Below are 144,179 nucleotides of genomic sequence, written 5' to 3'. Positions count from 1 at the left end.
AGAGTCCCCGTTTTAGATCAACTATGCAGACCAGTGACTAGACAACACAAACTAAATTTGGGACAAGTTAATCACTGAGGCTAGTGTTTCAGACCAAACCTGAGTCATGTCAGCCTTGAAACTGTGTCGCAAGTGGCTTTCATTTAGAGTAAGCATCATAAGCATACACAGTAAATACATTGATAATAGAAGGAAAGTAGTGTCCCTCTTCCAACAGGCAGATGCTACCATTTACTTATTTGGTAAGTGCTTGTTTTTGTCTTTTTAGAAGAAAGCAGGAATTTTTGGAATTCGTTGGTCTCGATGTTGCTCTACTGTGTTCTCAAACACACACAGAACTACATGCACTCAAACAGGACAAAGGTCTCATTCAAGGATGGGACAAATTTGATACTCTTCCACCCTTAAGACAGACACACACACAGGTATTCATACTCACTGGCTTCAGCTTTCACTTTATCCATCTCACCCAACAGTGCCACCTCTCTGTCCATTAGACTAGAGAGAGAGAGAGAGAGAGAGAGAGAGAGAGAGAGAGAGAGAGAGAGAGAGAGAGAGAGAGAGAGAGAGAGAGAGAGAGAGAGAGAGAGAGAGAAAGAAAGAAAGAAAGAAAGAAAGAAAGTTACTCAACACGTATTAGGGAACAGAGACCACATCCTGACTGCCGGTGTGGTGTAAACATGATCCATTTCCCACATTTTGAGAGCCCTGCAGGAAGAAAGGTGGGAGAAGGGTAGCGCGAGTACCAGCTCTGAAGCTCCGCAAACGTCTGCTTCATGCGCTTGATGGAGGTGTCCATCTCATCCTTCACCAGTACGCGGTAGCGCGTCAGAGACGCCGTGCACCTCTGCAGGTCCTTCACCGAGCGGTCGATATTGGAAGCTGAGACAAACAAACAAAAAATGTGTGAAAAAGTGTACATTTCGGAGACTAGAGTAGATATACACACACAACGTGAAACACATCTCAGAGACTAGACAAGGTGAAACACATCTCAGAGACTGGAGAAGATATACGGACAAGGTGAAACACATCCCAAGAGACTGGAGAAGATATACGGACAAGGTGAAACACATCCCAAGAGACTGGAGAAGACATACGGACAAGGTGAAACACATCCCAAGAGACTGGAGAAGGCTACACACTTCTGCACAATGTATAAGGTTAGCAAAGCTTAGACCGAGTGCATCCCTTCAGTGACCTAACTCCATCTGCTCTTTATTTCTCTTCAGAAGCTCACGCTATACTGCAAGCCGTTAGGCCCTGACACACACACACACACACTTTCTCTTTAAGGAGGGTGGAAACATCACACACGTGGAGGACTTTATTAATGACATGTTGGCAGCGGATTGTAAAATGGCTGCGCTGGCCTTGCTCCCAGGGGACACTTTGCAGAGCGCACCCTTATCCTTCCTGTTGGCTGGGTGCTGGACGCCGTGCTGGGATCTGACACAGCACTTTTATTTATTCATCCCGTGACCCGGGCTTCCTCCTCACGTGGCTGCAGGCCTGTCGTGTCACTCCTGCCCTGCCTCAAGCACTGGGAAGAGGAAGTACTCATTCTCAGAAGAGGGTTGGTTGCGCGGTTGCTGGAAGTCATAGCAATTTAACAGGCTCATTTTGAGCAGTGTGAAATGTCAAAAGATATTTTCGTGCTTTGCCATCCTGGCCCATTGGTCGCCCACAAGTATGCGATGACCGACTCTGTTAGTTCTTCTCATCTAATGCTGTTATAATACTGAGGTGGGTGAGGGATTGTAGAAGCCTAGATTTAGGAAAATCTCACCAATTTTTTTGGCACCAGATGCACCTGTGTGGTCATTTGGGTGAGAGGAGCTGGAGCTGGAACCAGGTCTGGGACGCGACTTGTTGCTACGGGAACCATGTTGATGGAGTCCAGGGCTTAAAGAATGTTGCTCTGCTTCAGGTGCTAAATTCAGATAGAGACACACACATTACCTTCTGTACAAAGTAGAAATGTCTCACATGGAGAGAAGTTCACATGAGATATGTATACAACCAAATTGACGCCACATTTAGAAAATGGTTATAGAATGTGGCAAGTGAAACAGAGAGTGGTTAGTGGTGTAATCCAACACACACACACACACACACACACACACACACACACACACACTTGTTTTTGACACAGGAGGGAGGAGCAGTCAGGCAGAAGGGAGTGTAACTTTACATATCTCTACTTTCAATTCCATCTTTTGACTGCTTGTGGCAGAACACTGTATGTTTGAGCACTGGGGGAAATGCAATACGCTCTTACTGCTTAAGTATCCATTACTACACTGGTGGCTTTGGGCTGCGGTTGCAAGCAGAGCTTAACCAAACTACTAATTAGTGGACACTGACCTAACAGACACAACACATAAAGAATGAAAGTGGAGGGACATGATCAAATGAGCACATGCCTTGTGCTATACGCGAGAGGAAAAGATAATTGTCAGTTTTGTGTGTTAATAAAGTCACATGTATGGCTCCACAGATATCCTGTTAAGATCCCCCACTTCCTACTGATCAGGTAAGTATTGACTGTAATGCCAATCAGGTCTGGGTTGGAAGCCATCAATAAGAAGCAGCATGCTTGGTTGGCATGAGAGTGTGGTTGTATGAGAGAGTGGTTGTGACAGAAGCCTCTGAGCGCCGTTACCTGTGAGGTCGGGCAGGTCTGGCGTGGCGGGCTCGGAATCCAGCTCGGCGTCCAGTGACACAGAGTCTAGCTGCTCGCTCAGGGAGTCCAGAGACTCACCCTCAGCGGCCAGCGAACCGTTGGCATGGAAACCGTTGTGCGCGTCGGGCACCTCGGGAAGCAGGGTGGACTCAGATGGGGTGGGCTCAGGCTCGGGGTCTGCCTCCTTGACCTGGGGTTTAGGCTTCTTCTTTTTTTTGGGCTGGAGGGAGGAGAGGAGGAGAGGAAAGGAGAGGAGAGATGAGGTGAAGGACCAAGCAGAGGAGGACAAATGAACATCACCACCAGCACTGACGCTAAAGTCATTTCCAATGCTGAGACGGGATCTGAATGTGGCTACGATTGCCAAAAGGGCCATTAAAAATCATTTCTCCAATTTGGTACAATTTTGCCTTCAGATGAACCATTTCAGTCAGTCCAACTGTCTGCTCCAGAGAGCTTGGTGCCAGGGTGAGGAGTAAGAAGACAGCTGAACAAGTCTCAACTCAAAGTATGTCATGTATGGACCATTTCAAGAGAGTTCCATTATCAGCATCATAGTTGTCCCCACAAGGCTTCCGTTTTAACATTCCATATGTTATCTTAATGCAAAGTAGATTGGGAACCAAATAGAACATTCAAGCATTGTTTTTATTGTTGAAAGGGTCAAAGGGTGAAAGGGTTGGTGAAGGGGCCCACAGGGTCCCTGGCTGGGGAACATGTTGAGGCATGCCATAGCTCGAGGGCCTGGATCATTCCACAAAGAGACTTCAAGTCCTGAGGCAGATTTTTGTGATATTGAGGAAATTACAGCTTACTACTAGAACCCTGGAACACTATTTGTGTTTCAGGTTTCACATTTAGAATAATAATGCCAACCTGCACCACCCCATGATCTACTGATGACACTGCAGGATTTACAGTAGAATCAGCACAACTAAAAAAACACTCTGGTTTAAAACTCATACAACCATTACTATTGTAAGTGGAGTGGAGAGAAAGTGTGTGTGTGTGTGTGTGTGTGTGTGTGTGTATGTATTAGGGCTGCAACAATTAATCGATTCGTTGTCAACTATTAAATTGCCAACTATTTTGGTAATCGGTAAAAATTCTGATGGCAGCTTCTTAAACTTGAATATGTTCAGCTTTACTAACTTAGGAGTAACAATAGGACTAAGATTATTTGAGGCCATAATTTTAGGCTTTGGTAAACAATGATCAACATTTGTGTGTGCACAAAAATCTGTGGAATGCAGCACTTCAGACAACAATTTTGATCAGGAATGTGACACCCAGAGGAAGTGTCAATCATCTTGGAGCATACCTTTTTTTTCCCAGTGACATTCCATTCCTTCAGGATCTCCACAGCACTTCCTGCCAGAGTTCAAAAGCAGTCGGTCAGTCAGAGAGGGCAAACACAGGCCACTTGCTTGCATGCACGCACGTACACACACACACACAAACTCACTCACTAAGCATACAAGCCCCACTTCATTGGGCAACATCTGTGAAGAGGCCCATCCAGAGAGCTCTGCAGCTACATTGTGACGTCTGTCTGTACGTGTCGGGTACGTGTGCCACCTGGGGGTGTTTACAGCGGCTCAATCAACCATTCTAGTGTGTGTGTGTGTGTGTGTGTGTGTGTGTGTCACATTCAACTAGAGACTAGCTGAACAATCTCATGAGTGTAGTAATCTCCCAGTTGTGGTAAGCTGGCAAACATGCAACCATAACAACAGAAATGTACCAGAGCACAAAAGTGCACTTTAGCTTGGCACACACGCGCACACACACACACGTAGTTCCAAACATGCAGAGGCACATACACCCACACACACCCCTGTGCCTCCAAACTAACCATGCACTCCTCCCCTTGTTCACACATGTGTACGTGTGCTTAAATGAGTGCTTTTCTGGTCTGGCATCCACTTGTACTACCGTACCTTCCACAAACGCGTGCACAGCGCGGTCCACGCAGTTCTCAAAGTGCTGCAGCACCAGGGCAATCTCGTTGTTGCTCTTGTTGGGGACCACCGCACGCACAGCGTTTATCTGCACAGCCCAGACGAAGGAGGGGAGAGAGGAAACGGGGGCGAGAGAGAGAGAGAGAGAGAGAGAGAGAGAGAGAGAGAGAGAGAGAGAGAGAGAGAGAAAGAGAGAGAGAGAGGCAGTCAATCTGGAAAAGATCTTAACCAAAGTCAGCCAAAGCACCCCAACCCACTCTCCCCGCACCGCACCTTCCCTCTGGATGTTTACGATGGCAGTATGAAGCCCAGTTAAACATTCTAGTCAAGAAAAAAAATAAAAAATCTACCAGAATGGCAGACTGCACAGTGTAATAACAGCGTGACTTCATACTTCAGATAGGAAGACATTAAGTTGGCGTGCATGAGGATTAAGCATGGATAAATACGCTTAGAAATCTGAGAAGAAAAATTCAAAGTGGCCCACCTTCTCCTTCATCCGATCAAATGTTCCTCCCTGGGACATCACCATTTTGGAATGAGTGTCAAAAACGACACCAGACGTATCTGTAAGTGATAATGACAAAGCAGAAAAGAAAATCTTAAACCCACAAGCTTGGGAAAGAGAGCTTGCTGTCTGAGAGGCACTAAGGTAGAGCGCTGCTCTGAAGCACCAGGAGATTGGGCTGCTTTCTGTGGAGCTGGCAGGAGCCTCAGGAGGACCTCCCCCTAAAATGTAGGTCAAGAGGAACTCATCCAAACTGGGGGGTGGGGGTGTCCTACAGCAGAGGCCCATGCACTGCTCATTTTTTTCCCCCTGGTTTTCCTTCTCTTCTTGCTGTGGTATGCCACATACGTCAGCTGGGATGGTTGGCCGGTCTCTCTCTCTCGCTCTCTCTCTGTGACAAGGGATGCCAACTACTTTTGAAAAGAAAGGAGTTGAAGATGACCAGAAACATCGGTTGGTTGTTCTTTATTTAACAAAACTCCATAACGTTGTTTTATGTACACCCGTAAATAAATTAAATTTCTGGGGGAGGAAATCTGTAGCCTAACTTTGCCGAGTTTATTCAACAATGTCTTCAACTGCAGAAGTCAGCCTATCTGTGACACCAGCATGTTCGATATCCATCTTGTTAATAAGCTGTCATTATAAGATGTCACATGATGATCACATTGCTACCTACAAAACAATTCTCCTGAAATATATTCAAATTAATCTTTCCTTTACACGATTTAGACAAATCAACATGCCAAACTCAGAGAAGTTTACCATAGGCTACATCAGGGCATTAGAAGTTTACCATAGGCTAAATCGGGGCATTAGATGTCTTCTACTGGAAGCCAAATGCCCCATTTTTAGGCATCACGCTGGTGTTTGCAAATAAGAGTACTAGTAAACGGCCTATAGTACTACATACTAATAATCTCTTTAATTATTAATTTTATGGAGGGGTGAAATATATGCGTTATTTTTTTTTATCATATCTGAACTCCTCATCCGAGTTTTGCGAGTGTGACCTCTTTGCATTCGGCCCATCATCATTCATATTCCGATCACCTTTCATATAATGGAGATAGCGTTTTGAAACCAAACTCTTCAAATATTTGATCTTAATTTGATGTCAAAGTTCATTCGACTGATGCTTTTACTTAGTTAGCAGAGTTACAAACTTCCCTTTTCTCATTGACAAAGTATGACCACTACTTGACTTGAGCCTATATGACTTGTTCATCAGATTTTTATGAAACTCTCTCATATTGACAATTACACTCCATGCTAAAAGGCCCTTTGTTCTCAACAACCATTACAAAGTTTACTGCCCATCTCATTATTCCAGGTAGTCCCTCTGTCTATTTGAAATGCAAATACAGTCATCCTCGACACACATGCTTGTGTAAACATACTTATACATGTGCAAACACATGCACATGCCAAAATAGAAGGATGGGGCGGGGAGCAAACATGTTTGTCTACTTCTCCACGCACGCTGCTTTTCCATGGCCTAGTAACGTCCCAGGGCAGTGACTCAGGAGCCCTGGGACCTGCGGCTGTGCTGGCACAGATATAAACACTCACACCCTGGAGGACAACAGAGGCGCCACAAGAAGAAACAGCTCAACGTGGCCAGCACACAGCCGGGAGCTCACAAGCTGACGCCCTGGCTCTGGGCTTGGTAAGACGACAAAGATGGGTACATCTAGAACGCCCAAAATAATGTGAAGCGTCGGACTAACTCCACAACTAAGCCAGCTCAGATGGTCCCAAATTATTTGGTTTGCAAAACCTGGCCACACAGATTCCAGCTCAACAACACACATCTACTGGTTCCCTGAGAGGGATGAATTATTCAGACAGAGGTGATTGTTCACTGTTAGGCCACTAATAGGCCAAAAGCACAAGCTCATCTTTGAGCTGAAATAAAAATCGTTAAGGCCTTACAAATGTGTCACCTGTTTCACAAACCAAACAGTGGTTCAGATCAGCTGCTATTCCTTGGTCTATGTCAAAGATCTTCAGTCATTCCATATATTTAAAATGTCAAAACACGTAAACATGACACCATACAGTGTTACAAAGTTAACATTTGTTGTTCAAACATTAGTCATCACCTTTCTCAAATACTGCCCTGAAGCTACTTGGGTGATTTCTATCAAAGGAACTAAGCTAGAGCAGTTAATAGGAGAAGGAATCTTGCCAGTCAGCAATCCCCAACCGCAAAAAGAGTTACAGAAATAGCCCAACAGGTTACACAAGCATCTCAGAACTGACGTCACAACACGTCATACAAATAAAATTAGGTGATACGGCTAGGTGACACTGGCTCTGTGCAAATTGAGCCAGACACTCTTGAACTCTGGATCAAGTTCACCAAGACAGGCAAGAGTGATAAGGAAGTTGCGCAGCCTAGCAACTCACTGATTCCATAAAGCAATACAAACATTCTAGCACATACAGCTGTTCTGTACTGGGTCAAATGCCATCAAGAAAGAGAGTGTGTACACAGTAGGCCTACACAATTATTTGACCATTTTCAGGTTTACAATTAATACATAATAATTTTCAAAATACACTGTTAAGACACATATTCCTAAAAAGTTACCAAAATATCTGGGATTATCCATAACCAGTCTCTCACACTATTCAAAGCTCAAAACAAACATGATGCTTTGTTTGTCACCTGCTCGTCACCACACCTGTGCTCTGGGAAATTTTTAGAAACTGAATCCAATCTGTTCTTCTTCAACTATTTCATTAAATTGTAGGCTATTATTTGTTCGCTCCTTTCCCAATGTTCTCACATTTGATGATTACCAAAGAAAATGGGGTTCAACTCTTCCTTCAATTTAGCTTGGATCTTTGAGCTTAACAAATGTAACTGAATTAAGCACTTAACTGTCTGAGCAGTCTGAGATAAAGCTAACCTTGACCCTCATTTAGACTTTAGACCAAGGCTAAACGCTCATAGTGTGCAAGTGCCTTAGGCTTGTGTTACGAACACAACTTATGTGGCGGCATCAGACTAGACACAACAATGCAGACTTTCCTTAACAAAACAGCACAACAGTAGGCAAAGCGGCCACAGGGCCAGGTGTTTGAACCTTTAGCTCGCATCCACACCCTCCCAGCCCATATGATGGCATCTATGCAAACTGCACCAATCCCAACTCCCTTTTAGCACAAGCCTCATTAGTCGGGCAGGTTGCTATGTCTACAGCCAGAGCAAAATACCAACACACCCAAAATTACACGCTGTGCGATTAACAGTCAAAGACAATCAGGGAAACAAAGGGGCATCTATGGTTGACAAAGAGGAGATAGCTATGGGAACAAATAATCATGGGAAATTGTTGTTGACTTGTGGTTAGATAGGGGATAAATAAAATCATTTAGTCAAGGTAGCCTGAGATTACAGATGGCAAACAAACGAGATTGCATAGACTATAACACAATACTGATAGATGATAAAAAAGCACATCTTCTCCTTCATCAGCTTGTATGTTTCATGCCTAGTATGCTTCTCATAATGCCAGTTCAATTTTGAGGCAGATGCTGTGCACTGTACCTCACATAGATTTGTTTGAACAAAGCATACAGTAGCCTACAGCCGGCACTAAGATGTACTAGATGGACAATGGGATTCTTGGCTACTGCAACGTTAAAACATTAATACTTGCTTCACAAACATTACATACATGTCAATGTATTAGGTTAACACTTTTACCTCCTTAAAAAAATTCAAACGAGTTCACTACTTTCACATTAAGTCCTAAGTACTGTCTGGATAATTCTACTACCAACACACTACTTAGAATTCTTTACTAGTGCGGATGCAGTACTGTCGGTCATACTGCCCAGTCGGGGTTTAAGAGCAAATCATTTTATTAAAAAAGGCCCATTTGATCTTGGAGGAGCACGTTTGTGGCGGAGTGTGTCCATGGGTGTGTGTGACTGCAGACGTGGCCATGCAGGCTCAAGAGCGGAGTTTGGGATGGAGGAACGCCAGAGCGGCCTCTCTCCTCTCCCTGGGGCCACGTGTGTTAAGAAGGCAATAAATACAGGATTACGTCCATAAAGTTATGCAGCATGCGCAACTCAACCAGCTATCCATTTCCCTCTAAATATGTGTGTGTGTGTGTGTGCGTGTGTGTGCATAGCTCAGAATTTAACAACCTTGTGGTGATTCAGGCAAAGGTGGAACTTTAGGTACTAATGACACACCTCACTGGTATCCCATTCTTTCTCCCGCAAAGAACAAAAGGCTTTTAGACAGATTTTTTTTATTAGTCGAACGCCCCTAATTCAAACCTTACTAATACTTCACTAGATATAAAATGTGGTTGCTAAGGTACACTGACAGTCATTCCACCTGTATTATCACTCCAATGACTGAGGGAGACCACAACAATGCAAGTGGCGGCCAATGATATGGCTGGTGTGGCCTGACGTGAGGTTTGGCAGCACTGATCATTGACCAGACTGGATAACTTGTGGTGAGTGAGGTAAGATGGTTTACAGTGGGCATAACTCGGGGGATTTGCCTGACAGCAGTTAGGTACGTGTGCCGTGATGGATGGGATGTGTATGGAGAGAAGTGAGTGGGGCCAGGAGTGAACAAGAGAAGATGGTGTGTGTGTGTGTGTGTGTAGGGCTTACCTTTAGGGATGTTTTTCCGGGCCATGCTGTAGTCCACTTGTTGCTTGTCCTAGGTGAAGATTCAGCTCTTACCTTTGTTCAGAAACTAGAGTGGGTGACAGGTAGAGAAACAGGGAAAGAGAGGGTGAGAGAAAGAGAGGGTGAGAGAAAGAGAGGGTGAGAGAAAGAGAAAAAAAAGATCAGCAAAATCTCAGCATGCCAGGTCCCTCAGCCTAGTGGATAAACGCTGTTCTTAAGCAGTTTCTGCTGTCTCTATAAGCTGTCTGCTCCTGCTGGAGGAGGCCAGCAGCGGCTCAGATGACAGCCTGGGGAGGCGCAGGAGCCGGGTCAGCCGAGGACAAACCAAGTGGAGGAAAGCCCAGCATCCACATGTGCACATAAACGCTTTCCCCTCCTGTCACAACTCAGCCATTCTCTCCCCTCCTCTCACAACTCAGCCATTCTCCCCCCTGCCTCCCTCCCCACCCACTCGACACTTAAAAAGCTTTTCCGTCAATTAATTAGTCTTCTCCCCCTTTCCTACACCTAAACAAATATACTTCACATGAAAACTTCACGGCCCACCTTGTGACTTCCATCAAGCCAAGCCTTTCAAACGGCAGTATGAGAGTCCAAAGTGCCTAGCAATGCATTGGTCTTCACAATTACTACAACCCTCAAAAACAAATGGTTGGACAACATCCATGACCTCCATGTAATGGCCTCTCCAGATGTAGGCCTACACCGCACAGAAAAACTTAAGTCACATTGGTTGAGAGTATTCTAGTCCCATTCCCTCTTCAAACCTAACAGTTTGGTGGTGGGGGCAATATGTTCTGAAGAGTTTTCTGTTCAGTACTGCACATCCCTTATGCTTATGAAGCCCATTTCCTCTGCTCATAAACTCATCTGATGAAAAACACATTTGGATGAATAAAGATCTGTCTGGCATGCAGTTGCAGAATCTGCATTCAATATTGGGCTTGGCGGCGGCGACGGCCTGGCCAAGGCTGGACCGCGGATCACGGCTCACAGGAGCCATTCCTGCTGATGCAGCTCCACTCCTGTACTTCACTGCCCGTTTTTCTCCAGTTGGAAAAAGGCAACCTGATATACGGACAACCACTCTCAGCTCATGACGCACTAATCCCACCTTTGCAACTGCAGAAGTGGCTGAACAACAATGGCACAGTCACAGATGAGGACAGCCACACGTAAAATGAACATACCCTAATCAAATCTGCAGTTCTAGTGATCACCACACTGCCAATCTCAGACACTTCACTTCACATTCCAGTCAGTTCTCTCCTTAGCCTGCAGTTTGTTGTGGAAAGTACAACATACCCAAGTCCTTTCTGCTCTATTGTGCTGGCTGTCAGCAGGACAAACTACGTCAAACCCCACACAGTTTCTTAACAGCTGACGCACAGATCCTTCAGGGCTTAGAAATACGTTCCAGCTGTTTGCCAAAGAGGAGGGAGAACCTCCAACCCTGTGCTCTTGTCAAGCAGGTTGGGCGTTGTTCAAGTCAATCTCAACAATGCTTGAATATGCCCCGCGGGCTCCAGTTCATTCATATAGGTATGATATTGGTAGAAATCTCATCTTGAACCATTCTTAAAATAGGACACATCTAGGGCCTATCTTTGTCACAGCACATGTCAGAACCATTGTAGTGAAATCATAGAAAGGGAATTAAGCATGGGGCCAACATACGAATGTATGATTTTATGGGCTGATCCAGCTATGGCCAACAGTAGTGATCGGTGAGGCGGTAAATCTTTGAAAGTCCTGTTGAATTCATAAATTCCACAGAGGAAGGCAGAGCGAGGACTATTGCTCAGTAGATAGTGATCTGCCTGGCCAATATGTAGTTTTAAGCTGTTCACCGAATTCAAACTCGCACTGAGCTGCCAACCAATTTTACCTCAGAATATAGTTCTAATTCATTCATTCGAACTCACACAACAGGGGAATTCTACACAAACAGGTGGTGTTTCAAGATATCTTGCAAGCGGACTAAATGCCTGACGGACTGCATGAAGGAATGGATGGAAATAAGCAGGCAAACATTACTTGAACATTCGGGTTTTAACTGTACATACTGGGTTTTAACTGAACATTCGGGTTTTTATAGAGCGCCCGGTCATTATGGGAAAATAAGTCCGGTTTTAACTGTACATACTGGGTTTTAACTGAACATTCGGGTTTTAACTGTACATACTGGGTTTTAACTGAACATTCGGGTTTTAACTGTACATACTGGGTTTTAACTGAACATTCGGGTTTTAACTGTACATACTGGGTTTTAACTGAACATTCGGGTTTTAACTGTACATACTGGGTTTTAACTGAACATTCGGGTTTTAACTGTACATACTGGGTTTTAACTGAACATTCGGGTTTTAACTGTACATACTGGGTTTTAACTGAACATTCGGGTTTTAACTGTACATACTGGGTTTTAACTGAACATTCGGGTTTTAACTGTACATACTGGGTTTTAACTGAACATTGGGTTTAAACTGTACATACTGGGTTTTAACTGAACATTCGGGTTTTAACTGTACATACTGGGTTTTAACTGAACATTCGGGTTTTAACTGTACATACTGGGTTTTAACTGAACATTCGGGTTTGAACAGGGATAATACAAATAAAACAATGAAACCGGTCATAATGTCAATAAAACAATGAAAACCGGTCATTATGGGAAAATAAGTCGGACAGAGCTTAACAGACCGAACCCGAGCGGAGCGGGTCTTGTTCCGCCCTGAAGGGACTTATTTTCCCATAATGATTGGCGTTCTATACATTATCCCGCTTTATTATCTGACTACTTGCCAAAACTAAAAAATAAACTCCACGATATGTCTCTTTACACTTATTTGTTACCGTTTCGTTGTGGCTTTTGCTGAGAAACAAATAGTTCGCAACACACGCTGAACTTGAATCAAACATTCTTTAGAACACAGCTGATCAACCATCTGCTTTCACTTTTGAATGAAGTTCCAATGCAAGAAGTGACCGGAATACTTGCGGAGCGATATGATCAGCAGCACAAAACTCTGGGCTAACATCATGGTGTTTTTGGGTGTGTGTGTGTGAGGTATGATTTCCTGCTGTATGAAGGTACTCCATGGAGAGCAGAAAGTGTTTCCTGTTTTTATAGTATTTTATTTATTTATTTATTTATTTATTTTTTTGCCTGTATACACACTGCACTGCTTATCTGCATGTACTGTATGCTTTTCTTCAACCATTGGGTGTTCATGTTGTCATGTTGTACTTTTTGTCCTATGTTGTCTATGGATGTCTTGCTGCAAACCAAATCGCCCTTAGGGGACACTAAAAGCTTTAAGTAAGTAAGTAAACCCGTTGCCATTGACAGCAGTAATTATATGTTTGCAGCGGTAATCACATGAATTTATTTTACTGTAGAACGTTGGGAAATCCCATTCAAGTCAATGGAGCGTTCTACTAGCATTGTGAAGAGCCGTTTAATAATGTTACATAATGTTCTATACTAATTGTACATCAGTTAGCTACATTGAGCTGTTTAAGCAGTTTTGCTGGAGCTGAACGTTCATGGTCTATCAACATCAATTAAACCATGTTAACCTAGCAACCAACATGATTACCATAGCCACCACCACATGTTCCCCTACAACAGCCTAGCAACCATCTTAATTACCCTCACAACCACCACTATAATATCAACCTAGCAACCACCATAGTAACCAACATTATTACCCTAGCAAACAGCACAGCAACCGCTTTAGTCCGCATAGCAACCACCATATGTACCCTAGCAACAACCTAGCAACCACCACTACAATGTCAACCTAGCAACCACCATAGCAACTAACTACCCTAGCAATAGTCTAGCAATCATCTTAATTACCCTAGCAACAACCACTACAATGTTAACCTAGCAACCACCACAGCAACCAACATGATTACAACTACAACTACATGATTACAACTATGTCTACCTCTTTGTTTAAGAGGTGTCTAAAGACATTCCTGTTCAACATGCACTTAGTTGTTTAAGTGTTTCTTATGCGTTATGGTTTGTATAATATTGTTTTATTTTCATTAGGCTGTTGATTAATTTGACATTATTGTTTATTATTGATATTCTCCTTAATGTAGCCTTACCATGTCATTGTTTTTATATTATTGATTGAATGGACATTATGGTTTCATTATTGCTTTTCCCCTCATTTTCATTGCTTATTTTATTAGGCTATTGGTGGAATTGATATTGTTGTTTATTATTACTATTCTCCTTATTTAAGTTTGACCAACAATCTAATCTGTATTTGTGAGTCGCTTTGGACAAAGGCGTCGGCCAAATCCAGAACCATAACAAGCAAAACCATTGTAACCATCTTTAATTGATCTGTTTTAACGCTGTATATTTTACATCATATGCATTGCATTTTCATGCAGTGGTCCTTGGAATAGAATTTCTAGTTCATATCCATTGTATTGCTCCCTATTGTACCTCAGTGACAAACTATAGTGATCCCCGAAACTTAATAACACTAACGTGTCAAATCATTGGGGCAAATTGTTCTTCAGTTAAACATATTTATAACCTTTATTTCACTTTCCACTTCCCCACTTTTTTTTATTTCAACGAACGGTCTTTCTAGATAGCTGCCTTAACTTGATGCGAATAGCCCATCTAATGCCAGCTGGCTAACGTAAAGATCAAAGGCCACTCACTCACTGGGTCGGACAAGAGTGCATTCCTAAGATAAATGTACCTGATGACAAACCACTGTAAAGTTATCCAATAAGGTTTTTTAGTAAGCAACTTGATTGCTAACCAACTGTTATATGAATGGCAAGCGCCGGTAACATTAACGGTAACGTTACGACTTAGAAGGACTGTGGTTTAACGTTAACGTTAGTATCGGAACTCCCCCTATTACCGTCGGTCCCGTATTTCCACCGTCTTGCGTTTATGTGTCACTTAATATCCATTTCTATACAAACCAAGACAGCGGACTCCTAAAGAAACGCAACCACCCACATGTACCAAAAATGACATTTTACCGTGACTCAAAGAGCTGTAAACAGTGTTGTAAGGCTGCGTGTACACAACCGCTTGGAGCTCCATTGGAATTTTAATTTCATGACGAGAATTCTCGGTCTAACCGTTCATGAGCCATTGAAACGGTGTAAATAGGCGACCCATCAGGCCAGCACTATAACTCCAAGCGTGGTAAACAAAATCGGATATTTCAGGCAGTAAATGCTCCCGTTAAGAACCAAACCAGATTTTGTTCAAATCTACACATCTATGGCTAATGAAAAATGTAAGGTTCATTTAGTAAATTTTATTTTGAAGTGTTAAAAAACATCGTTGTTTTAGAATTTCTGAACAAAAGTGGTGATAATTGGGGGTGTTACGATATCGCTAACTGGGATAAATTAACGGTAACGTTAACCAAGTTTGCCGACAACAAATGTCAATGGAAAGATTGCATCTAACTTACCCCGATAACTTGCAGCCTTTACCACAGTCATATCTAATGACCATGGGATCCATCTAACGCGAACGTTAACGGGCACGTTACACTAACGTTATCTAATGATAGTTTCATTTCATTTCAAGTGAAAGTTAACGTTGCTACCTGGCATTGGCTTATTCACTTAACGTTAGCGTTAGATGTTTAAAATCACACCTTCATGCACGATCTGGCTAGCTATTTATAACACCAACTTTCTATCTACAGCTAACGTGATCGAATATGAAAACATTTAACGTACTGATAAACACAAACAGGCTAGAAGCTAGGTTGTTACAAGAGAGACGTCTGGTTGGGAATGCTAACGGATAACACTGGATAACGTAGCTGAACAAAAGATCACTAACGTTAAAAATCAGTGTTGCCTATCGCACACACAGCCGTAATGATGCCTGCAAAATTGCACATGACGTCAAAGACAACTCGTGAGTTATTCTCGACATTTCGTCTCCAATGCTTATAATAATATGATAGGACTAGTGGTCTAACTTGCATGCTGAAGCTTGGGCTTTATAGCTAGCTAACTTCGCATTATGTATGTGGCAGTATCTTAGCAACGCTCAATAGCTAGCCAGCTAGATAGGTAATGTTAGCTTCGCAAGCTAACAGTGGCGACACCTACTAAGGGTTGACTTAACTTGTTCAATTACATATGGTGGTCTGAAATATTAACGTTAGCTGTATAGTTGGTCACCTTCTTTAAATACACCAATGCAAGTAGAATGCTAATGCATGCAATACAATGGCAGGAAGACAAACTAACACTATGGCTTTACGTAGAGGTACTCTATTACAATATTAGCTTAGTTAACGTTAGCTAAATGCGCACAAATTCTCCCATATATTTCTGATTTGGATAGGTTGACTAGCCAGCATGAACATTAGCTAACGTTATTTCACTAACGTTAGATTCTAGCTGTTGGGTGGCTAGCTGGAAATTCTACTATCTTCATTGCACGTACCGTGCACTTCACTGCCCAACCTGTTCACTATGAGTCACATTTAAGTTAAATTCCAATATCGTTTCTCCTCCTTTTCTTTCGTAAAAACCCAATGTTGATGCATCTGAGGCTCACCTGTGCCTGTAGGGAAGTCCGCTGAATAACGTTACCGTATGAACTGAGCGCTCTGTCCAGCCAGCGTCTCTCAAGCTCTCAACCCGGTTTTAAGTGATATGGCGTCACTTCCGAGCAACATAGCAAACCTGCGATGCGATGCAGTGGCGATGTCAAACGCATGCAAGTGCTGTTGTGCAACACTTGATAATAAAGACCCTGTTTTGAAACTATTTAATGTAACGTTACATCGGACTAGCTGTTTCACACTTTGTCAGTTATACTTCACTATGTGATGTTCCGATTTATGATGAGTGGAATGACCCAACATTCAACACACTTTCTGTGGCAATTATTAATAGGATTTAGAGACCAATAGCTTCCTTTTTGACACGACTGAGATGAGTTGAGGTTTCTGGATGGGCTTGTATCACATCATGTGGTCCATGGCTAAAAATTATGATAGGATTTGAGATAGTATGGCCTAGGCCCTAGGCTATCAGATACACAGGCAAAGGAAGAAGATTAACAAAAAAAACAAAAGAACAAAAACCTGTTCTGTCGTCAAATATTAATTAGTTTCATGTAGAATAATTTGTTGATTTGTGGGTAGAGAACCCATCATGAGTGATGACGGGGGTGGGTCTAGGCCGCCAGACACCAGATGACACCAGATGACTGGAAGGGCCAAATGAAACAAGGAAGGTGCCTGCTTGATAACCCCCAGTGAAATGCTCTGGGCTGCTCTGTTGGTCCATTTTGCTTTGTCTATATTTACCTATAGTGTTTGGGAGCCACAATTGTAATGTAATGTAAGCCATTAAATTCAGTCATTACGAATGAGAGTAATATGAAGGAAATGTAGGATTTCCCTGTCTGGTCTGCAAACAAGGAAGATGCAAGGAAAGACTTACACCCGTGTTGCCTTGTCATGTCAAACGAGGCCAGGTAAGTGGACCACTGAGGTGCTAATGTAGAGTGCTAGACGACACACAGAAATGTGCTGAAAACTCAGCTTTATAAGACCACTATCTGAATTGAGTCTGAGAATATCCCCATAGACAGGACAAGGAAAACACTCACAACACTATACTCTTATACATAGCCTATGTGTACTTGCCAAATAAAACCTTGGGGCAATTTCAAGCTGAAATTCATAGTGTTTTTCTTGCTCTGTATGAGTCATATAAGCTACTGGGTGCCTAAATGTCCCTCAGAATAAACAGTATATCTATCTATCTATCTATCTATCTATACAGTGCCTATAAAAAGAGTATTCACCCCAGCTTTTAGAAATGGAATCTTGATCAATTTAATTTGGCCTTTTTTACAATAATTTACTAGCCTGAAAAATCTTTTTGAAAATATCACTGCACGCAATTGAATAACACTACGACCAATGTTTACTGACTGATTCTGGACTTCGACGTTGCAGCGCTGTCGTCATCTGTTTAGCTCGCCTCTGGCCTGCCTATATCAGATACACCGATGTGATTGATGCAGCTCAGCTCCATGTGCATATGAGCATCATTAGCAGATTTCTGTCATAGTAGTTTGTTCTACTGTAGTGCTTACACTGTTTGGTTATTCATTTTCTTTCTTCTTTTCCTTTTTCTTTAAATTTATATTGTTTTGATACTTTTGTTGTGGCTCTTGTTGTTATGTTACTTTTTTAGCCAGTCTGGGCTTACTGCCTCTTCCTGCACTGATCTCTTTTCTTTGTTTCGTCTTTGACTCTGTCTTTTTACAAGTGCTAAATAAAATACAAAAATACAATTACTCATCGCCAGAGTCACTCGCTGAGCAAATTCAAATTGTGCTCTTGCAAGAACTCTGGATTTCCAGGGTAATAATTAAAAATATATAATGCAAAATATGCTATTGTATAAATATTAATTCCTTCGTCAGCATTTAGTAGATGCCACTTTGGCCACAATTAAAGCATGGAGCCTGTGTGGACAGATCTCAGTTAGGCTTGCACATCTTGATACTGCAATTTTACTCCATTTGTCTTTGCAAAACTGCTCAAGCTCTGTGAGGTTGGAAGAAGATCGGGTGTGAACAGCCCTTTTCAAGTCCAGCCACAGATTTTCTATAGGATTGAGGTCTGAGGTTTGACTCTGCCTCTCCAGAACATTCACCTTGTTGTTTTTAAACCATTTCTGTGTAGTTTTCGCTGTGTGCTTCGGTATATTGTCTTGCTGAAAAGTAAATAATTTCCCAAGTCGTAGTTCTCTTGCAGACTGAATCAGATTGTCCTCCAGGATTTTCATATATTTTGCTGAATTCAGTTTACTTTTACCTTTACAAGCCTTCCAGGGCCTGCTGTCAAGAAAAATCTCTACAGCATGATGCTACTACCACCATGCTTCAAATTAGGGATAGTGCATTTTTGGTGATGTGTAGTGTTTGGTGTCCGCCAAAAATAGCATCTAGTCTGATGGCCAAAAAGCTCAATTTTGGTCTCATCAGACCAATGAACCTTTTTCTATTTGACCATTTGAGTCTCCCATATGTCTTTGGGCGAACTTTAGTGGAGATTTAATAAGAGCTTTGCCACTCACCCATAGAGCTTTGACTGGTGATGAACTCAGGCAAAGTTGTTGTATGCATAGTTTCTCCCATCTCAGCTGCTGAAGCTTTTAACTTCTTCAGAGTTGTCATAGGTGCCTTGGTGGCCTCCCCCACATTTATTCTTCTTGAACGGTCACTTAGTTTATGATGACGGCCTGCTCTAGGCAGATTTGCACATTTGCCATATTCCTTACATTCCTTAATGATGGATTTCACTATAAGCTCCAGGGGATGTTCAGTGGTTTGAATGTTTTTTGTATCCATCCCCTCCCTTATGCTTTTCAATAACCTTTTCTTTGAGTTGTTAGGAGTGTTCTTTTGTCTTCACGGTGGTCGGTGGAATTATAGCCAGGAATACTGATTGACCAGTAGCTGGACCTTCCAGACACAGGTGTCTCTATATTACTATGCTATACACATTCACTGCACTCAGGCGATCTCCATTTCACTAATTGTGAGACTATTAGCACCAATTGGCAGGACCGCTGTTGATTTAGGTCAGTCACTTTAAGGGGAGTGAATATTTATGCAATCGCTTATTTTTAATTAATTAACATTACTTTGTAGAAATTTGCTTTCACTTTGACATTAAAGAGGGGATTTTTGTAAATGATTGTAAAAAAATGGCAAATTAAAATAACAAAGATTCCATGTATTAAAGCAATAAAAAGGGGAAATATTCAAGGGGGGTGAATACTTTTTTATAGGCACTGTATCAATCAATCAATCAATAAAAATAATAAAATAAACTAGATGTACTGCAGAGCGGTACAAAATATGACCGCCGCCCAGTCCAGCACGTTTTCCTCAAAAATAAGTCACGCTGAAAGGCATATATGATTCTAACTGTCTCACTAAATTGCATTATGCACACTCAATTCTCACTGGTATCTGCTAGACAACAAGTACCAAAACATGATTAGTTCATAGATTTCACATGTAATATACATTTTATACAACCCCACTCCCATCTTGCCTGTTCATAATTCTGAGAAATTCTTGAATTGTGTGCATGTGTGCGTGTACATGTTTATGTGTGTGGGTGTGTGTGTGTGAGTGCATGTGCTTGTGTGTTTGCCTGTTTATGTGCCTGTGTGTGTGCATGTGCATGTGCATGCATGCGTATATATGTCTACTGTGTGAGTATGTGTCATGCATAGGATTACTGTGAATGTATGTGTGTGAGTGTGTATCTGTTTATGCACATGTGTGCATATGGAATGGGTTTACGTTGGAGGCAAACATAAGCCAAAAATTGGTCATCCTAGTCCCTACGGTTCTCAAGATATTCACAGAAAACTGTGTCTGCCCTACCCTCCTTTCGGGGGGTCCAGTCCAGCGGGGGGGCTACAGATCAAAACGAAAAGCATGGTTCCATGCTATCCATGTGGGGTTACATGCCCACCAAGTTTCGTGTACCCCGGTCTTTCAGTGTCCCGGGAATCCTTGTTGGTGTACGGTCACTAAATGTACACATAAATTATTTTATTGTAAGGCCCCCATGAACGAAAGTCCACGAAACTTGGCATGCATTCGGAGGGTGTCATAATGATCCTACACTTTCAATTTCGTGCAGTTTTGACTATGTCAGCCAGAGATATTGTGATGAAAACACCTAATGTTTTGCTTTTTAATTTTTAACTAGGTGGCGCTATACATGAAATAAGTGATAATGGGATAGGTTGACATGCCCCCTTAAGACCAACATACAAAAAAAAGGTGGACCTCCTAGGCCCTACGGTTCTCGAGATATTCACAGAAAACTGTCTCCGGCCACCTACAGGCCAGTTGGTGTATAGTAACATAAATGAATTTATTGTGTGGCCCCCCATGAACGGAATTCCACGAAACTTGGCGTGCATTCAGAGGGTGTCATAATGATCCTACACTTCCAATTTCGTGCAGTTTTGACTATGTTAGGTCACAGATACCTGTGATTACAACACCTCATTTTTACTTTTTTGTGTTTAACTAGGTGGCGCTATACATGAAATGACATGGCCCTTTGAGATCAACATACAAAACAAATGGTCCTCCTAAACCCTGCGGTTCTCGAGATATTCACAGAAAACTGTGTCTGCCCTACCCTCCTTTCGGGGGTCCAGTCCAGCGGGGGGGCTACAGATCAAAACGAAAACAGGAGGTTCCATGCTATCCATGTGGGTTTACATGCCCACCAAGTTTCGTGTACCCCGGTCTTACAGTGTCCCGGGAATCCTTGACGGAAATTTGGACATGCGAAACAGAAAAAAAAAAAATAAAAAATCTGACTAAACCTATATGCCGCTTCGCTGCGCGGCAGTCATAATAAGCAGGCAAGTGGGGCAGCTGTGACCTACTGGTTAGCGCTTCAGACTTGTAATCCGGAGGGTTGCCGGTTCGAACCCCGACCAGTAGGGACGGCTGAAGTACCCTTGGGCAATGCACCTAACCCCTCACTGCTCCCCGAGTGCCGCTGCTGTTGCAGGCAGCTCACTGCGCCGGGATTAGTGTGTGCTTTACCTCACTGTGTGCTCACTGTGTGCTGAGTGTGTTTCACTAATTCACTGATTGGGATAAATGCAGAGACCAAATTTCCCTCACGTGATCAATAGAGTACTTATACTTACAGAAAAGATGGTTCTTTTTAATGCTAAATCATGGCAGGACTTAAAGGTTGTATCAGTGATTTCAGGCCCAAAAAAGGCCCAGACATAAATGATCACATTCTTCTGATCTTTCCTAACAATCCGCTAGCTGTCTGCCCCATAAGCAGGCCGTCAAAAAACGTGTCTCTGTAGGCAGCCTAGGCTCCAAAATCTGTACACAAAAACAATTGCTACCAACAAGGGTTGGCAACCCACTCAAAGGCAAAATAAAGTGTTTCAACCAATAACCAACGAGATGGGCACTTAGGAGAGTTTTAATTGCACGGGAGGGAGGGGGAGGGAGTAGCGAGCTAGCTCTCTGTTTTGTTTGAACATCAACAGAAGTGACGTATCCCTGCTATCGCTAATACAACCTTTAATCTTGGACATGAACATGAAGGCAGCAACAGGAAAAACCTACCTTTGATTTTTAGGGCATGGGACAAGAAAGGAGTTTCGGGGAGGATGGCCTAATCTTAGGGAGCAGAATGTGGAATTAGCAGATCCATATAATATGCATTGTGGAGCTTACCCATTGAGGGCTTTTAAAGTTCAAGTTCAAAGTTCAAAGTGTTTATGGTCATATACAGCAAGGAAAACAAGTTTTCTCTGTGCAATGAAATTCTTTTTATTGCGGTCCACACTGATGCAGAGTTTATAAAAGTACAAATACTGTACATACAATAAATACAATACAATAAGTAATAAGAGCAATGGCAAAAGTATCAAAGTATGAAAAGTATCTGATATGTACAAAAAGTGTCAGATGTGCATGAGCAATGAATGCAATGAGTGTTGTGCAAAATGCAGATGGGTGCAGTGCGGGGGGTTGTAAAAGTACAAAAGGTATGTTGTCAGGGTGGGCCAACTGTTCAGTAGTCTGATTGCAGAGGGGAAGAAAGAGCTTTTTAGGATGTTCTACATTTCACACTTCTGTACCTCCGGTCTGAGGGTAGAAGTGTGAACCATAGACTGTATACTGTATATAGAACTATATATACAGTCTATGGTGTGAACAGTCCGTGTTGTGGGTGGGTGAGGTCTTTGAGCATGGAGGCAGCTCTCCTGTGGACACTGCCATGGTAGATGCTCTGCAGAGTGGAGTCCTGGTAGTCCTTCCAGCAGTCTTAACCACTCTCTGCAGGCGACTGCGATCCGCAGCAGTAGTGTTGCCGTACCACGCTGTGGTGCAGCTGGTTAAGGTGCTCTCAACAACGCAGCAGTAGAAGTTGCTGAGGATCTTGGGTGACATGCGAAACTTCCCAGCCTCCTCAGGAAATACAGCCGTTGTTGGGCCTTCTTAACCAGCTGTGAGGTGTTCAGTGTCCAGGTGAGGTCTTCACTGATGTGAACATCCAGGTATGTGAAACTGCTCACCCTCTCCAGTTCAAGCTCCCGGATAAACAGTGGTTGATGAGGTCTCCTCTCCTTCCTCATGTCCACCATCATGTCCTTTGTCTTGTCTGTGTTGAGGGAGAGGTTGTTGTCCTCACACCAGGCCACTAGACCGGCCTCTCCCTCCTGTAGGCCGCTTCATCACCCCCAATGATGCGACCAATCACTGCAGTGTCATCCGCCAACTTCAGGATGATGTTGTCCTTGTGGGAGGCGACGCAGTCATGAGTAAACAGGGTGTAGAGCTGGGGTCTCAAACTCAAATGAGCTGGAGGCCAATTCTGCCAACGTCATCTGATTGGAGGGCCGGCTATTTCTGAAAATGCAATGTTCTTTTTTTCAAATACCACACAAAACTGCAAACAGAAAGTGCAAGTGTTTTTATCTAGTTTTAGACACCTGTGCTAGCAACCTTAGCTTATAAATAAAATAATGATAAAATAAATATTAATACAAATTATAAAATAAATGAAAACATAAAACAGGTATGTGTGTGTGTTTCACACCAAATAAAAATATTTCCTCTCATAACTTTTTTAAACCTGGCAAACTAGGCATCAGGGTTAAGAAAGCAACACCATTAGATTTTTTATATCAAAATTTCAAAAGGCCATGGCTTGAAAGTGGTCAGAGATAAAGTCCTACTGTAAATGTAAAAATCTATAGTAAAACAAAAGTTTATGAAGGGGGTACATTTACCCATCTAATTTGTCACTGGATGGCAAGCACCTCAAATTATGCACCTTTCAGTAAATACTGGATGAACATATTTAAGCAGGTTTACTTTCCTTTTTTCATATTACCCACATAACAAATTAACAGGAAAACACCTAAGATGTTGTGGTTTAGTAATTACTACAATATAGGCCTACAATAAAGTATTCTGGTCAAACAGTTCCTATCGCGGGTAATCTGCAGTACCCAGAAGTTCGCATCATATTGCGGGTGACTTTGTAGTTCTTTATAGAGCCCTACTAGCCCTGCTGTCTGTACCACATCCATTACGGACACTATCATCACGATTACCACTGCAACCTCCAAGCTATGTTGGGCAGAGGGTCGAAACAAGCATGGTATGCTTAGTGGACACCGTTGGATACACGCACCTCCATTCACAGATGCACCGTGACTATCACTGTCATAGACGATCGATCATAATCTCCAAAAGGATATTCTCCTTCAGAATTAGAATAGGTGAATAACATAGCTTACCTAAGACTTCATCGCGACGTGAAGCGTTTTTCAACATTTGGTGTAGGCCTATTTCTGCTTAATTTCTGCAACACTATGGCCTGCATCGCTTCAGCGTCATTACAAATGCGTCTTTGTGTTTCTCGGGTGTAATACAAGTATTTCCTGAAAACTTTCTTGGCGATTTTGGGTTTGAATCAAGCTCTGGATGTCTTGCACATAGTGGAGCAGAGTAGGCCTACAAATGAGATTTGTCACCGTACCTGGATCTATCGTCTATTTTAATCAGTATCGTTGTTTGTCGCAATTAATAGCCTCAAGGGCCGGATTACATTATTATTTTGTCATACGTCGCGGGCCGGAATTGGGCAGGACGCGGGCCGGGTGTTTGAGACCCCTGGTGTAGAGGATGGGGCTGAGGGCACATCCCTGTGGGGTGCCAGTGTTGGTGATGATGCTGGCTGAGGTCTTATTGCCAATCCTGAGAGTCTGAGGCCTGCCAGTCAAAAAGTCTAGGAGCCAGTCACAGAGTGCAGGCCAAGTGTGAGCAGTTTGTGGAGGATGACCGTGTTGAAGGCCGAGCTATAGTCAACAACGAGTATCCTGACGTAGGAGTCTTTGTTTTCCAGGTGGGAGAGGGAATAGTGGAGTGCAGCAGTGATGGCATCCGTTGGGCCGGAATGCGTATTGCAGGGGGTCCAGTATGTCTGGTATGCTGCTCTGAATGTGGGCCATCACCACTATCTCAAAACACTTTGTGATGATTGGAGTGACTGCTATTGGCCTATAATCATTCAGACAGGTGGGTGGACTTTTCTTGGGGAGAGGAACAATGGTTGTGGTCTTGAAGCAGGTGGGAGCAGTGCTCTGGTTGAGGGAGAGGTTTAATAGGGAGGTGAGGACGTCAGCCAGCTGATTGGCACATGCTATGAGGGCCCGCCCTGGGATGTTGTCCGATCCTACTGCCTTGCGGGGGTTGATCTTCCTCAGTGCTCTGTGCACCTGGCCTGTTGAGTGGTCTGGGGTGTGCAGGCCTCCTCTCTGTGCTGGGGCCTGGGGCTGGAGTGAAAACCGGGTGTAAAAAGTGTTGAGATCATCCAGCAGGTTGCCTGTGGAGCTGATAGTGCTGGTGGTGGGCCTGTAGTCAGTGATGTGCTGCAGGCCTTGCCACATCCACCCTGGGTCCGCAGTAGTGTAGAAGCTAACCAGCTTCTCCCTGTACTGCCTCTTGGCCGCTGTGATGGCTTTCCTTAGTCCGTACTTTGCAGCTTTGCAGTTTGTTCTTTACAGCATAATCCTGTATGCTGACAGAGGAGTCCTCCAGAATGGCTGCAGCTTTGAAAACATCCCAGTATGTCTGAGCAAAACAATTTGTTTTAAAAACAAATAATGACATTTTAAAATCAATTCTGTATTCCATAGATAAGGTAGCCAATGTTGATCAGACGAGGAGTGATGATGGTTTGTCTGATGTGCTGCATTCTGAACCAGTTGTAATATTGATACAGTATGGACCAGTCATGCGGTGATAAAAGCATGGATACGTGTTTCCATATGTCCTTGTGAGATAAAAAAAATGTCTTTATTTTGGCTATAATTCTATGATAGCTGCCCTTCACCACACTGACTTGTTTGTTCAAATTCAAAGAAGTGTCCAAGAAAACACAAAGACATTTAGGCCTATGTTGTAAAAGTTTGCTGACAGTGGAAACCAAGTGAAATGTTTAGGCTTATAATAATAATAATAATAATAATAATAAAGCTTTATTTGTATAGCACCTTTCATACACAGAATGCAGCTCAAAGTGCTTTACATTTGAAGCATGTAACACAATAATAGTCAGTCAGTCATTATCAATCACTTTTCTTTGCTGTTTATGTTATACTCAGCAAATATATCAAAAATATAGAAAATGACGTCATAAGACTGGCAGCCTTAACCCTCTTACCCCCCACAAGCACGCCATATGGCAACTGTGGCAAGGAAAAACTCCCATATTCCAAGAAGAAACCTTGAGCAGAACCTGACTTAATAGGGGAGCCCATCTGCTTCTGGCTGGCTAAGCCCTCCAATAGTAGCAGATGTAGAATAATCTGAAAATGTAGTCTACAGGATAAGATGAGTTAACTAAAAGCTTTCCTGTACAGGTATGTTTTCAGATCTTTTTAAAAAATATTTACTGAACTCGCCTGCTTGATGTACAGAGGCAGGGTGTTCCATAGTTTGGGGGCATAATGGATAAACGCAGCTTCTCCACTTTGTTTGTGGAGCACTTTGGGTACGATTAAAAGATTAGAATTGGATGATCTAAGTTTCCTTTGTGGTTGATAAGATATTAAAAGCTCAGAGATATATGAAGGTGCTATGCCATTCAGAGCTTTGTAAGTAATTAACATAACCTTAAAATCAATTCTATAGGAAATAGGGAGCCAGTGCAGTTCAGCCAACACAGGGGTGATGTGTTCTCTCTTCTTAGTCTTAGTTTAAAAGTCTAGCCGCAGAGTTCTGTATGAGTGCCAATTTCTTTAGATGTTTTTGGGAAGACCAGTGAAAAGTGCATTGCAGTAGTCTAACCTGCTAGTGATAAAGGCGTGAATTAGTTTTTCTGCATCTTGTTGAGTTAAAAAGGGCGTGACTTTGGCAATGTTTCTCAAGTGGAAATAGGCTGTCTGAGTAACTTTACTGATATGGGGCTTAAAACTTAACTCTGCATCTAAGATGACACCGAGGCTTGTTACTTTTGGTTTGACCTGGTGTGCCAAGTTCCCCAGATTACTAAGAATAATATCTCTCTTTAGTTTTGGTCCAACCAGAAGTACCTCTGTTTTGTCATCATTTAGTTTCAAAAAGTTTTTGCTCATCCACTGATTAATGGAGGTTAGGCATGCAGTGAGGGAGCAAAGGCCATCTGGGTTAGTTGGCTCCACAGAAAGATACAATTGGGTATCATCTGCGTAGCTGTGGAAGTTTACATTATGCTGACTTATGACGTTTCCCAATGGGAGCATATATAGAGAAAATAGCAGGGGACCAAGGCAGCTCCCCTGGGCCACACCAAAAGGCAAGTCATGTTTTTCAGATACATGATCTCCTAGACTGATATAAAAATCTCTGCCAGTAATGTAGGTTTGAAACCAGTTTAGAGCATTATCAGAGAGACCCACCCACTTAAAAGGCATGTGAATTAGGATGCTATGATCAATGGTGTCAAATGCAGACTCAAATCCAGAAGAATAAGGATTGAGACTTTGTTTGAATCGGTAGCTAGTCTGAGATCATTGACTATCTTTACTAGAGCCGTTTCTGTGCTGTGATTTGATCTAAAACCTGATTGGAATTTTTCAAGGATACTGTTTCGTTGAGGAAGGTATTTAACTGATTGCAAACAACTTTTTCAAGTACTTTGCTCAAAAAACGATAGATTTGATATAGGCCTGTAGTTGCTCAGATTGGTATGGTCAAGTTTTGACTTTTAAGTAAAGGTTTCACAACAGCGGTTTTAAAAGCAGTTGGAAATATACCTGTTTCTAATGAGGTATTTATTACCTTGAGAAAAAGGAGCTAAGCCATCATATACTTTTGAGGAATGTAGTAGGGATTGGATCTAAAAACACATGTTGAGGAGCCGGTTTGAGTTATAATTTTACCAAGCTCAGATTGAGTAATAGTGCTAAAGGACCTTAATTTTGGGGGCTGTTTTTGGGTGTACTATCAAACATATTACTTGTGTTACCAATAGCCTCCCTTATAGAAATGACTTTGTTTTTGAAGAAGTCTGCAAATTCTTCAAGATCTTAGAGAGGATGCCTGACTGAGTGTATCAAAAAGGTGTTTGATGCAATAGCCTATCAATGGTAGAGAACAACACCCTAGAGTTTCCACTGTTTTCAGCAATTACCTTAGAGAAGTGGTTCCTCCTCTCATTCGAATAGCTCTATTATAATTTGCAATTTTTCTTTTAGAATGGCACGGTGAACCTGTAACTTAGTTTTTCTCCATGTTCTCTCAGCTTTCCTACATGATCTTTTAGATCATGGATATTTTCATTCATCCAAGGTGTCAGTTTGCTACAGGGCCTTTTTTTTTAGTCTTTTAAGGGTGCCACTCTGTCAAGCAGAGCGCCTAATTCACGATTAAGAGCCTCTACCATTTGATCAATGGGATGATGTAAAATATCTAAATTTATGGAGTCTATAAGAGCTATGAACTGCTGTTCTGCTCTAATGTCCAAGAATCGCGATTTGATTGCAATTTCAGGATTAATTTTTGGAGTATGTAGTACAATATTAAAAGATACACAATGATGGGTCCTGTAACATGCTGCTTTAGCTCTAAACTGTCCAACACATTAAGGAACTTACTGGCTTTAGCATCAGTTGTCTTATTGACATGAATATTGAAGTCGCCATTTACAATTATCCGATCATAGCTAGTGATGATGAGCGACATAAGTTCAGAAAACTGGTCGAGAAAGCCAGTCCATAGTTTAGGAGGGCGGTATAAGGTTAATAGAAGTACAACTGGGTCAGCCTTCAGAGTGAGGGCAATATACTCAAAGGAAGCTTAATTGCCAAAGTTGACTCGTGTGCAACTATATTTGTTTGAGAGAATGGAGGCAATTCCACCACCTCGTTTGCCTTGTCTAATTGAGTGGAAGAAATTATAATTTGGGGGACAAGTCTCAACAAGAACAGCTTAAGCTGTCTGAGGTCAGCCAGGTTTCAAGAAACAGAAAATCCAATTTTTTTCACTAATAAAATCATTGATTGCAAAGGTTTTGGTAGTAAGTGCACCTATATTTAGTAAACCCATGTTAGCTGAAAATGCCTCTGGCTTTTGAGGAATATGCTGAGGTATGGAAAGAATATTTGTTAGGTTTCTAGTTTTAAATTTGTCTTTTTCTTTTTACTATCGTTGGGTAGAAATCAACGTTGGAATAGAACTATAAGCATAAGTCATGCTATTGCATGACACAGCTTGATCTATGGTAGTAGTATTGTATGTTACCCTGCAGAAAACATTCTCAGACTCATCCACATGTATAATGCCATTCGAATCAATACCTGGGGGGGGAATCTGTAATATTTTCTACAGAATGTCAATGTCTCAGTCTGGACGCTTATGTTGTCAGAGAGTAGCCTGGCTCCATGTTGGTTTGGGTGGAGACCATCACGCTTCAGCATACTGGGCCTCTCCCAGAACAAGCCCCAGTTGTTGACATAGGGGATGCTTAGGGAAGCGCAGTAGCGTTTGAGCCAGGTGTGGAGATCGAACAGTCTGGACCATTTCTCAGCACCTTTTCTGTAGGTAGGAGAGGCCCAGAGATGACAAAGCGTTTTTCTGTGCCCATCAGAGTGGTGATGAGAGTTTTGTAGTTTTCCTGCAGTGCTACTGACTGCTTATCTCTGATGTCGCTCGCGGCTCCACGGTCAACGATGATGTTGTTGACCTTGGTGTGGCGGGCCAGGATGCTTGGGAGTTTCTGCTGGATGTCAAGGACCTTGGCACCAGGGAAGCAGTAGACCTTGGAGGGACCGCTACATGATGGGGAATGCAGAGGTCTCTAACCATGGAACTGCCGATGACCAGGGTGGAGGTTGATGAGGTCCGGGAGGAGGGGGTCGGGGGCCGACTTTGAGGAGGGACCAGGATGGTTGTCTCGGGCTGGAGGGGCTCCTCATCCTCGGGTCAGAATGGCATAGCGATTTTCCAGTCGTATAGGTTGGGCTGGGCCTGAGTGCCGTCCGGACCGCCTGCCGCGGCTTGTGATGCTTGCTTCACGCCATGGCTCAGGCTGGTGTGGAGTGGAGCTGGCCAGCAGAGCAGGCTTGGTTCTCAGCAGAGGCCGGGGAGAGGCAACAGGGACAGAAGTTGCATTAGTGCATGGCATGGTTAAAGTATTGGAGGACAGAGTGAAATCAGGGCATCTGGCATTTGTGTGTGTAAGAGAGGTAACGTTACTTACGGAGAGAATGGTGTCGAGGAACTGTTCATCCTTCTCAATCTGATGGAGGGTCGCTATTCTGGCTTCGAGTTCCACTATCTTTTCGCTGAGAAGGACGCATGATTCGCAGCCTGGTGCACAGCTGAGGGGCTTAGGCCCAATTCACACCAAAGATTCGCAACGAGACGAAACCGTTGCAAAAAGAGTTGCAGCGGTGTTAAATTAAATGTTGCACATCATTGCCAGCTGTTGCAAGCCGTCACAAAGCATTCACCATGTCTAGTCGCAGTTGCAAGGTTTTAGAACGTCGCAGCTCATCTTGTTGCGATTCTTTGGTTTGAACCCCCCTTAAGAGCTAGAGCTACTTAAGTCCTATTTTAATTTAGTTCCTCATCATCCAGTATTAAGTAATCCAGAGAATGCTAAAAAAAAACATAGGAGCAGAGACACAATAAGCATTCAGCATATTTGACCTTAACCCAGAATACAGAGTGCGCACATGCCAAGAACATTCCGCTTCTCTGTTACACTAGAACTACAACTAAAGCGTCATATGGAAGTGGTTTACAACTCTTTGAATTAAACTCTGATTTCGTTTCTATTTCATTCTTACTCACATTTTTTGCAACCAGGAATCAACATTCCTGAACTGGGCTGTTTATGAGCATGACCATTTCATAAATATGCTCCCTATACTGCTGATATGAAACAGTACATTGCCAGCAGTTAGGCATTGTGTAGCCGATCTGAAACCCACATACCACCAGCCTGTGTTTGTCCAGAACTGCCATAAACCTTAACAGTAAGCTTTATAGCTTTATTTTTCATATTGCAATAACAGGGCATGCATCTAATATATTTGTAGTGACTCTTCCAGACAGATGAGAGGCCTATGGTCTTTATATTTTTTTTAGTTTTTATTCAAGGAAATGGTGACCATATGAGGTCAATTATTCCTGCAGAAGGTTTCTGAAGTTTAAAGCTGGTGATACACAAAGCAACTTTTTGAGCAATGTTGCTGGGCAATGTTCCTGGATATTTTCATTCTGGCATATTTGGCCACATTTTTTTTTTTATGGAGAATTTTAATCATCAAATTATCACGACCATCCAATCAGAACACAATGAGCTGGTTATGTGGTTTCTCAGAAACATGCTTAAAAAGTTGCCCTCACCTTGCTCTCACCAACCTGACTGTGTGGTCAATCTGGGATATGTGCAGCTTTCATGCCTACAAGTCTATTTGAGGCAATATTATAAGCTACCGAGTGGATATGGAAACATTAAAGCAGGTTCAGACACTAAACTAGACACATTTACAAAATCTAGGCATACACTTTCCCAAATTCCCTCATCACCGCACAAAAGCATTTTGGATCAATTTGATCCCAATCTGAATACCAATCTGCATCCTCCAATTTACAATAGGCTTATTCACATCTGGCTATGCAACAATAATGATGTCATGGTCGCTATTTGTTATATGTATAAAAAATATGTATAAATGTGTTATATGTATAAAAAAAAGTGAACTAAGCAGGGCTGGTTCTAGCCAACTATTTGGGTGGGCTGGTAGAATTTTTTGGTGGGCAACAGCAAAGCGGTCAAATTGGATCAAAATTGACATAAACAAAACCAAAAAATGTTTTGCTACAGCCAACAGCTAGGGATATGCAGTATTTCTGATACAAAATAGTATGTTGTCATTTGTATTTTATTTTGTTGAAGAAATATTTGCAAAATATTTTTGGGAAAACCAATAGCCTACTTTTGGTAATGAGGACATCATAAAAGTGCAAAACAATGAATGCAGCCTCTGACTGGTGCTGACTTGTAATTTGCCCAGAGTTGTTGTGGAACATGGAATCGCGTGGTTGCCCTGCAACAAGTTGCCCCATTTATCGCCTAAAGCAACACAATGAAACATTAATTTAATTCATAATTTGCCCATACTTATTGTGATCATAATATTGATAGTCAGGAAGATGATCCAGTGCCAGATAACTTGTAGGTTGCTCACATACATGCATTGACGATGTCAGAGACTTGTTTCCACTTTGTACCTTGACAAGTTCAGTTGTGACTTTTTGAGTGCATCTCTGATACATTATTTAGGCTATGACATGTAACAGGTCAGCATATTGATCTGTTGACTGTGTGCAGGTTATGGCATGTCTTGTATGCCGAGAAAAGCTGTTTCTGTCAAACACTGTATATTTGTTTATTTAAAGGTGCTCTAAGCAATGCTGAGTAACAACATTTCTGTTGACTTTCAAACAAAACAGAGAGCTAGCTCACTACTTCCTCCCCCTCCCTCCCGTGCTGCTCCCATGCAATTGAAACTCACCTAAACGTGCATCTATTCTGTGATTTGCTCGAACAGTTTGTTATGTTTTTATGGGCTAGGTTTGCCCTGGTTGTTTTTGTTGCCGTTTTTGGAGCCTGGGCTGTCCACAGAGATCGTGGTTTTTTACATTGTATTCAGGACACCGACAGCTAGCGGTTGGTTAGGTGAGGTTTGCAGTAAGTGACATAATATGTTTAAGCGTTAAAAAATGTGTGGCATCGTTTAGAGCACCTTTAAAAGGGACAACGCATCAATTGACATTTTTTATTTACACTTATGTGTGCCACAGTTAGCAAAAAAGCTAATTTTCATCTGTAGATCCTTGGCAGAGCCATTATCACATTACATTAATAAAAAAAATAATGCATCCTGTTTCTGTCAAACACTGTATATTTGTTTATTTAAAGGTGCTCTAAGCAATGCTGAGTAACGACATTTCTGTTGACTTTCAAACAAAACAGAGAGCTAGCTCGCTACTTCCTCCCCCTCCCTCCCGTGCTGCTCCCATGCAATTGAAACTCACCTAAATGTGCATCTATTCTGTGATTTGCTCGAACAGTTTGTTATGTTTTTATGGGCTAGGTTTGCCCTGGTTGTTTTTGTTGCCGTTTTTGGAGCCTGGGCTGTCCACAGAGATCGTGTTTTTTTACATTGTATTCAGGATACCGACAGCTAGCGGTTGGTTAGGTGAGGTTTGCAGTAAGTGACATAATATGTTTAAGCGTTAAAAAATGTGTGGCATCGCTTAGAGCACCTTTAAAAGGGACAACGCATCAATTGACATTTTTTATTTACACTTATGTGTGCCACAGTTAGCAAAAAAGCTAATTTTCATCTGTAGATCCTTGGCAGAGCCATTATCACATTACATTAATAAAAAAAATAATGCAAGAAAAATAGAAAGCAAATTAAGAAAGAAGAAAGAAGAGAAAAAGAGAGAAAGAGAGTGACAGTAAAATAAAAACAGACAAATAAATAAAACATAAGTACAAAGAAGGGCAGTGCCTAGGATGAGGTAACACAGCTATTGATGATTGCAGTTTTGATTGTTAATATTGTAATGATCTGAGCCTAGCTGTTCATGACTGTGCTCCCATGATGCTGTTCAGTTGATGTGTTATGTTGAATGTTAATGTTAACCATGCAAGTTACCAATGTTGTGCGTCCTGACTGTCGTGTTTATGTTTATAGTTGATTACAGTGTTCATAACCGGGTCTAACTAGTGTGTGTTGTAGATACAGCCTCGCATAGATGTTTAGTGCTGGAGCATAAGGGCCAGGTCTGGCCCGGCATTATGTGTTTGTATGTTTTGGTGCGTAACCAATAAAAACCATTCTGAGACAACTGTGCAGTTTGTTACAATGGTGTCAGAAGTGGGATGCCGACCCCTACTGGACGGGAGGAGAAAGCTGCGACCGATACCGTGGGGGCGGCTCATTTCGGCATTGCAAAGAGTCTTCGTCGGCTGAGAGGCCACTTCTATTGGCCGGGATGCAGGCTGGACGTTGAACTGCATGTTCACTGCTGTGACGCCTGCACAGCGAAGAAGGGCCCCACGCGACGCTCGCACGCTCCGCTGCAGCAATACGCAGTCGGGGCTCCCATGGAGCGGGTAGCCGTCGATGTCATGGGCCCACTGCCAGTCACAGAGCGGGGAAATCGCTACGTGCTCGTGGCCATGGACTATTTCACTAAGTGGCCGGAGGCGTATGCGGTGCCAGATCAGAGCGCCCACACGACAGCGGACAGACTGGTCACTGAGATGTTCTGCCGGTTCGGGGCACCGGAAGAGCTCCACAGCGACCAAGGGCGGAATTTCGAGGCAGAGGTGTTTGCTGAGGTTTGCCAGCGCATGGGCATCCGGAAAACGAGAACGACACCTCTGCATCCGCAAAGCGACGGGCTGGTGGAACGGACAATCGGACTCTAGCAGTGCAGCTGGCCATATTGGCCGACCGCCGACAAAAGGACTGGGACTTACACTTGCCCCTGGTGCTCTGGGCATATCGCACAGCGGTGCAAGAGTCAACGAAATGCACACCGGCAGCTCTGATGTTCGGGCGAGAGCTACGCACGCCAGTGGACTTGGTGTTCGGTTCGCCTCCGGAAGCGGAGATTGGAGGTAAGCCAGGTCTGGAATACTACAAGCAGCTACGCGAGAGACTGAAAGGAGTACACGAGTTGGCCAGGCAGGCTATGAGTGAAGCTGGAATACTTCAAAAAGCGAGCTTACGATACGCGCTGTTGCGGCCAGGAGTTCCAGCCCGGCGATTTGGGTGTACTGCCCGGAGAGAAAGAAAGGCATTTCCCCGAAACTCACTAGCCAGTGGGTCGGACCGTGCGATGTCTTAGAGAAGCTGTCTGATGTGGTCTATCGTGTGAGACTGATTAAGCGTCGGAGAGTTGTGGCTCTCCACCGTTATCGACTGGCCCCGTATCGACCCCTGGCCTCAGCTGAGGGTCGTGGAGACTTGGACACTGACTCTGTGGAACTTGGTGACAATGGAGCTGTCGCTCTAATACCGGTCACTGTGCAGCCTTCACCGGAAGTCACCGCCGCGACAGCGGGGCGCCCACAACGCCAGCGTCGGGTCCCAGCCAGGCTCATGGACTGATGTAGGGTAAGACTTGAGTCAAGGGGACATGGACTAAGTCTCGGGGGGCTGTGTAATGATCTGAGCCTAGCTGTTCATGACTGTGCTCCCATGATGCTGTTCAGTTGATGTGTTATGTTGAATGTTAATGTTAACCATGCAAGTTACCAATGTTAAAGCGCCCTGACTGTCGTGTTTTATGTTTATAGTTGATTACAGTGTTAATAACTGGGTCTAACTAGTGTGTGTTGTAGATACAGCCTTACATAGATGTTTAGTGCTGGAGCATAAGGGCCAGGTCTGGCACGGCATTATGTGTTTATGTGTTTTGGTGCGTAACCAATAAAAACCATTCTGAGACAACTGTGCAGTTTGTTTCAATATTGAGTGTGGTTTTAAATGATTTAATGTGTAGTCCACTTAATAAACTGTCAACTTAATCAGTCAGTGTTGTGATGAAGAAATAGATTAAATAGGCATATATGGAAGGTTTGCAAAGTGATATCATGCTTATTTGAAAGAGTATTTTATATTTTAGTACTCTTAAAATACAAAAAATACAGTATTTTATTATATTTTGTTTAAAAATGCATTTTGATATATTTTTGCCTATCCCTGCAAACAGTTAGAGTAGCCAGGCAGCTACCGTGCTACACTCTGGGGGGATATTTAAATAAGTAGGCCTACAGTAGCACTGTAGCTGCCTAGCTATTCTAGCTGTTGGCTGCAGCAGCTAGGTATCAGGTTTTTTTTCTCATACTGACAACACTCAGTGACTTCGAGAAACAGATATCTAAGTGAAAAATGGCCAGAATTTTCCTTTAAAGAAAAACGTGGCAGGATTAGCTCCCCCTCTGCTGGATAAGTTGTGCATTATGCTATTTCAAACTGTGGAAAAAGGTAACCATAAAGCACATGGAATTGTTTACAAGCTAGCTAAAAAGGTTACCATAAGTTCGGCAGAACAATGTGGATATTACAAGGTAAGAAACACGATTTAAAACAAGTTTCTTGTTTCTCACTTCTCTATTACCGGGATGGTAGTCCCAATGTTGCAAGGTTAGTTTTCCATCCAACCATCCAAATGATTTCTAAACTGGTTTATTAAGTTGAAATAGTTGCTAAGTTCTCCTTTAAGGCATTGGGGGGAGTGGGGGCTATACTGCACAGAGTACCAGCTAGCTACTATACTATTACACTCAACACCAACTCATCTAGGCCTACATCCAAGCTGGTTTTGAGACTGCACAGAACAGATGCACAACTGAAAAAAACAAACAACAACAACTGATTATTGACTTTGTTTGGGTGGGCAAGGCACTACAGTATGCTTGGGTGGGCCACCCTGGCCCCTAGAGCCGACCCTGAAACCAAGACATCTTTCCGTTTTTCATAAACAAATGGACCTGTTAGAAAGCTCTATTTTGAATGCGGGTTATGTAGTATCCGCACGCTACAAAGGGTGGCAGTAATGTTCCAAATATCAGTTAGCCGCCCTTAAAATACAAAAGAAGAAGGGGGAGAACTATTCTTCAAGATGGCGACTCCCTATGTCACAGATGAATCGGGTAAGGCTACTTTAAGCAACGTTGGCCTCCACATCCGATTCTTGTTGCATACAGATCTAGTAGTGCAGAAGAACGTGGTCTCTCAAATGGCATACTTGAAGCAACCCAATTATATCCTAGTCACAATCAGATCCTGAGCGATTGATTAGCGAGCTAGCATAACAAGTTCAGCAGCATGAACAGTTGGTTTGCTAACTGTGGCTACTAAGCGATACTATTCCCCTTTAATATAAATGTTCTTCTCAGTAACGTTAAATATGTTTTCATATGGCTTTTAGATACATTTGAGCCACGCTGCCTGCTTGTATTTTTGTCAACGATAGTTTGACACCCTGTTTGCTTGGTGCATTATCCGGGACCTAGCTTGCATGCTTAAATGTTACTCGATGTGTAGCAAACTTCCATGATCCGTAAAGATGTAGTCTGCTAACCAGCGAACTCTTAACTAAAACCTTGTATAGGTTTAGTCACTGAAACATTTTGATTTGAGTTGTGGAAGGCTGATATGCTTCGAGTTTAATCAGCCTCCCATATAGATAAACTATGACCGTACAACTATGAAAATATCCAGAAATTACCACGTTACCTGTTGGACTACGGGATGGCCCTCTCGTAGCGCAACTTCTTCTGTTAGAAGTTGGACTGAGCCTGAAAGTTTGCTAATAAGTTGATTCGCGGTTATTTTAGGATATTTGGATTGCTGCCTCTGACCACCTATCTGTCTTGTAGGTAGAAGCGTCTAACCCACTGTTTAATTGTCATATCGTGTTCTGTAATGTTTAGCCATTTTCATTCCACACCTCGTATTTTAAACCTGACCGTTTGTAACCCTTCATGTCTGTGCCCTATCCTGTTCTGCCACAGGCAAATACATTGCTGCCACTCAGAGGCCCGATGGGACCTGGCGAAAGCCCCGACGAGTGAAGGACGGTTATGTTCCCCAGGAAGAAGTCCCAGTGTGAGTGTCTGTCAGCTGAGCAAATTAAGCAAATTATTTAGTCACGGTTGAGTAAAAGGTTATTTGGGTCATGGCGGATATGTTGGCTACATACAGATCAGGACACGTATAAGTGTGTCATCATACAGTCCTGGCATAGGACCATTTTGTGCATCCTGAATTTGTTTACAAAATGTATCCCTAATTCTAAGCAGAATTATCAATCTGATTGATTTGCACAGCATCTTCCTCTCTTGTAGGTGACATGTTGTAGAACAGCATAGATAGAACATTCTGACATGTATTGTCATATATAAGTAATGATGAAATAACTCAAATGTTAATATTTTTTTATCCGCCCTCAGGTATGAAAATAAGTATGTGAAGTTCTTTAAGAGTAAGCCAGACCTTCCTCCTGGCATGAGTCCAGAGGATGCAGCTCAGCCCAAGCAGCAACAGGTTGCCAAAGGACAGGGGGACCAGGATTCGGAGACTGGCGGTATGTCCAAGGCAGCCAAACGCAACATGAAGCGCAGGGAAAAACGCAAGCAGCAACAGCAGCAGGAGCAACCAGAGCAGGAGCAACCAGAGCAAGGAGACGAGGTGGGGGAAGTCACTGAGAGCACGGAAAAACTCCAGATTGCCACGGAGACCAGCAGTGCTGAAACTGTGGCCACAGAGAAGGCCAAAAAAATCAAGAACCTAAAGAAGAAGCTGCGGCAGATTGAAGACCTTCAACAGAAAGTAGATTCAGGTGAGATCAAGAGCCTCGGCCAGGAGCAGAAAGAGAAGCTGGGCCGGGCGGAAGCTTTGCGCAAGGAGCTCCAACAGCTGGAGGACTCCTAAGCCTTTGGAGGGGTGCAGTGGGGGTGGGTTTTTTGAGCTGAGGAGACACTGGTGGGACTGGGCGGATATAGTGGAGTATGGACCTCTGACCACGTTCTTTAACTCCACACCTGTGTACAACACAAACTCCTCAACACCCCTCCATCCCACTGGTGGTGGAGTTCTGCCCATCGGCCTGAACATTTGCTCTAGGATATGAGCTGAGCAGGACCTGTCCACTTACTGACTGACCTTTCATGCAGTATGCCACCCCACCCCGTCCCATAGCTACTGAACATTTCCGTTCTCATTTTAAATGGCTGTAGAAATGTTTACCACTTTAGACCTTTTCACAATGTAGAAAAAGTGGCTGTGCTATGGCCTGGACAATGGCAGGTAATACATTTTCTCCCCCAAACAATCTTATTCCATATTGTGCTTTTTTTTTTTAACCTTGGTAGATATGATGCCACATACGCTGTAGTTGAGGTTTCGTACATTTATATACTCTGATGTGTAGGGAAGAAAATATACATCAAAATGGATCTACGACAGGATCCTTATTTGAAAGAAGCCACAGACATGTCCTCCTCCATGTCATTATCCATCAGCTGTTGTAATATCTGTATTGTTTGATAAATAAGTGAATGAGTTAAAGCATCGCAATAGAGTTTTAGACATTTAATGATGAGCATTATTAGTCAACAGGTCCTAGTTTTGTGATGTCTGAATGAACTTATCTTTGAAACTCCGTTCATAAGGCACTTGTATTGTGTGGGAAGTCCAGTATTACTGCCATCAGTGATGACCACAAATGTTAACAATTTGAAAATAAATGAAACTACTTAATTGGTTCTAGATGAAGTTTTCTGCAAAGAAACCTTTTCATCACTTTGGTATAACCATATCATTTGTAGAAACAAATGATTGATTGAGGGGGCAGCCGTGGCCTACTGGTTAGCACTTCGGACCTGTAACCGGAGGGTTGCCGGTTCAAACCCCGACCAGTAGTGCCCTTGAGCAAGGCACCTAACCCCTCACTGCTCCCCGAGCGCCGCTGTTGATGCAGGCAGCTCACTGTGCCGGGATTAGTGTGTGCTTCACCTCACTGTGTGTTCACTGTGTGCTGTTTGTGTTTCACTAATTCACCGATTGGGTTAAATGCAGAGACCAAATTTCCCTCACGGGATCAAAAAAGTATTTATACTTATACTTGTGTAGGAACAAAAGCAATGTTGACATCAGGCACAGCGAAGGCTGGAAGATTGCAATGTTTATTATTAGCAACACTCTAAAATAAATGGGGGGATATGACACCCAGATACTGAATAAACAAAACGAGCACCACCAACAGATTAATGTTGCCTGAGTAACAACACATTGTAAATGTGGTATTTACAAGAGATATCGGTACATTTGTTGTTGGGCTTTTATACTCTGGAAGCAGTGCAGAAAACATGCTAGGCAATAATTACAACCACATGAGACCACTGAAGGAGTCGTACAGTTTTATCAGCAGCTGCTCAGACACCAATGCTATTTTGCCAGCATGTGATACAGGAGCGCGTTCATATGTAAAGTGGCTTGCAAACTGCTGTGAGAACATTACAACAGATATGGGTTAAATCACAATATCAATCAATATTTTATGAAGCTACAGGAAAAGAAAGTTGAGCTGTGGCTGAAGTGGCATTGTTATCACGTTCAGGTTCCTGCAGAGACCTGGGTTTGATTCTAACCTGCAGTTGTTTCCTAATTTCATCCCATCTTTCTCTCCTTGTTTCCAGTCATTCCTAGCTGTCCAGTCTACAAGGACAACCCCCACCCCCTCCAAAAAATACAACAATAAATACATGTAAACAAAAAAGACCAGATGTACCCCCTTTGTCTTCTGGTGAATTCTTCTTGGCTGATGTAGGATTTGACAGCAGTGCCATTTTCTCACAGCTTCCCTGAACCATTTGCTCTGTTGCTGTGCTGGGGTTATGCTTGGCCATGTGATCTTCCCATTGCTCTTCTTGGGTCTTTGTTTTCTTGGGAGGATTCTTCCTGGACTCCATTTCTGTCACACGTCCCCTTCCCTTTCCACCCAATCACATTGCTGCTGCTATCACTGCTGCCCATGTGACCTGTGCACTTAAATTCTGTTCCTTTTCTGTTGTGCATTTAGCTCCACTTACCATTTTAGTTTTCTCTGTCCCCAACTTATGCAGCTGTGGTTTCTCAACCATTACCTGGCCTTAGCCCCCATCTCCTTATACACCAGGATGCCCAGAGAGCTATTTGGACCTGGATGTGGATGCATGTGGTTGCTGGCTTCAGTGGCCTGCTGACCTAGCCTGACAAGCCAGACCCACATCAACATGTAGGGTCTGGGAACTCACCATTGGCAGTGCTCAATCCGAGGGGCGGGATAAACAGTTGTCTTTCAAATTCCCTCTGCACGCAATAGGATAGCACTACAACTCATGAGTCCCATGCATTTTCCCACCAGCGGAGCTAGTTGATCAAACTTTTGCCAATTTAAAAAAAAAAGCTTAACTCGAGTCACGATTCAAAGGCCGACAGTAGCAGCATCCATCTTCTTTGTTTTCAAGTAGCAAGGAATTCACACGGAATTAGTCACAACTCTGTTGTCATTATGTTAAGCCCGTCCACCGACTCTATTCACAATGTGATTGGCCTGACTGAAGTTTGTTTTTTACAGCTCGCAAGCCAACGGAGAGTTGCTAGACTACCCTGGGTGCAAATTACATTTGCTGCCGCTAGGGTGCGTCTAGATTTCTAGGCTACTGCTGACCCTCCATGCTAGCCGTGTCTCGAATGGCCACAGAGTGGGGAAAGGTAAAGAAGAGACCAACACACTGCAGCGCAGGCCATTGCTGGTTATCCTTGCAGCCTCCTGTCTCCTGCTACTGGGTCTCTCTTTTCATAGCCTCCCTCCCAGCTTCACAGCCTCCCTCTGAGAGAGCGATGGGCTTGAAGCCTTTGGTGGTGGAAAGACCATAGTGTCCCAGTAGGAGCTTGCAGGAGGTCCTTATCCACCAGGATATTTAAAGACCTCATTCGATCTGGACGCTGCACTTTGATTTGGCCAAAGTGAGTCCCATGGGCCTCCATATATTCCTTTGATGTTGTTAACTGTGGCTCAACATGCCATGTAATGGAAAGATGTAAGCGGTCAGCACACTGCAGTCCAGGCCCTTGGTGGTGATTCTAGCAGCCTCCTTTCCTGCCTCTGGGTACCTTGCTTCTTAGCCTCCTCCTCTGCCCTGAGTGAGGAGGGAGACATGGGGTCTGTTTGAAACGGAAGACAGCTGCCTACTGCCTCCCTTCGAACACCCCCATGGGCTTGGAGACTTCTTGATAGTGATGGGCAAATGAAGCTTTGGTGAACCACTGAACCACAGCAGTGTGAACCTAGCGACACTAGCTGAAAAGCAAAAAGATGGCCGCCACACATACATTTTTCAACATAAAAGTCCTTAGCAAACCAATATTTTTGGTTACATATACTGGTTTGGGTAAGGACTTTTATGTTGAAAAATCTACATGTGGCAGCCATATTGGATTTTTTCATTAGTGTTGCTAGCTTCACACTGCTGTGGTTTAGTGGTTCACCAAAGCTTCATTTGCCCATCACTACTTCTTGACAGTGAAGTTGGTGGCCACTGGCCAGCAGGAACCATGGCTGACTGGTCACATAAGAAAGGGGTTGCAAGTTAAAGAAGTAGAACAAGGACATTTGACAAATTATCTCAAGATGTTAGTGATCACACACCTCTCAAGTCAGAAAAAAAACTTTAAGTTTATAATACTCTTAGTGACATATAGTGGACACCATGACTCCCACTGCCTGTGGCCACGAGCAACCTACCAGAACTTCATTCACTCAGCCTCACTCCTACACAGCCCACATTTTGCCATTTATGAACACCGATGTGAACACATCCGCTGCCCACCAAAGCAGTTAAACGGAAATTAAAACAGAAAGCTGTAAAAATGAAACAGAATTAATGTGTCTGTGTAAGCTCAAACCGCTGTGAATCTTGATAACCTTGCTTTTTAAAACAGCCCATCAGAATATACTGTACATTTGGCAAACTAAAGATGCCCTGGTGAGGTCATGTGGGTTCTGGGGTTGAGAAACCACATGAGCCATGTTTTAATTCACAGCAAAAGTAAACCCCCCTCTTCTGTTGAACGGACATTCCACAGATAATTGGCAAACCAAACTGTAAAACTGATCTGTGAGTCCCCTGCTGATACCTTTCATTTTTAATGTGAAAACATCGAGATCAACACTCAAACTTGATATTCTGCCATCTGCATACACTTGCTGTTTTTTACTGAACAAGTTTGATGAGTATTGAACGAAATATTGAGAAGTTCTGGCATGTACATCCATGACACTGTGGTTTTTAGTTAGTCTCCAGCTGTAAGCTGTAAGTGCGGTATCATTGTTTTGTTTATGTGGCAAAATGTTGGAATGTTACTTGGTTAGAAGTAGGCCTGCTCTGGGCCAGAATTATAATGTCAAGAAATGCCAAAGAGTTCAAGGAAATAATTCAGCTGAAGGTATTAACTTGATCATATAAAAGAAAACAGGGACAAAAAGAGATGACTGATTCAGTAATGGCTATGTGTAAAAAATGAGAACATATTTGTAGAATTTTACACTGGAAAGCCATGATTCATAAGTGACAAGCTGGCTTGATATTGAGTCCTTTACTGCCATAATTACGGTACCACTACTTACTAGCACATAATTGCTTCCGTTTACACAATGTGGTATACAAATATAATTGTCCTTTAAAGGGGTTAAAGGTATATAGCTCTTACATGTCATGAATGCTCACCAATAGGGTTTTCCTGACCAGGGTAATGTCCTGAGATTCTTCATTTTCATGAACACATTTTAAGAGACGGAGAGCCGGGGCAAAGTTGTCTGGGGCTTACAGTATAAAAGAATGATGTTGATCTGGAGGTGGGTAGAAGTTGACCATGTGCTATGGGATGCTTTGTATATAATTCTGCAAGGTGTTGTAGCGGTTTGGATTTATAAAGCCTGTTACTGATACAAACAGCTCACATTTACAGATGCATTTCCATTCCGTCATGGTCGTAACAGTGGACCAGGACACTGTGAGTGGGCTTTCACAGATGGGCTGTTAAACCTCCCAGCCTCCCATCACTCCTCTCTCATGGGTACTGCTGTGGTTGAGGTCGGAGCCCACTCCTTGGTGGCATCAGCCGATATAAAAGCAACCCAGGGCCAGAGAGGAAAACAAGGCGTCTGGAATTCACTCACTCAGGAGAGACACAAAGGCAGTTTTATATTTGGAATAACCCAGACACACCACAGACTAGTCTTGTCAGGAGCAACAATACGCTGGTTATGAAATAACTGTATGTCTCCAAAACGTGCAGTTGAGCAGTGAGGAGCTTAGGTGACGACCATTAGGACGTAGTTTGTGTCCGGAGCTTTTTATCTTCACAAAAAGAATGGAGTCGCCACTGATGGTGCTGATGCTGACGATGACCCTGACCTCAGCTGTGGAGCTCGGTGTCCTGAGAGAAGCCATGGTGAGTGAGCTGCTCAAAATCCTTTCCATGCACTCTCACGCTACAGCTGGTTACTATGGTTACACCCTGTGCTAACACACAGAGCTTTTGTGTACCTGTGCTAACACACAGAGCTCTTGTGTACCTGTACGAAAAACATGTGACTTCTAACACATGTATTTGTCTTAATAATTTGTAGGATACTATACAGCCTATAATTATTTTGTCTTATTTGGCACTTCTCAAAATTCTAATTCTCTTTCTCTGTCTCTCATTCTTTATTTGTTTCTTTCTCTAGGCTTATCTAAAGCAATATGGATATCTCCACACAACACTTTTGAACTCCGAATCAACCAGGCAGCAGCCGGAGGAGCTGAGTGAATCTTTGAGGTGACTTACACTGACATTTTGTAAAAAGGAAAAAGTGTGTGCACATCCAAAACTTGTCAGGCGTCAGACAAACAATTCTTTAAAAAGAAAGTAAAGTCTGCACACTGTGGCTCCACAAAATATTTATTTTATATCCTCTTTAAAAGGGCAGTGTTTCGATCCCCAGGATCTTCTACAGGCAACTGACACATGCAAAACCAACGATTAACTCATTCCTTGACAATCCTGAAAATGGCAAGCATACATATCACTGACTGTGGATATTGAGATTTCAAATCTTGGTCTAATAGGACTTTTCAAAGGGTCACTGAGCTGGCAATCACAGGCAGATTGGATCAGGCTACTCTGGCAATGATGCGGCAGCCCCGCTGTGGTGTACAGGACGCTTTCAACAACAGGACCCTTAAATATCGCCTTTTGGGTAAGAAAACCTGTGCAGCTGCTCCCAGCATTGGCAAGAGTTGGAAATAAATACATGGAAATAAAGTGCAGTTTTTAAAGAAAACTATAGAATTCAGTTTTGTTTCTCACTGATGAGTGTCTACTACATTGTATTACAATGACAACCATATTGCACTACTAAGCCTTCTTGAATGTAAACTTAATGTTACAGAACCACTTTACAGTGCTCTGGAAATAATCATTAGGAAATCATGACACATTTAACACAGGTTTCAAAGAACTTAAGTCAACAGTATGTTGAATGTGTCTGATTGAACGTATGAATATGAAATAACAACCAATTGGGCCATTTTTCACTCAGTTTCCCTCAACGCAGCCTAAACTCAATCTTTGCAATGCACTTGCATTTCCCTGCATTCATTATCTATGTGATTATGGTAATAATTATAAATCAATGAAAATACTGTATAATTACATTATAAGTAATTATGGTGATAATTCTTCATTTTAAACCACACATAATTCAATAGGCCACTGGAAGAAGAAGAGGCTTACCTATCGAATCTACAACTACGCACCCAACATGAGCGGAGCCAAAACCCGTGCTGCCATGCAGAGGGCCTTCCGCTACTGGAGCGATGTCTCACCGCTGACGTTTCAGGAAGTGACACAAGGACCGGCAGACATTAAAATCTCCTTCCACAAGAGGGTCAGCACATGCCCAGTACCCTTTGATGGACCAGGTGAGAAACAAAGACTCCTGTAAGCGGAGCTGTGTCCTCTTGAGTCTGACTTCTCCATGACGTCTACATTGAACTTTTTTCGACATGTAATTAAATGCCTAGATTTGTGTGTGTGATGTGTTTTTTTTATGGTGAATTTAAGTATTATGCTGCTGGCATGTCCATATACCGTATATTACATTGATGGTGGTTAAGTGTGAATGGTGTGAGTATCTATTCAATTTCAATTTCAATTTAATTGTAAGAGACAGTGTGCAAATAAAACATAAATGTAACCATTTGATGCATTGCACCAGAGTTAGCCTTGGGCTAATTTACATCTCCCGGCCCTCTCCCGGCCCTCTCTCGGCCCTCTCCCGGCCCTCTTGGGCTAATTTACATCTGTGGTCCCACAGGAAGCACAAACACAAATACAACATTTTAAAAAACATCGCTCAATAAGTAAAAAATTAGGGGTTTGTGTTTGTCATGTGTCATGTAGGAGGTGTCCTGGCACATGCCGATGCTCCAGAGTCAGGGCTGGTACACTTTGACGTGTCAGAGCACTGGACTGAGGGGACATCGCGTGGTGCTAACCTCCGCATTGTGGCAGCTCATGAGATAGGCCATGCCCTTGGGCTCGGTCATTCTCAGCACCTCAGAGCTCTCATGGCACCTGTGTACACTGGCTACAAGGAGGACTTTAAGCTGCACCCTGATGACGTTCTTGGCATCCAAGTTCTATATGGTCAGTTAACTTCCTTAAGATGAGCCGTGTTATTTGATATCCAGTACTCATAATAATATCATAATAATAATGTAATAATATGTAATGTAATGTAATAGTAATGATAGAGGTATGTGAAGGTTAACCAACTGCCCCACATCTCAGGTAAACCCAACTCGAATCCAAGAGAGCCTTCCCCATCTAAGCCAGCCTCCAGCTCTCCCAACCCCTGCAAGGCTGCTCTAGATGCCATCATGCTAGGTTTGCTGTTTCTCTCCTGTCCACTATTAAGCCACAAACGTCTTTACTGTGTCTCTGCATGAGGCAGTCATTTCAGTTAATGTAAGTTTTATTCAGCTTGTCTGACAGTCTGACTTTCTCTGGTTCTTGGAACAGGGCCTTATGGTAAAACATATGCGTTCAGTGGACAGCATGTGTGGACAGTTACTGACACTGGTTACACTGCACCCATTCGCATCAGTTCTCTGTGGAAAGACCTACCTGGAGATCTCTCTGCAGCCGTTCATTCTTCCAGGACCAACAAATCTTACTTCCTAAAAGGTAATCTACCTTGATGTGGCAATATTTCTGGTAGCCTCTGTAACCCTGCTTTAAATCTACTGAGAACCACTGAGCATTTTCATTTGGTATGTAGCCTACATTAGTTCATATCAGCAGCCTGTAACAGAATGCAACCCTTTCTGTTACCCAGGAGGAAAAGTCTGGAGGTACACAGGGTTCCGGCTTGACAGAGGGTTTCCTAGACAACTGACTGGCATTCCCTCTGATGTTGATTGTGCTTTCTACCTCAACATAAATAAGAGACTGGTGTTTATTAAGGTGATTATGTTCTTTTTCTATAACATTTGATAGTTTCCCATTGATGAAAAGGTGTGGAATGAGTAGCCATACATATATTTCTGCTTTACAGGGATCAGAGTACTGGCAGTGGGATGAGTTTGGGTCTGTTGACCTCAAGTCGTACCCCAAGGCTCTGTCACATCTTGTCAAAGGCCTTCCTTCCCATCCCGATGCTGGCCTCACCTGGACTAATGGTCACATGTACGTGTTCAAGGAGGATAAGTACTGGCGTGTGAACCCTCGGCTCACCATAGACAAGGGCTATCCTCTGAGCAAAAAAGAGCGCTGGATGAGGTGTTCCAACTAAGTGTCAAGAAGCCAAGGGATTTCAGAAGTACACAAACTTACAAACAAAACACAGAGAAATGGCCAATGTTTGTTGCTCTTTCCTCTTCCAGACAGTGCTGTCCATCAAAAAAAAAAAAGATTTGTAGACATCAACAATAAACTATTGCATACGCTGCTCTGGTTTGTAACCATTTACATAAGCTGTTGTCTTTAAATAATTTTGGTCATACACCACTGACAGTAAGGAAAAACATGTAAAGGCTTATTAAACAGAAATAAGATAAAAAAAAGACTGAAAATAAGATTAGTGCTACATTGTATAGGCCCTACACACAAAAAAAAACCGATTGAGATAATGTAAAATTATGACTTTGCTGCTCAAGGAGCTGAATTCAGGGAAACAACCTCATGTTTGTTATTGTAATGTATTTTTTATATTTTTGTTATTGTTAACTTGTTGTTATGTGAACATTTTCACCTGTAGGCTAGCCTAGGTTCAGTGAAAGGGGGACTTAAAATGCAACACTACAATTCCCATGATTCTCTATTGTAGCCTCCTACACAACCCTACAATATCCATTTTCATTGGATCTTGACAATCAGATTCACCAATGCTGTAACAGGATATTAGCCTGAATCTGACAAGCCGTGTCGAGACCAAGCTGTCAACGCAGAAGCTGTGTGTTATCACTAGTAAATCAAACAATACTACACTTCAGTGTCTCCCTTAAACATATCCTGCACAGAGGCGTCATTTCTGTCTGTTAACATAGTGGATGATGGGATCTGCAGAGAGTACAACACGGAAAGTGTCTTTCGGCCTGGATGATGGGGACACGGTCCGAATTTTGCGAGGAGTGAAGGTAACGTTTTGGATCTGAAGCTAACATTAGGCATCACGTTAACATTAGCTGTCTATGGTACAGAGTTTTTAGAAGTAATGTGAACGATAACCGAAATATTATTTTGTGTTCAGTGGGTTAAAGATATTCTTACCAGTGTAGACGCAGGGGTTGACCTAAAATGAACTGGGCGAGGTTTAACGTAACCAGCAGCCACGCCAACATCATTCATCACTCATGGAAATCATGAGGAATAGGCTATCTACGCTACTGTGGTTAGCTAGTTAGCTGTTTTGGTTGGTGGTGGTCCTCAGTGCGTCTTTTCGCTATGCGTTCTGGGTATTTGGACATTAGATTGTTGTCTATTTTGAGGGTTGAATTGGTTATCACAAATTAGCTAACTGACAAAGTGTTTAGTTTTACGTAAAATATATTTGACATAACAAAACGTTCATTTGAATATTGACACAGGCCTGCTTCCAAGTCGAATACGGACCTAAAGTTGCCGACTGGCAAGTCTTGCAAATAACCTGCAATTAGGGAGGGAGAAACTGACTTTATTATGGGGGTCTAAGCAGTAAGCAGAGACTGTAGGCTTATAGCATAAACACTTTTCTAACGATAGCCGCCAGTTTGGGAAAAATAGTCTGGTCTCTGGTTCTGGCGAACATCACGTATTCTTATTAAAAATCAGTTAAGAGGACATCAAGGAAATTTGCGCTGTCATCAGTGGATAGGACAAGCGATAATGACCTTGAACACATTCTTGCAAATGAGATTCTTTGAGTCGTCTTGCTCTCGGAAGCCCGCCAAGTTAGATTAGGCATACCGTAGGCCTAGTTTTAAAGACTAGAAAGGCAACCACATGTATTTTGGACTATAACGACTCAATACATTCTGTTAAACTAGAGTATGTTACCACGTACACCATCCTCAAATGACAGTCACGTTTATCCTCATAATCTCCTTGTCCGCTGGCCTTATGCCGATTGTCTGAGGTCGAACGTGTCATTAGGCCTACAGGAGATCTGTAGTGTAGTTGTGTACACTACTAAATCTTAGTACATTAATTTTAAACATTAGTTATAAGTAGTTTCTGAAATCCTGGTGAGGCACCACTTAATGCAAAGTAGGAAACCTATCCTATCTGCATATCTTTCCCCCATATTTTTTTTATTTTTTTATTCTAGGACTTGGACTTTGGAATTAAAACACATTGAAATGTATATCACTCATTATTGTCAAAGAACACTTTTAGATTAAGTAGCCTAATCCAATACTGACCTCTACAGGTCCAATAGTATATATAAAAGTATAAGTATATATACTTTTTTTGATCCCGTGAGGGAAATTTGGTCTCTGCATTTATCCCAATCCGTGAATTAGTGAAACACACACAGCACACAGTGTACACACAGTGAGGTGAAGCACACACTAATCCCGGCGCAGTGAGCTGCCTGCATCAACAGCGGCACTCGGGGAGCCTTTGAAGGTTTTCGAATATCTTACTAGCAACTAGATTTTACTAGCTTACTAGATGCCTTGATGATGTTAGGTGCCTTGCTCAAGGGCACTTCAGCCGTGCCTACTGGTCGGGGTTCGAACCGGCAACTCTCCAGTTACAGGTCCGAAGTGCTAACCAGTAGGCCACGGCTGCCCCAAATGCTCAATAGCACCAGGTATGTTTAGAAATGAATCATGTTGTTTGTCTATTTTAAAGCTGCAGTTGGCAAGTCTGACAGATTGAGGGGACTTAGCCAAAATGTTGAATGTTTACAACACTCATGCCCCTCCCCCACTACCACTGAGCACCCTCTCATCGAGCTCGTCAGTGCGGACCAGACTGCACCAGACTGTGATTGACAGTCAGAAATCACACAGTCCTGCTCTGATTGGATCAGAAGAACCGGGAGCTGTGGATTTTTGCAAAACGAATAAAAGGCTCTAGGTGGAGGTAGAAGTGCGGGTTTTTTTTCTAAAAATGCTGTTCTCAAAAAAGTCTCAAAAAAGTCTTGCCAACTGCAGCTTTAAATTGTCATAGATTATCTTAATTCTTTCATTCTTGTCATGATGTATGGTCCAGTTTCCAATGTCTGAGGGTTAAACAAGTGAACATTATCTCACAAAATGTGTCATGTTTGAGACCTGTGTAGCTGAGGTAGCATGAATGTGTTCTTTTTCCTCTCTCTTTTTTAAGCTCTCAGAGGATGTTCTCCAAAGAATGAGGGGTGCTAATGAATTTTCCAAATCTCAGACCAAAACCACTCTTGGCAACAAAGAGAACACAGGTGAGACACTGTAACTATTACAGTCTTGATAAGTAGAGCCTTTCTCTGATGCCATTTGCACAAAAGTATAACTCTGCTCATTTTCCACGGCAGAGCCACATCTTCAGTCATCCTCTCAACAACAGTCACAGTCACAGCCACAACCTCAACCACAGCCCCAGCCCCAGGCAACCAGTGGGTCCACAGCAGCAGACGTGAGCGAGGAGCTGAAGAGAAGGTACTGTGGGCTGGAGGGGGGCTGAGAGTGGGCCGGCAGCTCAGGTGGTGTCTGCGGTCTGGGCTTTTCCAGTGACACAAATGTTCGGACCATAATAATAATAATAAAATTGACAAATGGAGTGCAGATGCACGGCCATGGCCTTTGAATCTTCGTTGGCTTTTCACTGACTGGATGTACCAGTACATTACATGTAGAAATAACTCATTTTGTTTGTCATCTTCAAAATAATTTTGATGGCAGGTTAAATAGTTTTTTTTTTTATGCAGATTAAACATTGGCCATGCGGTGGTCCTCAGTGAAGGTGTGTTGTTAGTGATGCCAGAGGCACAACATGACAAAAACATCAATGACACATCAGAGTTAACACTGATTGTGGCCCACAGTTCATCTGCACGGTTCATTTCTTTTGCATGATTATTGAGCTGGGCTAGCACATCATTCTGAGTTTGTCCAGTGTGTGCTGACCGTAGTGGACAGTAGAGACGTAAGCTGGCTCTGATTATGTGCATGCATTGGTCAGGTACGAGCGTCAGCAGAGCATCATCCAGGAGGAGCTGGCCCGTATCGCCCGTCGAGAGAGGGAGGCCAGCCGCCAGGACCTGAGTCGAGCAATGCAGCGCGAGAGAGCGCAGACCAGACAGGAGGCGGACAAAGCCCAGTCGCTGGTCAGTCTCTCTCTCTCTCACACACACACACACACACACACACACACACACACACACACGCACACACTCTTTCTATAGCTGATGTTTTTAGTAAGGTCCCACCTTTTGAAGGTTTTCGAATATCTTACTAGCAACTAGATTTTACTAGCTTACTAGATTTTAAAAAAACATATTTCTATGTTTTTAAAACACACAATGCTCTGGCCATTAAATAGCCTTAGTTGCGGAAATGGCCTTAAATTAAGCAAACACACACAAATCAACACACACACACACAAATCAACACACACACACACACACAAATCAACACACACACACACAAATCAACAACACACACACACACACACAAATCAACACACACACACACACAAATCAACACACACACACACACAAACAACACACACACACACACACAAATCAACACACACACACACAAATCAACACACACACAAATCAACACACACACACACACAAATCAACACACACACACACAAATCAACACACACACACACACAAATCAACACACACACACACACAAATCAACACACACACACACAAATCAACAACACACACACAACCAACACACACACACACACACAACAACAACACACACACACACACAAATCAACACACACACACACACACAAATCAACACACACACACACACAAATCAACACACACACACACACACAAATCAACACACACACACACACAACCAACACACATACACACAAATCAAACACACACACACACAAATCAACACACACACACACACAAATCAACAACACACACACACACACACAAATCAACACACACACACACACACAAAATCAACACACACACACACAAATCAACACACACACAAATCAACACACACACACACACACACACAAATCAACACACACACACACACACACAAATCAACACACACACACAAATCAACACACACACACACAAATCAACACACACACACACACACACACAACACAAATCAACACACACACACACACAAATCAACACACACACACACACAAATCCAACACACACACACACACAAATCAACACACACACACACAAATCAACACACACACACACAAATCATTTTATAACTCTTGTTTGCTATCCACTTCTCACTGGTGCTTCGGTCACGGTGACCCCTTCTGTCATCACCTCAAGGTGGGCTTCAGCTGAAACTGCTTCCCCATTTCTGTTGCAACTACGCTTCACTTCGCCTGCTCAGATTAGCATCTCTCACTGGCACTAATCTTACACAGTATATTATGGCAGACAGTTGTTATTCTAGCAGCCACTGCGTAGCTCAGCTACCTTAGAAGAAAGTGCTGTGGCTGGTTACAGAGCGATTCTGAATGAACAGGTTTCAGTCTCATGTTCTATTGTTTTATCTGACTACACTTCTCAGTCTTTCATATAGTTTTAAACCTACAGTGTTGTTCTTGCCAAAGTGACTTTACTTGATTTGGCTGTTATAAGGTGTACACTTAAGAAAGGCAGTTATGGTTTGATTTGAGCACATGATGTTATCTCTATGCACTGTATTTTGTCACATTGAGCTCCAGGTTGTTGTAGGAGCAACAAGGTCAGTCACAAAGCTTGTCTCAGGGACCAAGCTTTTTGGTTTAAACGCACATGTTTTGCATCGTCTTGGCCGATCGTCCAAACGAATCCTGTAAGCGCACTGCCCGAAACCGCACTTTTTTGAAACCTGGTCCCAGACGCTTTTTGGTTTAAACGCACATGTTTTGCATCATCTTGGCCGATCGTCCAAACGAATCCTGTAAGCGCACTGCCCGAAACCGCACTTTTTTGAAACCTGGTCCCAGGGTGGAAAAATTCGAAACCGTAGCCCTTGCGAGTTTGGACGGCGAAACCGCATCCTTGCGTATCAATGATGTCATTGCCACACCTCAGCTGCCTTGGACTTGACATGTATTGCCTAACAATACTAGTTCTTCTCATAGGCTACATGACATTACCTACAATTACACTCAGTAGGATAAATATCACAACTGGTGCTGCGTAGCGCCAATAGCTTATCATGTCTTGGTGGACTGAACAGTATTTTTCCTATGTGTTTTCTTGATGCATTCTAGCTATTGTCAGTGACTGACGCGAGATAACTAGTCAGAAGTTATTAGGGAAGTGGTGTAAGTTTAAATTAATTTGTGCGTAGTGCCGGTGTCATTCATTTATTTTACATGTCTTACAACATAAATAAATGCGTTCATAGTCTAGTGAAGTCAAACAATCACTACACAGCAGGAACATAGGCACACAGTCTTAAATGATATTTCTCTTTGCATGCCACTTCAGAACACTAGGGGGAGACAAAGAACTTCTGTGCATGTTAATATCATCCTCCCAACTTGTTAATGCAAAGGCTTAATGAGTTGCTTTATGTATTCAGTATGACTATATGCTGTCCATCATACACAGGATTCATTCATGCTAGTCCATGTCCATGGGTGCCACAGGAGATTTGATGACAAACATACAAGCATGCTGTTTCATATGCAGCAGACACAGAGGAACTTAATAAGTAAAAAAATTAATAAATGGCAGTCTTATCTTTTTTTAATTAAATAGTTTTAACGGGTGCCTTAAAATCAGGCCCTTCAGGCAGGCAAGGTCATTGTCAAGTGAAGCCCTCAAGATGGAAATTGCATTCTAACTGTTCTGATGGACACAAAATTGCTTCTTTGAGCCACCATCCTCTCCCTTTGCCCCTCTTCACCCCTCAGGGACAGCCTTATCTTCTCTGGAGGAGTGGCCGACTGCACCCAGAGTTACCCAGGGGTATTACGAAACATGGACACACACACACACACACACGAATGCACATACGTGCACATGTGTGTGCACACACATACACACACAAGTATGTGTCCAGACGGTGGTCTTATCTGTCTGAAGACATATGTTTGTATTAATAGAAATTTCCAGAGAAAATGTGACTAATTGCAATGCTCAGGTGGTAATTAGCACGTCCGTGCACTCTGTCTCTGTCCCTCTTCCTCCTCTCGTCATTAGTTCCTGCTGCCTTAGCGGGCTGAGGCCTTGTCATTCTCTGCCTCAGTATGTCATTTCATGAGTGGGCACACTCATAAGTCAAATACTAAACCACAGGTAGAGTTTAATCAAGGGCAAGAGTATAAACAATAGCTAATAAACATGAATATGCTCCCTACCACTCAGACCCTGCGCTAACACAAACCTGGTCCTTATCCACCTTTAGAATCCGCTGCTGTAAAAGCGAGAGCAGGGAGGGCATAGTTTATTTAGCCCGTTTTACACACTGTGTCATTCCAGAGACTCATTCCGGTGAGTGATATTGGCTGAGTCTGAAAAGCAAACAAGATTTAAGATGGATGGTGGGGGTGCATGTCATTCTCCAAATGAGAATGACTCCGACAAATGTTTGCTCTGTACTGTTGCTTTGGCAGCTGTGAGTGCGTTTGCATGTGAGCGGTAAAGGAACGGAATTGAGATCAGAGAGCTGTGACTGATTACCTCCACCAAGGAGGTTATGTTTTCATTGCGGCTTGTTTGTCGGTCTGTCAGTGTGTCAGAGGGAAAATGCAAAAACTACCTGCCTGGTTTTCATCAAACTTGGTGGAGGGTTGTTGCATGGGTCAAGGAGGACCCATTGCATCCAGAGTGGACCCAAATCTCAGGGCGGAACTCTTTTTCATGAACTATTTTTCGCTTTCATTAAAACGGCAAAAATGGGGCCCTTGGCAATAGTATCACTGTATTATTGTAATTATTTCTTATTAAACAAGAAATCCTTAGACAAAGCCATCTCTGAGAAATTGCATTTAGAAAGACGAGAAACACTGAACTGAACTCTACCCATAGATGTATATGTTTGTGAAGTCTGAAGTGAAGTGAGGTCTCTTTTCAGTTTTGTGGTACATTGCTGTTTTAGAAGTGAAGTTGTGGCATGAAAGTGGCCTCGTCTCCCCATTCTCCTCCATTAGGACCCCACCTGTGTCCTTATGAGCCACCAGTGCACATCATGTGACTATATGGCCTATTTCCGCTATATTTATCAAAATATGAACATACTGGTGAAAAGGCTGTTAAGGCAGTCACAATGCAGCCCTTTGAATCCAGGTCTGCAAAGCGTTCTGCAAATGGACTGGCTGGCCCCTCTCCCCTACCCACGAGAGATAGCTTTCTTCTCCCGCTAAACTCTCTCTCCCTCCCTCTCTTTCCTTTTGCTCCATCTTTCTCCCGTGCCTCCTCTCTTCCCTATCTCCTCTGGCCCCTCTGAATGCTCATTGTTAGAGGCTGGTCTTCGGCAGATAAATTTCAGAGAGTGAGAGGAGGGGGAATAAAGAGGAGAGAGATAGAGGGAGAAAGGGACCAAGGGGATTCCCCCCCCCCCCATCTCTTCCCTTTCCCTTTAAAATGCATTAATGCCATTTTGCAGGCTGTCGGCAGCAATAGGTGATAAGTCACATTTGCATATGGCACTTACCCCCTCCACCACCACCACCACCCCCCGCCCCCAGTCGCACTCCTCCGCCCATCTCCTGCTGTGTAATTATAACGCTCTTTTCATTAACGCGCTTTCAGCCTTGGAAACGGAGGCCAAGGCCATTCATGGATCTTTGTGCTCGCCGATGCGTTCTCAGATATTCCACATCTGCTGCAGACTGTGTGAAATGCTGTGCCTTTAGTGTGCATATCTCTGGCAGGTACTCTGTGTTCATGGAAGAAACAATAAGGGATGACATGTTAGAGTGTTGTTATGGACCCTTTCAAGAGAAAGCATCATAGTTGGCCCCACAAGACTTCCTTTTTAACATTCCATATGTTATCTTAATGCAGAGTAAGTAGATTGGGGCCCAAATAGAACGTTCAAGCATTGTTTTTGTTTTTATTGATGAAAGGTTCTATACGTGTGAGATATCTGTGGCAGAAAAAAAGAGTAGAAGTCGTACCTAATCACGCCACAGCTATCATGGCATTTTGGGAATGTTTTTTCTTAAACATTCTTAGCATTCTGATTTTTCTTGCATCACAGGTGAATTGAGCCTCTTGAAATAAGAGCTTCAAGTGGCCTGCAATTCCTCTTTCTTTCACTAGATGGCAGAAAGAGATCTGATGTGGTTAAGCTTGTTGTACATTTGTGATTGGCTCCTGCTATCTTGTCCTGTGATCATGGTGTGCATCCTTGCTTTAGGAGCTGTCAACAAATGTTATAATGGTAGAGAACAAAATGCACTTCATTTGCAAGTCCATCCTCCTAGGGGTAAGGCAAGGAGAGAAAGTGAGTGAGTGAGTGAGAGGGGTTGAGTGAGACACATACGTTGAGCGAACTCAAAACAGGAAAGCTGCTGTTAACACTCTTTTTCATCAATGGGGAACATTCCAAGAAACAAATGGCCTCTATCAGAATCAGAATTTATCAGCTTTATTGGCCAGGTTTGCGTACGCAAACCAGGACTCCGCGTGACTCCGGTTAATCTTTGCTCATATGTGTAGGAACACGTTACAGAACATGAGGTGTACACAAAGGTACACACTGCATACCTGGGACACTCTCTCTCTCTCACAGTCCTCATCTCCTCGCTCCTTGCCCAAAGTAATCTCACTGGCACACATTTGGTGCTCCTGGGGTGGCGGTGGTCTTATTGAGGATCCCAGCAGCTGTGTGCTGTGCTACTGGAGATGCCCCGATCTGGACCGATGCCCTCAGCCTGAAGAGACGTGTGCCACAGCGCTTCATCAGACCTGGCAAAGATCCACGGCTGATCCGCCCTCATCCGGTGAGAGAGCACTTTGGTTGGGTTTGGGAGAAAGCCCTATTAACCATTGTGCCAGTCGAGCTTTTCACACCTTGCAAGCATTAAATTAGTTGTTTGTCTCTGTGCAGTTTGTGTTTATGTGCCATGGCTTTTCTTTAATGGAAATTCACAGGTGATTTTGCAGGCAGTGGCCGAGAGCTTACGGTCTCTCAAGCTGCATGTGGACACAAGCTGAGCTGTAGATGATGGCTTCACTTTTGTTTGTCCTCAGGTCACTTAGCCACGTCATTTCCTCTCCTTAATGATCTGGGCAATTTACATCACTTAATTGTTTCATTGGTTTCCTCTTATGAAGCCTGTGAAATGTAGGTTTAGGTATTTTGGTCAGCCTAGGTTGTGGATGTAGCTGGAGTGATTTCTTTCTTTCTTTGCTTCAGAGTCTCTGTAGACAAGGGTACGCATGGATGCTTGCACGTATCAGGCGCACCTTTCATAGCCTCCCTCAGCCCACTGAACCCCTTTAGTCCCTCAAAACAAACTCACTCATCTTCAATGGCTTTCTGGATTTGGACTTTAACCGTGTTTTCATCTCCCGTGGAAGACTGTGTGTTTTCCTCGCCTCCATTTAATGGGAACTCACTCAGGGGGATCAGGCTGATCTCACCTTACCTTTCCACCTTCCTTCAGCCCTCTCTCTCCACTTTATCAAAGCGAGCCGGCGAGAGTAATCCAGGCCGGCGTGGAGTGAGCTGCAGCCTGGTGATAACTGGGCCCTATCACTAAATGTAATCTCAGAGCTGACATCTTTCTGCATGTAAAGCCATTAAGGCTCAGCTCGCTGCGCTCACATCGGGCCCAAGAGCCTGTAATTGCCAGACAGTTGACTGCAAGCTGGGTGGAGGGGAGATTCCTATCCCCTGGGAGCTCAATGCTGGAATCTCTGCCATCTTTGATCCAACCTGATGCAGGTAGAAGGGGAGATGAGAGCAATTTAGAAGCCAAATTAAGGATGTTTTGGTTGCTATCTCCTGTTTATCTTCAAGCTTGGGGCGCTTGTCTTGTTTGTTCTCTGTGAGTTTTTAGAACAATAGAGAAACCTTTAGTTTAAGTGTGTTTTCTTTTGCCAAGGACTTACTTGAATGGAGCTTGCATGTTTTAGATCGATTAAAATTCTGCTGTTTGAGTTCTGCAGATGCTGGAACGTTTGGCTTCTTTTTCTGCAACTTAGTGCTGAAACATTGTGGTGTTCTGGTTGTGTCTTCCCTCTCATATGAGCAAAGCATTGTACTCTCTGGCTTAAAAACATTCAAATGAAACCCACAGTAAACTGCTACTCTGTGGGTGCTCAGCATGGTAGCATTCTTCATTTTGAAGAGTCAGAACAGCTGGTTACAAAAGCAAGCTTTTTTCTGTCTTTTCAACCTGACTAAATTGTCATTTGGATTTGGGTATTGATTGTGTGCAGTTTCATTCTAATTGAAGTATTATTAACGGAATATCAGGCAGTAGGTGAGTAGGGCGTGACCCTGGAAACTGACTTTCAGAGTTTCCCTTATGTCCTGTTCATTCCAAACACAAAGAGCAGGTCACTTAAGCTGCAGTATATGTGGAGCTTTGTCAAATGGAGGTCCGACCCTTCGGGTGCATCAAATATGATGCTAACATGCTGACATTACGCGGTCATATGTGTGAACGGCAGAATCTCTGCATGTTCTTTGCTTCGTTCAGACATGAGATCTTTTACATAATGTCTAGAAATACTAGGATGGAAGTAGTGTAACAGCGGGCTAAGTTCGGAATTCCAAATGGCCGGTTATGTTATTCAGATATACGCCCCAACCGCTTGACATCCACAGAACATGTGGACTTACACGCAGCTCTGAAAGTCTTGTTGTCGATACTGCATCATTGCCATTGCTAATGTTTTCTTAGATAGACAGATAGATACTTTATTGATCCCCAGGGGAAATTCAAGACAGTCAATGCATAAAGTAAAATGATGCAAACTACATTACAAAGAGACGTTATTGTTACTGTTACTGTTTGTGCATCCTGAGTTGTCAAGAGAAGATTGGGTATAATAATACATTGAGTATTATTGAGATACTCATTCTAGGGCAACAAATCATTTCAGTCACTGTAGTGTAGACTTTATTTGTATGGTTAATCTGAGATATTTATATGTTTAAGGTCATTTGTACAAAATGTGTACTGTTACGCCCCACTCTTGGGTAGCCCTATTGGGGTGAACAACAACCTACCACTGACCCAAATGAAAATGCAGTGCCCGTTCAAACATGCCATTCCTGTAGAAAACACATATAGCCCAATTACATGACTGCAGGTATGCCTGCTTTAAAAATAGGATGATAGGGAAAAACATCATTCCTGCTAAGCATTCAATAATGAATATTGAATATTATATTATAATATATTAACCTATAATTAATGTGCAGTAAGCAGAATTTAGATTTACAGATGAAAATGACATAAGCCTAACATCTGTATGTTTATTGTTCAGCTTATTGAATAACTTCCTGATAGAGAAGACAAATCATTTTGTGGAATGATGCATCATCGTATGAAATTTGCAACGATGTAACTCAACAGTCTCTGGTAGCCTATAAGTGACATCACACTCTGTCTGCCACTCGTTGTCTGTTGCTGATTGAAATGATATAAGCCTAAAGCTTTGATGTAAGGCTATATGTTTAGCCTATTGAATAACTTAATGATATAGAAGACAAAACATTTTGTAGAAAGATGCATCATCATATGAGATTTGCAACAATGTGACTCAAAAACTTTGGTAGCATAAGTGACATGTTGCTCTGTCTGCCACTTGTCTAGCTGTGTGGCATTCGGAAACATCCTTAAATTCGGGACCATTAGCCTATCGCTCATTTCAGTTTGGGACCTTGCAGTCAGAATTGTTGTTGGTTTATTCAAAGGCTAAAGTCCGTGGGCTATTCGAAGTGTCAGTTTATTACACATAATTTTGAATAGCCACTGCATACCTGTGTTTGTTGCCGTGTTGTTGCAAAATCCACGGAATCGTTTTATGCAAGCAAACTGCATACATGGAGTCTTTATTGTTGATGTCAGACATGATAATCATCCAAACATCTTGCATCTTGACCCCTGATTTAAACAAACAGACGCACAGACGTTCCTGTAATTTGTAGATAGATAACTCCATTAGAATGTAGCAGTCCCCTCACCAGAAGCCTCTCACAGCAACAGGAATCTGGCTCCTTTAACTGGTGCTTGGCCACCTGCCCAAGCTCACCTCGTCAGGCAATCACACGCATCACACCTGTGGCAGAGGCAGAGCGAACAGGTGGGGAAAAGGGACAAACCGTACTGGGAACTCAACACTGGGAACTCAACACTGGGAACTCAACACCATACAGCTGTAACAGTACTGGGAACTCAACACTGGGAACTCAACACTGGGAACTCAACACTGGGAACTCAACACCATACAGCTGTAACAGTACTGGGAACTCAACACTGGGAACTCAACACCGGGAACGCGTACAGCTGTAACAGTACTGGGAACTCAACACTGGGAACTCAACACCGGGAACGCGTACAGCTGTAACAGTACTGGGAACTCAACACCATACAGCTGTAACAGTACTGGGAACTCAACACTGGGAACTCAACACTGGGAACTCAACACTGGGAACTCAACACCGGGAACACATACTGGGAACTCAACACTGGGAACTCAACACTGGGAACTCAACACCGAACGCACAGCTGTAACAGTACTGGGAACTCAACACCATACAGCTGTAACAGTACTGGGAACTCAACACTGGGAACTCAACACTGGGAACTCAACACCGGGAACACATACTGGGAACTCAACACTGGGAACTCAACACTGGGAACTCAACACCGGGAACACATACTGGGAAGTCAACACTGGGAACTCAACACTGGGAACTCAACACCGGGAACGCGTACAGCTGTAACAGTACTGGGAACTCAACACCATACAGCTGTAACAGTACTGGGAACTCAACACTGGGAACTCAACACTGGGAACTCAACACCGGGAACACATACTGGGAACTCAACACTGGGAACTCAACACTGGGAACTCAACACCGGGAACACATACTGGGAACTCAACACTGGGAACTCAACACCGGGAACACGTACAGCTGTAACAGTACTGGGAACACAACACCATACAGCTGTAACAGTACTGGGAACTCAACACCGGGAACACAACACCATACAGCTGTAACAGTACTGGGAACACAACACCGGGAACACAACACTATACAGCTGTAACAGTACTGGGAACTCAACATCGGGAACACATACTGGGAACACATACTGGGAACACATACTGGGAACTCAACACTGGGAACTCAACACCGGGAACACATACAGCTGTAACAGTACTGGGAACTCAACACCGGGAACACATACAGCTGTCACAGTCAGCATTTAGAGTTAGGTAGGGCAAATAAGCAAAAACTGTATTCCAGTAGAAGTTCCAGTAATGACTCAAGTAAACTCAAGGGAAAATACTAGGGCTATCAAGTGAAAATTATAATTTGTTTAACCACATGCTTTGTGGTTAAAGGAGAATTCCGGTGTGATATTGACCTAAAGTGTATTGAAACATGATACCGAGTGTGAACGTATGTCTCATAGCCCATCTCGGCTTGTCCCCTGCACTCCAAAATCTGGCGCTAGTTAGCCATGCAAATAAATTACTGTTTTACACCCATTTACGAGGCATCAGATTCCAAAAATAATTCAGTGGAAATGCATGGATTCCACTGAATTATTTTTGGAATCTGTTGAAACTGGAATCCATGCATTTCCACTGAATTATTTTTGGAATCTGATCCCTTATCATACCTGTTCATTCTTACTCGTTGCTCGACTTATCGTGACTTCAAGATGGCTGCAAACACTAAACTTCGTGAAGATACTGTCTGTATAAATCGTCTTGTAAGTAAACTACCAGTGCTTTTTCAAAGTTCTCAATGTCTCGTTTTAAATGTCAGGGCCCTCGGAAGTATACCAATGAAGTGTGGAGATACATTGAGCCTCGTAAATGGGTGTAAAACAGTGATTTATTTGCCGATGCTGAAGCACCACTGTTGAAAAAGCTGTTGGTAGCATCGGCTAACTAGCGCCAGATTCCAAAAATAATTCAGTGGAAATGCATGGATTCCACTGAATTATTTTTGGAATCTGTTGAAACTGGAATCCATGCATTTCCACTGAATTATTTTTGGAATCTGATCCCTTATCATACCTGTTCATTCTTACTCGTTGCTCGACTTATCGTGACTTATCGTGACTTCAAGATGGCTGCAAACGCTAAACTTCGTGAAGATACTGTCTGTATAAATCGTCTTGTAAGTAAACTACCAGTGCTTTTTCAAAGTTCTCAATGTCTCGTTTTAAATGTCAGGGCCCTCGGAAGTATACCAATGAAGTGTGGAGATACATTGAGCCTCGTAAATGGGTGTAAAACAGTGATTTATTTGCCGATGCCGAAGCACCACTGTTGAAAAAGCTGTTGGTAGCATCGGCTAACTAGCGCCAGATTTTGGAGTGCAGGGGACAAGCCGAGATGGGCTATGAGACATACGTTCACACTCGGTATCATGTTTCAATACACTTTAGGTCAATATCACACCGGAATTCTCCTTTAATTCATCTATTAGTTGCATGTATCATTTGCTCTGAGAAGCCAATCTGTCAGGTTTGCAATTGATGTTTGCCGCAACTGTTGGGTTTAAATGACGCTGTGACTTCCGGGTCAATAGGAAGTGACCTGGAGTTTGAGTAATTCATTTATTAGCTGTCAGTATATCTTGGTGGATTTGCCAGATGTGAGCTTGAACCATATGAATAATATTCTGCAATATTCTAACTGTATAGATATTCATTTTGGCTGTTTTAAGCTTTTATTGTCTACTCACCTGAGCACAGGGGTGTATTGTCGAATAGTGATTTGTTTAAAGGTCACTTTGTATAATTTGACAGTTTTTGACTCTCATGTCAATTTATTTTATTTAATTGAAAGTATTTTCTTTCTTTAATTTTGTTAATTTTTATATTTAATTGGGGTGAAAAAAAAAAAAATCCAATCTTTTCAACCTCATCTCCGACTTCTGAGTGTTTACACCTGCTCACTTCTCATCCACATCTTGCCCTCAACTTTCTTATTGCTTGCTGATGCCCTCGGAGTTCCCTGGTTTTTATCTTCTTTGTCTGGAGACGACGCTGTTTACGATACATTTAATCTGTCTTGTCAGAAAGTGTTTTGTATTCATTGGGGACGGAGCATCATTTTAGTTCACTTCATCTACCGCGTTTGTTCAAATCATGTCCTTTAAGTAAACATGATCAGTTTGGGGTACTAAATTCTATATGGTTTTACATGGGAATACTTGAAAGACCTTCATCTCTGTAACAAGTCAGTATAGAGCCATTTTGAAACCTGCACGTCTACATTAAATGTTGTGAAACTACAGCTCTACAGTCGTAAACTTTACATGGCCAAGTTGGCACTTTTCTTTGTTGCTCTTGCCAAAACTTCTTAACCCCAAATTGTGTAAAGCTCAGGTGAGTATACGCCAGTATTTACGTATGATTTACTCTTATAACTTGTAATTTCATTAAGTTTCCCCTGGTTTATCATTGCTTGTTATAAGTATTAGATTTTATTTCTAAATATAGTTTGACAATATGGCTAAGTGTGAGGTTTGTGTACACATTAAAACTAGGTTTAACTAAGTTTGTTAAAAAGCATTATTACACGGCTCTTCAGAGTGCTGCAGAAAGTTCCATTCACATGAAAGGCCCGAACGTTGGGAAGGCCCAATGTTAAATCTACATAAATCACCGGCAAAGTATATAATCACCGCTGTCAATGGCAATGGGTTGATTAACGTCTTTCATATCCCTCTGCAAGAATTCCGTTCGCTTATTGCAATGGAATTTCATTGAAAGGGAAAGTAAACTAGTAAGACGTTGCCATGCAACACCTGAAACTGTCAAGTTCTGTGTGGCGAACTATTTATTTTGTCAGCGGAAGACACGAAACGGTAGCAAAATCATTTTTAAAGATTAATTGTGTTAGGTTTCTTTTCTCGTTTTGGCAAGTAGCCGGTTCGTTGCCATGGCACCACCGCGTTCGGACGCCTTTTTGGTTGCTCCGCCTAATTTGTGCTTATATTTACTCTTTTACCTTTTATTATCCCCTAATTTTTTGCACTTTTCCACTGCACTGATTACATTATGATGCGTTACACTTAGAAACATCGGAAATGAATTGCCTTTTTTGTTTCGGGATGTTTTAATCGACGTTTCTACCTGGCCGACTGAGATTCTCCGAGATGCATCAGGGAACCATGGAGACGCATCTCGGCGCAGAAGGAAAAAACACTGAGGAAAACGAGCCGGGGCCCGTAACAGATTGAGGAATAGAGCTCATAGGCCTCCACTGCCTAGCATTCTCCTAGCCAATGTCCAGTCTCTTGTGAACAAGATGGATGAACTAAGAGCGAGGATACAGTTTCACAGAGACATCAGGGACTGTAACATTCTATGCTTTACTGAAACATGGCTAACTGAACTTGTACCGGACTGTGCCATCACTCCGGTGGAGTTTTTCTCTGCTGCTCGCTCTGACAGGACTGAGGAATCTGGAAAATCGAAGGTGACGGTGTTTGCATCATGATCTAACAGTAAGTGGTGTGATCCTAGAAATGTCACCGTTCTCTCAAAGTCCTGCTCGCCCGCTTCGCTCATCTAGAACATCTAGCGATCGTCTGTCGACCCTTCTACCTGCCCCGTGAGTTTACTTCGGTAATATTCAACGCTGTCTACATTCCTCCACAAGCCAACACAGATGCTGCGGTTTCAGAATTGCAAGAAGTGTTAAATAGACAACAACACACGCACCCTGAAGCTGGCGCTTTTATTGTGGCGGTGATTTCAAAGTACATCTGAACCGTCCATGCCTGAATTTATTCAACACATTCACTTCCCTACGTGGTGACAACACACTGGATCACTGCTACACACAGTTCAAGAACAGTTACAAAGTTTAAGTCTCTACCAGCTTTTCGGAAAATCAGATCATGCCGCTGTTTTCCTACTGCCTATGTACAATCAGAGAAGTCGGACGGACCCCAGTGACGAAGGAGGTCAAGCTGGACTGACCAATCGGAAGCCAGGCTACAGGGCGCCCTTAGCAACGCGTTGACTGGGAGATGTTCAAGACAAACTCTGCTGACATCAATGAGTTTACGGAAGTATCATTGAGTTACATCAATATGCTAACTGATTCCATCATCCCAACTGTAAAGATCCGAAGCTTCCCTAACCAGAAGCCATGGGTGGATATAGAAGTGAAAACGGCATTAAAGACACGCACCATGACTTATAATGCTGGGCTTATTTCAGGGGATATGACTGATTACAAAGCAGCATCTTATAGTTTACGAGAGCTATTAAAGATGCTAAGGCTGCTATAGAGACAGAGTTGAAGCTGATTTCTTGGAGGGTGATCCAGCACGAGTGTGGAAAGGACTCGAACCATCACTGGCTTTGAAAGAAAGTCCCTCCTATGATGAATGTGAGTAAAGCCCTCCCTGATGAACTTAATGCTTTTATGCTCGCTTTGACATGAAAAACACAGACTATCTTGCACTAGCTGCAGCATGTGAAGCAAATGAGGATGCACCTTTCTGTGTCTCTGAGGTCGATGTGAGCAATGCCTTTAGGAGGGTTAATTGTAGAAAAGCTGCTGGACGGATGGAATTTCTAACAGGGTTTTGAAATCCGCCGCTGCTCAGTTAGCTCCTGTGTTCACTTATATCTTTAACACATCATTGGCTCAAGAGACAGTTCCTACTTGCCTTAAGCAGTCTGTTATTGTTCCAGTACCGAAAAACAAAAAGTCCATCATGTCTGAATGACTACCGCCCAGTAGCCCTGATGTCTACAGTGATGAAGTGTTTTGAGAAGCTTGTGAAAAACATTATCTGCTCATCCCTCCCTGCCTCCTTGACCCCCCCCTCCAATTTGCTTACAGAGCCAACAGGTCTACAGAGGATGCCATCTCAAACCTCATGCACACCACCTTAACTCACCTGGAGGAGGGAATGGGAATTATGTGAGGATGCTGTTCATTGACTTTAGCTCAGCATTCAACACGATAGTACCTCTCACCTTGGTCACAAAGATGAAGGCCTTAGGACTAAACACCACCCTGTGTCACTGGATATTTGACTTCCTCACCAACCGCTCACAAGTGGTTAGAGTGGGGGTCTGACATCTGACTCATTAACCATCAGCACTGGTGCTCCCCAAGGCTGTGTTTTTGAGTCCACTGCTGTACAACATCTACACACATGACTGCAAAGCCAACAGTAGTCATACCTCCATCATCAAGTTTGCAGATGACACAGTGATCTTGGGCCTGATTAGTAACAACAATGAACAGCTCTACTTGGATCAGGTTGATGAGGTGGCACAGTGGTGTCAATCTAACAGCTTGACACTGAATATCAATAAAACCAAGGAAATGGTAGTGGATTACAGAAGGCAGCAGCAGAACTACAGTTACACCCCACTAATGATCAGCGGGCAACCTGTAGAGAGAGTCACAAGTTTTAAATACCTTGGTGTCCACATTACTGAAGACCTAACATGGACTGTTAACACTCAATATGTTCTGAAGAAGTCCAGACAACGACTCTACTTCCTTCGGTCAGCTAAGGAAATTCAAAGTTTCTACATCCATCATGAAGGCCTTCTACACTTCAGCGGGTTGAGAGTGTTCTAACTGGTAGCATCATCACCTGGTATGGGAACTCCACAGTTAGAGATTGTAGTACTCTGCAGAGAGTAGTGTGCTCAGCTGAACGTACTATAAGAACTCAACTCCCTGCTCTACAAGATATCTATTCCAGAAGAGTACTCCTAAGAGCCCAAAAGATTCTGAAGGACTCTTCTCATCCTAACAATGGATTATTCCTACCGCTGAAATCAAGAAGACGCCTATGTAGTCACAAAGCCAGAACTGAGAGACTCAGGAGAAGTTTTTATCCCCAGGCCATCCAAACTCTGAACTCACACTATACTGACTTTGCACACATTCACTCTTCATCACTCTCAAACATTTCCCAACTCTGAACTCACACTATACTGACTTTGCACTCATTCACTCCTCAGCACTCATGACCCCCCCACACACACACACACACACACACACACACCTACAAGACTTTTAGCACTTTTACATCCCTCACCCTATGCTATATATTTTCTTATTTCATCACACGTCAAAACACACACACATATCTGACTTTCTCCAACTTTTGCATATCTCCATAGAACTTTTTATTTATTATTTTTGACTTCTCCTTCATCTACCCATGTCCTTGATTGCCTAGCCTTTCTGCCCCCCCCCCCCACCCCACCCCCATCCCCCAACACACACACAGAAAACACACACACTTACATCATCACTGTCATCACCTCACATACATACAGCACACTGCTTGCTACAGTAAGCCTCCTCTACTTGCTGCACACTGCCCCCCCCTCCCTACATACACAGCACATTGTCTTCAGGATCTTCTCCAACACACATCCTCTACATACTTACAGCACACTGCCCCCACCTACCCACACACACACACAGTCACTGCTACACTCCCCTCCCTCCCACACACACATCTTCATCACTCACATACATCATACATACAGTACTCTGCTTGCAATAGTAAGTCCCTTCACCATACTTGCAGTACACTGCCCCCCCCCCATCTCCCCTACATACACAGCACATTATTTCATCATGAAGCTTCTCCAACACACATCCCCAACATACTTACAGTACACCCCCCCCCCAATACACAGCACATTGTCTCATGAGGAAGCTTCTCCAACACACATATTGCACACACACTGCCCTCTCCCCACATACACAGCACACTATCCCATCTCCCCTGTCATCCCCCCAACACACACACCTGGCAGTTGGGTTAGCCCCTTGAGCCGTGGATCTGCCCAAGGTTTCTTCCTTGGTAAGGGAGTTTTTCCTTGCCCCTGTTGCTCTTGGGTGCTCCTTGGTGCCCCAATTCCAATCCTCCCCCACCTTTCTTATGCAGCCCTTGCCACTTAATTACTAAACCCCTCTTCTACTGCAGTTTTTACCCCCCCACAATAGGCTGACACCAGACATAATTTCGCTGCATTTCTTACTTCCAGTAACTATATGCATGTGACACTAAACTTCCTTGTATCCTTGTGTCCTTGTATCCTTGTAATAAGCGGGATAATGTATTGTCCGCCGGTAATTATCAGAAAATAAGTCCTCCGCTGCGCCTCGGGGTTCTGTTCTCCCTGTCGGGACTTATTTTCTGATAATTACCAGCGGACAATACATTATCCCTTATGTGTCTCATATCTTCACTTGTTTTTATAATCTAACAAATAAATGTGGGTCTTTTGAGATGTTCAGTACAAGTCTGAGGAGTTTGTGTTGTCGTCATTGTACAGACATCATGGTCACGTGCCTTTAAATTTGATTAGTGTTTGCTGTTTCTTCTGTACACTTCCCAACACAACTTTTTTTGAGTTGCACAAGTAATTCCTGAGAGAAAGTATTTTGTTACAATTATGGTCTATTGCAAAAGTGGTTTGAAAACATTTTTGCAATAAACAAGATTTGTAATAACATTATTTTTAAAGTTCGTAGAATGTATTCAGATGTCCCTTTTTATGTTACTGGCTATTTACAGTTGTGTAGGACAGTAAATATGAAAAACAGATCCAATGAAAAACTGATCCAATTAAAACAATCATAATGATACAATGAGATGATTTAAATAAATTCCCTATATGATCCAGCTAATGATTTCTAACTTACCCATTTTCTTTACCTGTCCATTAAAAATATTTTGTTACAATACTGGTTTATTACAAAACTTTTTTTGCAATAAACCATATGTGTAATAACTTTATATCAAAGCTCATAGAATGATTGCAGATGATCATTTTAGGATGTTACTGGCTATTTACAGTTGTGTAGGATGGTTAATATCATAAAACAACCATAATGATATAATGAGATGACGAATGGATTCCCTATTTTATCGCCTAGTGATTTCCAACTGACTTCTTTACCATTGAAAATATTTTATTACAATTCAGGTTTATTACAAAACTGGTTGGAAACACATTTTGCAACCAGTTTTGCAATAAACGAGAATTGTAATAATTGTATTGCAGTTCTGGTAGTTATTGCAAAACTGGTTGTCACAATAAGCATATTGAAATAATACTACTTCTGCAAGTACATGTCATGGAGTTCATGTTTGGCGTTGCTCATGATTCTCTGTTATCGGTACATTGTTGACTAGTTTGGATCTACTATGGCATTCCCTGGACTTGTGTGTGTAAATATAGAAATGCTGACGAGGTTGGCCATTTCACCAGACCTCATTAAGCTAGAGCAGGGGTGGGCACACATTTTGGCTCAAGGGCCACATTGGGTTTTGAAAATTGGCTGCACAACAACCCCCCCCACCCCCCCACGACACACGCATAAAAAAATAAATTTTTTATAGCCTATAATTTAGTATGAAAAGTATTTGTTTTAAAATATTAATTGCTTAAAAATACTGCTAATTTTATGCTGTTTAATGTATAAATTGTGCACTGTCGCTTTAAGACAGTCGCTTTAATTCACGTTTATTAAGTGTGCTTGCAAAGCAGCACACTTATTGTTCTTCTTAAGTTTTATTATTATTATTTTTCCCGCCTCCCTAATTTTTTTGTCAGCCCTAGCGCCTAGGCCCTTTGAGACAGAGACACCGTTCCAACTTTAAAAACGTCCGGTCAGTACCGGTGTAAGTTGGTCGCTAAGATGACGTCAGGTGGGCGTGCCGCTCGTCCGCCATATTGGATTGAACAGAAAGTTTAAACTAAATTTTCACAGGTCACAAATTTGGTCCCAACGCCAACTAAACTTGACGTACATTATCCTTGGACCAAGCCTCACAAATGTTAGCGGAAGGATTTTTTGATTTTTCAAAGCGTTTGCCCGTCACAGCCAAACGAATCGGGCGTGTAAGCTCGAAACAGGAAGTCGATCCATATCTCAGGAACACTGTCACATATCGATACCAAATTTTGTATATGAACTGGGGACTCCAGTGTGAGGGTGCATAGGCAAAAAAAAAAGAAATATTCCAAAAGTTTCCATCATTTGGCAAACCACCCACGGTATTTGGTAACTCACACCATTCACCATTCACCTTCTATCACAATGCCTTCCATGTTTGCACAATGTCTCAGAGCAGACACAATGTTTCCAGGCAACCTTGCCCAATCATGAAATCCTTGCTCTGCCATGGGATAGTATGGACTTACGAACTGAAATGGCAAGGAGAACAGTAGCTATATATAGCTTACATAATAGAGTTGTTTTCACATTGACGGTATTCAAATTAAATTTTTCATTATTGTTACATATCATGATGGGAGAGTATTATTAAAAATGTTACAAGTATGCAAATGCATATGTTTACGGGCATTTAGGTTTTACTGTGTTGTTTTGTTGTAAAGACATGCAAGGCATTCTGGGCCATGTAATGAACAGTGGTCGGCAGCACTCCATAGGCTACGTATTGATATGAATAGGTGTTTCTGTAAACCTAGGGACAATAAACATCTCTGTTACAAAAACGAGCTGGTAATCGCTCATTGAAGAGGGAACTATGATAAAAAGATTGTTTTCCTAAAAGCATGGAGTTGACGAAAGAATAAACGAGCAATGTCAATGTTAATGTTAAATAGCCTAGAACTATCTGAACGCTTAGGTGGCAACGTTGTATTACATTTCACTAGTGTAGCCTACTTGAAATACGTGTGAGATTCACAAGTAATGAAGGTGCAAATATTATGTAATTTATCATGGGAAATTATTGGAAATGTTATTTCTTGTTTATTCTTGCAAACCACACACATCCATTCGAATCACACGCATAACATTTAATACTGAAAGACTATCATTTCGTTTATTTGATGTCGCCTAGCAACACAGCCTTCAGAGTAAAGATTCTAGAACAGAGCTTCAGAGAGACACGCGTTTTGAGTTTGTGGCCAAGAACCTAAAATATCGGTTTCCATGTGCTGGATGGTAAAAGGCCTTTATGAAAGTAAGTGTTTTATACAGTTAACGTTACAGACATAATGAGTCATGTTGTAGTGGTCAACATAAATGTGCCCCTTCTGTTATTAGAATGCTAAGCGGAGAAGCATGCTAAGCAGAGATTTAGTATCATTCATTTCTTGTGTGGCTAGCTATAGGGAGGAGATGTATGTTGCTAATTGGGATTTATGTTGTTTAGCGTAATGCCATGGTCATTTGATATGAGATGCTTGCACTCGTGAACCGTCACGTGTAACTTTAGGACTGCTATTTTTTTTACTAACAGTAATTCACGAAGCACTTTAGCCCTAAAATTACAGTAGCACCTACGTCTGTGACAGCTTAAGGGAACTTGCATTGTAGGCATAACTAAGGGATGCAATAACACCACCAACAACCAAAACTAGCCTACTCATTGTCAACATGTACATGAAATGTAACGTTTCATGTGAATCAAATTAAAATGTTTTCTTTGCAAACGTAGGCATAGGCGTATGGTGACAGATTAATTTAATGCTGCTGTGTGAATCAAGGTAAGCGTGCAGGAAGTGGCCACTTCTTAATGGGACCCACTGTATGGAAGTGGGCTAAGTAAAATAGAGATGTTTTAAATAAGATAAGGTTAATCAGAATTCTACGATATGCCCGCTTGACAACGGCAGAGATAGAACTGGCCTTTGGCCATAGCAACCATCCATTTAGAACGACTGGCCTTCATAGCAACCAAAGATCTGAGCTGTGTTGCAATGTGAGGCAAAGTATAGAAAGGTGATGAAACATACAGAGACAGGTCAAGAAATATAGTGCAATGTAGACAGTAGTATACAGTTGATTTACAGACGGTGGTTTAGAGTAATATGAAGTATTCCTTTATTCTGAGATAGGCTACATCAATAGGCTCTCAAAACAACCCCAGGCTCACAAAACAATCCCAAACAGACATAAGGTCTTTATAGAGCAAATCCATATAGATTATTTGTCAAATAAACCAGTAAAACATAATTTGTGGGATGGAATATATAACATTCACACTCATAGCTCATATTTTTTTAAAAATAAATCAGTGAAAAAGTATCCTGACAAACAAGCAGCTTTTTAATGCCTTGGTCATATTTCATCATTTCAATTCCTCTGTAGGTTACCTGATAGCCCAGTTTGAGAGGCTAAGACGTGACATTATTTATTTTTGCAGCCAATCACTGCTGTCATTTTATTTTATTGATTTGATCTCAGTCATAGAAGCTAAATTGAAGGCAGGCCAAAGGTAAAATCAACTTAATCGCATTCAACCCGCAAGGCAATAGTTGAATAGAGCTTTTTGAGGTATTGCCACTGCTCCAACACTGAAAGGCACTGTTAGAATGCTTGGATCAAGCCAGGTTCAGCATAGCGTATGTCACTGTCTGCTCACGTTGGTGACCGGACCAGGGCAAGCACACTTTCGCAGTTCCCGCCGGAAATGCAGTCTAGTTTCTCAATGATCTTCTGTCTGCTCCGCTATGGCTAGTGCTGTACCTAGGCTGGGCCCTCTCACAGTTTTTAAATGGTCAGTAGTGGGAACTACTGTTGCCTTCATGATTTCCTTTTAAAACTTTCTTATAAGAAGGAGATATCAATTATCAACAATCACAAGCCAGCTGGAACCTGCGGCTCTTTCTCCCCTCCTTGGAGTGCAGACGCGTTCCCAATTAAATGGATCGCATAATGTTCACGTTAGATCTGCTGCAAAGGAGATAACTAAGAGTTAACTTAGTTTAACATGATGTTTTGACATTGACATTGTAAACGTTATCTAAGGAGAGTGAAAAGCAGTTTGCAGTAAAGCTAACCAACGTCGTCTCTATCGCAGGAAAAAAAATAGCGAGCAGCCTGATAACTAAATGAAATGCTCGGCGGGCCTGATGAAAGTGCTTGGCGGGCCCGCGGGCCGCAGTTTGCCCACCTCTGAGCTTGAGGATGTGTGTGTGATACATAGCCTGAAGTCAGTTGCTCAGAAATCACTGTTTATTTTGGTGTGGTGACAGGCCATGGCCAGTGATTTAAGATCATTGTCAGGACAGAATATTTAGATCATTTTCATGCGTCACACACATTTGATTAGTTTAAGTCGTTTTGCTATAAAATAGAGCTTTCAATATGTATTAGCTTATATGACAACAGCATAATGTAACCTTTAGAAAGTTATCAATTTGGCATTTAGATTGCAATGTTAATATGACAACAAATATGAGTCAGTCCACAGCAGTTTTAAATTATATTGCTGTACTGATTTAGGTGCCAACCCAATCACAATTAGCGTTGACATCGCACATATTGCTATTTGCTGTCAAACTAGCAAACAGTTCTGTGCAGCCTTCCTCGTCTCTGTACCTGGACATTGTACACTCTGACCATGGGGCCAGACGATGTGCTAAATACATGTATGCACTTGCTGCTCAGTACATGTGTGCACTTGCTGCCAGTGTTCCCATGTTATTCTGAGCAGTCATGGAGTCTGGATTCCCTGTGAATAAAGGCAGCGGTGGTGCTCCGTGTAGGAGCGGAGGAGTGGAATAATTCACTGTGTGGAAGCTGGAGAAGCCGGTGGCCCACATTCTCCTCCCCAGATGGCTCGCACGCAGGGTAATCAGTTTGATTATTAAGCGCTAATTTATTGCCAGGCCTGAAGCTATGTGTTAAATAAATGCACTGGAGTAAATAAACAGCATCGGCAGGGATGAGATACTACCGATAGATCAGATGATTGCACAACACCTCCTAGTCGGGGGTTGGTTATGTATACTTATGCACAGCCGAGCAGGACTGAGTTTGTTCTGGGTGTGTGCATGTAGGTGTTTCATGAATTGGACAGAAGCGTCTGCTAATTTCCATAACCATAACCATAGAACTAGGTTGCTGTAGATTTGTTGTTAAGGTATTGGTAAACATATATCAACATATCTTCAAAAATATAGATATGTGTATGGGATACGGCCGTGGGGTTTGGTAACATTGTAACTTATATTTTCTTTTGTCTACATTGTAGTATTATTGGTAAACTTGAGGATACATGGGATTCATCAGTAATTCATTTTTCTTCAGTATTCTTCCCCTCAGTTGTTTTCCTGCCAGTAGACAGGAGTGGTCGGTCTAATCCATGTTTCATCTAGTTTTTCGCTCTTTGGGGTTTGCAGATCTTTCATTACACAGGAAGTTTAAAAACAGCCAACAGCTTCCTCCTTCATGCATGTGAAAATGATTCATCCCGATGACTGACTCCAGTCTTCAGCCTCTTTCCCCTCCCCATTCAGCTCCAATTCTCCCACAATCCTCCCTCCTCCAGCCCTCCAGACTTGTCCGACTCCTCTTTTCCGCCTCCGTCAGAGTTCGGGCCCTTAATTCTGGCTGGTGGGGTCTTTTCCTGTCACCAGCCACCACGCACATCCATCCCGCCTCCTGTTTGTGGTGACGGAGCCCAACTGATAAGCAGACACAGACTCAGGGCTTATTTATGTGAGAAAGCGCCTCTGGAGCAGGCTTCATTTTGGGACTTATCTGTGTAATTCATGCTTGGCTGGGCATTATCTACTCGCTCCAGATCCCGGGTGCAGAGCACGTTAGCCGACGCCACCGCGCCCATCAGATCGCCTTTGTTTCCTCCTGGAAAATTAAACGGGAATAAATAAAGAAATGACAAGGGCCTGTGTGTGGTCAGGAGGAAAAACCTGATGAAGGGAAGGGCTGCGAGTTCAGGGCTAGGATGTGTGTTGCCTCTTCGTCTCTTCCTCTGCCTGCTCTCTGAATCACTCTGTTGCCTCTTCGTCTCTTCCTCTGCCTGCTCTCTAAATCACTCTCTCTTTGCTGTCAGTTGTGTTCCATGGTTGTGATTGAATTTCAAAGGTGGTCGCTGGTCTTGTCCAACAAACATCTGTTTTTGTGTTTTGAGATTGGTTGTCATTAGCAACCTCACATTCTGCTAGCATGCATGCAAGAACCCAATTACACCTATAAGACATACAGTATGTTCTGCTGATTATTACGTTCCTAAAAAACATTGTTAGACTGAAGAATAAAGGCATTACTAGATTGTGCATCAATCATTTGCACACTTGCTAACTTATAAACTAATGAAATTAAATTGCTTCATGCTGTTATAATACTGAATAAGGCATGAAGCCGCATACGCAGTTAATGGTTAATTCTTTTGGTAGCACAAAGTGTACACTCTGAAGTGGTCCTTCAAGGTTATGGACAGTTCTCATGCAGCAGTTATCATTATCAATAATATCTATATATCAATAATAATATGTAATAATATACATCAATACATTACTTATAATATATCAATAATTAGTATATCAATTATGGTGTGCTGCTAAAATACCTGTTGCTTCTATAAGGTTCTTGACTTGCTGTGGTAGAACCCATGCATTCCATTTGGCCATTGAGTGTTGTCATTGTCTTGTCAGAGTTGTTCAGAGATGCTGTCTAGCTGTCATTCTCGCCTAAATGAATGAAAGAATGAACTCTAGTCACCTGCTAATCTACTGCGGTTACCCAGCAACCTGTAGACATTTCCTCTCTGATTTTCGTCCTATTGAATTTCATCCACGACTGGTGTGATAATGTGTCCTGCATGCAATGCTTGGTTAGGCAAGCGCAGCCTCCAGCACAACTCGATTATTCAAGACACACGTGCGTTGCATTCGCTGGTGTTTTCAATTATGAGGAGCAACTCCACCCTTCGGCACCCCCACCCCTGCCCAACACCCTCCACCCTCCACCCCCACCCCCAGCTCCCCTCAGGGGGTGCGTCCACACAGGACTGTGGCTTTCTCCCCCTGTGACTGAACTGTCTTTTCCTCTCTCTCTGACCCCTGTAGCTTCCCCAAGCAGTTGAGGAGTGGGTAAGCAACACCTGTTTTCCCTTTTTCTCTCATTCTTTTGTTCTCGCTCTGTGTCTCTCTCATTTTATTCCATCATCATTTAACCACGATACTTTAGCTTTTGTACATTAAGCCAGATTGTAAGTGCACAGCCACCGTCACCTCGTTTGCCTACATGTTTCCGTAGTTACCCAGCTAGAAAATTGCATATGATCTGCGTGTTGATGGATGTTATTTTCTGAGCATGGAGGATGGGAGGGTGTGCTAAAAGCAGTGATTACTCCAGGGGGTTATTTTGGGGGGCACTGCTGTTTGCTACACACTCTCCACTTCTGTGGTCAGCGCCACAGGGGGTTCCTTCACAACTCCGCCTCCCTCAAACATGTTCCTTGAGCATGCTGCCATTGTGTTTAGTGTGTTGGAGCATCTCTCTCTCTCTCTCTCTCTCTCTCTCTCTCTCGATGTGTCTGTGTGTGCTTTTTCTGGATGTCATGGGGTTTCTTCTGTTCATAGTACGCATTAGCGCAGCTGTTGTGTCTAGGGGGTGTGTTTTTGAATCAGTTTAGAACCTTACATGTATTTGCGTCTCTCCACATTTGCATTCCTGATGGCCCGGGCCTTTGTCTTTGGCCCAGTCACTTCAGTCGTAAAAAACTCATTAACATACACGTTGCTTGACGTGTCCTGTGTTGACCTCAAGTGGAAGTATGCTCGCTAACTGTTTCCTCTCCTCTGCAGCTGTGAAACGGTCTTGCATGTTCATGCCATCACTCACGCTTGTCACCTGCTTACTCCTCACACACACCAGCGCTCATCTCATCTCACCGTGTCTGACCAAACTCATTTGTTGTCCTTGACGTCGTGATTTGTGTTATCCCACAATTTTGCTTGATTTGTAAGAACTCCTAATCCCCTTCTTGCTTCTGTTCTGGGGGAGTGCAAACACCAGATGTCCACTTTTTACAAAGTTCTCACAGGCATGCCAAGATGATTAGGAGAATGATTTTGACCGAATTATTTATAGGACTGTTTGGGGTGTTTTGTTGTATGATTGGTCAGTAAGGTATAATAGCTGATATTTATTTATATTTATATTTATATTTATAGTTTGGTTGAACATGTAGAATAATAATAATACATAATAAATCATTGTAGACATGTAAACATGTAGAATAATATCTCTGTAATACTCTGTTTATGTATGTATGTAGCTTTTATACTGTCTGTCACACATGGTTCCCTTAAAGTTGTGTGTATCTTTTCTCTCATGCAGAGCAAACAGCTTGAGAAGAAAGAGGCAGAGCTCAAAGCCTTAGATGCCTTCTACAAGGAGCAGATAGCACAACTGGAAAAGAGGGTAGGTGCCACATGTCACAAAGACCCCCTGTCATTAACATGTTATTTGTTGAAAAGTATTCTGTGTAATACTCAAGTAGTTTTTATAAGGACTGCTAATCATTACTTTTGATCAATCAATTTTTTGTTACTCAAGTAATATACATAATTAGAGAAATTATGTAAGGAAACACAAGTTAATCATATTTGTAAATAGTCTCCATTTAGATCTGTCTTGTTATCTAATTATATCTGTCCTAATGGATCAGATTCCAGAGTTAGCATATGAGATTTTGCATCCATTTCACATTATATCATTATTATTGAAGCATGCTGTTCTCAATTTGCATGGGTTCAGAGTTAAAGGTGAGGTCTGTGATTCTATGGCAAAACATTTTATGTCAAATTCAGTAAAACAAAAGACGCAGTACTTAAGAAGGGTGTTTAGTCTGCATTTTTCTAGTCCAAGGCTTAAGCACTCATAAACATGGCTTGTACGTGACATGCGTGAAGATAAATGCATATTAGGATTGATGATCAGCACTTGTTCATCTGGCCAGGCAGTGTGATCATCATGTGCTAGGGGTGTTTCTCTCTAGACTGGTACAAGCGATCGAACAAACCAGGTGATCATTATCTGCCTCGCTAGAAAAAGAATCAGTATCTTCATTATAGACCCTTTCAACAATAAAAACAAAAACAATGCTTGAACATTCTATTTGGTTCCCAATCTACTTCCTCTGCATATGTAAGCATAGATAACATATGGAATGTTAAAACGGAAGCCTTGTGGGGCCAACTATGATGCTGATAATGGAACTCTCTTGAAAGGGTCTATAACATGAAAAGTCAAGGCTCCAGACTACCTTTTTTCACTAAGAGCACAGTGGCCCCCAAGTGAAAATTTTAGGGGCGCAACCAGAACATTTAGGGGCACACACCGTAAATCAACATGCTAACCAAATATTCACACAAATATTCATATAATTTCTACTAATTTCCACTGTATTACTAATAAATAATGTGATAATGGATGCAGAAATTACCATGTGCTGTTTAAAATTCAATGTCAAATTTTATTGTGCACTTTTGAAGCTGTGATTTACAGCCTCTTGTCGCCTAAAAGCAGCCGGCAGTGGCTTTTTCAATTATTAACTTGTCACATACTCTATGCTTGAGGCTAAGATTGTGTTTAACTAGTGTATTGTTTTTAAACTGCGAAGTGCCTGCACTGTCGGCAAACTTTGTGTTCCCCGCAATTCTGGGGTAGCGACTGCAACATTCGCAGTTCATGGAGTTTGTCTCCTTACGGTACCCCAAAAGGAGGCAAATTTACTGGTTGCACATGTGCAACTGGACGTAAAATTCAGTAGAATTCAGTAAGGAAAAGGGATTCTCATGCATGGCAATAAAAGGAGATAACCTCTATGATCATTCATTGTGACATTGTGTCATAGCTTGCTGCTTTTGACATGAGAAATTAAACAGGTAATGGAAACGCTTATCCTGTAGAAATAACCTTGAAAGCCAATTTTTCCACCAAGTTATTACAAATGTGTACGCCGTTAAAGCTGTGTGTAATTATATTATTAAGCAAGAAAAAAATAAATTGAAAACGAATAAGCCTTTTGATGTAGATTGACCCTTTCACACTACCATTTAATCTCACATTGCAATGTATTCTCTTGGCCTTGATGGACAACGTATTTTTCCTATCTATTGAATAAACATGGCAGTTGGAAAAAAATGGTGAAAATGTCACTTATCTGAAAGTGAAGTCAGAACATGTCTGTCACTGGGTATTGGTAGGTCCTCCTCCGAGGGGGTTTGAATCATCTCTAGTGTTTTCCTCTCATTTTCTCCTAACAGGGTGAAACCTGTACACACACACACACACACACACACACACACACACACACACACAGGTCTGTATAGCTCCCACATCATTATGCCCATTTTTGAGTGCAGGCTGCATGCTGGAAAGTTTTCTGAGACCTCTCATTTCTCCTCATTTCCCCTTCTGAATCCCTGACATTTCACACAAATGAAAACCTTCGGTTGAAAACAAATGAAAACCTTCGGTGCCAACCAGTAATCAAGGTTTGTGCAAAAAGTGAGGATGACTTGGAGAAACTTCTAGAAGCACAGATGTAGCAGCAAGCTCTGCTATGAATAAATAAGACACAGCAGTGGAAGATGAGTTTATTTAACAACTTCTGTTGTTATAACTCCTTTAGATGGGTTTTCCATTGGGCTTGCACCTGATAAATTCAGATTCTGTGTGTAAAGACCTCGTGATCGTATTTTGACTGTAGAATGGAGTTCCATGTCAAAACATTTTTTTTCTATGGGAATATATCATCGGATTTTGAAAGTACTGTGAGGGTAATTAAGTAGTCTGAAATGCTCCCGTTTTGCTCTATGAAGAGAATGCACGAACTGTGTGTAAAGACCTCGTGATCGTATTTTGACTGTAGAATGGAGTTCCATGTTCCATGTTCCATGTTCCATGTTCCATGATCCATGAAATGCTCCCGTTTTGCCCTATGAAGAGAACATGAACAAAAGTGAGACAAAGAACACAAAGAAAAGCTGCACAACACTGTTGAACATTCACTCAGAGCAGAGAGAGGATTCTCCATCCAAGGTGGCTGTGGGCTGAGAGGCACCCAGGACAAGATTAGGAAACCTGGACGTTACAAATTGGGTCAAACGGAGGGAAATGGCTAAGAATTATTACATATTAAAAGAAGCTCTGAATCACTTCTGATTTCAGAAACTATAACTCTGTTAGTTTTTTTCATATTGCAAAAAAATAGTTTACTCTCTTAACGGCATTGAAGATAAATCCATAGAGGGCAAAATGGGAATAGTTCAGACTAATGTGTTGCCAACAGTTTGGTTGGTGTGATTATTCAAAATCTCAATTTTATTTTCTCATAGGGAAAGGATGGGGCAGCTGTGGCCTACTGGTTAGCGCTTCGGACTTGTAACCGGTTGCCGGTTCGAACCCCGACCAGTAGGCACGGCTGAAGTGCCCTTGAGGCACCTAACCCCTCACTGTTCCCTGAGCGCCGCTGTTGTTGCAGGCAGCTCACTACGCCGGGATTAGTGTGTGCTTCACCTCATTGTGTGTTTACTGTGTGCTGAGTGTGTTTCACTAATTCACGGATTTGGATAAAGGCAGAGACCAAATTTCCCTCACAGGATCAAAAGAGTATATATACTTATACTTATATACTATAACGCTGACACAGAAATCCATTGTGGACTACAAAGTGATGTCACATCCACAGAGCTTTATTTCAAGGGAATTCTTATTACAAATCAAGAACATTAAAACTCCAAGAGATGGAAGGACCTACTAAAGTGTTGCAGCATGTCCATCAGCAGTGATGATTCTGGTGGGCCACAGCCACCAGAACAGTGTGTTTGAAAAGCTGACATTAAATGTAATGCAGCATGAACCATCAAAACAGCATTCTATTGACGCATTCCAGGCATCATGTTTAATTAGCTGCCCTACATGATAACAAATAATAAAATCAAAATGTGCAACTGGTCTATAAGCTCTCACACTAAACAAACAGTGTAAAGAACAACATTATGAAACACAAAGATCAAAGAGAACATTAAGCGCAACAGGCTTAAGAACAAAAAAAAAAACACCTTTCCGACATTGCCCTTTTCATCTTGCGTACCCCCTAGTGCAGTGGTTCTCAACCTTTTTTGAGCAAACGCCCCCCTGACCTTACTTTGATCCTCTGGTGCCCCCACACACACACAATTAAAAAAAAAAAAAAAAATCACCCCTGGGTGGGCTATTAGGCCACTCACACTCATGCTATATTGCTTAAATAAAAAAACGAGCCCATTTCTGGTTTCTTCTGGAATTATAAGAAAATGTCCCTAAGCAATAGGAGACTGGTTGGGTAAAAAAAAAAACACTACCACATCAGCATTGGTTGTAATGATTTTTTTTCACATTAAATGTAGGCAACAAGACGTGTCATTTTATCATGGACAAAAATCTAGTGCACATCACGTGAACAACATATGCACCGTAACAATCCAACGGATTAGCAACGGTCTTTTCGTGGAGACTACGCTCAGAGCAGCTGCAGAACAACAGCGAGCGGAAAACGGGCTAAAGGGATGATGATAGCTGGGGCTGGGGAACGTGAGTCCGGGCGTGTGCAGGCCCGAACTGCACTGTATGACCACTGAGCATAGATAAACAGTAAAATGTAGCTGGGACGGTAGAGGGGTTAGAAACCCATGAATGAAAATAGCCTATTTATTTCAGGTAAGCCTATTTTTGCACCAAAAATATGTGAAAACCATGAAAGTTTAAAATGTAAAAAAAACCTCTCACGTTCCCAGCGCCCCCCTAGGTAGTACGAACGCCCCCGTTGAGAAACCCTACCCTAGTGGAAACTCACGTACCACCGGTAGTATACGTACCACAGTCGGGAATCCCTGGTCTAATGTGAAATAGGGCTGGGTATTGCCTTCAATCTCACGATACAAAGGCCATGATATGATGCGTATCACAATACATTGACCGTACGTTGACCTGTCCAAAGCACAATTCACTCTTGTCTCATTTATTTCATTCAGCTGTTTTTTTATAATTCTGTATGGCAGTGCAGGCAAAGCCTGAAGGATCGCACAGCTTCCACTTAAACACTTCAAAACACAATTCAGGCCCACAGATGTACTCAAAATGCATTTTATTCCATAAAATGATGTGTGTTTGAAATAAAGAAAAAGGAAGTCAATATACAGTGCCCCATTTTGGTGTGACCCAGCTCTGCCAGCCCCTGATTTAGTAAAATCAGTGTTTATTAAGAGGCTGTTCACTTGCTCAGTCTGGTTCACATTTGTAGAGTCTTTGAGGCACTGAGGATGCTCAGAAAGACATTGATGTATTTTTGGCGGGTGGAGCAGCACAAGGGAAGTATTTTTGTAAAGCAAACTTGAATAGTAACAATGTGAGACTTTTAAAGAAAACCGGTATCTGTTTTGGTAAGCCTTCGAGTCACTGTCACTCTGAGCCCATTCACACTGCCAAAATCCCGCCTGTCCCTTTCACATAGACCGAGGCGGGACAAAGTGTCTCGCCAAATTTACTACCAAGCACCCTAGACATTTTGCCGAGAAAATTCGTTCCGGCACCAGTGTGAATGCGTTAAGGCGGAAAGGGGAATCTGGGCGGACATTTTGATGCTATGTCCAGCCCACCACAGGAGATTGCTATTGCTGCTTTTGACCAGTTAGATTTGCAGAGACAGCACATTATGACAATCTTTAAATTCACAAACGCAGGGGGCAACTCTTCTCTTCAATTTCCCTTCCAAATTACTTTTTATTGTCTGAAGACATCGATCGCAAGAATCTAACATTCTAAGCAACAGCAAAGCAAAGCAACTTCACTTGCATTTGTAGGGTACTACAAATGCAAGCTAACCAAAGTGCAGTCGGTTCTCCCGCCATGGTTTTGGAAATCACACACCTGCTGCATCTGAAGGCCCACGCATAATAAGGCCTACGACTATCACTCTACACGTCACGTTTTTAATTTGCTAGCTGATCCTGCCTCCTGGCTCCCCAAAATGCCGCATCATGTGAACAGATCAGCAGGCCGGCAAATTTTTACCTCGTTTTCAGACACACGATGCTGGAAAAAGATGTCTCCTCTTCCCGCAAATTTTGCATGATCTCTGTGTGAAAAGGGCTTCTGATAAAGATTTTATCATGGCTTGTTTTAGATTTACCTGTTTCAAGCGCCTATGTGTTATGGCTCAAAGTGTTTAGATTAAGATGGCCAGTCACTCATAGAGATGGCTTCTAACAATGAAAAGTACTTTATTCAGTGGACTGATTGACCCCATTGGTTTGAAAGAGAAAGGGTTAAAAGCCAATAAATGGAAAGGGCTTGCTTTGCAGTGTGCGATGCAATGGTGCAGAAAGTGCTTCAGCAAAAGCCACAGTGCCCCCTGACTACTGGCAAATGAAGTCAGAATGCTTCTCGAAGATTTGTGATTTTCAGTCGCTGTCCCTCTTTCTTGCTTACTCGCCCGCTCTTTGTGGTCTTATCATCCACATACAGCAGGCAAATAGCAGCCTTTTTTCTGGCTTGCCGCAGGAAATGAGGCCCAGCATGTTATTGTGTTAATGCTGAAAGAGAGAGGCTGATTGCAAGTGGGCTGTGTTTGTTCTGAGTTCCCCTACCAGTTATCCCAGAATGTCAACCTAAATGTGAGAAAAAGGGGAAAAGAGATACAAGATCATTATTACTGTAGTAAACTAATAGTAGTGCCCCAAGGACACTCAGTGATGTCATTTTAAGGTGTTGTGTTTGCAGGTTCCACATTATGTCTGGCTGGAAAAGTCCATCGTCTCCACAGTTTATTAATAACCACCAGCCAAAAACAAATGCTATTACGATCCTAGTCCTTTATTTGACTCTCTGTTGAACACCAATTTCATGAGAAATGTTTGCGTCTCTATCATGCCAACCCTTTCAGAGAGAACCTAGTTAGCATAGCTTACCTGGCTTCCCTCCAGAGGTAATTCCTCTGCATTGTGTTTGCCTTTTTGTCCTCTCTGAGCTGTGGTAAGAGGATAGAATAATGTTTGCTCACTGGCTTGAGGAATTGCATCTTTGTTCACTTTTGGACCCACTGCATGGCACTGGGTGGATCTCTGGGTACTAGTGATGTAATGGTGTGAAAACAAAAGGCTTTCAGAAGGAAATATTAACAATACAACGAGCTTCATGGTGGCTTTACGGCTCTAATGGTTTGGTCCCTCTGTCTTTCTGGGTGGGAATTTGTTCCACCCCCTTTGGTAAACAATTTCACGATCCAACATTTTGAAGTGTAGACCATCCACACACATCCGGTGGAAACGATTTCATTTAAGTCGTCCTATCCTAGCAGTTCAGTCAGTTTTCTGTCAGGATTTTCAAAATATTCAAAATAAAACCAGCACAATGTCCCAGTGTTGCAGATGATAAGTTAAGCTATCGTTTGGAATGTCACAAGCAGATTTATGACCCCGTTTGTTTTGCAAGTTTTAAATTCAAGCCTTTCTCTGAAGCCTATTCAGTAGCACCTAGAGATCTGAGCAGAGACAATTAAAAGCCATTGTTACCAGGCTCTGTAGGCATATCTACCTCCATTGTGTGTTTTTATTAGAGCCGTAGCATTTGATTGTGTCAGTCTCTCCTGTTGGCTTGGAGCAGGAACCGGCTGCCTGGATTAGCCGAGACAAAGTGCTAATTACAAAGCTATCATTATAAACATTCTACAGCAGGGCCTTTTCTCTCTCTCTCCCAAGCCACAAATGTTCTTCTCTCCATGTGACAGTGAGGCACAGAGGATGTGTGTGTGTGTCAGATGTCCTGCTATTTATGTTTACCTCATTACAAGAATCTTGCCGTTTGCCAAAGGGATCAGAGTCTGGCAGCGCCGTGGCATCCCGAGTGTTTGCCATCGGGATTGAGTTGCCATGTGACTACAGCCAGAGCAGGGCTATGGATAATGTGGTTGGTTGGCATTGTCTATCCCATCTGCTGTCACATGGGCGAGGAGGAGGGATTGGTGGCAGTTGTGACAGACCCTCTCAGCCTAACCTGTTTCAAGCCTATACTGCAGTGCTCACACCGAAGTGGATGTGAAACATTTATGGGAAGCAGTCTATCTGCCAGGCCCAGGTAGTGTACAGAGGGGACCGCTCTCAGGGACCGAGCTGGCGAGGGACTCTTATCAGGGGGGGAAACGTGTTTTTCAGGAGACGCCACACATAATCGCCTCATGTCTGTAAAGTCTCCTGAAGACGCAGAACCATGGAAGGGGGAAAAAAAATTGCACGGTCACAAACAGCCACATACTGCCACTGTTTGAATTAGGGGTCTCTGTAATCCTTCTAAAGCCTTCCACTGGCTTCCCCACTCAAGTCTGCCTGCCTCCTCTTTTGCTCCATGCTCAGACTCTCCCCAGCCGCCCTCCCCCCACCCCCACCCCACACCCCACACCACCCCACCCCTCCCCTCTTATTTCTTGTCACCGGTTGCAAAACACTTTGAAGCACTTCAGCATGGGTACGAGATAATAATCCTCCCTGAAATGCTGACAGGCACACTGACATGCTGTTGGTGAGGGCTTCTCTCTGGAAATATCTACGTGCATTCGGCTTTGAATCGGCTGCAGCAGCCTTTACCTGGATTGAGTGGGAGCGAATGCTGCAGCAAGCACCACTTGCCTCAGGCTCGCTGGGTCTAACAAATCTCAAATTCATTTACTTCAAAGCTTAAGGGAGGCAAACGAATGCATTTTAATTTGAGGGGAAAAAAACGTTCAGATTATTATTTTTTTTCCCAGTGTGCCGAGAGGATGAAGACACATGTCAGGGGCTCGGAGGGTGTAATGCCTCTGCTCTGCTTAAACTGCAGGGGCAGCATAAGCTCTGCAAGGGGTGGAGAAACCCCACAATCAGAATGCTGTACCAGACACTTTCTACATGAAAATGCACTTTTTGCTGTGCAGGGATTTTATATGGAAATATGAAAGTGAACTTTCAAAGGAGAAGTTTTGTTATTATTGAGAGGCTGTAGTAATTTAATGATGCATTACACTCACTGTCGAGTTTACTACTATAGGCTACTAACTTTCACCTTGGAAGTCTGCATGTAATATAAACAGTGGAGCACAAGTCTTTCAGCTGGAGTTTGAACAGCCATCTGGTAGAAAGGCTACTATCAAGACCTTAGGCAATTAGGCTACTGTGCCCCAGCATACCAAAATAAACTTTTTGAGAGACTACGGCAAGTCGTTGTAATTTTCTCAGAGATCCTGTTCACCTGTTGTCACCAAGGCTAGGAATCTGTTTACATCATCCATAATGTAGACTGAAATGTTAAAAATATGCATGGAAAACAACTTGGTGCTTAGTCTAGGTTAATATGGTGATGGCAATTGCTAAAAGAGATAGTCCTGGATGTATGTAACATCGGTCCACCCTTGTCCACCCAGAGGAGGACTAAATCAAGAACATAGCTATTGCATTTAAAGAATGAGCTGATGTAGGATGTACTGGATGTTTATTCTTTACAGTAATATTGAGCATGAGTTTTACCAATAAATGACACCATTGTAAAGCATTGCAGCATGTCATCAGTGTCAGATTCTGTGCATTTCAAGGAGTGGAGCCCCTAGTGGAGGTGTGAAGTATGACATGTATCTTGTAATGTGTGCAGAGTATTCCGGAACAGATTAACATATCGATTGGATTAGAGCCACAGCACTCACGGGGGGTATAAGGGCGGAGAAGTACACCAGGTGCCAGTTGCAGATTTAGCACTGGCAAAGCCAACTATGCTACTACATTGCCACGCCACTGAGTTCTCACAGAGGATTGTTCTCTGTGTCCCTTCCAGTCGTCTTTGCTCAAGCTACTGGTCTTTCTATAGTCTACTATATTGATCTCAATCTGCTTCTATAATATGTGACTTGCTCTAATGTCACATGCCAAATGGTATAGGGAAACGATTTGTTTATATGAATTAACGCAAATCGTCACAGGTCCTTAGGTTTTTACAATAAACTTCAATTCTTACATCATTTGTCTCCTTTTCAGCCCTATTTATGTTAAATGTTCAGAAGATCTGTAGAGGTGGGTGAACTAAGTTAAATGTTCAGAAAATGTAGAGGTAGGTGAACTAAGTTAAATGTTCAGAATGTCTGTAGAGGTGGGTGAACTAAGTTAAATGTTCAGAATGTCTGTAGAGGTGGGTGAACTAAGTTTTTGTTTTACAGCATTCATTTTTGCTGCTTCTTTGGCTGGAGATGAAAAGCTGTCAGCTGGCTCTTTGGAAAGGCAAGGCAATTTAGGAGTTCGAACCCCGACCAGTGGGCCACGGCTGAAGTGCCCTTGAGCAAGGCACCTAACCCCTCACTGCTCCCCGAGCGCCGCTGTTGATGCAGGCAGCTCACTGCTCTGGGATTAGTGTGTGCTTCACCTCACTGTGTGTTCACTGTGTGCTGAGTGTGTTTCACTAATTCACGGATTGGGATAAATGCAGAGACCAAATTTCCCTCACGGGATCAACAGAGTATATATACTTATACTTACTTATACTTATATACTCCAGTGGCGAAACAGTGAGACACTTCAGTTTCTGATGTTCTGGATGAATGGATTCATCTTTTGCCGTTTAATAGATATTAGACTGGCACAGGTGGAGATGGTGAGCCGTGGTAATCTCTGCTCCTCTTTAGGGATGTCCAATTTGGCGATGGGTTCAGATTATGTTAAATGCGGAAGCCTCGAACTCCCTCTGGTCCTCTGTGTGAATTGATGAGGGTCTGTTTGGATTGTGCAGTTTCTATCATTCACCTGACTGACTTTCTTAATTTACACCAGGACCATCAGCCTCCACTCATCCACCTAAATCTTCATCCCTATACCCCCCACACTGGGGGAGGTCAGAAATAATTAACGGGAACCCAGTCTTCCAGTGCTTACCTCATTAAACAGAGGGTTTTTTTCCTTCTCTGAGACAGTTCATCTGGAAATCCTTCTGAGTGTGGAAAGATGACAGTCAGTTTCATATATTGCACAGCATGGGAGCAGAATATCGCTGGAGCTTTACATTTTTCTTCAGGCTTAGTATTTCATAGGATCTGCTTTCAAAGGTGATTCTGGTGCAGTGTGTGGCTGCAAGATCATGTATATGTTTCAATATCTCTATGTTTTCATATGGATTTCAATACATACCCGCATGCTGTTGGATGTAGGGCTTGTTCTGAAAGCTAACTGATAACACCATCTTCTGGTGATGCAGACGCCATACTCCTGTGCATTTGATTTCTCAGCAGTCTCGTGCCTGCGCCATATTTTTTTCAGCAGTAAAATATGAGAAATCTGACATATCGTGTCAACCATCACATGAGCCAGCCAATGTTCAAACGTAACAAGTTATTCATGCTCACTTCTCCTGAAGCATGATTTTCCACGTAATAGATATCATACAGCTTTAAAAGCTATTTGATTGATGCCATATGAAATTAAAAACAGACTAATATAATTTTGTCTAATTAAAATTTAAATTTGCTGTCCAAAATCTGTGAAAAACAGTAGGTGATTGCATGTGTCTCTTTTCTCCTCAGTGATTTCATCTGCCTGTTACTGAAACAGTGATCGGCTTGTGTGAATACCATACATTATGCGCAGTGTGCTTTAATGTATCATGGTTATTTTCTCTTCAGAACAATGTTTTGATGTCCTGTGATTGTTGTTTTTATTTCAGAATGTGGAGCGGTACAAGGCCACCCATGAGCAGTTCCGTTCTGCTGCCACCAAGTCAGAGTCCCATGTGAGGTAAGTGGCCAAGCTCATGAAAAAGGGAAGCAACTGCAAAATTGGTCTAATCAGTGCTGCCGCATTTCCCAAAGACATTGACTCCCCGTTTACCAAAATGTCTCAGTGGGGAGTAGAGCAGTATTTTGACTTGACTGATGTTGGAACATAATCAAGAACTATCGCTGGGTTTTGCATCAGCCATATCAATGGAGTCACTCTGATAGGATTGTGTGCTTTTGGCAATGGGGTATAACATTCTTCAGCATTAGATCAATAGTGTGATTTTCATCACAAGGTCATTTTATCTGATATGAAATCTCTGACTTTGTCATCTAAAGTGTATAACATTTCAACTGTCTGGAGACCATTTTTTGTTTGTTTTGTTGTTGTTGTCATATCCGTGCTCTCAGTTTTGTCATACAAGCATTTATTGTTGTAGTCAGAGTTTGGCGCAATTGCAGTGGTACACAGTTATTGCTAGAACTTTCTTCCTGGTGTCAGTAATGCATTTTCTGTCAGACATCAATAATCCACACGTGGTGATCCACACACCAGAGCAGGGTGAAGGAAATGAGCTGGGGGAAAGCGCAAAGGAAGGCTCCTATCACCCGAGGCTCTCCCAGGGCCAGCTGTGAATATGGAGAGTGGTTTGCAGTTGTTAACCTTTATGGCAGTCCCTGAGAGAAAACCCCACATAGCAGCCCTCCACAGCCTTTTTATAAACATGCACACGTGCGCACACACACACACACACACACACACACACACACACACACACACACACACACACACACACACACACAGAAAGCCATAGAAGGACACCAGTGAAATGGCAATTGAAATTCATTAGTCTCAATTCATTTCCCTCCCTGTGTGGGAGACTCAGAACTCATTTTCTCCCTCAGCATCACAATATCTGAGGCCCTTGTAATTAATGCAGATTGTTTGGAAGCTTAAAATAAACAGACTAAAATCCCTTTTTTAACAAATACATGCCTATCTGTATATGTTTCAAATGTAATGATGGACCCCAGTCCACCAAATCTTACCTTGAATTGGTGTAAAAATAGCCTCTTAACAACTGGCACATTATTGCAATGTATGCGTAGTGTTGTATAATGTAAATGGAATGATGTAGTGTAGTGTATGCATTAATAATTATAAAATGAATGTCCTTACAATTTACATATGGTTAAAACCTTTAATCTAATCCAATGTATGCTGGTCCTTCACACATGGCAAGGTGGCGTTCCCCTTCTAGAAAATGTCTCAAAAGTAAAATTGCATTGTTAATCTACACCATCATTGTAGGCTCCTTTGACATGAATGTGTGGTGTATTACATAGGTAATATTTAACTGATTGTGTTACTGATTGGTACAAGCTAAAAGAGACAGCCTGCAGTTACAGGGAAAGAAGTTACTTGAAAGTTTGCAGGATATCAATTAATCCTGTTAAGAAGTTAAGACCTGGAAAGCAGCACCATTTAAAACAAACACACACACTTGGGGTAGCCGTGGCCTACTGGTTAGCGCTTCGGACTTGTAACCGGAGGGTTGCCGGTTCGAACCCTGACCAGTAGGCACGGCTGAAGTGCCCTTGAGCAAGGCACCTATCCCCTCACTGCTCCCCGAGTGCCGTTGTTGTTGCAGGCAGCTCACTGCGCCGGGATTAGTGTGTGCTTCACCTCACTGTGTGTTCACTGTGTGCTAAGTGTGTTTCACTAATTCACCGATTGGGTTAAATGCAGAGACCAAATTTCCCTCACGGAATCAAAAGAGTATATATACTTATACTTACTTACTGTACTTAATCAAGCCTCCTCAGTCACCTGGAGCCTATCCACCTATCCAGGCACGTTTCACCAATGAGGCAAAGACAAGAGTGATGTGAGGAAGCGCAGATGTGCGGAACACAGGACACAGCCTCTGTCAGCCTGCTCTGTGCTGAGTTTGATTAAGCTCACAGCGCAGGCCAGGCCTACTGTCTGCTAATCAGGGATTTTACTAGCTAATCTCATGTGTGTGCATCGGGAACATGACTTGTCAAGCTGTCGCATAGTCATCGAAAAGGAGGCAGGAAATATGGCAATGCGTTCTGAGATCCTGCGACCAGAGCTAGCCAATGTGCGCATGTAAGTGGGTGTGCGTGTGTGTGCGTGTGTGTGTGTGTGTGCGTGTGTGTCTGTCTGTGTGTGTGTGTGCATTTCTCTTTTCTTCCAAAACTTTCTTTCTGGCATTGTTCCACTGACGGCTATTCAGTTAGCCTAGCCTTCTGTGGGATCAACAGGAGATTATGCAGGAGATGTAGATACCAACACAAGCAAATGTGTTTTGTGGATTGTTTGCTATCGACAGGGAATGTTTAGATTGTAGAGCAAAGCAGCTGATTCCCTCTGACCGCACCAGTCCTGCACTGCTAACTGCTAGTCGATACTAACAAATCTGACTCAGACATATCTATAATTTGTTATGGTTTTGCTGTTGACATTATGAGTGAGCTTTCATAGCTTCAACTGTATACCATCCTGATGAGGAAGAGAGAAGCACATCAGTCGCTCCCTATATCATTGCTGCCCAGAGTGAGACAGAATGAGTCTTTTCACTTCTGTTCAAATTATGCTTGGTGCTTCTGTTACTCTCTGGATATTTTGCAGCACAATTAAATGGAATGAAGGAACTGCTAACTGCTGAAGAGGATAGCAAAAGTTCAGCAGGGACTAACAGGGGCAGCACATGGGTATTAGGGGCATAGTGGTCATAGTGGGTGGGATTTATAACCCCAAACTCTGAAATCAGAAGGGCTCAGGACAAAGATGTTTGATCTGCTTTAGCCTATACTATAAGTGGAGAGAATTTATTCACTGTTCAGTACCTTGTATGACTCAATATGACTCCAGCTAGTATACTTTAAAATTCTTTCAGTTCTCTCATCAAACGGCTTTACTCTCCTGTTGGAAACTTCAGTCAGTAAAACATGGGTTACAACTGGCTGCACTCTCGTGGGACAGGAACAGCAGTTGTAGAGCCTGCAGGCGCACCGCACACCAGCAGCTGATATTTGTATTCCCTGCGTGTCGCACCACAGCCCTCGCCTGCACTGTTTTTCCCCCCCTTGCTCTCCCCTCGTACCTGATGTTTTAATCCCTTGCTTTTTAATCCTTGACTTGGAGGGGTGCGGATAGAGACGCAGCTCATCTTGCCTGTGTTGCCATGCCTGCGAGAGACCCAGACTCGTGGACCATGGCGAGGCCCAGCGCTAATCTCTCCGTTTGCCCAGTTGCTACCTCTCTGGCTGAATCGCAGCTCAGCCTGCCTCAACAATCCCCCTCGGTGTTTGTGCATCTGACTCACTTTAAGCTCTCCACTGCCTCTAGCATCAGGTGCCAAAGTCTTGCATCCATTTCCCCAAGAGAAAATGTTAATGTGAAATATATTGTGGAGAATGTATTGCTAAAGACACAGCTGTTTCTTTTGGGGTTTTAGTTAGAATGAGAAACAAAATAGCTTCAAAGGTGAGGCTAACTGGATTAATGAGTACATTCAGTCTTAAAAGAGAAAGAGTCCCTTATTCTTTATCAGTCTGTCACAGTAGTATACCATATGTCATAATGTCATTTCATCCCCATTATGCAAGCACTACAATGTAAACAAATAATTGTCTCACAGCTTTGTTTAGAACATAACAGCATTGAAGGCCTACTGTAGCTCAGAATGAAATAGACGTGCAAAAAACAAACAAAAGTGTGATTTTGTTAGTCATCTGCAAAACAGTGTATATACTGCAAAGAGGTAGTTAATACATGGGGATACCCTATCTGCACCTACGGGAAAAACATGTATATGAGGGAGTGTGTGCATACTATTCCCTCACTGTCATAACAACGAGGATTTTCCTTCCGGAAAGACTCTGTCCTTTCAAATCAATGTCACTGGGATGCTGTTTTTCTTGATGACGGGAATTATGCGGCACAATCTAGCCTTGTCTGGAGGGCTGTATCTAATGAGGACATGCAGCTACACCCACTGGTGATGCCCTGAACCCCATTATAGCTGAAGGTGCCATGAAATGTCGCCTGAGCTGCAGATTGACATCGCTACTTCTCTGTCAAACTGTCTGAGATGGGTCAAGATTTGATGTTCTGCATCAGAGCTGGGTGCCTGGAAAAGGAAAGGGGCAAACAAAGGAGATGAAATGTTGTCTGGTCAGCATGGCTTCCCAACCTGGTGAAAATCAGCAAAAAATAGCAGCCAATTAGACCTTTCGTCAAGGCACCTCTACTTTTTTGTATTTTTTTTTCTTCAGAGCATTGGTACCTCATTATAGAGAAGCAGTGCCCTGTCTGGATAGAAGAAAATCACATAGGGGTATCTCAAAATGGCTGAATTCTGTAAACTAGTAAAAACAGTAAAAAACTATAACTGCAAGAGGTGATTATCCAGATCTAAGAAGAGATGAAGCATCCCCTAGTGAGGAAAGGTTGAACAATTGGCCAGGTTCAACAGGTTGAAACTGTCAGTTTAAGAAATATGATGAATTGGGACACACAGTATACACATGACAAATTTCACACTGTTAGTTGTTCTGTAGATATTGTGCCAATTATATAGCTCCGTTTTGACCGATTTGTGTCAGATGAATGAACCTATGAAGTTTCATGAGCATTGGTCATTTATAATGTCATATATTGACTGCTGAATTTTTTTTTTTTTTTTTTAAGAGTGATGTAATAAGAGTAGTGAATACAGTGAGATTGAGTCTTACTTTGCAACTGGTCACAGCTGTGCATTCCTGAAAAGAATATTTCATCAACACAAAGTCCTGCAATCATTTTGCATAAATACATACATTATGTGCAACACTTTGTCCAATCAAATTTGATTGATGCACAATTTTGAAATGATTTGAAAAGTCAAGAGTTTCAAAAGGCTATTTTGACAACGATGATGAGTGAAATAGATTTTAGTCTCTGGAGGAATCAAAGATGTAGCGATCCCTATGGGCGAAATTTGGTATGATTCCAAAGAATATTGTTGATATTGTTTCCTTCAGGTTTGACATTTTTGTCAGCACAGATGGTAGGTAATCTATACCAATACATTTATGTTATATTTGGCACATAGCTTCTATGTGTTATTATGAAAGAACCTATTAAAAGTTGCATTAGGATATATAATTTACAATGGCATATATTGACAGCTAATATGTGATCAAATGAGATCAGGTATAAGTGCGATGGACATTTTTACATCAAGCAGGTCTTGAGATCTGGCAGCTATAGTGCTATGGACATTCCTATGAACAGAATTTCACGAAATGTGGGTGTGCACACAATTTAGAGATTTTTAAATTGAAATCACAATTTCAACTAATGCAATTAGCTAATCGCGAAGGTTGATATCAATCGTGCTGCTCGCAACTCTGTCCCAATGGTGAATCTTGTCACAACTGTGATTTTTATATTCCTGTCATCCTCCTTGTATGACCGACAGTGACATTCACTTAGCAGGACTGTATGCAGACCAACTTAATATTGAACTGAGGCTTGCGTTTCAAAAATTATATCACAATTCACAAATCAAATCAATTGCAATATCTGTCAAAAAAATCGCAATTAGATATATTCCCCAAATCTTGCAGCCCTAATATCAAGATTAGGCCATTTCACAAAAAGATAAATACAATAGAATCATAACTGAAATTATATTTAAACAGAGCAACAAATCAAAAAGCCCCCAAAAAGTTGATTTATGTCTACGTGGTCTAAAGATTTGGATGAACAGCCTTGGAGGAGATGAATTAGTTTCATTTCATGAGTTTTTCGGAATTGGTTAATTTTTCAAAATGCTCCCAAGAGATGAGCAAAAAATGTAAACATGCCGATATGAGGTCGACTGATATGGAAAGCTTCAGTTTTGTGAGATCATGCATTGATTTGGGACTGTGGTTTGGTGTCTGTGCATTTTATGTTTTTTTTTTTTGTGCAGAAAATGAAGAATCAAAATAAAAAATAGGCATCCAGCAGCTTTACTGCTTGGAGTCCTAATAATAAATCAGGATGTGCCTGTCATTTAAATTGGAAAAGTCCTTGATTAGACGACAAAAGCGGTCTCTAGCTGAAATTCTGTATACATGTGCAAAAATTGAACTGTGTTGCCCATAATGAATGATGTACCTTACACTATTTTAACGCCAGGAGAAATGAGGACAGTCAAGTAACTACAGGACAAGTTGAAGACCTCAATAAGTCTTCGGCCTTCAATAAGTTTAAGAAGAAGATACCTCTTGACAGAAGTTTTAATTGCTGCTATGTGAGAAGGAGCACAGACAGATCCTCCGATTTGTGGGACCATAACAACAGACCCAGCCAAACATGCCTCTTATCCCCCTTGTTTTCTCCTCCTCACTCAATGGGGCAGACAACATCTCTACTACACCTGTCTCCATGTAGCTGGACTAGGTAAACAAGGTAGTCTTGATGGTGCGAGGCATGAGACAAAAGGAAGCGTTTCGTTTCAGGGTCAGAGACGGATACACGCAGGCAGACGGGGGAACTCTTAACCCTAGGTCTAACAAGCCAAGTCTGGACCTGCATTAATTACCACCATTGTCAGTTTCCTCCCTCTGAGCGCAACTCCTGTGCGCTCCTCCATACCCAGCTCCTCCAGGGCTGACAGGTCTAAGTGGTTCCCCCATCGTGGGGAGAGAGGAGGCTGCAGGTAAGATGGGGGGAGGGGGAGGGGCAGCTGAAACCCCGTGCTCAGTCAATTGAAAAGCTGTCAGACCGCAGGCCTTCAGAAGCAGCCGAGGCAGATAAGGCAGGGGAAACTCGCGTCTGCCAGCCCGGCGCAGTGCTCGGCCGAGGTCAAGGAAAATGCGCCTCTAATCTAGTTAATTTTAGACCCTCCGTTTCAGGGAACCTGTCAAGTGAACTCGTCGAACTGATAAAGCCCCATGGCTTGCACTACACATCAGAGGGTTTTTTCCCCCTACCATTTCCCTCCCTTTGATTATTTATTTATTTCCCTTGTGCAGTCTGCTCAGGCAGGGATTTCAACAGATCTTGATAGGGTTGCACCTATCTGAGATGTGTGGGTGCACTGGCTGTACAACACGACCCTGTGGTAATCACAGCATCTCTCATTCTTATTGCCAACTGCACAGACTCTCAAGATTCAACAGGAGTTTGTTTCTCAGGGTTGTGTCATCACTATTGATTACACTCTCTTGTAACATTTCAAGAATGGCAAGCAATCAAATTATGGTCTTTGTAGTTTTTTATTCAATTACAGTTTCTTGTTTTACGTTGCTTATTTGAGCCTGCTGAGATTTCAGAAGTGGAATTTGGTTCAGTAGTGTAGTGTTCAGTTGCGGGGATTAGAATTAATGAGGGAACTGTGGTAATTAGCACTTAATCTTAAACTGTTATGTTATTTTGCTCATCAATGTATACCAGGGAAAGAAATCACCGCTCACATATGCAGGGCCTCTCCTCCTCAAAGCAGTGTGTAAGCAGCTCAGCTAATATTTTTATTAAAGACCTCACCTTCAATTTGGTTCAATTTAGTTCAGCTTTGGCTCAGGCAAGCCAATTTTCTGCTTCAGGCTCTTTTAATAAACCTCTTGCACTATCAGAAGCCTTTTCCTTCCCCTGATGAAGGCAGTTTATTTTAAATTAAAGGAGAGTTTCTTATCTGCCAGAGCAAGAAAGGAACGTGGCCACTGTAGTCTCTCGCTCCCGCAGGGGTAATTAAACCCCCAAAAAACGGCTTCGGTGTCGGATAAAACAGAGGGATCTGATATGCGTCACCCCTCCAATACATGGAGATGGGGTGTTGATGGAGGTTTATTTCCTCTCTCGCTCTCCTCCTTTCCTGTCGTATTGTTGGCACTGATAAGGCATTGCTCTCCAGAAGAGAGAAGGGGCTCCAGCCTATCATTTGGCGTGCGCTGCTACGGAGTGAGGTGGCGACGTGTTTTAATTGAAATGGCGGGGGCCATCCTGTGAACGAAAAAAATCAAAGTTGGAGCAGCGCTTTAATTCGTCTTTCAATTAAACGCAGTGTCAACCGATCCTCTGAGGACAAGCGCTCATTTTGCACGCGGGGGAGGGGCGGGGTGGGAGGAAGCAGCACTTGCATCTCCTCACTTAATCAATGGAACGTCATTTGCCATAGCACTGTGCAAGTGAAGCTGCCCTGGCAACCTGCGCGCTGACAGTGATAGGTGTGCAAGGTTCAATTATATCTCTAACCATGATACAATGCTTAATTTAATCGCAGCATTCAATTATTCCTGCTTCACCCGAGAGATTTGTTTGATTAGACACTTAAACCAATCTCTCTTGAGCGTTGTGGGCTCAGTTTAGAGAGCCTTGTGTATTCCGTTATTTTCACAGGTCAATGGCACTTTAATATAAATCATGCCTACCTACCATACCTAAATCAAATGCATTTATTGGAAACTATAGTTATTTGTCAGAAACATGTTTTCATAAGGACCATTAAGTATTTGTGTCGTCAAACAGCAAAACTAAAATATTTGAGCAGAGGTGTTTTAAGATACAGCAAAAATAGTCAACTTTATGGATCCTCTGATTGTAGCTCAAGGTAAACTAAGGCATATCACTCAGCACAGATCTACAGAGTGACTGAAGCACTGAAGGGCTCCTCCTGGTCTCCACCCCCCTGCTGACATGAGGAGAGGTCGCCAGGGTTTCCACACCCCACCCCACCCCAGCCCCTCCACCCATTACTCCTGTAGCTCTGAGTTATTTATCATAGTTGTGTTAGTCGCTGCCTCACTTGTCACCAGCAATATTAATGAATATCCTCTCGGCCGGTAATTCAGTTTAACCTGTCTCCCTGCATTCATTCATTCTACTAAAGCTGCATCCGCCGGCCGCGGGATGAGGAAGGGCAGGGGAAAGGGTGGGATAGAGGATGAACGAGGAGAGAGGGATAGGGAAAAAGAAGGAGAGGAAGTATTCATTTTCTAGGTTACTGTAGAATACTGTTTCTTTCTATCCTAGTGTAAATAATGGAATATACTGTAATGGTGTGATCAGCTAATGCTGAGATCAGCTAGTTTTTAAAAAGCATCACACTGGGTGCTCATACCAGTAACATCAGGGATGGAGAAAAGCAATTCATGCAAACTGTTACTTATCTCTATGTTGTATCAAATAAATGTATGCATGTATTACGATATAAACAGCCTTCTGACAACCATGATCAGAGTGTTAAAAACAGAGTGGCAAGTGTCAGTCTCACATCCATCAAAGGACTCTTTAGGTGGATGTTTTCTTCCTGAGATTTCTATAAGTCTTCTCAATACTAGTGAAATTGAAATGATGATTAAAAAAAAAATGACAAAATGTCCCATTTTGCTGTCCCCAGGCCTCGTAACACAGAGGCTGTGTGCACCAGCCTCCAAGCCCAGATCCTGCACTGCTACCGGGAGAACCGGGACCAGACTCTCCGCTGCTCCGACCTGGCCAAGGAGTACATGCAGTGTATTGATGCAGCTAAGAAGGTACGGCAGGCACCTTTCACCTCATTGTCTTGAGGCCAAAATGACCAGAATTTGTAAGTCCATATGAAATCTGTATGGTGATCATCCCAAAGTGATCTGAAGCCTAGACTGGATTACAAACACACATCTAGTTGTATTGATGATATTTACTTATGTGATATGATATGTGATTTCCAGTTGCAACTTGGAGTCAACAACAGAGGGTTGGTGTAGGGAAAGACCTAGTCTATACTTTCAACAGTCAAGTAAAATTAGTTTCTATTAGTTTGCTATTTAACAGAATGAACTTATAAACTGCCCAAATCCACATACGCTTGTTAATCCGTGATCCAATGAATGAAAAGCATATAGGCATGCTCCTAACACGATTCAAAGTGGCTGAACCGTGCATTTGTCACGAGTCAGAGTCGGCGTCTGCTCGATATTCCATATGAAATCGCACCAAATACTTGAGAGAATCTGGGCGTGCATACATCTGCATGGTGCCTCTGGCCTGAAGGGCTGCTGGACTGCAGCATGACCGAGCCTTCCCAATCACTCGGCCTTCGCGCGTAATCTTGAGCTCAAGGGCACTCTGTGTTTCGCAACTGCGCTCACAGGCCAACACTGATCAGTGCTATGGCAACCAACTGCGGCTCTGCAACGTGATTCTAGGGCGTCCAGCACAGCAGTAACACACAGGGAAAACGTATTGATGATGTTCCTCTGGCAGCTTTTCACCATGCTTGCTTTAACAGGATACCATAGAAGAAAAAAAGGCTGAATACAACTTTTAAAAGTCTTGCTCAGTTTTCTTGATTACTAACACACTTTCACCCAGAGAGAAGAAATACTCTTTTTTGATTGGGGTGGCTATTAATTCTGTATAACGGAACGCCTATAAAGTAGATATGGTAAAGTTGGTTACACTTTACTTGACAGTATCGACATAAGAGTGACATGACACTGTCATGAACGTGTCATAAATAAGTCATAAACGTTTGACATAACGCTTCTGTTATTAAGTGACATTCGGTTTTTGTCATAACAAGTTAGGGTTAGGATTAGGGTTAGAGGTTAGGATTAGGGTTAGGGTTCATGTGTCATAACAGTGTCATGACACTCTTATACAGTCGATACTGTCAAGTAAAGTGTTACCAAAACGTTTAATCACCGTTCCATATCAATGCTCAAGAGCGTAGGTTTGGTCTGAGCTTTCATGGGGACACTACCCCCCGAAAAAAAGCCACTCAACTCTTTCACCAGCCACTATAGATATATAAAATGATTAAAATGTGCTACTGTCCAACTATCCATGATTAAAATGTGCTACTGTCCAACTATCCATGATTAAAATGTGCTACTGTCCAACTTGATCTAACTATACTGTGTAGCCTAAATAATCTGATTTTAATATGTACATATATGTAGGCTATATTTAACATTTAACATTTATTTTCTATTTGGTCTGTTATGAAATCATGCATTGACCCATTTAAGCACAGCTCAGTTTTAAGAAACTTAAAAACATGCATGCTTAGCATTTTGTGAAAAGAAATCATTAAGGCTAAATTGACAGACTCTTAACTGTGAGCTGCCTGTATATTCTCTGATTCTAATATTTACAGATATCTAGGCGATGTAAGCACAGCTCAGTTTTAAGAAATGCTTAAAGCCGAAAGACCATGTTGAATTTTGCTACAATTTATTTCAAAACTGGATTACTCTGGAACAGCTAACTATACACGGGAATGCATTACACCTTTGTGTTCGGTAAGGTCTGCTGTTTATTCTGATATATGGTTTGTCATGTGTTGCGTGAAGAGTGTGTATTCCACCAAGACGAATGGATGTGGAGATTGGCGCAGATAATAATTATTTAATCTCTTGAAGTTATTTTTCTCGCGAACTGTTTATCACAGCAAATAGTAGCTAGCTAGCACCGTTTAAAAGCTGAGAAAGGCTCTTTCATGTGACACATGTGTGATGAGTAGCCTACTTCTCGAGGAGTTCAACAGAGAAGAATGGGTGAATTTGGACGCACTTCATATGCCGAAGTGTAGGCCTAGCTGAAGCGCTGCGCAATGGTAGTTATTATAGGTAACTTCAAATCAGCGCGATTTACCCTTATAGGCTACTGCACATGACAAGATCTGGGCCCAGTTTCCCGATAACGACGGAGACACGCTCTTAAGAGGGTTTTCTACGATTCATCTTACGATCGTTCATTTGTTTTTTCCGACTGTTTCCCGAACATGCTCGTAGCGTGAACGCGCATGCACTGCTCTTAAGAAGCTCTTAAGGGGAGCTGTCCACGTTAATAGTTCTGAAATATCCTCTGATTTGATGGTGATGTCAGGTGACTGCACGTCACAGCTATAAGCCTGCCATTTAAACTTCGGACACATTAATTCACATCAACACGAAAATAGAAACACTTTGACATCTGCATGTAAGCATCCCAAGTAGGTTATATACCACACACGGACATAAATAATTGTAATTATTTAAGATTAAATTGTTGCTCCATGCAATAATTTTTCGCTATGTCACTTAAGATCACGTCTGAAGATAAGAAAGAAGTCGAGTAAGAAAGTGAGAAAATGTGTAGGCTTAGATTTTGATGCTGTAGGCCTACAGACTAAACCACATGTTCCCTTATTTGCTTTTACATCATAGGCCTAATAAAATATATCCCTCACTTAGCAAAGATAATGGCAAACTATTCTGGCAACGTCTCGTTTCATAACTTGATTGCATTTTTGTCCGCTTTTCATCACATTATTATGACCATTAAATGTAGCACGCTAAAATCTGATTCATTACAGGTAAACACAATAAAGAATGGGAACGTAAGTTGGATTATGTATTCTAAGTTGTAATTCCTCTGTATGTCCTGTTGGTGACCTCAGTGAGAAGTAGCCTACTGTTAAGACGCTCTTAGCCGGTAACGAGAACTCTGGAGCACTCGTAGATCTACGAGTGTTTTCTCGACGCTCTTAAGCTACGATGGTTTCGGGAAACAGTCGGCAAATCTTAAGACGTTCGTAAGAGGGACTTTACGACGCTCTTAGGCTTAAGATGCTTTCGGGGAACTGGGCCCTACGAGATGATCCGCAGCACTCGAGTGAGAAATGATTTAACTCTTTGTGTAGTGCATGTGAGCGCTTTCCCCCCCATTTCAACCTGAATATTGGTGGGGACATTTCAGTCGTAATTTGACATTGGTGTGGACACGTCCTTCGGTCCCCACGCAAATCTACGCCCATGTCAATTCTCATTTATTGCTTCACACAGTAATAAAAAAGAAATAAAACAGAAACATACTAAACACACAAACAAACATGCAGTAATTCACAGACAAAGACATGACAAAAATACTGTCCTCCAAAAACTCAAGTTCAGGGTCAGTAGTTGCCAAATGCCAGACGGAAAAAGTGTCTTCAGCCTGGATTTAAAAGCAGTTAGGGTTGTTGTATTTCTAAGGTCCATTGGGAGAGTATTCGAAAGTCTGAATGAAAGAATGATAACTATAACAATAGAGTTATAACTCGGCAGAGGAAACTCCACTCTGCTGGGTGTTGTGGAGTTCTTTGCCTCAGTTTCTCCATTAATACTGTGTAGCAGGACTTCTCGTGGTCATCCCTTACATAACCACTTGCCTCAGCAAAAAATTCATCATCTATCTTTGCCTCAGTTCTCAAAAAAATACACTTTCCCCAATAACTATAAACAGTATTCACATATTTTTCAATGTAATTTTCAATGTGTAAACCTCATCCTTCTTTAGTAAACATATGCAGTTAAACTCAAGGCACCACCATGAACTCAGTGAGCACACCTTTATCATTCCACAAAATTAAGATGTCAATCAGAATTGCTTAATCAATAACTTAGGGGCGTTGATGTGCCAGTATGCTTTAGAGTGTAGAGATTGGGCACCGGAGAAGGACAAGCACAAAAGGAAGAGGAAGGTTAGGGCACAATGTCGAAAGGTCTAGTTTTTTACTAGTTCATCATTATCAGTTATCATGTGTTTAAACACGTGATGGCTATGATGAAGCTGGCAAACATCAGTAGTGGCTGAATTATGATTCCTCTTCATACAACTGAAAGGCACGCGCATAAATATTTTATCCCACACATATCCCCTATGTTCTATGCACACAAAGTCATTTCTCCCAAGGTATTTGGCAAAAGGCAAACATCTTGTTGTGATCCTGATGTAGACCATAGGGCAATCATGATGGTGCATAGTTTCATTTTTCATACATAAATATCACACATCACTCATTTGTATTTTATGCAAAATTACTGCATTTATTTTTTTTCTATCTTTCTCATAGATTTGTCAATCACTATGTGTTTTCTAACTAGAGACAAAACGGTGCACTTCTTATTAATGCGACAGTGCAAGATTTTAAGTAGTGTGACAGTGTGTTCCTGTAATGGAAAACAGTATGCCAAAATAATGTAGATAAAATGCTAATAATTTCAGGGGGGAAAAGACCTTTTGGTAGAATTGCATTACAATAACCCATGCATGTGTAAAGGACAATCACATTGTTGGTACTGTAGGTGGTTCAACCGATGTGTGTGCCATATTTAGAAATGTGTTTGTGGTATTGAGAAAATATTTTTTCATAAAATATGTCAATTAATTGGGGGTTTTGGTGTCAATAACACAATGACAGGATGGTAATGTTCCACCTTACTAAGGTGGCAAATGGGGTGTTATTGTGGCTTGTTAAGTGGCTTGATGGCACCAAGAAATAAAAAGTCAGTATTTGATGCCAGGGAGAGAGCAGAGTGAGATGTTTGTTACAGTTATCAGAGCCACAGTCTCACCATGGTGACCGCACAACAACTTCCACTAAAGTGCCTGGGTTTTGTTACTGAAAAAAGATTTGTTTATGTCTTTAAAATCCTGGCAAGATGAAAGGTTGTCGTCTTTGCCATCACCCACATTTTTTGTGTTACTTTTTCTCTCTCCAGCTCTCTCTGTCTTCAATTGTGTTCATCTCACCAATTGTACCTGGTGTCCTTCTGTCCATTATGAAAAGCTGTAGTGAGTCACGACTGCTGGTTATTTCTTGCCTTTTGAAAAACACAAAGGCTAAAGCAGTAAACAGAAAATCAATGGAATTTGTTCAGCTAATCGCTCAGTACCAGAGAGAATTGCTCTTCATAGAGATCCAAGGACACCATGTGGGAAGTTTGGACCATAAGCAGAGGCATAGTGTTTTATCAGATCTTCCAGCCTATTTATTCCCTCCCCTGTGGACGTGTGGGTTTGTGTGACAGTTGTATTCGGATCATATTTTTCAGATTATTGTATGCAAGGACAATATTTTTCATACCTGAATGATATAGTTTAATGCCAAGCATTTTCTTGTGATGTTTTAATATTATAACTAGAACCCAGAATATGACAACTTCATTGCAGATGTTATTTTAAGGAATTATGAAGCTAGATTTCTCTGAGATGGTGATTGGATACTGTGGATTAGTGCAGTACCATGTGTGGTTGATAGAATTCATTGTCCGGTGAAGTATTTGCATTAGGGCTCCGTTTGAAGAAATACTGTAGCTGAGCTAGAACTTGGCTGTTCATAGTTGTCTAAAATGGTAAAATATTAGAAACTCATCATGATTAGATCATCTCACACTGACATACTCAGTATCTCACTCACAGGGAAACCATCCACAGCATGGGGTGTATTTAGGGAAGCCAGGGAGAGATAGAGTGGCTGTTAATGCTGGCATGTCCGATCTGGCTCAGGAGGCGCCCCATCTCACCTCACTGCTGTCTGCCGTAATGACTCGAGATTGACCATGAAGAAAATCTCCAGTCGTTTGTAGTGGGAGAAGGGAGTTTGACTTTGATGGTGATAGATGTTTTGAGCTGCCACACATTTAGCATGAAGAAACAGTGCAAGGGACTCTCTCTCTCTCTCTTTCTCTCTCTCCATCTCTCTCTCTCTCTCTCTCTCTCTCTCTCTCTCTCTCTCTCTCTCTCTCTCTCTCTCTCTCTCTCTCTCTCCATCTCTCTCTCTCTCTCTCTCTGTGTATATGTGTGTGTGTTTGAGAGAGAGATGAGGGAGGGAGAGATTGGAGAGTGCCTAGGGTAGCGTGTCTGACTCTCAATTGATGTTGGAGTGCCACGCAGGGCTGTTCTCTGAAGAAGCCCCAAGAATATTTTTGGGGCCTCAAAAGAAACTTCTAGCTGTCTTCCCCTGGCTCTAGCAATAGGCCCTAAAGTATGAACTTTCTCCACAACATACACTTCACTTCATCAGTGTTCACACTGATTCCTGCACAGTACTCACTGCATTCCTCATTGGATCTTGGGATCATGGTTCCATGTGTTTATGGCCACACCGTATATATTTCATGATACCATTTTTTAATTGATCCCATCAGACATTTCAGCCCATGTACCATGTTTGCTGTTCATCTCTGAATGAATTTAAATGAATGTTAAAACTTGTCTTGCCTTCCTTGGATGGTGACTGGGATGTGTTATTTTCATTTGAGAGCTTTGTTTTATTGTGATGTCTACTTGTCAGATCTGTCAACACATATGCACACACACACACACACACACACACACACACACACACACACACACACATCTACACCTGTCACAGGCACCCTCTCAGCCTTCTCCTGCTCCTGTATTAAATGCTGGCAGTGCTGTCTGTCAAGACTCCCTTTGTCAAATTACTGAGTGCATTAGGTTCGATCCGCTCCACTGGTGAGGGGCTGTGGCTGGGCCCCTAATGAGGCTGTGACTCGCTGGGCTTCTCCAGCAGCAGGAACTGGAGGGAGACGAGGGAAGTGTGGGGTGTGTGGGGTCCAGAGACAAGGGAAGTGTGGGGTGTGTGGGGTCCAGAGACAAGGGAAGTGTGGGGTGTGTGGGGTCCAGAGGAACTGGAGGGAGACGAGGGAAGTGTGGGGTGTGTGAGGTCCAGAGGAACTGGAGGGAGACGAGGGAAGTGTGGGGTGTGTAGGGTCTAGAGACAAGGGAAGTGTGGGGTGTGTGGGGTCCAGAGGAACTGGAGGGAGACTAGGGAAGTGTGGGGTGTGTGAGGTCCAGAGAGCAGAGCGGAGGGCACACATGAAAGCTAGAGACGGCGCAAACACAAGGAATGCTGCAGTGTAGAATTGTACAGAAATTACAAACTTGGTGAAGAATCCATGAAATATAGGGGTTATTATTGCAAACTGTGTCGCATTAAATATACACATTGTGAGAGATTAATTTTTGAACAGAGAACTTTGTGATTGCAGAAGTGTTCAGCTCACTCACTAATGGATGACCATGGAGACACAATGTACAATGTCTTGAGAGGAAATATACATCAAACTAATTTAATTCTGTTTCGGTCACTGTGTTGAATGGGAAAAGTAGATGGACCCATGGGAGAAATAAGGAAGAAATGAACTTTCTAATCACCCACCACTGCCACCTCACAGACCACTGAGCCGGGAACGCAGAGTTGAATAAGTCTGCTTAATTTTAATACAAATCCTGTAGCTTGGGAGCTTGAGTGAAGTCTCATGTGACAACTGCACACGAGGCTGGACCTTAAGCATGTTGTCTCATAGAAACTTTGGACAGATTGGGTAGGCAGGCCTACTGCCTGTTCAGACTGTTCTGGCTCAGGAGGCGCCCCATCTCACCTCACTGCTGTCTGCCGTAATGACTCGAGATTGACCATGAAGAAAATCTCCAGTCGTTTGTAGTGGGAGAAGGGAGTTTGACTTTGATGGTGATAGATGTTTTGAGCTGCCACACATTTAGCATGAAGAAACAGTGCAAGGGACTCTCTCTCTCTCTCTCTCTTTCTCTCTCTCCATCTCTTTCTCTCTCTCTCTCCATCTCTCTCTCTCTCTGTCTCTCTCTCTCTCCATCTCTCTCTCTCTCTCTCTCTCTGTGTATATGTGTGTGTGTTTGAGAGAGAGATGAGGGAGGGAGAGATTGGAGAGTGCCTAGGGTAGCGTGTCTGACTCTCAATTGATGTTGGAGTCCAGAGACAAGGGAAGTGTGGGGTGTGTGGGGTCCAGAGGAACTGGAGGGAGACGAGGGAAGTGTGGGGTGTGTGAGGTCCAGATTGGGTAGGCAGGCCTACTGCCTGTTCAGACTGTTATCAATGTTAGATGTTGCCTGAATTACAGTAAATAGAGGAGGAGTTTTCTTAAAAGAGTACCTCAACCCATGCTTGTGGGCAATTGCCCAATTGATAATTAACTGTATATTCAGTTACATTATGGTTCAGCCAATCTGACTTTGATTTGATTCGATTTCAATCAGTTTTCAATTGGGTATCGTTTGTTTTTTTCCGCAGCCTCAGCTCAGTTCAGTGACATAAATCTGACACGTTTGCTAGTTTATCTTGCAAAGGTAAGAATGCTATCAAACAGCTAATAATGTCATGTCTGCAAAACTGTCTTGTTTCCATCAACTGGCTTGAGCAAATAAATTTCACCTGTTTCTTTAAAAGATGGTGGTACCCCTATACCCCTACCATATCATGATTTTAGTAAACGGTAGAATAAGTGGGCTAGAGGTAATAAACCAGAAACAAAATACCTGTCTCCTTGACAACATGCCCAAGCAACATGGAGACAACATGCCCAAGCAATATGGAGACAACAGTGGAGGAACTACAATCAATATGGAGGAATCAGTGGAGGAACTACAATCAATATGGAGGAATCAGTGGAGGAACTACAATCCATTGGCATCAGTGGAGGAACTACAATCAATATGGAGGAATCAGTGGAGGAACTACAATCAATATGGAGGCATCAGTGGAGGAACTACAATCAATTGGCATCAGTGGAGGAACTACAATCAATATGGAGGAATCAGTGGAGGAACTACAATCAATATGGAGGAATCAGTGGAGGAACTACAATCAATTGGCCTGGTTGTAATTTAGGAAAACATGCAAAGAACATCTCAAGAGAGCTACTGTATTTGTAAACAGCTGGACAGTGTTTTATGCAAATGAAAATAAAAGGCATGCATTAACCGCACCCGTGTATTACCACAGTGCCCAATAGCCCAATGAATCACAATCAGATTGTACTTTGATCATAAAGAATAATGAAGGAAATAAATGGATCCCCATGTATAGTTTGCCCCTCTGTGGTAACCTCATAGCTGAAGAAATTTAGCAAAATTAATATATAACCCTTAGTCGGGAACTTACGGTATACACTTTTTTTGCTAATTAGGGAAAGTTTTTATTTTTTATTTTGCTGTTTTGCTGACCATCAAATCGTTTTGATATGATACTTCAACGTGCAAATAAAAATAGGTTGAGGGAAGCATGACTATTGTCTTATTCTGTTCATGATAACACAACAATAACACGACATGTTAAGCTTAAAAAGCACTCATTGGAGGGGGACTAGTTTTACTATGCCCATCATTAAAAGTTCTATAGAAACAGAAAGTGAAACTGAAACCTAGACTATAGAAACTGTTGAAATTGATACATTCTTTAGTGTTTTGACAGTGTTTTATTGAGGTGTACAGATACATACCGGTATGTATCTCTGTAGGGATGTAGGGATAACATTTACAATGTAACATTAACGAGTGGTTTAGCTTGACATGCATACTTGCCCCATGGGATTTCATGACAGTTATAACATTGTACGCTGCTATACCAGTACTGCAAACATATCAATACTGCTTGACCCTAACGTAACACTGGCCTGAATTTAATAGCTTTTGTCCCTACTAAAAATTTGGATCTAAAAACATCAAAATGGGGCCTAGGTTGAAAGATCCCAAATCCTTCAAATTATGGCCCTTTGTGTTTTCACTTTAGAATATGTTGTATTTGTACTAATTATAGGTAATAATGTAAAATATATTTATATGTGTCAGAATAATGTAATTATTATCTTTGTAGGAGGTAAACACGTATGGGAACCCTGAAGTTAGTGGTTTGCGGTTCTGGACCACTGGACTACTAGACCCCTCTCTTTTAATCAGTTTATTCAGAGCTCAGAGCTTCTGGCTTTTCTCCATCTGTCATTCTTGTTTACACTCTTTCCTGCCATGATACTCCATCCTGTTTTCCTCTCCCTCCTCGTCCTTTTCACATTTCACCCTCTATTGTTCTGCTTTTAAAAGCAACAATTCACACATGCTGTACCTCAGCTGTCCGTCAATGCCCAGCATGCTACTATTATTATCATCAGTATTGATTTCATTCCATAGTTTTGTTGCCTGTTGTCAAAACCAGCTTTCTTCACACAAGATCATTGATCTGCTTCTTTGCCCATACGGGTCCAGACCAATCAGAGTGAGAGGCGATTATGCTTCCTTTCTGTGGCGACTTTCGCCCCTTTCTCTGGGCTTTGTTTGTCCAAATAATGGTGCTGTAAGAGGCTGAAATAGGAATAAGCTTAACAAGACATGTTGCCAGCAGAACTCAAAACAACTCTTACCAGCAGACTTGGATGTGGTTTGAAAGCACAGTGATTGTTCAATTATCATTTTTTTTGCCATGATTGTTGTTAGAGAGTCTTCTCCCACTATGAAGACTACATTGAAAAGGACTTTGGCAGTTAGGGCTAGCAAGTGGATGAAAGTCTATTTTACTCTTGTTTGTTAGTTTGGGAACTTGTACTGGACTTTTAGTCTGTGGTTTTTTTTTTGACAAGCTCATTGATCTTGAGGATTTTTTCTGCTTGGGGAGAGTTTAAATTAAGAGTTGAAATTACAAGAAGGCATCGTTTGGACAAACCTATAGTACCTCCAAAGCACAGCAAGATTTCTTCCTTTGTATAAATGCACGGAGCCAAACTCTGCTTATTTCAAAATAGCATACAAGAACATTAAACTGACCTTACCCTCTTCTCTTTGCACTTGTTAAAACCGTAATTGGCTGGACTTGTTGATGTTCATGAACAGAACAAAGATGGCTTTATTAGTCCTGGTTTTGTTTCCTACCTCGGTCTGCACTAGTGAAGCGAATTATGTGTGAAATGAGGTCCAATGAAGAACAAGAGGAGCGCTAAACTCATTCTGTTTGCCTCTTGATGACTCTCCCAACTACTTTGTTCAGTTGCACAGACTCTCCACCTCACCACACCGCGTATTTATGATGTAATTAATTTGCCCAAAATGGGACAATAGACTAATTTAGATATGGGTTTAATTTATTTTTGTTGTTGTTTAAATTTAGTGTAGATATATGTGTGTAGAGTAGATAATATTGCTATTGTGAATCATTTTGGAGACAAACAGTAGTCCCTCTTCTTTAACTTCTGCTTCTTTGTTAGTTTCCCTGTTTTTGCTGGCTTTCTACAGCTTCCCACCTCCTATCCCCTCCTCTCCCACCAGAGAATTAGACTTCGCCTCGGCAGCCCACAGCCTGCTAAGCCCCTCGTTACAGTCTGAGCAGACCTGGACCCTCGCTCTGATAGATCCATCAACCACAACCATGGCAAGCATACTAGAGGGATATTCCCAAGGGATTACGGTTTTCAGTGTTAGCCTGTGCCCAGCTAAGACATGTGTCCATTTTCAAGCTATTGCTGAGGTGACAAGAAAGATAAAGCGCTAAAGAGAAGCTAAATGTCTTTTAAAAAGGAAGTCCCCAGAGCCACTCTTGCTTTGTCTCTTCTTCATTCCTGATGTATTGACAAACTTGGTGGAATTGGATGGAATTAACTTGGAGTAAATCTACAGTACAGTGGAAGTAATCTGATAGTAATGGTAAGAAATGGAAGCATAGAATGACAGCATTTAAAATGTGTCACCTATTACAAAAAAATGCTTTTCTTTTTCAAATTTCAGCCTAGTATTTTCATGTGGCTAGAAGGGCCAATATTTTTCAAAATGATATGAAGAATCACAAAATACCTTTGAAAAACTAGAAGAGTAAAAAGTCCTGATTTTATTTTTCATCATTACACACATCCGATGAGGTACGGACTCACTCACAGTGTCACACACTTGTGACATACATTTGCTACAGTATGTGGTCGTAAATGTCTTTTTTTATGACATTTGTTGGATTTTGCACCTGTGTCTGTTCTTGACATACATTGTATTTATGATATTTGTTCTGTAATCTTGGTCAGGTAGTGTATTTAAGAACACAAGGCAATATTGATAGACATTTTGTGTATAACTGACTAAAATGTATATTGATGTGTGAATTGATAGGCTACATGTGGACACCATTGTTCTGTCTGTCACTGACATTTTGTTATGGCTGCACTCAACACTCCTATTCAAATCAGTGAAAGTGCTCACTAGCACTCAAAGCCTACATAGCAGCACACCTGAGTAAGAACACAGGTAACGCACATCCCAATGCAACTGGGATTTTTTTTTGCTATTTGGCTGTCTTTTCCCTCAGAAATGTCTACTGACCATTCTTCCCTTCCCCATTGTCCTGGTTCCTGGGGTGCTATCAAACGCTACGTCTAGCCAGGTCTGTTCAGTGCTGTTCGGCTAGGCCATCATGAGACAAAGGAACTCAAACAGGACAGCTCGCCACTCTGAACAATGGCCAGGCGGAGCCCCGCGGTGTGCTTCAGCAGCCCTGCCACCACGCGCTCTCTCTGCGATAGCCAAGATAATGACAGGGCCCACGCAAACAGCCATTTGTTATGAAATGCAACCAGGACAATGGGCGAGACGGAGCAGGAGACCTTTCTGTCCATTCCTCTTGTTGAAAAGCTTACTCTGTCCCCCAGCAGTGATGGAAGAAAGAAAGAAAAAAACAAACAAATATATGTGATGTTTTTTCAAGACCTGCTTTGTTTCCCAAAAATAACATTGCCACGGTCCCACTGACTGGCATTTGGCACAGGGCAACACAGCCCAATCTGCCAGGCCCTTACTCAGAGCTCAGGTCCACACTCTTTGGAGGCAACAATGAAAAATGACCCCAAGCAGATATCTGTTTTATTTGGCCAGGCTTTTATTTATTTATTTATTTATTTATTTATTTATCTATCTATCTATTCATCTTCTCCAAGTGCCACTATAAAGGCGAGGCTACTTTTAATGTGCAGCCTCTGAGCAAACAAATTCATGGCTGTTATCGTCAAAGGTAATAATGGCAAGAAAAATCGAAGTGTTCTGCCTGGTCCATTATTGGAGAATTCAGCGGAATATTGGTTTGAAAGATTCCAGGCCAGGCACTGGTCCATCCATCAACAGGCTGGTGTGCTTCTGGAAATAGCTTCACGGGAGGACAAAAATCCTGGCATTAAAAAAAAAAACCAAGAGCTCTCCGTCCTCATCACATCACATGAGGACATCCACCCCCCACACACACACACACACACACACACACACACACACACTCCCTCCTTTACTCCCCCCATCCTCCTCTCTCCAGCGGCACACGAGGAAAGCACTAGCTTTTGGAATCCTGATTGCCTGCCAGTCATCAGATAAGATGGATTTCCAATTCAGGGAGCGAGAGCCTGGCCTGATGGAAAGGGAGGGCTACAATGCACAAGGCAGATAGACCTGGAGCTGGTGCTGGGTGAAACCACTGAGACCACTCCAGTGCTCAGACTGAGCCTTTGTTTGGCCGGAGTGGAGAGGGTTAGGGTTCAACTTCGATTGTAGAAGATATTTCTAAGGAAAGTTGTTGTAGAATGTGTTTGTGTTTGAAGAGATGGCTCGGTTTAAGTCATGAACGTGTTGTGTGTGTGTCTGTGTGTGTGTGTGTGCGTATTGGAATGTGTTGTGTATCTTGTGTGTCAGAGCCTTCATCTGCATATAGTGATCAGTATTTCTTTGTGGTTGAATTTGGTATCTGAAAGGGACTTAGATTATTAAAGATAAAACAGATTTGAGTTGAAATCTTTCTCAAAGGGCTTTTATTAATTTATCAGAGCTCAAGTTGCAGTCTTTTTTTGAACCCCCAGTCCAATTATTTTTCTTTAGTAGGTCTTTCAAGACTTGAGTGTGTGAGTGCAAGTGTGAGTGTCTGTATTTCTTCTAGTTCCTCTCGGATTGGGGAAAGACACCGTGGATTAACAATCAACACTTCAGAGTCCAATTTTAGCTCTGTTCTGCACTGTAATAATCATTCTACTCTCACATTGCACCTTTGCTTTGATGAACCATGTCAAACAAAAACAGTCCATTGCTAAAGCTGATGTGCACATGCAGAATCACATGTGAATAAAGTTACGCCTAAAACCACACACACACACACACACACACACACACACACACACACACACACAGACGCACGCACACACACACACCAGCTTAAGGTGGTCATCTCTCCATCACAGCCTTGTCCTTCACGCTGTAGGCCAAGTGGATCGGTTATGGTCCCAGTTGCGACAAGAGCTATATTGATTTTTACTGTACTCCGGTTCTCAGTGTATGTCATGAAACTGAGCTTGTGTGTGTGTGTGTGTGTGTGTGTGTGTGTGTGTGTGTGTGTTTGCATGTGTGTGTTTGCATGTGTGTGTGTGTTCGCGTGTGTGTGTGTGCATGAGCAAGCGAGCGAGAGGGAGAAAATGTGTCCAATCTAACCTTGTGCTGCTGCCTCAAGGTTTCACGTCAATATCTTCTGTCTGACAGAGCTTGCTGAAGAAGTGGAAAGAACTCAGCAACAGCAACAACAAGAAACACAGTGTCTTAGCCGTAATTATGGGTAGTACCTTTGTACTCCGTACCCTGCAATTACACCAGACCCCATTTTTTAAAAGAATGAATAGCTTAAATTCTAGCAGCTCTAGAACATGAGGAATGTTCCGTTGTTTAGCTCTAGTCAAGCTCTAGTGATGTTCTAATCTGGCAGAAGCTTGGAGTGGCTAGTGCAGCTGGCATCTCCTCTCTGTGTTCCTCTGCCTCCTCTCCGTCCCCAGCGCTGACATGCAGAGGAGTTTGGGGTGTTAACTTCCGCCCACACAATGACTGAAATTAGGGAGTGTGACCTTTGCAGGCCCCTGATGGTAGTGGGAACAGCGGGCCCGCCCCTCTCGTCTGCTCCTCCGTGAGTGGGTGGGAGGTGGAACAGGAGCGAGCTCGGGCTCCCGTGAGCATTAGCCCTGCGGCAGAAAGGTCAGAGAGGCGGTGACGAGCACGGCCCATTCCCTCGTCCCTTAACCTTTCAGGGGCTGAGCACGTCACCATGACACGCACCGTTGTGCTCAGGAGCTTAGCTTCTGTTTTTTTTTTATCCTGCACACACTTTTTGCAAACACCTGTGCCATCTCAACATTTGAATAGACCTGCATCACATCCTTAGCTGGGATTTGTTATTGGTCATGAAGCTAGATCAGAAGCCATGGTTAACAATCATCTGGCTTGCTATTATGCATGATTGGGATGATTGTTGCAGCTGTTTTTTGTTTGTGTAGGTGTGTGTGTTTGCTAGAAATTAGCTACTTTTGAAATGAGAAATTATGAAGAGTTTGAAACCTTTCAGCCTTGACAAAAAAAAACACTCTTTTAGATCCATGCTGGAAAAAATGAGCAACAGATGTTTTGCGTTGTATGTTGAATGCTAAAATTGTATGTTGAATGCTGATTGTATGTTCAGTGTTGAAGATGTTCTGTAGAATTAAAATCCCCACTCCCACCTCAAACACATTTAAGAAAGAGTCACACCCTACGGCAAAAGAGCTCTCCCAAAGAAGCTCAGCAAAGAAATGGAATGAAATTCAAAATGATTTTGATTATTTGATTATTTTTTAACATTTTCTTCGAACACCAACACAAGGAGAGCATTATTGGAAGCATAGATCTTCTGCTATGCCATGTCATTACTCATCACGAACTGTGGGCTCTGAGACGTCAATCTACTGTCTGCAGTTTCACATTTCTTCCCTTTTGTGACCTACGCATCTGATAGTACGAGAAAAAAATGTCTGCACGTCTTATTGCAGCAGTCAACAGATCCATCAGTCAGTGTCTGATGTGCATATCTGCCGGTTCTGAACAAAAATGTATGGATGTAAATTTGGAATGACATGGTCATACAAGGAATGTAAACACTGAAGCACTGTCGACCCAGTCTGCATTGTACATTACCTGTGATCAAAATTAGGCAAAATCAGACAAGCTTTTTCTGATGACTTTGCATACTTAAATGAGCTGCCCAGGGATGCAAAAAGAATTTCAGCACAAACTGACAAATAAAGTTGTATCGTATCGTATCGTATGCCTTACAACATAGAGAGGTTCTGGCCCCAGTCGTGGCGCAACTGGCTGGGGCACCTGCACCGTACGCCGGCGACCTGGGTTCGATTCCCGCCCCGTGGTCCTTTCCGGATCCCACCCTGACTCTCTCTCCCACTCACTTCCTGTGATTCTACACTATCCTGTCAATTAAAGGCATAAAAAGCCCCAAAAATATACTTAAAAAAAGAAAAAATAGTTCTGATATTCTGTTCTGTTTTTGGCTCCCCCATATTGGTGTTTTTTTACAACTGAATACCATTCTTCACTCATTCATACAATATACAAGGCATTTCACACTTTTATCCCCCACTGATCTGAATTGGGGTAGAAGAAAACCTTGAAGTTAATTCTGTGTTCACTCTTGAAATTCAGAACTCTTAAAATCTGAGCTCTGAAGCAGACTGCCCCGGCTGCACCCACACAGGGAAAAAGCACACCCTCTACAGCCTCATCGTCTATCTTTGCAATTCAGAACATCAATGTGTCTTACCTGAAGTTCAAATATTCATGCTGAATGTGTAACGAATGCTATAGCTGAGTCTCACATTGGATCATGACCAAATTTGGTGTTTGGTTCTCTCATTCACAGAATTTGTTGGTGAACCATGGCTGAAGAGGATCACTCCAGCTAGTTGACCCGCCAGCAAAACCTGCCATCACACACACTTCCTCATCCGTGCACTGGAGGCATAGAGGGGCTTTTCCACATTAACGCCTTCGGTTATTATTATTATTATTATTATTTTTTTTTTTTTTCATTTTTATTAAATCATATTATATTAATTTTATGAAGTTGCACTAAAGCAGGCTACATTCAGAAGGCTTTAAGGAAATATTCAATATGTGAGAGTGGGTAGTAAGTGGATTTTTAAGTGAGAGACTTGGGTTTGTTTTTATAAAATTATATTTACTCAGGAAGTCCTGGAATTGATTTATCAGGATCATATGTATGCATCGCTTTGTATTAAACCATATCCTCTCATGCAATACCTACACATGCCTGTTTATGTCATCATATCATTTTTACCCAGAACTCCAGAATGCATTGGTGGACAAATGTATGATTCAGCATTTAAAGACAGACTGGTATGTGTTATAAAGATGCATATGAAACCCATACACATACAGTAGATAATTTATTTGAACATTACATCATTAGTATTGTTCGGTGGTAGACATTCCTGTTGCTCTTATATAAGCCCTGATCAGTGGAATATCTTAGCAACCATCTGAGAGGTATGTGCATTAGAGCAGAGCCGTCTCATATTGTATTCAAAAATAGTATATCATGCACTCAGGTGCCATGAAAGCTCCACACACGTAGGGAAAACTGAAGAGCTCTTTTTATGCCCTGACCTGGCCTCTGCTAACCCAGTAGAGACTCCTTTATCATGACTATAGAGGGCTGTTGATTTAAACTTGCCACACTCATCATATTTGGAAAATAGCTTTGACATTTTCTGGAGAAGCTGCAGTGCATCAATTTATTCTTGTCTAGTGTGTGAAAAAGCTGAGTGCAAGCCTGAGGGATCCTGTGACTGCAGGGGGACGTGGGGTTTAAATGCAGTGGCCAGAAGAATATGCACGCCATTAAGCTAAATACAAATTTACACCTTTAAGTGACTGCTTATGGAAATGGAATTAAACTAAAATGTCCTAGCTGTTTTATATTTGAGATAATATTGGTCTTAAACTTAAAGATATATTTAGAGCAGGCTATTAGCAATATAATGGTTACCAGGGAAACAAGAACAAATTAAATATTTGTTATTGAAGTAGATGCGACCAGTAAAGTTTTGCTGTTTAAAGTGAGGAAACGCTTGCAGGGAATTTATAATCTAAACTAGATAAATCAGCTAGCTTAATAGATAGATGAGGTATAGCCTATTTGATTCATGAAATTAATTCTTGAATTGATCTTCAATTGCTTAATGCTCCCTCTTCAAACAAAAAAGTGTACAGATCTCATATATTTAGAAAGACAGTATATATCAACACCCTAAAATTGTTCAAATAGCAACAAGAGGTTGCAACAATTTTGCTGTATCAAGTATTTGTATGAAGTTCAAGTAAGCTTAGTTTTGTTGCAACATTAGGTAAAAAAATAAAAGCACACACACACCTCAGACCCCTTCTCCAAGCAGACACATGAAAACCCCAGAAGGCAACAGAGACAGCCGTATGATTGATCTTGCTGTATCTAACTGCACCCACTTCCACTCAGTTGGTTACCTTTCTGACGCGGTGGGGGCACGGCAGAGTGGGCCAGGCAATTACAGGCCGACAGCACCAAAGACACAACCCTCAATTATGTAGGCCAGCCTATACAGTAGCTCCTGGCCGTAGCAGCGCACTGGGCCTTGTCAGGGCGGCAGGCCGGCCTGTCAGCAGGGCCTGCTCCACTGTCAGGCCTAATAAGCCTCTCAATGAGAGTGCACGCTGCCGCCGACTGCAGCGTGACCTCGCTGGGGAGGCTGAGACGGGGGACGGAGGGTGGTGGTGCAGCTGGTGGGATTTGGGCATTGGGGTGGGAGGCTGCTGTCGGGGTGGGGGATTTGTTTACTCGAGGGTGGGCAGAGGGGTTGGGCTTGTAGGTGTGTGTGTGTGTGTCACAAACGAGACAGAACTGGCATGAAATAATAACAGCTCAGCTCGGGATGGCTCACCAAGTCCTCTAACACAAGATGAGAGCTGTGGCATAAAGAAAAGTCGTACTTTGTCCCTTCGGTGTCTGTAACAAAGAGGACGAAACAACCCCAAGCGTCTTGAGCGCGTGGACATCATAGCGTGTAGCCACGGGATATTTACTGCTCCTTCCTGTGCAGTCAGAAGCTGGTGGAGACGGGCACAGCCCCCAGAGCCGCAGAGGGGGAGATGACAGGCAGTTGGTGAGGAGGAAGGGCAGAGGTTAACGCAATAAATGTTCCATCGCAGGGAAATGAGAGCTGACAGGGCTGGTAATACAAGGAGCACATTAGCTGGAGGCAGCTCCACTGCTGGGAGTCCCAAGTGTGAGGCTGCTCCAAGCCGCCCATCATCTCACTGGCTCCATACCACAAGCACACACACACACACACACAAGCACACACACACCCACACAAACACGCACACACGCACACACACACACAAACACACACAAGCACACACAGACACACAAACACAAACACGCACACACACACACACACACACACACACACACAAACACACACACATACACACACACACACACAAGCACACACACACACACACAAACACGCACACACACACACAAACACGCACACATACACACACACGCACACACACACAAAGGGAGAGAGAGAGAGAGATGTTCACTTTCACACTAACAACACACTCGATAATGTAGATGTTTGCATCAGTCCTCAGTTCCTTGTAGAGGTGTATATAGTGGATAGAGTCTGCCTGTCTGTCAGGCAGGTGGAAGTTAAGGCAAAGCACCTTCTAAGCGCTGTTTATGGAACCATGCAGTTAGAGGGAAACATTGTGGACAAGTGATGCATTTGTTGATTCGACAGTGTTTGTCAGTTCAGAAAAGCCAGGCTTCTAAGTCATAGAAGAGCACTGCATTTTTGCCATACAGTATGTCATAAAATAATGTTGGTGTCTTATGTCATATTCACAAATCTCAAAATAAGATAAGAAATTACATTGACATTAATCTATCACACATGTCCATTCAAAAAACTCTGAACATGAATGCATGCCCTATAGAGTGACCACTGTGTCCAAACATGCACCCCTCATTAGTTACACTGGCACAGAGACTGCTGATGCTCTAACAGAAACATCAGGAGGCGTCCACGTCCATGTGGTGCTTTCTGTTTATCACACCTGCTCCGAGGTGTCCCGCTACAACGGGGGTCTGCCCACGGCACTGATATATATACACGTCAACACGGCGGGCTTATTAGCCTCCCGCGCTGTGGACGAGCACGCGCCTAATTAAAGGGCCTGGCGCCAGCGCACGTCTCCATGGCGCTTTTTTATTGCTTTCATCTTTCATACCCTTTCCATCAGCAACACACACACACACACACACACACACAGCCAGTTCACACATGAGTTCACACATGCAGAAGGTATCTGAGTAAATGCCATGTGCCATATTAAAAGATGAGAAGAGTGGGTTAGGGATGTCCCCTAGTCAATATTTGTCTGATAAGCTGGATGACCCCCCACCCCAGCCACCACACACACAGTTCTATTGTGCAGTAAGTGGAACAGTCTATGTGATAACTGGCACAAGGAAACATGCTCGCCTAATCTCCTCAAGTGAGTGCCATGCTGCTCTGAAATCACAGAATTACAAACGCACAGTCGAATTATGGCCCAAGTATTCTTGATGCTTTCTGCTGTCATTTTCATAACCACAAATGTTTTTAAGACCAAACATCATGACTTTTTTATTAATGCAAATCAGGACAGCATTGAGTATTTATGGATTAACTATGCTAAATTTATACAAAGCTGAGCATTTTTATTTCCCATTATTGCTATATTTTGAAGGCTCCTCTTTAACTTAGTGTCAGGAAATATACTACACAAGTCATAAAATACTTTTTTTATGCATTGAAGTATTTTTCTCTGTATGTTGGCAGCTGGTTGTTGATTGCCTCTGCTGTTGATTGACAGGTCTCAATCAGAGACTTCTTACCTCAAGTCTCTTTAAATGGAAACCTGGTGTTCTTGAGAGCAGCTCTGATGCCGCGTTGCATCTTAATATAAAAGAAATGCCCCCGAATAGGTTTGCACGGAGGTTTCTACGGCAACCAGCACCTGAACAGTTGACAAGAGGAGGCTTTGAGGTATCGGGTTAGAAAATGACATCCTTGCATTCCGGCGTGTCCACACAGATCCTGTGTCGTACCCAATTACTGCCGAAGCCGCTGCACTTGCAGCACGCTCCATTCAGGCTGTGAAAGCCTCCTTTCAAATGACAAAATGTCTCCTGCCACAGACATATCAAGGGAGGTGCAATTTGCAAACTCTGATTTCCGCCCGGTTTCTTGGATGCATATGTATTCCGTGCGTGCTCTCTGGCAATTAGGCTGTTCCTATTGCAGTGTAAACAGGGAGCTATCTCCATGAGACGAAGCTGTGTGGCAGGAATCGACAACCATCTATACAGCTCAACTCTTCTATTACTCAAAAGTTTAAGGTGGTTGGTTCAATGCTAAAAACAACATTAAAAATCAGCACCACTACAAGTTATAACCTTCCACATTTCCAGAAGACAACTTTCATTGTTGCATCACCTTTTATAACACCGGCTTACTTGATGCTAGCAACAGACTTAATTTTGGATGTGTGCATGTTTTTAGTATTTCAGCTTAAATTATGATAATAATATTTAATTTAATTTAATTTAATAGTGTTTAGTTTTCAAGTAGTATAGATAGAAGATGAAATCGTGTATGTGCATTTTGAGTACAATGCTGAAAACATTTTCATCTTGACACAAACACGTTCCCACTGCACTCCATTTCTCCATGAAATACTACAATTTCGTTTCATGCACTAGAGGTGAGTAGTCTTGTGGCCTGGTGTAGGCAGCATGTCTGACCCAGAGGTTTTGTGTCTCTTTCAGTTGTCTAAGCCGATCTGAACCGCCTTCAGCCCCAGTGGTCTGTGGAAAGCTGGGCCCCCAACAATGAGTGGCTAATTAAGGCATGCCACTCCCTGACAAGACCAATTCTGGTGCTGCCACATTGGACTTACAGCACCCGGTGACTCGCGGGATAATTTACTCCCTGCCCATTCCCACAGTAATTCCTAGTGGAACCTGGGCTCCTCTAATTGAATTAGATCTTGTGTAGTGCAGCCCTGTATACTATACTGTTACCAGCTAAACTTAATTTGCAGACAACTACCACAGTTCAAAGTGGCAAGACTGTGTTTAAAATATCAGCGGTATGCAAGCTTAATTTGACATTAAAACCCGCTGAAGAGAAATGGATTAGTGTTTATTGATTGCAGTCCAAAACCTTTGTACAGATCAAGTTATTTTCTTGTAATGTTGTAGTCAGAGAGAGGGTAAGGCTTGATATTTTGTTGCTCTTGTGCTAGACATGTGGGCTCACACCCTGGAGGTTAAAGTGTTGGCAAGTACATCAGCACCAGAATAATCTTTGGGCACACAGCTCGTCGAGACACTCACCGAAGTTTAACACTATCTAAATGTTAATACAGAGAGGCACATTAAGTTGAGAATGAGCCATAAAGTAAAAGGGCAGGGCTCACTCATGCCTCTCATCCGTAAGCACAGGGGAGGCGTGCCTCTGCTCTGCTCTTAAAGGCAGTCGAATAACTCAGCCTCCCACTCGCCGTTGGCCTCATCTCAAGTGGCGTGGTTTTATCTCCTCTGGAACTTTGTTTCATCCGACGGGAAACATGGCTGTGCAGTGCAGAGAACGTCAACCAAAAAACAGCCACCTCACCTTGTCTCCCATCTTGGCTGAATCGATGTCCTTGCAATCGCTCTACCTCATGAGCCCCCCAACATCCTCCACAGGGGCGTAGCACAAGATCCTGCATAGGCAGTCCTGATGGGCCCCCATGTTCCTCAACCCAGGTAAAATAAAATATATTCCAGACTTTTCAAGGGCCCTCTCTCCCCGTGGGCCCCTATAATCAATAGTGGTTTTACCCCCAGTCCGACACCCCTGAAATCCCAACAATGAAAGGTTTGGCAAATAGGAAAAATGTTATAATTCAATCCACAGTAGACTATTGCCTTGTAATAAGTGCATTTGGTGCTTTTCCCATTGACATTGCAATGTCCAGAAATGATTATCTGTGGTAGGAGATCCCCAGACAGTGCTTCTGATGACAGAAATGAACTGACACACCTATGGCACTGTGGTGATTTAATATCCTGCAGATTCTCTAAGGTCAGGATGTGTCCAATGAAGACATTGGAGTGTGAATAGTGGGGGAAAACAAGGCATTGGTGTTAAATGAGGTAGAATGACTTGGCGTGGTGTTGATAGGCCTTTTGACAGCCTTTGAATTTGTCCAGTAAGCCACATTAGAAATGGGTAATTCACCATGCTGACAGTTTAAAGAGCGTAAGAGGTTAACATCTGTTCAAGGATATAGATTGGACATGTTCAGATAGACTGATGGAATGCCTTAACATAGATAGATTGCCATTATCTAATTTCGATCTTTGTCTGTCTGGCCATAATGGTAACCAACCTTGGATTAGCACAGACCATGTTTTGAATTCCACCACTTCCTGGAATCCATTCAGGCAGCCTTCCTTTCACATCTTCTATTCTATACAAAATATTGTTGTATATAAGGTAATGTTTGTAGGAGTTGTGAGAATTTTGCAAGCCCCTGACATGCAATCGTCTATGGCCTGAGTCTCAATAAGATCCTCTCTGAGTCTCATGGAGATGCTCTCTGGGCTGAGTCTCATGGAGATGCTCTCTGGCCTGAGTAAGATGCTCTCTGGGCTGAATGTCATCCATGTTTAGGTGATCCATGCCATTTGCATGGTCACCTGCAGGTTCAGTAGTCTGAAGATTGTCTCCAGCCAGGCTGTCCTCCATGTTTAGGTCATCCCTATTTTGTCTCCAGCCTCTCTGGAGAACCCAGCGTGGCTTGCACCTCTCTCAGAAAGCCCTCAGAGCAGACGCCATTCTTTCCCGGAGGCCTCCTGGAGCGCCATCACTCCTTGCCATCACTGTCCCACCAGCTTGACATGTCTGAGGGTTTCTCTTGTTCACCACTTGATTTCCTTGCTTTTTCAGTTTTTTCTGTCTTTAACTCAATTTTGGCTCTACGGCCAAATTTAAGATCCTGTAATTCTTGGTCCTCTGTCATGTTCTCTGTTGTGTTCATCTCGAGTTCATCTCTTCCACCCAGATTTCACTTGCTTTTTCAGTTTTCTGTCTTTCACAGACTCAATTTTGGCTACGGCCAAATTTCGACAGATCCTGTAATTCTTGGTCCTCTGTCATGTTCTCTGTTGTCTGATCCGGTTTTTGATGGTGGTGAAGAAGCACCTACGCTCTGCTCTTACCTCTACTCTCACCTCCATCTTCAGCCAGTTGAATTCTAAAGTCTAAAGGTGTCTTTTTGTTTCTGTCTTTTTTAAATAATATTGAGGAAACACAGTAGAACAGGTGAATTGATAAATCAATGTCAAATTGTCAGCAGAAAGCTCCTTTCAATGTTCTCTCTGGTACAGCCAGGTCAAACTGACACAGACTGTGGAGTGAGACATCTGCTCAATGCATGCATATAATGTTAGATACTGTATCTTAATGTAGAGCAGGACTCCTGATAGGGAAATACGAGCTAGCTCAGTGGATTGTTGTTGATGGTCCTCTAGTTGTCCATTCAGAGCCATACGCATAGCACAGAAGAGAGAGGTGCAATCCTACTGGCTATTGAGCACAAATATCAACAACTATATGTGGAACAGAATCTTACAACAGGACTGCCCTAGGCACACAACTGAGAGCATGCTGTAGCCGTTAGCTTCCACTATAATAAATGGCACTGGATACACCAAACCTGAGAGTGCTACGTACATTTGAAAAAAAGACCATGTCTTCTAAAACTATTTTTACGCCCTGGGAACGGAATGCTTCAGTTGTGCTCTTGGTGTAGCCTGGCTGTTAGACTGCATCTTCAAAGGACATGCTGTCCTACACATTGCTGTGGCTCAGTGACAGGTGCTCCTTCACCAGTTGGATCTCAGCTGAAGTGTCATTGTCCCTGTGTGTGATGACAGAGCTTGGTCCTCTTCAGCCTCCTGGCCATTCCCACCCACACCACTACACAGCAAGCAGCACAGAGATGGCGTTTGATGTGCAATTATGTACCATCTCTGTGTGCAATCACCAAAAGAGCTTCTGATTTCATCTCCTATGTTTTTCTTCTTTAAACTGCCATTAACAGCAATCTTGCCTGGCCCTGGATATTCTGACTGAACTGCTGCTTGTACTTTTTTGACTATGCCTTTGTGTCTAAAACAAGAGTGACAAAAGGTATTTTCCAGTCTGTGCCCATGCTTAAGCTCTCTGGGCCTCAGGGAAATCAGTTGGCAGACACAGTGTGCTTTTATCACACCTGAGATGAGATCAGACGGAGGGGCAGCGGTCATAAAGCAGGATGGGCTCACACGGAACACTGTGAAGGACCAAACGCAACTTACTACCAATATTATTATTAGAGTCCGGGCAGAGCTCTACTGACATTGCGGAGATTCACGGAACAGGCCCACGAAGAGAGGATGACCAGCTTAACCCTTGTGTCAAAGAAGTCAGCAAGGAGCTCACAACTGAATCCCTCGCTAGTTGTTGGGATTAAACCGTAGTCTTATCGTTTTTCTCGTTTTCGTCTGTGGGCTGCATTGTCGTCTCTTTCTTCTTCCCTCTCTCTCCGCCTGTAATGATCCCCAGCGGCGGCTTAGCGCCTCATTATTTTTTATCACACCACTTCCTGTAAGAGCAGTAGGGGCTCCATTCACTATAGCTATCAGAGAGCATTTTGGAGGCAGGCCTTTGATGATGCCTAATCCAACAGTCTCCCTACCACTAACCTCCTAGAGCAACCATAACCCAGCCAGGCCAGGTCTTTTGTCAAGATTAACTTTTCCTGGTTGGCTTGGTTTTAGTGACTTCCTATTGCCTATTCCGGTAGGCTCCTAAATGGAGTATAGGACCATATTTTCACATAGCAGATTGGTTGGGTGGAAACATGCTTAATGCAAATGCCAATTAATGTGAGCTGTCCTGATGTCATGAAGACACTGGCCCCAGAGTAGACTGACAAGCATCTTGTGACCCTCCATTGTAAAAAAAAATTACAGCAATTCCAGGCTTAGTGATATAAAAAAAACATTCTAGCTGTTAGGCCTTGTGTAGAAGTTCTATTTTCATTCAAAAGGTTTTGTACTGGTTCATTGAAAACACAATCCCAAACTTCATGATAGAGCCATGTTAGAACCACGGGCCACTAACAGCATCAGAGATGGATATTTCACCCACTGGTATAAGTGTCTTTGTGTGTCAACATGACACTGGTATGAGATTTCAGCGGGAAATGTCAAAATACCTTCTCAGGGCAAAAAACACAAGATAAATGAGTCCATTCTCATTCATGGAGGAACACTGAAGGCTTTATCTAGTAGAAAGCTCTCTGTGGTGTTCCATCACACACACACACACACACACACACACTCACTCACTCACTCACTCACTCACTCACGCTGTAACACTGGAGAACTGAAGGCAAATTGTATTTGGTATCCCAAATGTTTTACAATGTCCTAAACTACAAATTGGATCAGTCAACTGTTGTTTCAATTGAACGTCTTATTTTCTTGACATGGGCCAGTGGTATGTTTCACTTTAATATGAGTTTAATATGAGAATAGACTCCTTGGGTTGCCACATTTTTCTGATTGGCATTCTATAATGGTATTATTATTCAATAACATATCTGTTAATGTGTTATAATGTAATGTTATAATATAACCCTACAAAGTTTCTATATGTTGTAATCTATAATACAATATCGATTAATTATTGTTTTGCATTGTAAATCATATTTCAAAGCACTTGACTTTGCATCGTTGCATGTCTACATCAATCTCCATATGAACACATGGGCAGTTCATTGCTTGCTTCTATTCTTTCTGTATTCTGTTCATGTAGGTCAGACTAGGCCAGAGAATAGAAATGAGGAATGGACAATACAACTCTAACTGCTAGGCCTTGCAAACAGTGATTGCCAGTGACCATGTCTTGCTAAATAAACTTGGGGATCAAGTAGAAAATGTATATAAAAAAGGGCCGGTTCAGTGCTATACATATTACACATCTCTATACAAATCTCAACACAATCAAGTGTTCAAGCCCTACTGTATGTCAGAACTCAGATAATTTACAGCTGATAATACAATAATAACAGTCACATTGACATGTCAAATTTGTAGTAGGCTAGGCTTTTTACTCTATTACAATATTGTACATGAAATATTTTATCACTGCTTGGTATCATGAACAAGCCCAGCATCAAAGGCATTTCAAAAGAATATTTAACAATGGAAAAAGTTCACGTGCAACACAATTTGGTTCTACACATTTAAAATGTATAGAGTATAATGACATTTCAACTATATCCATGTTATTTTCAGTGTTACAATACAAGGCCGTAGTCATGATGTCAACATTGGGGGGGGAACAAATCTGTGGTGGTGTCTGGGGGACCCCCAAACAGAATTTCAATACATTTCCTGCCATGGACAAATATTATTTGATTAAAAATCACAAACAAGTCATTAGTTAAGTCAGTCAATTAGGGTATTCAAAACTTTTGACGGACATGGGCATGGATGGATTATGAACCCCTGGGTACATATGCAAAGCCCCCAGCCAAGATAGGGGGGTCCGGGGGCATGCTCCCCCGGAAGATTTAAAAAAAAAAAAATGACCCTTTAAATGATGACTTCTGGTGATTTTTGTGAAAAAGAGAAGAGTGGAGAAGAAGCAACTTCACATAGAGGCTTGGGCTTCAGGGCCACCTGAACTCTTGGGCCCAGTAGATCCATTCAGCAATCCATCCCTGGACATAGACCTGTGGTATGATCCATTTGTCTCCAAAATGTATATTTTAAATTATAAACTAGAGTATCTTTGTTAACCTCTATATTACACAGAATAAAATGGCTCTGACTTATTACTTACACCTGAGTAGTTTTTTAAAACTAAGGCTACATATGGTTGGACCTATAGCCTAAAAAGATGTTGTATGTGTTTTGATTTTATTATGCTGAACACACAATTTTAACGTACTTTGAAAGGGAAATGATTCAGGAATAGGCTACTAAGACAGGTCCCTCTTCTGTCTGACTCACGTTACCCCATGCATTATAGTCTGGTTTCTGACAGAAATTCCGTTCTGTGCCAACATGTAGAAACATTACTACAGCCTTTATTTGAATGGAGGTGCGATTCCTTTCTTTGATTATTGTCCGCAATTCACATTAACTGTAGGCTATCACTAATCTGACTCTCGGTTAGGCTATCACCGCCAGCATTGTAAACGTTCTTTCCTAAGATGTGTGCCGTCGCCACATGAGTACGCTTTGCCTGCATGGATGCGTGATTGAGTGCGCACCTAAATGTAACAGCAAGATGCAACAGCCATTACTAAGAGGCCTATAAACAGGTTAATTTCTGACATTACTACTAGCATATGAATGCATTATTTATGTTGTAAGATATTTGAAATACATTAGGCCTACTGACACGGGCACGCACAAATTCATCATTTAAACTAAAAGGGCATTAAGTTTCTCTTTAGCTATCATTGCGAGAAAATAGTCTAGCCTACAGTATGGAAAATGCTTCAAAGTTCCCCTTGAGTCTGATCGGGTCCAAAAATGAATCGGGTTTCCTTAGCCTGTGCTACACCTTTGAGAATTGTAGGCCTACCTGTAGCTTTTGCGATATTGTTGACAGGCCTACCCCACCGCAGTATGGTGCAGTAGGCTAGCCTAAATGGAAGCTTTTGATAGCACACGCCACTAACGAAAAACGCAAAACCATCAGGACAAACCATTCAGGGGCGTACTCTCTCTCTCTTGAACTTCACTAGGTTACTCACATGCGTTACTTACGTTTGATGACATTTCAGAAGATGGTGCTTGTTGGTTTCCTGTAGTATAGCGTTTTCTTTCTTTCTTTTTCTATGTCCGTATATTGGGGGGGACATTTTGGTCATATCTGAATATTGGGGGGTCTATGTCTATGGTGACTACGGCCCTGTCATAATATGTACCAAAGGGACCTTTTAAAATCATGTCTCACTAACAGCTTTCAAAACGCTTTGCTTGAAGTACCTGACATTGGCAATAGATGGCAGTGTAACATCCAGAGATGTCGTCTGCCGCAGGGTCTCCTCCCATTGAGAGCTGCAGTTGCTGATTTTCATTTTGATTTATGGGGCTGTGCAGGAGTGCCCAGTGTATGTGTTTTTGAGCCTTTTTTCATCAAGTAGTGTAACAAGCTGGAGTGTATGGAGAGAGCCAGTTGTCTTACAGTGATAATAATGTTTGAAGGATTCCATAAATGCTTTCAGGTCCATAGCTCCCTGAAACAAATCTTGAGGTTTCAGAGCCGTGGGTCTACAGTCACTGACAAAAGCACTGCTGTACTCTTCCTGTTGTAGTTACGAGCCTTTTCCCATTTTCAGTCCTGGAACTGAATGGACTATCTGGTATTAGCGGACAGTCACTTGAGTTGAAAATATCATTAAGTGCCTTGTGTGCAAAACAAACAGACAGACATATATCTCCACCAGAGCTCTTGTTAGCATACCACTTAGATTTTCATACTGTCGCGTTTAAATGTCCCCCTGCATATCAAGGCTGTATTTAATATTAAGAATGAGAACTTGGAGTTCAGATGAGTGTGTTGGCTTCTGTCTGACTGACTGGTACATGTCCAACCCTTGACTCATTTTTCTATTCAGCTGTTTTGTCAGGTGCTATCCAACACTGGCAAAGTTTCCTATTCTTTTGAGCAATGCCACAATTTAGCCATAGTCAAAGTAACAAAATGGACAACCCAATTTTATATATTAGATTCTACTGCACAGGCACATGGTCTGCATACAGATGGCTATGTTAGCATCACGTCAGACACAAATCATGTGCATTAAATGCATAAACCTAAGCTTGTAAGCAAGTAGCTCTTCTTCATAGACAGCTATTAACAATTAATATAATCTGCATTATCAGACCTCTGACATTCAAAATGACCTATTGACTGCAACCATGCCAGCAGGTTCTGCAATAAAATTTGGCATCCACATTGGCTATTCATACATAAAAAGTCTCAATCGGTGCTGAGTCACACACGTTTCAATACTCATCAAGGCTGCAATAAAATCAGACGCAATAAAATGGTGGCAAGCAGAGATTTTCTCAGACCATCTTTGGCTTAAAGTACACAAATAGCAAAGGGTGTATCTAAGCGACTGTTGTGTTTTTATGTGTTTTTATGTGCTTCTGGCAGATCATTTCAGTGTACTGTGTCTAGACTGCTACTCTCATGATGTAGTGGAGTCAAGTCTGATATGTGAATAGTTTAGCCTGCTAATAGTTGCCTACTGGTTAAAGGGACTTGTTCCAATGCTGCTGTAAGGGACGACACAATGGCTCCCAGGATGAGAGGCCATCAGAGGTTTAAACGTGTATTGAACAGGACAGAACGATGAAGCAGTGGTGCATATTTCGAGAAACTACAATTAATCTGACTCCATAAAATTAAGAACTTGACCTCAAATAATTAACAAGTAGTTTATCAACTATAGCAGAGAAGTGGCATGGCATACGAGAAGAGATATATAAATGGTGAGTGAATTAACAATTTATTAACCAGTAAACCATAAAGGTAAATGTGACCAATATCACTTAAATGGAATGTGAAGTAAAACAATAGGTAAATATACTGTAACAAAGTAACAAAAGAACAAAGTAAGCTTAACCAAATAGCAAACTTAAATGTAAACTTAACAAGTTAACAAGTTAGAATGTCAAACCCACCAGATAAAACAATTAATCAAATAAAGAAAACAACAAACCCCAAAGTAAGGAAAGAGAAAGACAGGGATGCTGAGAGGTCAGATAAAAGAGAGAGAGAGAGTGACCTCCAGCCAGCAGTAGTAGAAAACCAAGAGAGCTTATCTCCAAGAGCAACCCTGCTTTATCCCAAAGACCATCTGAATATGCACGACCCTCCCAACTGGCCTGCAGTTCATTGGTCATTTGGTGTGAAAACATAGGTGTGAGGTTCACATACAGACTACAGTGTAGCTCTTAGTATTCAACCATGATGAAGCCATGATCAGACTGCTGCCCACATTACAAGTGTTAATTTAAGACCAAACATGAATGTGTTATATTCACAACATGCATTTACAGAGATTTCAGAAATGACAGTCAAACAGTTACTCTCTTGGGCGAGTTTGACTGATAAATAGCTCCCCCTGGATCCCCGTGTGAGATGGGGGGGGCATTTGGCTGCTTTGGTCCAAACTCCTGACCTTACAGGAGGACAAGTTCAGCTTTCTTTCTTTCTTTCTGCTTTCTGCAAAAGGTTCAGACACTGTCATCATCAATGCTTGTAAAGAGAAAAAATGATATGGTATCTGCATGACAGTGGAAGTGTTTTTTTTTATCAGGCTGTCCTGTGTCTTTGGTCACAACAACAACAACAACAACAACACAACAGTTGCATTGCACATAGTTTACTGACTTATTTGTATTTCCTCTTGTAAGTCATATGACTGAATCAAGGCTGTCATCACGCTTCGTATGGCAGCAGACCTTAAACTTTAGTATATTGCTTTGCCCATTAGCAAGCCAAGAGAGTTGCATGTCAAGTTGAACTCTGCAGTGAGTGTACTATCCTTGCTACACTGGCACCATCTAGCACAGCTGAGTGCCTCCACGGACTGCCTGAGCTTTTCAGATCAGTGGCCTTTGGAGGACTGCACTCCTCATTTCACAGACATCATACGGTATCCATGCTAATGCCCCAGTCTCAGCGCATTTATGGTTTTAAAACTGGGCAAACTCAAATGACACTTGCATGAGATTTCATTCAGACAAACCGAATCAGTAGCAGAAATGGCTATGGCTAAAGTATACTGTATAAGTGTACTTTCCATTCTTTCCAAGTACAGATACAAAAATGACCAGTATTGGGGAGTACTAATTTAATTTCTTTACTCAAGTAAATGCACAGGCTCTGACCATATAAAAGTAAAAGTATCCAGCCTTTTTGAAGGACAATTTTACTTACTGGTTCTGTCAGTAAAATAGTAGCCGTGTGTAGCATATAAAGCAGACTGTAGCCTATCAAGATCTTCCAATTTAACAACTGCATCTCCTTAACAACTATTTCACTCTCTACAGCATTTCACAAAAGATTCAGGCAAGCATGTTGCCCTCTCGGTAAGATTGCTGGCTGCTGGGCCTAGTAGGAAAATGTCTAAATGCAAAGCAAAGAACAAAACAACATTTTTTGTTGCAACAGTACGGTTGTTCCATCCATTTAGGCTGAAATCAGCCTTGATTTTGGAAAAGCCTTGATTTTGGCTTGAACACAACAATAACAAGCGTATTTTGAAAATGTCAGGAGTAGAAAGTACAGATATTTTTGTTCAGATGTGGGGGAGTAAAACTAACAAGTTGAATGCTCAAGTAAAGTACAGACACTTGAAAACACCACTGAAATACAGTAATAAAGGATTTGTGCTTTGATGCCTCCCATCTCTGATCAGTAGAAGAGATTCAATGAAGAGACAATGAAGGCAAAATTTCTGAATGCCTCGTTCTAATTAATGTGGTTAGAAGTGTGAAAATATTCTGCCGCTAAGCCAAAGTATTTTCACACCTCCTACCAACACACACCCTAGCACACACAGAGACACATAACCAGGCTTGAGCAAAATTCCAGAATTGAATTGAAACTGGCTCTTAAATTCCAATTTAATTCTTGAATTTCACTGGCAAGCAGAATTGCAAACAGAATTGCAGAATTGCTATTTGAATTGTGCACAACCCTGCACATAACAACACACAACCTAGCACACACAGAGACACACACACACACACACACAACCTAGCACACACAGAGACACATACCAACACACAACCTAGCACACACAGAGACACATAACAACACACAACCTAGCACACACAGAGACACATACCAACACATCATCCTTGACGACTGGTTACCTTGTGAGCGCTCTGATGCTGATGATGGGTGCTGAGGAGTATGCTAACCAGTGCTAAGGGCCACTCTCCTCTCCTCTCCTCTCCTCTTGGTTGCGGCCGCTTCCACCTATGCTGCTCTGTATGCAGCTGATTGCTGCCGAACCTTCGCCGGCACTGCTGGGCTTGGAGTCTGTCATCTGTCATGCTCTGCAAATGAAAGGGGAGTGATGAGGCCTGGTGATTTACTGAGCTCACCACCGCAACCTGCTGCAGCCACATGGCGCGTCAGAACCATGTCGGTGCCTCTTTCCAGGCTGGACAGGAGCGTGATTCATGGTGTGTGTGTGTGTGTGTGTGTGTGTGTGTGTGTGTGCTCTTGGCTCTAGGTCTGACTCTCCCTGTGCTGTCTCCTCCTCTTCAGAGATGCACCTGGAGAAGTGGCCGTTTTACAGGTTTACTGCATTCTATGTTGTTTTGTTATTTGTTTTGCCATTAACATATAAAGTGAAATAATGCCATGCAAATGGAATGCTGGCATCATGCGTTTTCACTTGCAGTCTAGGGATGGGGAAGTAAATCACTGAGGTCACAATTCCTGTGCCAACCCACCCCACCACAGTCTGCTTAAAGTTCCAACACGCTAAACAACTCATTTGAACTGGAGTCTGTTGGCCTGGAGCTGATTTACTGCTCTCTGGAAGCTTCTGTGTGTTTCTACGTTCCTATGGTGTGTGATGTGTGTTAGGAGACATTCCTTAGTGGGAGCGTAGATTTGAATCTGTGCCATGTGCTTACATGCCAAATTGCCTCACATACTACTTGCACACTAACAAGCGATGTGGCCCATCTCCTTCCGCTCACGGTGCTCCTCTGCATTTTCCTCCTTTGAAAAGGCAGGCATGAGTGGCCAGAAGAAGTGGAGGCAGATGGGCCTTGGGCTGCATTATTAAGCACACTCAGGTAGGCTTACATCTCTGCCTTAAGTGGGAAACAGTGTCACTGTCTTTGGCTCTGTATTCATTAGAGAGCCTGTATTGCAAAGAGGAGGATGGTAGGCAGAGTGGTCAATTTTAATTGTGAAAAAAAAACCTTACTCCATTTGGGTTTGAGCTATTGGATCTCCAGAGATAAAATGGCACAGGAAGGTGTATATTTGGAACTCTTTAGGCGGCCGCCAGCAGAGACCGCAGCTCAGGTAAGCTCCCACACTGTTTAGGTGGCCGCCAGCAGAGACCGCAGCTCAGGTAAGCTCCCACACGGTTTTGCTTTGACAGGGCGGCTCGCTGCTCCAGGTGGTCTGCGGCCCGCTATGGCGGTTTATCCATGCTTATCCGCGCTCGCCTCGTCTTGAGCCACCACAGCGCACTTCAGTGAGCGCCCCCTACTGCGGCGGGGTTTGGCGCCGCGTGGCGCCCGTCGACAGGCCACATTGCGGCGAGTGAGGAGAATCGCAATAGTTGTAGCCAAGACCTCTCTGTCTTTTCCTTTTCTGTTCTCTCTCCCCTCCACTCTCTCATTTTTATTTTCATGCCTTACCTTCTCTCTCTCTCTCTCTCTCTCTCTCTCTCTCTTTCTGACCCTCACTTGCTCTTTCTCACACAATCTCTCTCTCTCTCTCTCTTTCTGACCCTCACTTGCTCTTTCTCACACAATCTCTCTCTCTCTCTCTCTGTCTCTCTCTCTCTCTCTTTCTCTCTTCTTCTCTCGCTTTCCCTCCGGTGTCTCTCCAGGGAGGGACCATATAGACTGCCACCGAGCCACAGAGATAGTCCGAGACGAGTGGGCTCCGGACAGGCTATACATCAACTGTCCTCTCCTTCGGAGTCTCTGTCTTTTCCCAGTGTGCTCAGCTAGACCTCTGGACAGAGCGCCTTCAGCATCTGACGTCTGGCTGTGCAATTAGACAGCCGAGCATCTGTGGTTTCTGCTCCGGTTCTGTTCTGGGGACGCAGCGGGCACAAGGGGGGACACGCCATGGATTTGTCTCCTTCAATAACTTTTTTATTTCCACGCCCCAGTGAATTATGGATTCTGCCAGATATGGAAATTCTCTCCTCAAGTTAAAACAATATTCCCTGCCACTGAAGGAGAAGAAGGCTTACGTTTGCTACAGCTCTGACTTGCTTTAATGGCCACGGCCTCTTGATGAGATTACTCTCAATAAAAGCTCGTATCAACAGGACAAGACAACAGCATACATGGCTGCTTCTTTGGTCTTCTGATTCTTCGGTGCCTCTGAGTTTTTCTCTGTACTCTTCATAATGATGTGAAAGGAAACTAAGTCGACACAAATTGCTTTGGTGAGAGAATACCAATTGGCGACAGCATTCATTTTCAATAGTATTAATCCATTTTAGTCCACTTTGAGAGACAATGAGATCAGCACTGTATTTACACTGCATACATCACTCATAAATAATTTAGTTAATCTCTCTTCACATAATAGCTTATTCTGCTTTCTTGTACCCACTCTACTGGCATATTTTTAAATCTCAAATCAGCTCAGCACCTTTTCTAAATCATCTTTCTCTATACTGAATATAAATACACTATGCCAGTTTGCATTTTCACACACACTCTTCTATTAAATTATTTGTAGAGAACGTGTTATGTATTTTCATGCTCCTCCTCCCGTCCCCAGATCACAGCAGACTGTGCCCACCATGTAGGAGCGGCAGAGTTGAGTCATGCTTAGTGCCATGCTCAGTTTAAGACAGCCCATGCCATTGTGTAACACAGTGTATGTTGGAGGGCTGTGTTGCCTGTTGTTAGAGTCGACCTGTCTCAGGCTCACTCTCTGCACATTTTCTCGACAGCGAAAGCTGCAGTCTCTGAGGGCATCTGAGTGTCTGACCTAATTCCTCTCTCTCGCTGTCGCTGTTTTCTCCTACATGTCGAGGTGTCTGTTCCGTGCTGGTGCTGGAGCTGCAGTGCAAACCCCCTCCTCCCCAGCCCCGTCCAGCCCCAGTCCGACAGATGCTCGCAGAGTCCCTAGCTAATTGCGCGCCCGTGACCCGCCGCGCCTCTCGAAAGCCTCCTCGTTCAAAGAGATGTGCATCATCAGATCCCCGCTCCGTCAGGGTGCCACGGCGGCATTAATGACCATGACCATGTCGCATCTGGATCATTTCCATGACAATCACAGAGCCAGTCGAGCGCTAAGGAGGCCAGCATCTGCTAATGGAGGCAGCAGGAGCGCATGAGACATCAGGGGGTTGGAACCTGTCACCACTCGTTGCCGGTGCTGTCGTTTGGGGGCCCCAAAGTCACTGTATTATTTAGAAAATAACCCCCGGGGCCGGGCGGGTCAGAGGATTAGGGGCTCCAGAAAAGATGCCTCACGCTGATGCCTCATCTCTAGATTACCTTTCATTTTTTCCCCCGCAATCCTCCTCTGGTCTGGCAACAGTGGGGAAGCTGGAGATGCATTCTCATACAGCAGTAATGATGGCTGTGCCTTGCACCAGACAAGCCACTGATCAATTGCACTGTATGTGAGGGAGGGTAAACCGTATGATCTCGTCTCGTCTCGTCTGATCCCCCCTTTAACACCTCGGGGCTTCCCTCATTATCTGTTGTCTGGGGCCCTGGTTAAGACATGTGTGATGTTTTTCAAATGAATTCAGTGACCAAGCTAAGATAACAACCCTTTGTCATGAATGCATTAATGTAAAACACATTTGTACAACAATGTTAAACATCACATATTTTAACTCAGTCTGCATCACTGAATTTCGGATCAGTAGGCCTTTAGCATTGTTTTTCTGTCACTTAATTAGCTACACCAACACACTTTCTTGGCTACCCTCAACCTTGTCATCACAAAGGATCTCAATGTCTCTACAACCGTTAAGGATTTGGCCTTGTCTGATCATATCTGCATGTTCTTTGATGTGTTCATGTCCCCACACGTTCAGAACAGATCCATGATGGTAAGAAAGAGAATCATAAATGATCATACAAGCGGTCTCTTTGAGCAAGGACTTTCACAGACCTCAAGTCAACTGTCAGACTTAGTACAGTAGATGATTAACTGAATAATTTAATTCAAAAAATGGCAAATATTATGGATGACATTGTCCCATTAAAATTCAAGACAGTCACTGACAAACAGAAAGCACGATGGAAACAAAATCCAGCGTTTAAAATTCTAAAAAGAGAATGTAGGAAGACTGAAAAAATATGGTAAAAAATACAAACTTCAGATCCTGTATGAAACCCATAAAAAGATGCAAAGCAAGACAGTAGAAGTATAAAAAACAGTATAAAAAAACTGTCTAAAAGTTCCAATCCCCTAAACGTACCTGATCTTCTTTCAGCTAATAAATGGTATGAGTTTGCATTCTTTTTCAAAGGTACAATTGGTAAAATCAGACTGAACATATCTTCTCAATAACTAACTCAACATCAGGAACCTTTACTTCTTAACCTTTACTTACTTTACTTTTTAAACTATTTTAGCTGTTGCCCTTCTATGATTTTACTTTCTATGATTTACTAGTCTTTGCTTTTGTTTATGCAAAGCTCATTGAATTACCCTGTGGATGACTTTGGCTACATAAATAAACTGGCCTTGCCTTGCCTAATTTAATTGTTGAAGCGTCATCTGTGTCTGTAATTTTGCATGAATTTAACACAGGAACAACCCTTGGTGGACATTCCATTGCAAATGAGCAAACTGTAGCTGAATCTTTCATCCTCTCTCTTTCAGCAACCAGTGTGTCTGCTCTGCGAGCACCACCACTCACGCACCTGTGCCACGCCGAACAGCTCAGCGAGAGCAGCTTTTGACTTCATCCAGATGAAAATCTCGCCCGCTGGGGGATCCGTCAGCCACGTTCATGCACTGCCTCAATCTTCCCACTCTCTTTCTCCCCCCTTACTTTCTGTCTCACTCTCTCTTTCTCTCCTCTCCCCTCTTTCTCTCTCAGAATTGTCTCTCTGGCTTTGGCGGGGATTAATTTCAGATGAAGTCAGGAGTAGCTATGGAGATTTCCCTGGTGGCCATCTGACAGCAGTGTGGGCTTTGCCCGGCTGATTAAGAGAGTGGAAGGCTCGTGTCCTGAGGAGGGTGCCGCTACTGTATGGAGGAGCGGTGGCGAGGCTGCTTTGGGGTAACTCGTACAGCTGGGCACGCAGCCACGGCAGTTCGGGATAAAGTCGGCCTCCTTGATTGCCTCCAAAGTGCGGTCAGAACGTGCGGGGCAGGCAGGAGTGAGGGATGGGGGGCCCTCTGGGAGGTTAAGCGCCGGCAGGAGACAACGACAGGCCAAGCCAGAGATCCGTCATCCCCCAGCATGGACGGGTCGAGGCCAGCGAGGGCTCCCGCCTAGTGTGACTGGCCACCGCCCCTTGATTTAGCTGGGCTTCGGGGACACCTGAAGGGAGTGAGGTTGCTCGTGCACACCTGTTCGATGAGCTCCCTCAGGGGACAGTCTTCCTGCTGTCTGCTCCAGTGGAAGGCTCCTCCACAGAGTCTGGATCTATTATTCATGACAAGAGGTACTCATTACAATACACAATAAGAGCAACACAATCATTATAATGTTGCATATTTGACTTTTGCACATACACTGTATCATGCATGCAAATTGATTCATAGTTCAATACATTTCAAAACATTTCAAGACAGATGTGTTTGGTTATATGTTAAGACTTTATTAAATGCACAGTGTTGTGCTATACCTTAAGGTTGGTGCATGCTAATACTTCCTGAGGTTATCTACAGTTAGGTGAAACTGCTAGTTAATGAGGACATGCTGGCCTGCTAGCTGCAAGCAGCCTACTGTGGCACTATGTGGCTGTGGCTTTGTTGCTTCAGCACTGTAATGCTGTGTTCTCTCTCTCAAATTAGAGCTTTGCTGTCAAGAGTCAGAAAAAGGGACATCCTCCCAGTGCACATTTAGTGGGCCCTGTGTGGAACCCAGGAAGGATCTGATTTAAAGGGGGACAAAGAGGTAATCCCTGGCTGCAGCTCTGTCCTGAGTGTCATGTCAACCTGTCACAGTGGAGCCTGCCTTGCCAGTGATTCCCTCCATCTTTTCTCACTCCAGCTCCCTCTCTCTCTCTCTGTCTTTTGCTCTCTCTCTCTCTCTCTCTCTCTCCCTGGCGGTTGCCTGGCTGCCTGTCACTCTGTCAGGGCTAATCGAATCAGCTCGTTCTTGGGGAGGAGTATGTGGTGAAAAGAGAGCATCACAAAGCAGCAGAGTTGTTTGTCATTGCCTCCCAATCATGTTAGGGAATTTGTGCAATTACATTGGAGCGCGGGCCTTCGCGCCTGCACACGGCTCCACTGGGAGGGCGCTATGAGGGGGCTCGGGATGCGGCAGGAGGATGAAGGATCAAGCCATCTGGAGCCAAGCACTCCAGATGGGTCTGAAAAACAGCCGGAGGCAAGGAGGCCTTACCTGGACGTGTGGGTGACGAGGAGCTGAAAGGGAAGTTCCCACCAGTCACGCTCTCACTTTATGTTTGTGGTCGCAGGAAGAAATTGCCTAACAGCTCACGTATTAGTAAATGCATTGTATTTTATCATTTTCTGAGACTTTGACCTTGAATTTCCTTTGTGTTTTTTCAATGCAGTGTTTTTCGGTTGCCAAATTCCACCTGTGAATATATCGTGTGTGCATTAGCCTTGCCAGAGGGGACTGCTAGCAGTTAGCCTCCAAGACCGTTAGAGGAGTCTGGGAGTGGAGCCAGCAATTAGCCCCAGAGAGAAGCTCTGCAGCCGGGGGAGAGCAGGGGCAGCAGACTCCAGCCTGCTGGCAGGAAGATGGGTGCTGTGGTGGATCACGCCCGATGCCATCCCAGCGTTAGAGAGAAACCAATATAGGCTGCTGCCACACTCAAACAGGCAGGATTGGGCTGTGGATTTATGCGCACATGGCAGAGAGACCTGAGGGTTGCGGCAAGGCTGCCCATCACAACAGCTCCCCCAAAGAGATGCTGACAGAGTGGGCATGTATGGAGCACGTGGCCGCAGACAGGCAGCAGAGGACCGACCTGCACTGGCGCCAGGAGAATGCCACAACACTTTATCAGCATGAATGCATTCGATGCCATCACTGTCAAGTCACAAGGGTAGTAGATCTCTCCTTCCTTCTCCACAATTTCTCTCTCTCTCTCTCTCTCACTCTCTCTCTCTTGCTGACCACTCAAGGAATAATGTAAATCTGAGAATTAAGGAATCATGACAGTCTGAACACGGAGACACAGAGATTCATTCGTAGTCCCTGGCGTAGTCACTGCATATTTTCTTTCAGGAGCACAGAAGGAACAGTATGAAAAGGATCTTTTCTGGTTCCCTCGTTCTCAGACATGATTGAAGGAAGGTCTGTATCTTTCTTTCTTTCTGTATCTTTCTCACATGACATGACAGAGAAAACACAGCCAAGTCTTTATCAATGCTATACCTCGAGAAAGAGAGGCAGTGAGAAAAAAGAATGATTTGCAGAGGTGGAAAAAGTACGAAAATATTGTACTCAAGTAAAAGTACCAATACCTTGATGAAATATTACTCAAGTACAAGTTAAAATACCGATCTGAAAATGTACTCAAGTAAAAGTAAAAAGTAGTTCATTTAAAATGTACTTTAAGTAAAAGTTACTTAGTTACTTTTTTGGGGGGGGTACCAGAACAACCAGTTTTACCAAAGACTTTCTAATGAGGAGATACAGCACTCAAAAATCCTCCATAGTAATGCATGGGGTTAGTTTGTAACGCCAATATGGCAGTTGTCTACACATCATATGTCTACACATATCACAACCCTTCCGTGGCAAAACGTCGACATGTGAATACATTGAGTGAATCATGTGGTGTGTTGTAAAATACATTGAGCCAATCATGTGGTGTGCTGTGAAGACATCGTGCCAATCATCTGTTATGATCTCGCTGCTGGAGCAAGATTGGTGTCGTGAATCCTTACGCACACGCAATTTTGCTGAAATAGATGCACGATAAGTGCCCAAAAAAGTGTTGCAATATGGCCGCCGAGTGGAGGTACTTGCCTGAAAAGGACGTTGAGAAATGGAGATCTATGTGAAAAATCACCGGAGTTCTCCTTTAAGTTTGAGCAGTAGTTGATTTTTTAAAGTTAGTTGCACTCATCCATGGGTCGCTTTGCAGTGAACAGTAATCCAGCACAACTGAAAAGCCCCTCAAAGGCAGCTGAGGCAGGCAGGCCAATATTGAGTTGCAGAGAGTTTTTTTATATTTGGAAACGAGCAGAAGGTTCAGCAGATTAAAGGGCGTCGTACTGGGGGGGAAAGTGGGAAGTATAGGGCCCCAATGGAGGAGAGGGTCCTTGAAAAGTGGAATACAGGGGGCACAACATTTTCACCAGGCATTAGTAACAACTCAGGTAATCCACACATAAAAAATCCAAACAACTCCATAAGTAGAGTCATGTAATGAAGTGGAATAACACAGGGGAAAAGTATTAAACACGCTAAGAAAAAGCACTAAGGAAAGGGAAGGAACGAGCTGGAATCTGTATAGAGAGTAGTTATCCTTTCTATCTGTGCAAATTAATATAAGCTTGGTTAGTAGCCTACATATTGATGGGCTATAAAAAGGTTTCTCATTATCAAGGTGTCACACAAGAAACATTTCATGATGGATAAAAGCAAAAAGCTCTCCCAAGACTTTTGCAACCTTATTGTTGCAAAACATATCAATGCAACTGGTTACAGATGCATTTCAAAACATCAGAATCTTCCAGTAAGCAGCATGGGAGCCATTATCTGCAAGTGGAAGAAACATCACTGCATCATCAACCGGCCATGCACAGGATCTCCTTGTAATATTTCTGACCAGGGAGTCAGAAGGATAGTCAATTCCAAGAGCCAAGGACCACTCAGAGAAAGCTCCAGAAAGACTTGAAGGCAGCCAATTCAATTAAATAGTTCTGGAAGTAACTAAAGATCAGGATTCACAAGAGGGACCCCTGGAATCTGTTTAGAAGCTGTCTTTACAAACAAAGGCTTTTCCACAAAGTATTGAAGAAATTTCAGTAGGCACGTTCAATACTTTTTTCCTGTGTCATTCCACTTTAATACACAAAACTCTTATGTTTAGATTTTTTATATGTGTGTTAATATAATGTGTGGTGAAAATTTCGAATAGACTCACTGGAAGTTTAGGTTAATTACTGGGGAAAAAAATAAGCGTTCAATACTTATTTCCACCATATATTTATTTTACCTGAATATTTTAACATCCAAATTAAATGTCAAAATGAATGTCAGACGAAATTTAAAGTTTGACTGACTGGATTTTGTATACAAAACATAGTGAAAACTGTGAAAGGTCACTCTCACTCTCCCTTGCTAAAGAGCTCAATGGTTTAGTCCGTCTACACGATTCACAAGGTAGTCTATCTTTTGTTTATTTAGTTGAGCATCGCTAGCCTGACGTTGTCATACTCAAATTCTAGTCAGAATATGAGTCTGATACTGCTCCATTGGGACGTAATTATGGGGCGTGTTTCAACCGATACAGGGGGGGAATGCCTCTGCACTCAATTGGATAGACCTAACCAATCAGAGCAACGAAATAGCTTACCGTTTACCGGTGTAGGAAGAAAACACACAAACCATCCTTCTTCTCCTATATCCCCTTCATTTTTTAAAAATAATTCTGTTGAACACTGATAGGCTACAAACATGTTAAACAGCTGGGAAAGGCTGTCGCAAATCCCTCGAACAGGTGGTCAATCAGAGATTTCAAACAAACAAGGGAACATGTCGCAATGCAACAGCGCTGTTTTCCCTTGATGAAAGTGAAACCACCAGTTTTCCCACATCTCAACTTTGCCAAAGTTTTTAGAAATAATCGTTTTCAGTGATACAACCTCATTAAATAATATGAAATTTCCATATGGGGTCTTAAAAGCTATGTTTCCTTCTAGCCACAGCGTTTTTGTTTCAAACATAAGCCTAATCTAAGCGTGCTCCGAGTCGCTGTTGCTCACCTGTCCATCATCGTAAAGCCTGATTTGATTGGTCCGCCCGATTTAGGGCGAGCATACTTCCACCACAATGGAGCAATGCCAGACCGAACTTCCCGTGGGGCGGGACTAAGTTCGGAAAGGCACCCAGGCTAGAGCATCGCTAGTAGTGGACCGCTAATTGTTTTGCTGCTGGTGCAATGTCTTTCTCCAAGAAAGCCAAGTCAGGTTACTAAAAACAAAGGCAGGGAAAAAGAGAGACATCAAAATGAGGGGAAACAACTGCTAATAAACTTCTTTCCAAAGAAAGGTGAGCACAAACGGCAAAACACGAAATCCCATGGTGTTTGCTTAAATATCTCCACAATCATTAGTGCTAAAACGAACTGAGACAACCGATTGGAATAGCGGAAAATACACTTTCATAGGTTAGGCTAATCTGATGCATCTCGTGATCTAGTCTCCATCACTTTCAGAAAGACTGCATGGCGCCAGCTTGATTCATGTGCTGTTGTAGGCTACATGCTGATCATTATCACTAGGCTAGTGGTTTAGGCCGCGATTTCTTTCTCTCCCTTTCCGTTTTCGTTCTTTTTTTTTACTCAAGTAACGGATGGGATTTTTGATGTAGCGAAGTACAATACTTCACTCAAAATGTAATCAAGTAAAATTTAAAATACCGATTTTATAAACTACTTAAAAAATACAAAATACACAGAAAAACTACTCAATACAGTAACGTGAGTAAATGTATTTCGTTACTTTCCACCTCTGACGATTTGTTTGCAGATACTGGGGACACTGTTTCACCACCTTGTCTGTTGTCTTATAAGCCAGGGACATTGTGCGAGCGAGCACTGAAGCGGATGCCGCACACGCATGGCTTTTTACAGTTGGCTTATCCACAGCAACGACTCAGTGAATTCGCTGGGCTTAATAAGCTTATAAGTTGAGCATGTCGCGCCCTGTCCAACTCGTGCGCTGGGAGCGCAAGGCAGCAGCCACTTCACAACCGTAATCCCCTAAACCACTGGCCGCATTTGCCGCCTCTCAAAACAGGTCAAAGGCGGCGGGCTTAATGACAGAACAAACAGATCAGCACGGCCATTTGCCTGCGGAGATATACAGCTCATTAGCTGTCACATCTTCATTGTTGAAATGTGGCAACACAGTGGACATTGTGGGAGATGGACAGTGGACGTCTTCAAGCAACAGTGGCTGTGGCACAGAGCAAGGACAGCAGGCCTCTCCCACCGACAGAGGAAAGAGACGAGGGTTGATAAGCAGTTAGACGGCAGAGAAGGGCTTATTCTTCACAGTGGCATTTTATATTTTATATTACTCATTTCCCCATCTGGTCTTTGGAAATGAAATCTAACAATGGTCGGCAACATTTCTCATCACAGAGATTCTGATAATTTCTCTTGGGCTTCTCTTGGCCACCCCCACGTAAAAAGAAATGAGGATCTTGAGGATCTTGAAATGAGAAGTGTTTCAAGTGACTTTTGTGCGTCCACCACAGTCATGGTGACATGGTGCTGCTGAGCTAAGTGCTTGCGGTTTTCTTGTGCTTTCATGGAGGAGGTGTTGCATCCGCAGCTATTCACTGGACAGCCTAGCACTCTGCATGTTTTTAGTTAGGTCCTCATGGCTTGTTTTGTGACTCATACTATATTCCATCACCTTTTGCAATGTGTACAAAAGGGAGTTATTGTGTGTTTGTGTGCAGCAGGGACAGGGGGCATCCAGATGATCGCTTTGGAGGCAGGACTGACCTTGCGTCGACCCCCAGCGCTCCGCCAACTGCACACTGGCTGGACCATTCCAAGCAGAGATGTGGACACGGAGGGGGGGGGGGGCTGCGTCGCTATGGCCCAAACAGCCCCCATGGCCATCCACACTGGCGCCTGCCAACTCAAACACGCCAGCTGCGTGGCCAAACAAGCGGCGGCATTATGAGCCTCTTCAAAAGCGCCGCACTCTAGAGCCCGTGTGCCCGCGAACATGGGCATGGGGACTGGCATTTGGGGGAGACGGACAGGTTCGTGCACATCACACGTCTGTGGGCTGCCGTTTCATGGGCAACTAAGACAAAACAAAATGAATGGGTGAAGTTGTGAGTCACAGACAAATGTGTGTGTGTAATGAATGGGTGAAGTTGTGAGTCACAGACAAATGTGTGTGTAATGAATGGGTGAAGTTGTGAGTCACAGACAAATGTGTGTGTAATGAATGGGTGAAGTTGTGAGTCACAGACAAATGTGTGTGTGATGAATGGGTGAAGTTGTGAGTCACAGACAAATGTGTGTGTGATGAATGATGTGGCATAATTCCTGAAGAATGAGAAGAACGCGTTGTGCATGTGCACATGGGGAAATCAGATGTAAATCAGTGCAATTGCATAACTCACTTATTTAACCTGCTCCAGCTCATGCTTTTATCTTCACAAAAGCCCCATCAAATCAGTCCCATTAGAAGTTAGTGTACAGAAATACATAGAAAATATAAAATTAATAGCAGTAATTTTTTAAAGATTTTTTTTTAATGTAACACTGTCAAAACCAAAGTGCAAGTGTTGAATACAAAATTACAAAACGATGAACTCATGACAGCTCACCGATTAATTAAAGGAAGTGGAAAAGTGTTAGCTTTTAAAACATACCAGATCTGATCTCTATGGGGAGCTGGCTCCAGCAGTGGGCAGTATAATGGCTATTTCACCCTGTTTGGTTTTCACTCTGAGCATCAGCTGACCAGCTCCTGTAGATCTAGGAGGCCTGCTGGGTTTATATTCAGAAAGTATCTCAGTGTATGTGTGTATTTACAGCCCTTACATGTAG

General features: G+C 42.7%; 4 protein-coding genes and 1 long non-coding RNA gene across 9 annotated transcripts in view; 4 read left to right on the top strand and 1 right to left on the bottom strand.

Annotated features, from left to right (window-relative positions):
• spats2 (spermatogenesis associated serine rich 2) overlaps nt 1-16,509 on the bottom strand; it is a 23,246-nt gene extending 6,737 nt beyond the window's left edge. Inside the window, exons 1-9 of one of the 4 annotated variants that reach the window (XM_048241851.1) lie at nt 16,404-16,509; nt 9,806-9,890; nt 5,135-5,214; nt 4,627-4,735; nt 4,008-4,057; nt 2,666-2,906; nt 1,790-1,933; nt 747-882; nt 440-498 (exon numbers count right to left, since the gene is read on the bottom strand). In XM_048241851.1, the coding sequence (XP_048097808.1) occupies nt 440-498; nt 747-882; nt 1,790-1,933; nt 2,666-2,906; nt 4,008-4,057; nt 4,627-4,735; nt 5,135-5,214; nt 9,806-9,830 (844 nt within the window). In that variant the 5' untranslated portion in view covers nt 9,831-9,890; nt 16,404-16,509. Of the gene's footprint in view, nt 1-439; nt 499-746; nt 883-1,789; nt 1,934-2,665; nt 2,909-4,007; nt 4,058-4,626; nt 4,736-5,134; nt 5,215-9,805; nt 9,891-15,294; nt 15,654-15,674; nt 15,815-16,403 lie in introns of those variants that run through there. The other 3 variants (XM_048241853.1, XM_048241852.1, XM_048241854.1) reach the window with 3 other exon arrangements.
• A 19,915-nt stretch (nt 16,510-36,424) lies between these two features.
• On the top strand, nt 36,425-39,235 carry pym1 (PYM homolog 1, exon junction complex associated factor). Its single transcript, XM_048241863.1, has 3 exons — nt 36,425-36,624; nt 37,489-37,582; nt 37,927-39,235. The coding sequence occupies exons 1-3, from the start codon at nt 36,594-36,596 to the stop codon at nt 38,405-38,407; spliced, it is 606 nt and encodes a 201-aa protein (XP_048097820.1). The 5' UTR covers nt 36,425-36,593; the 3' UTR covers nt 38,408-39,235.
• A 4,656-nt stretch (nt 39,236-43,891) lies between these two features.
• mmp19 (matrix metallopeptidase 19) lies at nt 43,892-47,509 on the top strand. The gene is made up of 9 exons (XM_048241210.1): nt 43,892-43,972; nt 44,250-44,341; nt 44,632-44,762; nt 45,274-45,486; nt 45,968-46,213; nt 46,358-46,453; nt 46,589-46,753; nt 46,905-47,032; nt 47,124-47,509. The coding sequence occupies exons 1-9, from the start codon at nt 43,892-43,894 to the stop codon at nt 47,358-47,360; spliced, it is 1,389 nt and encodes a 462-aa protein (XP_048097167.1). The 3' UTR covers nt 47,361-47,509.
• A 469-nt stretch (nt 47,510-47,978) lies between these two features.
• On the top strand, nt 47,979-115,615 carry LOC125293755 (MICOS complex subunit mic25a-like). 2 transcript variants are annotated; one of them, XM_048241861.1, is made up of 9 exons: nt 47,979-48,204; nt 50,381-50,471; nt 50,565-50,688; nt 51,212-51,356; nt 76,208-76,231; nt 77,484-77,567; nt 88,860-88,930; nt 98,310-98,445; nt 115,212-115,615. In XM_048241861.1, the coding sequence occupies exons 1-9, from the start codon at nt 48,118-48,120 to the stop codon at nt 115,233-115,235; spliced, it is 786 nt and encodes a 261-aa protein (XP_048097818.1). In that variant the 5' UTR covers nt 47,979-48,117; the 3' UTR covers nt 115,236-115,615. The 2 variants fall into 2 exon arrangements, with proteins under 2 accessions (XP_048097818.1, XP_048097819.1); XM_048241862.1 differs by lacking the exon at nt 76,208-76,231.
• Nucleotides 115,616-138,140: 22,525 nt separating this feature from the next.
• LOC125293760 lies at nt 138,141-143,159 on the top strand. The gene is made up of 3 exons (XR_007193416.1): nt 138,141-138,470; nt 138,653-138,721; nt 143,069-143,159. It is a non-coding gene; the product is annotated as an uncharacterized LOC125293760 (long non-coding RNA).
• Nucleotides 143,160-144,179: the final 1,020 nt, after the last annotated feature.

This window comes from Alosa alosa, chromosome 4 (assembly GCF_017589495.1).
Source record: "Alosa alosa isolate M-15738 ecotype Scorff River chromosome 4, AALO_Geno_1.1, whole genome shotgun sequence".
In the NCBI taxonomy this organism is placed as follows: domain Eukaryota; kingdom Metazoa; phylum Chordata; class Actinopteri; order Clupeiformes; family Clupeidae; genus Alosa; species Alosa alosa.
This window is presented reverse-complemented; position numbering and strand designations above follow the sequence as displayed.

Bases quoted from the DNA above. Each gene is read 5' to 3' on its own strand.
- pym1 (XM_048241863.1), top strand. From the start codon at position 36,594: ATGGCGACTCCCTATGTCACAGATGAATCGG. The intron at 36,625-37,488 runs GTAAGGCTACTT...GTTCTGCCACAG, and splicing joins CTATGTCACAGATGAATCGG to GCAAATACATTGCTGCCACT. The intron at 37,583-37,926 runs GTGAGTGTCTGT...ATCCGCCCTCAG, and splicing joins CCCCAGGAAGAAGTCCCAGT to GTATGAAAATAAGTATGTGA.
- mmp19 (XM_048241210.1), top strand. From the start codon at position 43,892: ATGGAGTCGCCACTGATGGTGCTGATGCTGACGATGACCCTGACCTCA. The intron at 44,342-44,631 runs GTGACTTACACT...TTGGTCTAATAG, and splicing joins GAGCTGAGTGAATCTTTGAG to GACTTTTCAAAGGGTCACTG. The intron at 47,033-47,123 runs GTGATTATGTTC...TCTGCTTTACAG, and splicing joins AGAGACTGGTGTTTATTAAG to GGATCAGAGTACTGGCAGTG.
- LOC125293755 (XM_048241861.1), top strand. From the start codon at position 48,118: ATGATGGGATCTGCAGAGAGTACAACACGGAAAGTGTCTTTCGGCCTG. The intron at 51,357-76,207 runs GTCAGTCTCTCT...TGACCCCTGTAG, and splicing joins CGGACAAAGCCCAGTCGCTG to CTTCCCCAAGCAGTTGAGGA. The intron at 98,446-115,211 runs GTACGGCAGGCA...TCTCATTCACAG, and splicing joins GTATTGATGCAGCTAAGAAG to AATTTGTTGGTGAACCATGG.